We start from the raw sequence: 101,179 nt of genomic DNA, 5'->3' as shown, positions 1-101,179 counted from the left end.
TTCATTTATTCTAATTGTTTGTGCTATGTATTTGATTCTTTACTTTCTTTTGTTTCTCCCTGTTTATTGGTATATTAGGTTCATGTCTCGTTCACCTCACCATCACCCATTCTACTCTTCATCGCAGCTGTCTATCATTTCTTTATTTGCTTCTGTCTGCTCCCTTCCCCAGCTCTATCCATCTTCTGTAAATAGCTCTTCTGGTTCCTTTTGTCATTTCCACTTTTCCCACATTATTTAAGCTCCTCTTTTTCATCCACTCCCTGCTGTATGCTCCATCATGCTGCCCTACACCCCTCTGTTATAATTCCCAATAATTTTCTGTTTCTTTAGTTGTTCCTGTGCTGGTTTCCCTGAGCTCAATGAAAAAAAAAAATCCTTTTTTGATTTATTCAAATGGTGTAAGTGTGAATTTACACCATCTTAATAAATGGTGTAAATGTGTTGGCTTAGGTTGGCTTTAAAAGTTTTAAAACCTAAACATATATTCAACTTTGCTGTCCACAAGGATTCATGATTTTGATTAGATTCCTGTTCTACTTCCCAGATTAGAAGATACTGATAAGGAATATTCTTGACAGAAAATATGTACATGTTTAAATTGAAAAGCATCTCAAGATTCCTGATTAACCAGAGCTGGTTTGCTGTGTTTCAACCAAGACCAACTGGCAATCCTATTTTTTCCTCCAAAAAGAACAGAATGAAGAGTACAGTAAATATGGGATAAAATTAAAAGTTTTTTTTTTTATTTCAAAGACAAACTCATTGAATTAGATTTTTTGTTGATAGATACAACTTTTTCTCTTCTGTCAGCATTTATGCATAAAAGTGGGACTTTATAACTACCAAGGCATTCATGCATTTTTCAACAAGCCCACCCATTCTGCTCATATTTCAAAGGCGTACCTGAGGAAGAAGCGAAAGGTACAGTTCAAGAAAGTTGGAAAGATATGATTACAGGAAGAATAAATGTATTTGGAATGGTTCCTTAAGCATTTTGTTGAGCATTTTCCATATCCTACAAGGTTTTCAAGTACTTCTTATTAACCTGTATGCTTCTACTTTACTCATGTGTACACCGCCAACTGAACATTTGGAGCTGGAGGAAAATCAAAACAAGCCATTTAGTACAAGAGGTTTGCCTCCAACTGGGACAAAGCTTGTTCAGCAGAACCAAGAGGACTGGCCGGATACTCCTTGTACCTCAAATCTGCTGCAGTTTATTAAAGTTATAGATAAGACATCAAGGACGAGGAGCAATGGAGGGAAATAAAGACAGGAGGTGAGATAGTGCAGTGCCTTTCTTCTGGTAGTTTAAACTGCTCCTACTGGGGAGTAATACTAAATTTACACCTAGCTGGCCTGATTGTGTTCTGCGGTTCTTCTGAGGTCATAAAACATAATTAAACATAATTTTTTTTCAATAACTGAGCTCAGTTTGGACAACTGATTAATTCTTCACCCGTTTCTGTGTAAAAACGACATCATTTTATGAGTCTCACTTGGAAACGTTGCTGAGCTTGATTAAAACTTAAAGAGTTCATCCTAACTGAGCAGCAGTCTCTGCATCACCTCTGTGCTAGCTCAGGTATTCTTGAACCATCAGAAAGGTGACACTGCTATGCAGGTGAACAAGTAACTTGCATATGCTTCTCCCTTTGGTACAAACTCCGACCTGATCAAAATGGCTGCAGGCAGTGCGGCAGCTCGTGGCTCCTCTCGCGCCGCAGCCTTTTGGTCCAGATTCAGGTCACACTTTGCTGCACAGCAATGTGCTGCAGTGGACTGCTTGCAGCTATATTAACGTGCAGCGATGTAATGTTCTTAAGAGTTCACTGCACTAGAACTCATTTAGATTGAATGTGGATGGTCCAGTGGAGTCAAGGCCATGAAAGCTGATATTTTAATTCCCTCACTTTTATTGAACCATCTCTACCCCTTTCCCACTTATCACCACCAACCGCCTCAGGAACCTTTCTCACCAAATGGCCTGGACTGACAATGGATCCTCTGTATGAATGAAAGGGAGCTGGTTAATAGTTAATGTCCTCTTGTATTATTATTCAAACCTAAAGCAACAGCACATTTGACAAAAAACAATGGCTTTGCTAGACCGTGGCTAACTGGGAAGGTGCCTGGTATGCCTAATGGCCAGCACAGCGGTACAAACAAACATCACTGGCATTTTTGGCAGGGTTTTGAGTTTCAGAAGTGTCCATCTTGGCCAGTTCTCCGGCAGCTTTTCTCATATTCAGATTTCCTAGACAGCTCTTTCTCCTCTTGCTGATCCTCATTTTGTTGTATTTACCAGAAGACAAAATCAGAGACCTACTCCTCTTCAGTGGTCTGGTGTAGTTCAGAGATCACAGTTTCATCTGTATAAATATCTTTTTTGAAGGTGGCTGTCTGATTCTCAGACAATTCTGTCATGGAAACTTCTTCTTGTTCAGAGTTTTCTCCAAAAATCTTTTGACTTTTCAGGGATTCTAGCTCAAAGGCAGTGTTCATTGCTGCCTTTCTCTTTTTCTTGTATATAGATTTCCTAGACAGCTTTTCTCCACTTGCTGATCCCCATCTTGTTGTGTTTCCGAAATCTTCTCCAGTGTCCTGGTGCAGTTTAGAGATCACAGTTTCATCTTTATAAATCTCATCTTTGAAGGTGGCTGTCTGATTCTCAGCTATTTCTGTCACAGAAACTTGTTGTTCAGAGTTTTCTCCAGAAATCTTTTGACTTTTCAAGGTTTCCAGCTCAAAGGCAGCGTACATTGCTGCCTTTCTCTTTTTCTTGTATATAGATTTCCTAGACAGCTTTTCCTCCACTTGCTGATCCCCATCGTGTTGCGCACATATTAAATCAAACTAAGCAATCATACAAATGCAGATCATCAAAATAAATTCTAAAAGTCAAATTGATCAGCATTATAATCTGATCAACACTAAAAAGCGCCCAGCCAGAATACCAGGAATGCAGTATTATTATGTTTCTATGAAGCATGGCTGCAAGCTCATATCCCCAACTCCACCACCAGGTATATTTCTTATCTGCGGTTGTTCACAACTTCTCCGTCTGTTTGCTAATTGCCTTGAAAGCAGACATTTCAATAAACAAGCAGTCAAAGCAGAGTTGCCGCGTCTCTTGTGTTGTGCTAGCTGAAAAACAAACCGAAATCCTGTTTGACTGTCTTACGTTTGGGACTTCTCGCTTCCAAATCATCACCGTTGCTGATGCACTCACCCCGCAGGAGGCAGGCTTTCTGCTGCTTTGTCAGTGGCAGCTGCTGTAGCAGTCGGGTGTCAGGCCCACCTGTGTGAGAGCAACGCAGAGGGTGGCAATGCCTCTGTTGCAAACATCTTCACACCCACTAAGCCAGGCGTGTCCAACCTTATTGTCACGTGGGCCTAAATCGTCATGTCAGAAGTACTCACAGGCCAAGAAAATGAAATTAAAATAAAAAATAAAATTGTTAGATTATTAATTATTTTGTAGGTAAGAGGTTGTTATTTATTGTAGATCCCAAAATGTAAAAAAAAAAATAGATTTGTTTATTAATTTGCTGTATTAAAGGAACAGCATCTAGTTTTCAAATTGTTTTAAATCTCAGACATAAGGACTAGATTTGGGTCTCATCCTTTCAAATTCTTGCTATACTCAATCGAGTTTAATAAATTAAATAAAAGCTGATTTTATCGTGGCAAAGTGTCTGGATAGACGTGGTTACAAAAGTTTGATTATAAAAAGACGAATACTTTGTGTTGTACTAAACGTTTTCTGTTGTATGAAAATTATGTGGGTAAAATTTTTTAGCCAAATTACAAATAAATCCCCACCTGTCCTCTATGGATAAAATTTGTATCATTCTTGAACTGCAGTTGAAGGGCCCGAACAAAATCAGTCTATGGGCCACTAATGGCCCTCATGCCACACTTTGGACAGCCCTACACTAAACTTTTTGCACTTTGTCATGTCACATCCACACACACTTCAGTGTTATTGACAGGGATTTTACAAAAGGTACTACTTAGAGTGGAAACAAAACTCTCTGAAAAGTGTGGCATGCATTTATTTTCTCTCCCTTTTAATTGAATGTCCCTAAATAAAATCCCGTTGTCTCCAGACATCACCTGTTTTTTTTAATAGACTCAGAGTGTGTGTAGTTCGGCCTCGGAGGTTTGCTAGTGAACATTACTGGACACACGTCATAATGAAGACCAAGGACCACAGCAGAGAGGTCAAGGGTTAGCATTGTGAAGGAGTTTAAAGCAGAATAAGGTTATACATTTAAAAAAAAATGATTTGTACAACTTCTTTTCTCTTTTTCTTTCTTTCTTCTTTTTCTCTCCTTTTCTCTTTCTTCGAAAAGCAGACTGTCTAAGTTGCAAAGGGCATGCCGCAATATTTAAACTTGATTTGCAAAAATGTAACTTTTACCTTTCACTACCTTCACTACTTATTAGTTGAACCCATAATTCCATACACTGAAGAAGGTGGATGTAACGTGATGAAATGTGAAAACAATAAGAAGTAGCATAAGCAAGAAACATCTTTTCAGCCCAACTTAAAACTTTGCATCTTTCACGTGTTGCGTGTTATTACTGCGGACTTATCGCATCCAAAACTACTCCAGCCTCCTGTTTCCACCTCTGCTTCTGAGACTTTATGCCTAATTACAACTGTGGCTTTGTTCCAGGAAAAGCTGGCTTCAGAGGTAAATTCTCATCTTTGCTTCATCGGAGGACTAATCACATCCTTATCATCAAACCAATACACTTCCTCATTATCACTTAGATTAGACTCTGGGAACTCCAAAGTTAAATTGTGGGCTGGTACGTTGCTCTCTGCGAGACTTGTTTCGTTTTCAGAGGACAGAGAGAGAGAGACGGAGAAACAGCAGAGCTGCAAGCTGCTTGTCTGGGAATTTGCATAATAAGAACAGGATCACATTTGAGCAATGCCTATTGGACAGGTGTCTCTCATTCTGCAAATACAACAGAGACTCATTTTTAATGCCGTTGCACTTTGACCTACTGTCATAATTACCAGAATGGGCTCTGTAAATGTCCCGATTAGGGATGCCGCACTACAATCCTGTGTCTAACTAAACACACTCCTGTTTAAATTTACCTAGAATAATGAAAACGTTCTAAACCTTTAAACTGAGAGCAACAGCAAACCATGTGCGACAATTATGTCGCTATTTGGAATTGATGTGCTTGGGATTCTGAGGAGGAAATAGGCCACAGTGAAAGTAGCAGAAAACCTCTGTGTGTGTTTATCCACACCCTCCTCCTGGCAGCCTGCCTTCACTAGGAAAGGTGGATTATGGGCGTGCTGTGGTGGCGTAGGGGATAACGCCACCCATGTTTGGAGGCCTTCAGTCCTCTACGTGGCTGTCGCGGGTTCGATTCTCGAACCAAGCGACATTTGCCGCATGTCTTCCCCCCTTTCCTGTAAGCCTACTTTCATATAAGGGACACTAGAGCCCACAAAAAGACCCCCTGGAGGGGAGAAAAAAAAGGAAAGGTGGATCATGATCTGCCTAAGATCATAGACTTTAATTGACATGTCATTTTGCAAACTGGAAGGGAAAGAGTCCTCACGCCTGGACTGTTTATGTTACTGGTGTCAGAAACTGCATTAGAGAGCAGTAGGAGCTACAGGGGGTATCTGACGGGGTATTTTCTCATTGCATCCTGTGGAGTTAGCGCAGATGAGGTTGACAGAGGTAATGAAAACCCCCTTTAAATATTTGGTTGTTTAGCGTGACAGATTAATCACACATTATCTTCTAACCTTGTTTCATTTTCTCTCTGGAGAGTGATTTATTGTGAGTAATTAATAACAATTAACCTTGTTTCATAGGACATAAACGAAAACCAATTTCTAACTGGAGGATATGTTGTGTGTCTGGTTCAAATGCCTTCAGTGAGACACTTGTAGCCGTCTGCTATACTCTGAGGGGAAGGTGTCTTCACTTCTCACTTTTAGCTGCTCGACGTTAACGGGGGCTGTGAAGCATTGGTTAAGTCCGTCTCATGTCACAGACAGCATCTCTATTGGATTCACCTGTCCAGGAGGATCATGTTTTCAGGCATATCTGTGGGTGATTTCCAGTTCTGCTTCAGCTTTAAATATCTTTTCTACAGATGGTCACACTTTTAAAACCAAGTCACCCATCTTCTCTGTAATATTTCTGTCTCTTCAAGAAGGATCTTAAGATTTGTCCAGCATGACCATGGATGACACTAGATAAAGAGTTTTCCTGGAAATGTATATTGCTTCTCTGATATTAGCACATCGAGCAGCATGTACATGAGGTTGATTAGCAGAGCTAAGACCTTCCTCCTGGTTCTGATTGGTTGTTTTTGTTTAAGAGTTTGACTGGCTGTAATTATTTTCTTCCACAGTTTGTCTCTTAACATGCAGACCTCATCCCCCCCCAGATTTTTATAAAAGTTACATGCTGAAGTAAGGGTTAGGGAGGACCACAGCCTGTACTCCAAGCTTCTCCCAGTTGATGGAGCTCTTTACACTATCGCTACGTCTGAGCCTGACAACACAGCAGAGGAAGCTGCTATGCAAAAACATCATATATCCACATCTCACGACCAGACGTTAGTGTTGGAGCGTACCTGAACCAGTTCGTCTAGATTCCCCAGGGCTGGGGCTCAGCATTTGCCTCCAGTGGAGGAGTTTGAGTATCTTGGTGTCTCGTTCGCAAGTAGTGACAGGTTGATGGATGTGTTTTTGTTTCATTTGCAAATATGAGGGTGCTGCTCCAATGAAGAAGGTTCAGAAGGTGTCCTGGCAACTGCTTGTAAAATGCAAAGTCCTCATCAATATATGTGTTTGTAATGGACTTCAGCCCAAAGTTCACCTCTTCAAACTCTAACTGTAGACTTTTGAACTAGTGAAACGAGTGCAGAACTTCTTCTACAAGTATTACACCATTTTCTATATGAATTTTTCTTCCATTTGCATAAAAGGAAATTAAAAGCAGAATGTGTGTATGGTGGCTATTGAACATATATTCCCTGGTAGTTTAGACATCTCTCAGTGGGATCTGTCACACATAACACTTGTCCTATACATCCTGACAGGGTGTGTGCCAGCCTCTGCTCATATTATCTCAGCCTTGTTTGCATGGAGTGTCTGACACTGCTCTCCAATATTTGGTAGGCAAATGATGAGTATGCTCTGGGTTGACCAGCCATCAACTAATGTCCTACAGACTGCCGCATCTACCGTCCACCAGAGCAGTAAATTACCTAATTGCTTTTCCGGTAAAGTTGTTCGTGTCGAAAGACAAGAACTCCATAAGAACCGACTGCTCACTAGTAATGGGGAGTTAGGTGGAGCTGAACGTGGGATGATCTATCAAAAAACCCTGACAGATGCAGCGAAAGACTTAAACGTTAACTTACACACTCAAACCATGTAGCCCACACTGCAAAACATGTGACATAAGGTGATCTGCTTGGACAAAGTAACATTTTCTGGGTGTAAATATTTCTGTTTGGCACAAAAACAGCATTTTACTTTGTTTTGTATTAACCATCCCAAAAGTGAAATGTGGGGATGCTTTTCTCTAATGGGGATATGGAAGGTGGTCCTAGTAGATGGGAAGATGTTTGCAACTAAATACAGTTCAGTGCTGGAGGAAAATCTATTTTAGGCTGCAAAACAATTAGAGTGGGACGGAGGGTAGAGTTCCTTCAGGACAACACCAGATACATGTCTAGACTAGACCTAGAGAAGAATGTTTTACATTAAAGTATATTCAAATGTTAACATGGCCCAATCAAAGTCCAGACATATATATTCTGTTAAGAATCTTTGCATAGACTTTAAAGTTGCTGTACACACATGCTTTCCATCCAGTCTGACTGAGATTGATTTATTTTGAGAAGAATGGGAAACTATTCTTTGTTTCTTGACGTGAAGGACTGGTAGAGACGTCGACTAAACGTGGAAAATTAGGGCCATGGAAGCAAATTCTGACTTTTTGTCTCATAATTCTGACTTTAATCTTATTATTTTTCACTTGTCCTAATCCTATTCTGTACCTAAAAGATCTGCTGTTTTTGCCAAAATGTGTTTCCACAGATTTCCACATTTTTATTTGTAAAAAAAATAAATACATAAAATTATTTAAAAACCATGCTTTTTTTCCTATCACTTCATAATTATGCACTACTTTGTGCTGGTCCTTCACGTGAAATATCAATTCAACACACTTACATTTTGTGGTTTTAATGAGACAAAAGAGGTGACGCGTCCGAAAGGCAACATCTTCACCAGCACTGGGAAGCTGCAGCTGGGATAGGCTGTTTGGCGAGACCCCATACTCTTACCATCTTGTCCCAGGTTCTGTGATTTCTTGTACCGTGCTGCGTTTCACATCTAGGCCATGTGGGCAACCTGCCTTCTGCTGCATGTGTCTGAAATGGAGCTCTGTGCCGGTACGACTGCGGTATAATCAGGGCAGTGTTTTATTTAAAGGCTGTAACGTGGGCAGTGGCTGCTCTCAGGGGGGCGGGGTTGATGCTGCACAGCCCAACTCTCACAAAGGTGATGAGACCTCCTTCTAACTTTTAACACCTCAGCCTTTTTTTGCGTGTGTGTGTGTGTATGGGTGTGTGGTCCAACTTGAGATTGGGAGCACTCTGATGCTGGACAGCTGCTTCGATGCGTGATAACGAAGGAATTATCTGACCTAGATGGAAATAATTCAGGGAAAAGATAGAGCTTGGGATGGTTTCGCGTGTTTATGCGTGATGAGAGATTTTATTGTGTTCATTAATGCTGTAAACATGTGGGTGGACAAGTGTGTTTGATATTTGCTAAAGTGTCCACAAAAGCAGGAAACGTAGGTATGTTGATGTTGCGAGCTGTTTGCTTTCTGTGAAAATGACCCTTTTAGTGGGTGGAGAAGGCCGAGCCGTCGCTGGAAAAGCAACATCAGCCATCTGAATGTGGACAGCAGCAGGAATAAGCTGCAAAAGCACAACGTAGCGAACGGCCAGCAAAGAAGGCAACCACGAAGGAACATGGAGATTGATCTAATCCAGTTTGACATGCAACTTTAAGTCCACCAAATCTTTCTCCGGTCTGGCTTTTGTAAAGAAAAAGCAAAATCAGTGCAGCTGCGTTGGAAAGTGTCTCGTGTACTTTTGAGTTGCGCTGCTTTCTGTTTGAACTTGACTCCTACAGGAATGCAACTGACTCTCTGATTCTTAAATGAAGTGTAGAAGACAAACAGAAACAAAATTTAAAATGTTATCTTTGTACCTAAAGAGGAACAATCTATAGTCAGTGCACTGCTTCAGTTGCTACAGCTAGAAACTAGAGATCAGGCATGACATTTGGATGTAGTGTAGGGCCACATAAAGACGGTTATAAAGACGGCCTTCCATCACCTGAAGATCACTTGATGGGATTTGACAAAAAGTAATGTTTACTGCTGTTTCATAATTGGTTACTGTATCCTGTTTTTATAGTGTAAAGTACTTTGAACTGTCTTGTTGCTTAAATGTGCTATGCAAATAAGGTGGGAGCGTTGAGGATGTGAGATTCAAAATGACACATTCATGATAAATGGAGGGGAAAAAAACAACAAAAAACTCACCTGCTGTTTTACTTCCAGTAGGATAATGTGTTGTGCCAAAGCTCAAATCATCTCAACCTGGCTTTCTGCAGCACCTTTGTGATACTAACATGTCAATATGGACCAGAATCTTTGGTGAATGTTTCTGAGACTTTTCTGAATCAAGTTCTGAAAGCAAAAGCAAGTCCAACCTTGTATCAGAGTGACCAGTGACTGCATATGGGATAAAGGAATGCAGGTAGTGAGAACCAAAATGAAAAGCAATGAAAATAGAGATAGAAGACCAAAGAAAATGTTTAAAACAGGACTGTGAAAAAGCAAGACTGATGTTAAAACAGCAAATGGTCAAAAAGGGGGAAAATGTACATAAACCTAAGAGGAATTAGAAATAAAGGATTGTCTGAAACTTAAACTAAGTGTTTTAAGTGGCAAGAGTAGAATAGGCACCAAGTGACCAAGCTCTGCTAATCATCGTACATTATAAAGTAGGCCATAACGTAGACACATCAGGGCATTGCCTGCTGTAATGAGGGGTCTGTTCCAACCTGTCATGTTGAAGACAGAGCAGAGCTGAAATGTGAAGCTCCCCTTTTTCCAGTTTGACAACATTCCTTTGTGGATCACGATCGACAGCAGACCAACTAACAGCCTTGCCTGGGACAAAATAATCTAAGACAGGCTCCCACCCACAACATTCTGTAATATCAGTCTAAATCATTTGTCAAGACATGATAAATGATCTCCTGCCCTTCTTCATTCATGTTCTCCCTTTTTTATGTAGTCTTGTACAGCACAATCTCAAGATCAGGGGTCTTCAAATCCAGGCTTCGAGGTCCAGTGTCTGTTCTCTAACATGCCTGAGTCAAATAATGAGGCCGTTAGCAGAACTCTGGAGAACTCGGCTGCATACTGAGGAGATAATTCAACCATTTGATTCAGGTGTGTTGGACCAGGGACACATCTAAAAGTTGCAGGACACCAGACCTCGAGGCCTGGATTTGAAGACTCCTGTTCTAGATGATGTTCCTGCTGCAGAAAGCTTACAGTGACAAATCTGCCTTCTGGTCCAGGAACATCCTAAGGTGACTCTTAAGCCCAAAGTGAACCAAAGAGAGATGCTGGGAGAGAAGGATGTCTGGATTTCCCTTTTGGACCAGTTTATACCAAACAAGGTCCAGTAAAGTATACTGTCTTGGGGCATATTGGATGTATTTGTATGTCATGCATCTCCAGAATATAACTTGAGTACAAGACAAGCTGAAAACTCTTGGCCAATCTTTTTATAAAATTATACAGCTTTCTGAGATTTGTCCTGATTTAAAAATGTCAAACTTTAGAAACAGGGCAGACTGGATGTCAGGTCATATTAAGGGTAATTTATCTCCTAGTCAGACACATAATGAGGCACTCCATTCTGGACCTCTTTTCATTCGAACGACTACATCTACTGATTTTCTGCTTGTTAAAGTTGACATGAATGATGCTCTGACCTCGCCCTGATGGTCCAATCTCCACATTTCAACTGCTCTGCTGTTTTTAAGAGACTTTCTTACACACACCAATGATCACCCCTGAAACTTTTCTCTGCACATATACTGGACACTGCGAATCTGATAACTCCTGTGCAAATCCTAGAAGCCCAATCTTCATAATTTCCTTTTTTCAGTAAGTCAGTTCAGGTAAAATTCCAGTAAAGCTCTCCTACATTTCTGACAGCATCCCTTTCCTCCCCATATATGCACTTGCATCAATGTTCGCTCCAATTTTTTCTGCTTTTTCTCTGCATCATATCGTTTGAAAGCTCAAATGACATGGCATGTTCTGTCCTACATAAACTTCCTCTCTGCTCAGAATGTGCTGTGTTTTTCAGCTGCTCCTCTCAGATGGTTTATAGGCTGTGTAGTTGAGTACACTGACGTACAATATGTGCAGGGTTTGGCACCAGAGGGCTGCTTTCACACTCTTAAGAGTCTTGAAACTCGCAGTACGCATTTAGCACATGCACATACAGTACACGCGCGGTCTGCGACGTCTTATCCCGTTTGGCAACCAGTAGCAATCCTGTGTGTTTTAGGTAGAATGTGGAAACTTGAAACATCCAATGCTTGTGCACTGATGAACAACATTATCTATGTTTTAAATGTCTTAAACAGCAAATTAAACTGAACAATGCTCTCACAAATAACAATCTTACTCCTTGAACTAGATCTCATATTGACATGTTACTTCAAATTCAATTGCAGTTCAAAATTCTTTCATTTATGCCAAAGGGAAATTAAACATTAAATTACACACAAGTGGACTTTATACTTTATAATAAGTGACTTAGGAAGGATTTTGTTAGAGCTATCAAGCTAAAGAAGGAAAAAAGTGATCGAAATATTGAATTTTTTATTTGTAAAACAACTTTTTGCAAACTATAAAACATTTACCTGCCTATTTTCATTGGAAAATGTAACGGTTTTGCAACACACTACAACACAGCTGCAAATAACTTTCGAGCCAAAGAGCCGACAAGTAGAATAAACATGTAGATCTTCATCTTGACCTTTTTTACTCAGCAGTGTTAACATAGATAGAGTGATGTGTTTGTGTAGTTTTGGTTGTCACGTTTTACTGCGAACTCAAACAAAAACAATTACAGGGCCTCTGCGGCACACAGAAACCCCTAGTATAGCAAACCAAGCCAGGAAATGGTTAACTGATATCGACCTCCATCGGTATTCATTTGTTTTTCTTTTTTGAACACCTTTCACTTTGAAACACAATGATATCTCTCTCTCTCTCAGTCTGCTCATGGCATGTTCTGTCTTCTGCTCTCTCCCCTCACACATGCAACCTGTTATCCAATCAGCCTTGCTCTATTATTCCAGCATTCACTCTCTCAGTATTTAAACTCATCTCCTGCCCTTTTTTTTGTTCTGCTCTGGCTCCCTGTGTTCCTTGTGGCTTTTGTAAGTTTTTTGTTCTTAATTTGCCATTGAATTACCTAATCTACTCCCCGCATCTGCCTCTCTGCATTCAGGTCCATCACTTTCCTGACCAATAATGACAATAAATTGTAATAATATTTTCATTCTCAATAGACAAATATAAAAAATCCTTGACCTTTGTTGGAATTCAAGCATTGAGGACCCTGATAGTTTGGGGGAGAACCCTAGTTTGTTTATGTCTTGTGCCGGTTCTGCGGTTTAAGAGAGGGAAGGTGGTTGCTGTTCTTGATGGAGACCCACTGTGTGTGGAGACATGTTGGCGTGTGTGACAGGGACGCCTAGCTAAAGCTAAGAAAGCTCCTGCTAAGCTTCTAGCTTGTTGAACTGGACAGTCTGCTCATTTTGAACCTCCTACAGACGTGATGTGAACTCTTCTTGTGGTTTGTCCAATTTGTGTGTGTGCGTGTACGTTTTAGGGAGTCTTCGGCATGCCTTTGGAATCTGTTTACACCTTACCTGTGCCTACATATCCCTCCTCTTGCAGGTGTTCTCCTGGTGCATTCCTTGCTGCTTTGATCTCCAGCATTGCATCACAAAAGTCTTTCACGTCTTACAGCAGTGAACTGAACTCTCGGAGGGAGCAGAGCGGTGAGTGAGTAAGTTGCATGTGTTTATTTGAACAGCTCAGTCACAGGAAGAGTTCGGTAAATGCAAACAACCGGGAGCGCGATGTTGGTTTTTCTCGACAGAGAAAAAGACAACGCGGAAGGGAAATCTTAAAAAGAAATGAGGTGTCTGTCAGGAATCCCAACAGCCTGCCGGGCAAAAACTACAGAGACTATTAAAAGATTGAAACTTCACAGAGGAGCAGCATTCCCCAAAGTATCAACATCCGCTGGCCTAATCGCCGACCTCCATCAATTTCCCTCCTCCTTTCCTCTCCCCTTTCCTCCACTCCATCTGCTCCCACCTGCAGCCGTGGCGACATAACACTCAGATGTCAGCCTATGAGTCTGCAGGGGAGCCTCCAGTGATATTATGATGTGAAAAATGATCACGGTTAATTATCCGTCTGACAGCGTGGCAGCTCATTAGAGCCTCACAAGGTCGTGTAATCTTCCCCTGTTCTCCTAAAATTCAACCGCCGTAGCAGGGCCTGTTTTGAGGATGGAGGCAGCGGGGGAAGAGGGACATCCCTGAGAGAAGATGAGCAGAGCATGACCAGACAGGCCAGATCATGAAGCAACACAAGTAGAAAGTCTCAGTTATGGCTGAGCAAGGCCTGCTCTCTAAACAGCTGAGAACAAACTGTGAGGAAAGAAAGTTCTTTACTGCATTGTTGCAAAAAACGTCCTGAAAGGAAATCGCTTACTAGAAAGACAAATTCCACCAGAGGCTAAACCTAGCCCTAGCTTTGGAGAGGTTTAAAGCTTCTAAAAGGTTATATTCTAAAACGGTATTCAAATCTTTGAACATCATGACGTCCGTAATGCGCCAGGTCGACGCTATGAAGCTTACCAGAAATCGCCTCCACTGTAAATAACTCTCCTCTACTGTGAAGAGAGAAATAACCAAGTCGGCTGTTGGTGTTTAATTCAATATTTGGAAGCATAGCTACCATACTGATATTGTTAAAACTACAGTTCTAAAATCACAATCATTGTTCAGAACTTCTCCATTTGTTTGCTGATTGGCCTGGTTGAAAATCAACTGGAGGGAATCTAAGTGAACGGGAGGAAGCCCTGATAGAGCTGTAAGTGAGATTTGAATCGAGATGAATAGCACAAGAAGGCAATGGCAGGCTAACGAACACCTAGTTTACACAGCAACAGTAAGCAGGAGAGTGATTAGGAGAAAGTGATTGTTGGAATAAAGACATAGGAAGTAAAATTTGCTGTTTGTCACAAGCTAAGTAGAGGACAAAACATGTGAATGAAGGTTCTCCGTATGCAGATTATAGAAATATCAAATTGTTTAACCAATTCTTTTTTTTTTTTTTTTAAAGATTATTGAGTTGATTATTTCTAACTGATGCCATTCTTGTAGTTTGAAACATCAGCTTACATCTCTCCACATCTTACATCTACATAAAAATGAAGCAACACTTAAATGCTGTTTTATTTCACAGTTTACCGAACAAGTTTCGCCCTCGTCCTGCCACACATTGTCGTTCTGCAGAATTTGGCGAGATAAACTTTATGATGCTGAAAGGGAAATTTGTTTGGAACCAAACCAGCACAATAGGCTGCTGATGTCAGTTGTGACAAACAATCACACAACATCTAAATAACCGCCGACAGACAATGACAAGTAGACGGTGTTCATGTTTTCTCCAGATGCAGGTTGAATAATGGGATGCAACAAAATTATATATAGGAGATGAGAATGTAAATAATTTGCGGATAATGTTGAATGATTCATAGATTTTCATAAAGTATTGCGTGTGGGTGCTTTTAAATGTCAGTGAAGGGAGTCGGTGAGTGAGGGAGAAACAACCACAGAAATCCCCCAACTCTGTAGAAACATCTTTTTACTTTATGTGTTGGTATGAACTTTACAGTCAGATTACTGGATTACTTAACTGGATTTAGGTCTGGACTTTGACTGGGCCACTATAACACATGAATATGCTTTAATCTAAACCATGCATTATTTCAATTCCACTTCTCAACCATCGGAATCAGAATATTATTGATCGCCTCGGGGAAATTTCTTATCTGTTAACAAGCTACTCTTATCCAAAGTGTTAAATATTAGCAAATATAAATATAACAATTAGTGATGTAAAATTTATAGCAAAAGTGTGAAATTACAAGTAATTTAAATATGACCTAAGTAAAAAATAAATCAAATATATAAACTGAAATAAGAACAAAAATGCACATGGAAATATGCAACTCTATAAATGAGTCCAGAGTAAACTTGGAGACATTCAGAGTTGGATGTTTTCATAAAGCATATCTAATTATTCAACTGTGCGTATTATTGCATATTAAGGTATATTTGGTGTTTGAGCTATTAAATATAAGCATTTTTTAAGGATTATGGGGATCTCAAGTGTTGGCTAATTTTAGCTGTTCACGGACCCTTAACCCCCCCTGCGAATACCGAGGCGTCTGCTGCTTATAAAACAGGCTCTGACATCTCAGCCACTTTCACTAATGAGATTTCTTTTTCTATTTTTATAATTGTCTCGCTGAATGAAACTGTCACATCATAGAGACAATTGTTTGTACTGTGCTTTCATGTGCCTTACAATTCACAAAGGTGGCTGGGATTAGATAACAGGAAAAACCTGTTCTCACATGTGCCGACAGGTATTCAACCAGGAGGAACTCCCTCACAAAATCTCACGCTGAAATCCATCCAGCAGTGACATCGGTCTGTTGGCTTCGTTCTGTTCTCTGTCAGTCAGGAGAGGAAGTCGCTCTCTCGCTCTCTCTCAGCCCACTTCGATAAGGTCACACGTTTATTCTGAAAGGGGAAGTGTCGATTTTTGAACTGAAGAGTTACTATCCTCGCCCATCTGTTCTGTGTGGCACAGTTTGTGGAGTCAGTCTCAGAAGCCTGAGTCACCTCCTGAGTTGAAAACAAACAACACCGTTGCACTTCCACTTAGGAGGGAAGCTCCGCTATGAAGAGCTACGTGCTGTGCCGGTCATTATGCGGCCATTGCTCTGCTATACTGCGAGCGAAAGAGGTGCTGATGAGAATGGGCCATCTGTCCCTCATTAAGAACCGTGGAAGGCAGAGAGAGGAGAGCCAGACCACTGCTGGACACAGCGGTCCTAATCCACACGCACTGGGAGAGAAAATTCTCCTGTGGGATGCCGGATCAACGGTGACTCCAAGTCTGCCATGGCAACTCGGAGAAGAAACTCGAACATGAGCTGCTTCCTCGTTAGGAGTCCTCAACTGAATTAGGCAATGAGCCTGGAGGCTTCGGATTTGACTTGCAAGAGCGAATGTAGGATTTGCATCTTGCTTATGCTGCAGTTATCTGGATCTCAGTAAAGCATGTGATGAAGATTCAGAAGCATTTATGCAAAATGCTTGTATATGTGAAAGCACAATGTACCTTCATTGGTGCATTGGGCCTGGATTATGAAAATAGTCCAGGTTATTTTCATTGCACATTGTGTCAATGAAAATAACCTGTTAGATTCAGGTTATTTTAAGTGAAATTGATATATTTAAAGGAGGAGTATTATGTGTTTTCCAGGCATATAGTGACATAGCAATTGTTTTAAAAATGCTATATGTTCAAGTTGCCTTTTTTTTTACTCCTCTGTCTCTTTAAGAAACGCCTGCTCTATCTGAAACTCCACCTCCTCTATTAACCCTTTAACAACATGATTACCGGCTTTGACCAGAGAGCTCAGCTGACCCACATCATTTAAATCTCCTTTAAATCTCGACTAAAACCCCACTTGTTTAGGATTGTATTTGAAACGTAATCAATTACAAATTTAATGATGGAACTTTACTTAAGGCCGTATTTTGATTGTTGATTCTATGTTGCATTGTGTTTCTGTGTTTGATATGATGTAAAGCACCTCCTGAGCAAATGCCTTACTGCTGAAATGTGCTATACAAATAAAATTTGATTGATCATAACACGATGTAAAGCTCAAAAAAGTCAATTTTACATAATACCGCCCCTTTAAACTGACTCACAATTTATAAAATTTACTTGTTCCCCACCCACACAAACCAGAACATAACCCAAAAAAAGACCAACAAAAGTTTGTTCCAACACCTCTAACAGCAGATTCTAGAAATATGAAACCTAAATATATATATATATAAACATTTTTAAAAGGCTATTTGTATCTCCTGTCAGTATAAAACTCAACAGTGTTGGTCTTAGAGGCCGAAGCTAATGATTAGTTTTAGAGACACCAACACCAGAGCTCAAACTCCAAACTGTTGATGGGAATCCTATTTTGTGAACCTTTGAACCACTGTGGTGTTTGCATTGTGAGGTTAAATGATGACTTACACAGGAATTGGAGTCTGAAGGCGACGTAGCACCATCGATCTTCCAGTGTGAAATACTTAAAATGGAACATCCACGCTATCTGGCCGAAGTTACCAGCTCTGTTTCCATTACAAACGTTTGTAAAACTTTGTCGGTATTCCACAAATGTCGAAAACACGCAATTTAGCAATTGCTGTGTTTCCACTAAATAAAAAAAGTTATTTGAAATCACTTGTGAATTAATTTGTTCACGCAATAAGTCATTAAAAAACATTCATCCAATGCTTAGCACTTTCTGTCATCATCGTCTTGTTTGCCAGTAACATCCGGTTGTTGATCACAAAACTCGTGAGGCAAAAGACCTTTTTAATTGCACCTTTGGAAAATAAATCGATTTCGATATGGCCGAAGTTCATCGTAGCTCAAACTTTTTATAGAAAAACCCCTGGTTCAAAAATTCGAAACGATCTCTTTAAAAGCTTTTAGCAAAAACAGAATTTTTGAGGCTTTATGTATCCTAATTTACATTTACTCTCAGTTCCTTTATGGTTCCAAAATTGCCAAAGAGTAAAACAATTATTTGTTCAAGCAAGAAACCATTACTACTACACATTTTTTCTTAGGCGAAAGTACCAGACCTGACCTAACGGGCTAAACTTGTTCAATTAACAAAACCTGTTGAATGAATCATATGGCATCTGGTTTGGAAACTCTTAAAATAGGCAGCGCTCAGCACTCTTCCTATTTAAAGTGAAAATAACATTTAACCCTGGTGAGCTCGACTATGCTCCTCCTGAAACTGAGCTCCGGTGGTCCACTGATTAGGAAAATAGACTCCACTGTTAAATGAACACCGCCAAACATTTCACGTAAATCCCTTTTCACTTGGCTATATTCATATTCATGTTAAAAGAGACGGCCATTTTCATTGGGAACGCTATATTTCCTATATAACTTTCAAAAACCTAGAATACACTAACGCTTAATTGAATTTGCCCTGCAGGTCGTAAACTGTATCAGAGAGCAATAAGCTCGAGAAGAACACAAAACCTCAAAATAAAAATAAATGGAAAGGAAAAACCAGTGGAATTTGCTAATTGCTGTGCTCACCGACCAAGACTGTCTATAATTAGCAATGCAAACGTACAACAACGTGTTTCTCTCCATTTTAAGAATGGACACACTGACAAATGATCTGGCTCTGTTCAATTTGTACACTAATCTTTCTCTCTCAAAATTCGCTATTAAATGTGTCTGCGATATCTAAACTTTTTCATTTTCATGTTTTTTGAACATTTGGTCATTGTTATGCTAGCAGCTTATTCTGAGGACATTGTGGCGTCTCTAGTCTTACATCTAACAGTACACTGACGACAAAATATTCACCAATACCAAACTTTTACAGCTGCGTTACTGCTAATGTCGGGTTGCTACTTAAGCTAGCTCTTAGCCTGTCATATTTAGCCTCTTCCTTCTCTGTGGGTGAAAAAATTATTCAGTGCTTTTGATAAATGATTTAATCCCAGCTGTTCTGGCCTTGGAGGTTTGTTAGAGAGCATTAGTAAACACACAGCTTCATGAAACCAAGGAACACAGCGAGGCGAGGTCAAGGAGAAAACGAGGAGAGGTTTAGCCCTTTAGACACGGCCACTTCGTGTCTAAAGGTCTATACAATTTTCTCCCTGACCAAGCCAGGGAGAAAATTAATCACCACCATTAATTCTACATACTTGCTCTCTGTCTTGTCAAACTCACATTTGGTTGCTAGTGTTGGCTGCCCAGAGTCTCTCACATTGAGCTCTGTGCCGGAGGTTACTTTCTGTTAAGGAGTTGTTCCTTTCCCATCACAAGGAGGAGAGATTACTGGAAAGTAACCTAAATTTCACTGTCTTCTCTTACATTTACAATCAAATTGGATGTTATTAAATCTACTTTTCTATATTTCTATTTGGTATAAATGCCATAAGTGGACGTTCTGTTTGAATTTTACGTCCTGGCTTTCTGTATCACCTGCTCCTCCCTCTCTCTCCTCCGCTATGCTTGCTTTCTATTACCCAGGTCACTAATTGGTAATTGTAGCAGTTTGACAGGAGGTGACAGGCTGTTTTGTTGTAGAGCTCTGTTTGTGTTATCATGTGAAAAGTTTTCATTGGTAATTTACATAATATTCCTTTGGGGAGGAGTGAAGGAGCTCACACTAGGTTTTCTTTGATAGCCCAATTGATCCTTGACGCTGATTAGTGTGGAGAGACAATTAGAAGAGGCAGAGAACCGTTGTGAGAGCGGAACAGAGTACGCTTTACTAATTTGATTATTCAGTATATTGAAGGTTTTCATTGTGAAAATTATTACTTCTTTCATCTGTTGGAACTTTTTCCCACATTTCATTACTGATTAATTGGGAGGATGCAGTGGGACAAACCTTTTGGATGAGAGATGAAATGATATCAGCTCATTCCAGAACAATGGACACACTTCTTACATAGGCAATAGTTGAGTTTAAGTTTTCCAATAAAATTACAACCAAGTTTCTAAAACAGTAATTGCCACAAACTATTGTTTTTTTTTTTTTCAGAAAATACAGGGTGGGCCATAAGTTTCCATGCATAGGAGAATGTAAAATGTATATTTCTTTTATATTTCAGATACCTAAGTAGATGCGTTTGACAAAAGAGCAAAGAATTGGCTGGATTGGAGGCTGCACGAATCTTTAACAGAAAACACGGAACGAGCATCACACACGACATTGTGGCAAAACTTATTTACAAGTTTCAGAAAACTGGAAATGTTGCAGATCAACCACAAAGTGGTCCAAGACGTGCAGCGATTACACAGAGTCCCACAAAAATAAAAACGGTTGTCCAATATAACATATGTATGGAAACTTATGGCCCACCTTGTAGAATCTGGTTGTAATTCGTAGTAAAAGTCTTTCTTAATGTTTTCATTCAGTGTGTGCATGTGGGTTTTCCTGGTACTCTCCTCCTGCCTTTGACTAAAAAACAAGGCAGGTTATAGGTCAAATAGATATGCATTGATTATCTTGATAATGGCACGTGTCAGAATTTGTCGCTGGTTTCTTGATTGTTGACTTCTTATTGTTGTGCTTTTCTGATGTGCAGCACTTTGAACTCCCTTGTTGCTGAAATGTGCTGCGAGTATACAATACACTTGAATGATTGATTGATTGATTGATTGATTGATTGAATAGTCCGTATAAGTTGACTTTAGGAGTCAGTTGGTGTGTGAGTGGCTGGTTGTCCTGTGTGTCTTTGTTGCTAGCCCTATGATGAACAGCAGAATGGATTAATAGATGAATAACTGAGCTTTAACTATACCACTTCTTGATTATAGTGGGGAAAACCTGCTGGTTAGGCAGCATGTTAGGTTAGGTGAGAGTTCAAGTTGAGCACTGCAAAAACACAAAATCTTACCAAAGATGATTTGTTCTAGTTTCTTAGTACGCTTGAAATAGGACAAAACAACTGTTTAGCAAGAAATATGAGCCTATTTATAATAAATAATTCCTCTCTATTGATTAAACTTTTCATTGCTGAGAGTGAAAAATTAATTATAATTTAGCATATTCCTCAGTTGGTTTAAAGGGGTAACATTTTCTAGTTTAAAGCTTAAAATTATTGCTAATGAGATGGAAAAATATTATATTTATTAGAACATATGCTAGTTAAGGTGTAAAATACATTGCTATTTTTTTAAGCAATGTTTTCCCTGATGGCTCCTAATGGTCACATATCTGAAAAATCAGAAGTGTGGGGTCATTAATGGGTGTGAGAGCCAGGAACCGGTGGGGTTATTTTGGTGGGAGGTCAGTGTCTTAACTTGCTCTATCTGGACCCGTATAACTCAGTGAAGCACGGTTCTGAGATCTCTGCACCAGCTGGCAGGATTTTATGTTGGAGTTCACTGATGTGAGGCTCATGTCAAACCAGGAGCTTCTTCCTCGTGCCAAAGCGGCTGAGACTGAAGGATCTGTGTGAGTAGGTCATCCGTGCTTTTAATAACATCATCGGCTTTAAAGACATGCAGAGGAAATATCCAGAGATTCGAGTTAAAAACCAGAAGTTTCCACTGTAGCTAGAACAAAAGGATGAAGCAGTTTTCAGGCTAGTGTTGAAGTAGATAATTTGTTGATAACAAGGGCAAATACTTTTTATCTGGGGGCACCCTACAGGTGAAGACAGAGCATTTTTGCTGATTTGTGTCAATAATTATCTAATTGGGGAAGGAACAGGCCATATTATGCCATATTCGCCCTCAGTACAGCTAAATAAGACTTTTTTTTAGGCTTTCAATTGTTACATGACCTTTAAAAAAAGACATATTATTATTTTTGATAAATATGTACTCCTAGAAATTTGTTGTAATTTTTTATTTAATTTTTTTTTTAGATTTTATTTGATAGTTAATTGACAGGAAAGTGGGTAACGAGAGAAAGGGGAATCGAACCTGCGACTAAGGCCTCCATATGTGGGTTGTGTTTAACCCATGCATCACCACAGCACACCCCATTGTTGTAATTTTTAAAGAAAACCATTTTCTAACTGTTTTTGCATTTTAAAGTTAAGAAAAACATTAAATATTTGTGGGAAAAGAGGGTGGATCCATCAGAGGGGTGGGGTGGGAAGCCCATAGTTTAAAATGTATTTACAAAAAATAAACCTGAAACAATATTACTTGTATTTTTAAAGTAATTCTGTCGTGGAAAGTCAATTTCTCACGTTCATGAAAAAAAAGCAGGTAGAAGCAGCATTTGTTATTAAAGCTGCAGTTTGTCACTTAATTATTATTTTACATATTTGTTGAAACTGTCACTATGCCAATGCTTATAGTATGAGTCACATAATCTGTGAAAAGAATGAGCTCCTTTGCATTTTACCAGTGCTAAGTTGAAACAAACAATCAGGAGGCGGGTCTTAGCGCTGGCAATCACAATCTCTTGTGGCAGATAAATGGTTTTTCTGTAATGTTAAATTGTTTGTCCTCCATTAGCACATTTAGCAGCAAGTATATGTGATTGATTGACAGAATTTGGACCCTCCTCCTGGCTCTGATAGGTTGTTTTTGGTCAGGGACGTTGCGTTTCTTTAGACAGCAATAATAGCTCAGGGAGGAGCTGGAGGAGATCAGTCTTTTCACAGGTTATTTGTCTGTTTTAATGGTGACAGTTTTAATAAACAAGTAAAAAACCTATTCTTTCAAACAGTTACATACAGCAACTTTACATCTACATTTAAAACAACAATTATGGTTTTAATCTGTAACATGACACATGTAAAATTTTCTCATTGCAATGTGACAAAATGGGAAGCTATTCAAGACAAATGAAAGTCTGCTGTAGTAGTCAGAAACTGCAGCATTGTTAATTTGCAGCCATAATTTCTCAGACCTGAACTGGAGTGTGATTTTATAGCTGTGGGACGTAAAGGGAACGCAGATCTGTGATCAAACTCTTGAAAGTTCAAGAGCTTTTTTACAGCCTAGTAGGCCATATATTATTCTCCTATTTTTCTTTAACACACTCTCTTGGAAGCTGTTCCTTCTTGTGGCTTTGGGAAATCAGGTTCCCTCAGAGTAAATCTTGCTCTATATTTACAGCTCTGGACTGGGACTATTTTTCAACATCATCAACATAATCGTTGATTATGTAATGTTTTAAGCACTCAAAACAGAAACGCTGTCTAAAAGGTGTCTAGACCAAGGTTGTTGCGGCTTAACTAAAACCGGAAAACATTTTTCAATAACTGGATTAAATCAAAGCGGTAATTAATGGGGGAAAAAGTACAACTACCTGGAGCTACATCAGCCTTTTGAGCTGATGTGAAATAGATTTTACTTTTCTCCGATAGAAGCAGTTTATGTCAGCTGACTGCAAATTACGGTACTGCACACTCCTCCTGACGGCACTTACACTAGTCCGCAAAATGGCGACAGCAAAGGTTTGTGGGAAAACACCAGAGTCAGTTGGTTGTTCGACAGTAATTGAATACATTTTTTTTTAAATGGTATTGAGTACTCATTACCCAATCAACATACACATAAACGCAATAAAACATTAACCAAAGGATTAAAAAAAAACTAAACAATATCTAATAATAACTAACAGTGTGTTCTTACTGAATTAAGCAAATGAAAAGTCACAGTGAAACTAAAACTAACATGAAAAACCCAAATCTCTTAGAACCCTGGTCCAAATGAAGGAGAAAAATAAACTAAAACAAAGACAATGTTCCACATCTGGATAGAGATCGATATTCTCTTGATTTTGATCGATTCCTTCTGTCTGTAAGTGGCTGAAATTGATCCTGTGATCTCTGGTGTGTGGATGGCAGTTTCTCCTTCTCTCTTCTTTAATTACATGTCACACTGATGGAGCACACGGAGTGGTTAAAGGACTGTTGGGCACTGATTTAACCGGAGCAACGAGCTTTAGAGAGCCCTGATTTGATTTTGGTCAGACTGAGTTGTGGGAGGAGCTCTGGGGCGTTGTGACACCGCTCCATGTTGGCGTCTCTGCTTTCCTATCAGCTGCAGAACAGCAATTTCTGTCAGAGCCAGATGGGACAATCAAGTGAAATCCTCTCCATCTTTCACTTTTCTTCCGGCATCTGCTTGGTTCTGTGTGACAAAAGAAAAAGAAAAAAAAAGTCGAGCCTGGGTCTTGCGATGAGCTATCTATTAAACTGACATCATCGGCGACTCGGGTAATTGCTTCACACGTCCCATTTGATTCCACTACAGATGGACTGACTGACAAGACGGGTCCAGCCATCCCACAGTGACTCATCCTGTCCAAAATGACGGAGCAGCAAACACTTCACTTGCCTGGATGTGGTGGCGGCGGTGATAATGATGCTGATGATGATGAGTATGCGCTCGTTTCAAAATAAAACGTCGCCTTAGGGGAGGAAATAGTAAATGAATAGTGACAAGTGTAGAAAGTGGGTTGTCAGATGTTGTGAGGTTCAGTCACATATATCATCACAGTGTAAAAGTTTAGTTTAATTCTGAATGTTTTGAGAGATCAGAGAGGATCCTTGTTGTTGTCCCAGAGGTTATTGCGGCAAATGATAATATTGTTGTTTTGAGACCATTTTCAAGTAATTTAATGGCATAATAGTGCAAGTACAACCTCTCATAGATCAGTACATTTTGATTTCTAACAAATGTTTCTCTCTGGAACTGGAAGACGTTTTAAATATTGAAAATGAATACACAAAACATCTGAAAACAACAAAGAAAATGCACACTGAAGTCTCTGTAATCAAAATTATCCTTAGGGGGACTAAAGAGGGGCTAGTTGAGACCAATGCATCAAACTGAAGGTATTTTTTTTTGTCATTCAGCAAATGGAAACACCAAAGAATGGGTTAATGAAGACAAAATAGAAATATAATTGTGTGCTCTAGAGGGAGCTAACATTAGGCGTAATGTAATATGAAATTTTTTAATCATAAATTCATCTGCTGTCGTCTGCTGATCTGAGATCAAGTCAGGGTTGGAAACCCAGAGATGCAATTTCTCTCTCTCCACCAAGGCATATAGTCTTTCTAGATATTAGATGTTGGATATATATATATATACACAGTATATAGATATAGATATATCTATCTCTCTATCTATCTCTCTCTCTCTCTCTCTCTCTCTCTCTCTCTCTATATATATATATATATATATATATATATATATATATATATATATATATATTTGGATTTTGAGGTCACATTTGGGAGAGAATATCTGTGTTATTTTATAAACCACTGAATGGCTTAGCACCATAACACATTAAAAACCTGTTGTTGTACCAACTCTCCAGACCTCTCAGGTCTTCTGGTTCTGGGTCTGTTCTGCTCTGCATCACTAGAACCAGAACCAAACATGGAGACGCAGCATTCAGTTTCTACGCTCCTCTAAACTTCCAGAAAACTGAGAAACAGCCGAAACACAGACTTCCTCTAAATCAAGGCTAAAACTCACCTGTGTAGATTGACCTTTGACAAGTAGTAAATGGAACATTGGTCAACATATTTGATGTATATTTGGTTGCTGATTTTGATTTGACAAAATTTTATGTTTATTTCTCATTTCATAATTGATGGCTGTATGATGTTTTTGTGGTGTAAAGCACTTTGAACTGCCTTGTTGCTGAAATGTGATATACAAATAAACTTGACTTGACAATATGCAACATTAATAATCACCCACGAAACACAGCCTCTATACAAGATAACATGCAACTGATTGATTTTTTTAAAGAGGGTTATTTAATTACGTATATAAGTACTAACTAGAAAAAAGAAGCAAGTTATAAAAAGGAATGCACATAAATACCAAGATAGAGGGAAATATGATGTGTTTATTCTAGATTGAATATTTACCAAAAATGTCCTGTTTAGTCAAAACCTCAGATTCTATGTTTTAAAATATCAAACTACAAACTACACAGGTCGACAGGTCGCTTCGACAGTCTGAGGATGAAACTGGTTGTGAGTTTTGAACAGGAAGTAGGGGAGCAATGGTGAGTTCAAATGGTTTGTTTCTTTTTTGACCAAAAACAAAAGCATTTACACTTTTCTGTGGATTTGACTAAAGTATATGTTTATCACTTTCCAGCTGTGGGTCTGAAACTATCCAGAGAACAGCCTCCTCTCCATGACAACATGTTAAGCTCTGGTCTATGAACACCGTGGACTGGATTACGGATGAGAGCCAGTCCCTGTGGAGTCTAACCCACACTAAGCACTAGCTTGACTTTGAACCGGCGCAACGGCTGTTTAGTTCAGGTAATAATTTCAACACGCAGCCTGTAGCAACCTGAGCACCACCATGACACCCCAATGCCTCCCTAAAAAGGGTTGATAGATTAATATGGAATTGGCCCAAATCGCATGTCAGTCTCTCTCAGTCTCCTAAAAAATGCGGATATTTTCAGGCATCCTGCTGTTTTGTTAATGAGTGTCGACAGAGTGGAGTGTGAGAAGATAACTGGATGTAAGCCTGGTCTGTATTACAGAGGGAATGGTTTTGTCTGCTATCGGGAGATGAAACGCGAAACTCTCAGCTGGTGAAGACAATAACACAGAGGCCCGTTTCACATTTCCAAACGCTCCTCCACATTAATAAAAACCTAATAGAAATGTAGCCTTCATCTCTGAATATTTTTACACCTGCATGTTTTGGAGAAGGAAAAAAAAAAGGGCGTTCCAGCTTTTGTGGAAGCTGTGGGGAAGAAAAGCAACCTCATCTTCCACCAACATAAAGCTGGAATAATCAGCCACCGTTGTCCGTGGAAACACTAAAGGAAGAAAATACAAAAGTTGCTCAGATTTTTGAAAAACAAAATGAATCTTTTTGCTATTGGTATTGTTTGATAACATGGAAATACTGATTTTTTGATTCTTTATTCTAGATTTGGTTCTGATTTGCTCATTTTGTGGATTTTGTTCATAGTTTTTTTTTTGTTTTTTGTTTTGAGGCATTGTAAGTTTGGATGGTGGTTCCTCCTGGATGCTGTGCAACTAAAATGATTTTTGCTCTTAACAGTAACAGATTATGATGCATAAACGTGACAACAACTTATTGTTTTTTCCTAAAGAACTTTGAATTGCACAAGCAAAGACAAACCACTTTATCATTTAAAATGTTTTCTCTGCTCTTCAGTTTCTACTGGAAACATTCTATTAAGTTTAACTAAATTTAAAAGCTGGATGATTTCTTCCTTCTATTTTTTTCTTTTTCAAAAGGAAACATCCTCCACCAGTTTAATTCTCAACTTTCTGTCCATCTATCCGTTTATTTTCAGCCGGATAATTGCAGAGACAAACAGCGTGCTGCCAGTCCTTCCTGACGCTCTGAAAGTAATTATCTCCTTAGTGCTTCAGTGAAAGCGCTGTGCCATTTAAAGTACCATTTGAGAATTCCTATTATTATATTAGAATTAAAAATACAGAGTTAATATAACAAGCACATTAGTCCAGACTCCCCTGACGTAAAACATTCCTCCTCTTGTCTCGAGCTTGACAGCCAGCGTGGCATCCTGTTGTGCCAGACTGTGAAATGATGACTTTGTCAGCGATGTGCGGAGCTCCCCGACCCCCAAACGGGGGGGAGATGAAGGAGAGACGGCAGGCGAGGGGAGAAGTTTATTAATGATGAAAGCGGCTGGATAGGGACCACTTGCTACTTGGGCTGCTTGTCAGGTACAGCTGCTTCGGACTTAGGGGTGACTCACTTCACCATTATCTCCTTGATACAAAGTCAGTTGCAGCAGCAGCAGCTATTTTGTCTGCCTGTCTTCAACACCGGCGCCAGAGCTCTGTTGAAAGGCTGGCTGATTTTTAAAGCTCCTTCCCGAAGAAAAAAGGAGATTCTGGCCACATCTTTTATGCAGAATTAATTCAGAAACAATGGATTGTTTCCAAGTATAAAGGGATATGCCCAGTGACAGGCCCAGAAAAATTTCCATAGAGGGTGCCAGACTGGATTTTAGGGTGGCCCAAATAAAGCATATATATTTAATACATAAAGTTAGTAAATACATACCAATTTTTATGCATTTATCAGGGGCAGAGGCTGCACCATGGCAGGTTTTAAGTTCAGTCTTTGACTCTAAAATCAACAATTTTTTCCATTAAGCGCATTTATCTTCGAAATGCCAAATTCTGCAATTTTACTGTTATTGGATTCACTCACTGTGCGCTGCGAAAGCACAAAATCTTTTCGTCTAGTTTTTAGTTCATATATTTTAGTTCACTTGTTTAAAGTAAAAACATTCTTGAGTATAGATAAAGGTTCAGCTGGCAGATTTTAAAATTTTTTAAGACATTTTTTTATGTGTTTTAAGTGAATGTAGGGCTTTTTAAAACACCTTTTTTCAAGAATTATTGACTTAAAACAAGTGTGCATATCTTTCTTGTAGGCTTAAAGTAGTTTTGTTTTACTTGAAGTGTACTGAAATACATGAAGTAGAAACTGGACAAAAAGACTTGGTGAGAGTTTGTGTTTTTGTAGCGTGAATCCCTGGTATCCAAAAAAAAAAACCTTAGAAATTACTTTCTAACTTGCTTTAATTTCTTTAGATCACGATGTGTTGCATTTTCACATCTTCAAGCCTACTTCATGCTGTCAAGCAGGTTCCGTTGATTACGCAAGTATGGCAGGAATCAGGCCAAGGCCTGCCGATGGCAGGTGACATTATCTTTTATTTTTAACAGTTTTTTAGGACATTTCTTTATTTTGAGAAACAAAATTCCTGTTTGAAAACTGCCCAGCTTAGGTTATTCTTGTCTGATGTAATTTGTTCGATGATCTAAAACAAACAAACAAAAAAAATAACTGAAGAAGCTGTTGAAAGGGGAAATAGTTTGTTTCACTACTGTGTGCTTCTCGTTCCTCGGAGAGCGTCAAGAGAAAGTCTGTTTATTTGCTTGAGAGGCCATGGCTCATTTTCCTCATGCAAATGAAGGCTGCAGGCAAAAGAGGAAGGCAAATGCTATCGGCCGGCCGGCAGTCCTGAGTGGAAAATGTTGTGTGGCTGGTGCTCGGACCAGCACAGTCCCCCAGTGTGCGCCAGAGACGGGAAAAGAGTGGGTGGGGTTTTCCTTTTGTCAGAAGAGCTCTGACGTTTCAGGGTTTCTCTCTTTATGTCCGACTCAAAGACTTCAGTCAGTCCTGAGAAACACTGACAACGCTTCTCACAGCGCCGTTCCACACTGCTGGAGGCGATTTCATCAACTGGATCGCTATTTTAGTGACGTGTAGTTCTTGATTCTTCATAGCAGTTCTGAGTCAGCAAGAGATAAAGACTGTCCAAAGTGATGTGGGGTGGGGACTTGTTCCCGTTTGGCTTCCGGGAACTTCAGGGAGCCAGGTACCATCCTCAGGACAGCAGTTCTGAAAGTTACATAAGCTCCAGAAATAAATACTCCACTTTTCCTGCTGTGAGAGAAGAGGCCAGCTGTGAGCAAGGACAGATCTGGAGCATGATGTTCCTTTGTGCATATGAGGTCCCAGTCTAGCACCGGTGATCTCCAACTGAAGACCCTTTTGTTTTTTTAAAGTCCGCATGCGGTGAGGAAATAGTGCTGCAGTAACCTCACATCCAGGATAAGGAGAGGGAAAGAAAATCTGGAGCACGTTTTTTAAATTTTTTTTTACTATTACTTCCAATTGGTTGGATAAATCTTCTGATGAATCTGCAGAACTACTTGGCCTCTGCTACTACAGTGAAAAACAATTATACAGGAATGAATGCAATAATCAAATCATTAGTTGAGTCAGTTCTAGTTTGCGGTTGTAAACTGGTTTACAGTTGTGCAACCAGGTGATGTCACCTTTTTAAAAATAAATGATTTCGTTTTCTTCTCTTACTGGGTTGTTTTTAAATACATGAATTGTGCAGGAGATGCTGAGCTGCAAAAACACAAGTATTTTTGGTCTAGTTCCTGGTCCAAATAACTTGGTACATTTGAAATAAGACAAAACTAACGTACAAGTAAATTTTTAGCAAGAAGTGGGAGCTTGTTTTTAAGTTTTTAATATTCTTTGATTGGCTGTGGATTTTATGCCATGTGGTGGAAAAATTGTTTCCATTTATCTACTTGCGGCAGAATTGAATGATCATTTCACATCGCAGTCCAGGCTGGGGACCAAAAATCTTCCTAATCGCCGGGATTCAGCCTTGGTCCTCACTTCTCAGCGGCTACTTTTCAACATCACTGCAGACAACAGCGGACCAGACAAGGACGTTCTTGGCAAAACTCCTTGAGGGAACTGGCAGAATCACAAGGACGGAGAGAGCTCAGCTGTCAGAGTTGCAAATGTTCTTGTTTACCTCCTATTGTGCACCTTGCGATCCATTTCACTTCCCAGCAAGCACTGCCAGGTCTTGTTTAGTTTACAGTGAAGATTCCTCAGCTTTGTTCTGTGAATATGGTTTGCATCTTGAACTGCTTTTGAAATACTTAATGCACTGCTGATATTCACTCTCAACATGTTGTACTTTGACAGTTTTTTAAATGTAAGTGAAATTTATACGTTTTTACGGCCTTAGTTGCTAGCATTAGCATTGCTAATAGAAGAAAAAGCTTACGGCCCAGCTGAATTAGTCACAAGTAGATGCTAAATGGCTTGTCCTTCTATAGAGCTTTATCTCCAAATCGCTGAAGCTACATTGTAGCTAGAGCAAACTGCTAACGCCAGAGCCGCCGTTGCTACAGACGACTTCAAATTCCCAGTTGAAGCAAATATTGTACCATTTGCTTCCATGTGTGTTGTTCAACAGTGGTAGAGGTGATGCAGTATTTTCAGCCAATGAATGTTAAGGTTCATTGTTGCCACGTGGTTGAGTCACTTCTGTTCCTCTTGGTCTCTCGTGTGCCGTGAGATTCAAGCTGTGGTTGTAGCTAAGAAATGCCCTCACTCTTTGAAAGAGGAAGAACTACATGTACAATTATACCAAACAGTTCTTAAAGTTGTATTTCAGGTTTAATTTTTGCTGTAACTGGTGAATGAAAATATCAGCAGCTGACCGGTCCATTGTAGGGCTGAAGATAGAATCGAGACAGAACAATATGGATGCAATAAGAAACATCTGTGGGTGGATTTAAAGTTGCCAGTTAACTTAGGATTTCTGCGAGAGGAGGTCAGGATTTCTGAAGAGAACCTGGATGTGGAAACAACATTGTTTTAAGCTACTTATCTGTTTTACAGTACAGGTTAAAAATTCCTAATATACAAGTTATATACTAAGAACTGTTCTCTGAGTTCCAGCTCGCCTGAGTTCTTTGCAGCATTGGTTTGAAAAACAAAGTTCTTCATACACATTCTGTTCTGTTAACCTATGAACAACGTAAGTTTGTAGCTGGCTTGCAATAGATTTAATAAAGTCAATGGTTTTGTAGCAATCGCTGTTCCAAGGTAAGCATGAGGCAACTGTTGAAAGAAATTCTTTCCTTTTAACAAGAACAGAACCAAAACTTGGCATGATCTCTTCTCTTTGTTCGTATTCAGTGTAAGAAAAATCCGATAAAGGCTAAAGACGTATATTTTGATAAATTAATGGGGATAATCATAGAATTCCATCATTTTGTGTTACATTTGGTTAAATGGGTATTTTTTTGTTATCATTCAATTGGTTGTTGAATGAAACAATAAAAGTTTGCACAATTGAGCTGGTATTAGTAAGTAGGTATTTTGAAAGAAAATCAAAAAACTGAAAATAGGTATCAATCATTGAGAGCCTCATTGGTTCTTCTTTACCCAAAGTATTATTCAGACAAGCGAAGAACCAATGAGGTGAAAAGGTGAAGGAAACCAGCTGTTTAACTACTTAGTAGAAGTAGTAAAAGTAAAAAAAAAAGAATCACTGCTTGTAACAATTCTTAACTCAAACATTTCATGACTCGCATCTTGCTACTGCTAGCTTAGCATTAGCGTGTTTCCTCTTTGCTTTGGTATGACTTGTTGATAATCCAGCTACTAACATCTTTCAGTGCAGTTTGAGTGAATTATGTCTATTTAACTCATAGCTAAGTTGCGCTCCTGCCTCATAAAACTTGCAATGGGTTTTTGAACGCCATGAAATTTAACAGCTAGTGTTTCAGCTGCTCTCTGCACACCTGTGGACTTCTGCACAGACATTCTCTCTTTCACTTTGAATATGATGGGTGAAAAACAAATAGACTGTTATGGAAAACCCCCAGTCTTATAGTAAGATCAATAAACAATGCATGGTGTAGAAATACAGTTTTGGAAGCCGTGCAAACAAGAATAGGTTGTGATTGAATTTCGCCAGGGACAAAATAGTGAACTGAAATATTCTTACTGATATTTACCAATTTTTATCATTTCTGACAAATAAGTAGTATATTGTGTATCGTTTTAAACAGCATTTTTTTTTATCCATTTGTGTGTAAGTAGTCTTCTCTGTCTTTTCTTATCTTAAATGATTACACTCTGTCTATTTCTCACTGATTCCTCAGAATTGTTTTCAAACTCTGGTGTGCTTCTTTTTTTTTATTTTAAATGACAGCTTAACTCTAACCCTCACTTTTGTTTCCTTTAAAAAAACAGCCTCGTTGCTTGATTTTAAGCATTTCAATTGAAAATCAAGCCGACTTTGGTGACTTTTTTACAATAATCCTAGCAGCGATGGCCTCAGGGCTGCGTTGAAGGCTTGTGTAAAAACTAGTGCGCTTGTAACTGGCACTACTGGGTACGGCTACACTGGCAAAAAAAACAAAACAACATTACCTCCTGTCTATTTCTGAGCTCCTTTCCATGACCTCATTTGAAAATGCAATGAGGTTAAGGAATGATGGAAAAAGAAAATCATTTTGACTGCAGTCCAATCACTCTCAAGATGAGTAAGCAAAGCCAGACCAAAGATTGCATGAGACCTCAACTAACGCTTCATTCTTATGTTATTCACGTTACATATTCAGAAATATGTAACGATGTAATTTACCCATCTTGAGTTACTTCTCATACATGCATACTCCAACTAAAACTTGATCTAGTTGGAGTATCAACTGTCAGTTGATAACTGACAGTTTTCAGTATTTGCTTGTCAGAAACTTACAAAAAAAAGTAGCGCTGTTGCCTTGCAGCAAGATGGTCCTGGGTTCGATTCCCGGCCCGGGGTCTTTCTGCATGGAGTTTGCATGTTCTCCCTGTGCATGCGTGGGTTCTCTCCAGGTACTCCGGCTTCCTCCCACAGTCCAAAAACATGACTGTCAGGTTAATTGGTCTCTCTAAATTCTCCCTAGGTGTGAGTGTGTGTGTGCATGGTTGTTTGTCCTGTATGTCTCTGTGTTTCCCTGTGACTGACTGGCAACCTGTCCAGGGTGAACCCTGCCTCTCGCCTGGAACGTAGCTGGAGATAGGCACCAGCGACCCTCCCGACACCAATAGGGACAAGGATGAACAGAAAATGGATGGATGGATGGATGTCAGAAACCCCAATTAAATTGTCTTGACCTTCCAAATAAAACTGCATCCAATTGCTGTGCTCCAGAGATAAGCACTACAACAAATAAGTACGTGAACGCCACAGCCTTCATCATTTACTTATCACTGTGCACTGAATAAATAATTTAAAGTGAAGAATGTAAGGGACGAGCAAAACAAGTGTTGACTTACTAGTAACCCATAAAATGTATGAATGGTAAATACAAAATCACATAGTGACGATTACGTAGTGATGACAGCGCAGAGGTCGGCGAACAGGCTTTTTATATCCTCATAATAACTGTGGTAAGTGTTAATATTTCGTCTCTAAAGATGAAACTCAAATCCAAACAGTTAAATGATTTATGTTATTGTTTGTAATGTTTATCATTTTTTGGACTGTAAGGGAGTGTGTCACTGTTTTTTTCCCCACTTTAAGTCTCTGATGATAGCAGTGGTCCTTGTGGATGCACACGGAGATGACTGGGATTTGAATCCAGAACCTTCCTGCTGCAAGGCAACATGGCTACTAACTGCAAAACAATATAAAAAAATAAAAATAAATAAATACATCTCAGCATTTATAATTTTAGGATTTGGGATTTTCAAACATTTCTTGAAAGAGCAAATCAAGATGTTTCAAATCCTAAAAGTTCAAGTGTGTATTGATGACCTAAGTTCTCTCCCACTCGCAGGTTTTGCACCAAAGTCCAACTTTAGTTGTTTAGGACTTAATGCATTTTAGTTAAAGCTCTCTGCTTTGCACCATCTTTTGGGACTCTATCAGTTTGAATGTGCCTTGTTCCAAATGTTTCTTTAAATTTGATGCAGCATTTTTCTAAACTTAGATAGTTTGATAGGTTGTAAGACTATTATTATACCCACAGTGCATTACGGAAAGAGTCTATGCAGTGGTTGTATGTTGATTTCATACAAAAACAGTTGACTGTTAAAAAAATATATATAACTGACAGTTTACAATAAATATTAATCCATATTAGTTGATATAAGCCTAAAAATATGAAAAGTTATTCATTTTCACATGTTGCTTGTCATTTAATCAGACATTGCAATGTGAAAGTCAGCAATCAGCTGGTAAGTCTACTCTTTGGCATCTATTATATTTGATATTGTCATTTCTGTCAGAGATGACGATGTCAACAGACCTGATATTGTCATCTTTCGCTGACACAAACTCAAAATGCAGCCTGTATTTTCAGTTAGAAATCGCATCACTTCTCTCTCCACTGTTTACACTTGTGACGCGAGATTTAACTCCCTGAGGAACGTAAAGTAGCTTTTTAATCAAGTAAAACAACAAAAATAGTAACACAAAGCGATTCTGATGAGTAACTTTAGTTATGACCGGAGTCTTAATGTTTCAAATCCTAAAAGTTCCTAAGAAAATAAAATTAGAACGAGAAAGTTATAAAGTTACAAAAGTAAAATCACAATATCACAATATATTACCAGAATGAAGTCATATTTCGACCTTATTCTCGTAAACTTTTTTTCCCTAACATTATTCTTACTTGTATGTAATATTCTGACTTCATTTTTGTAATTTTATGACTTTATTCTAGTAATTTTATTTTTTTTATTTTATACTGTGCAGTAAAATTAGTCGGTTAGAGTAGCGCGTCACTAAGCAACGCCTTACTGTTGCTAACTTACTGTATTTGTTAGCGGTGCATTGATGGGGGGGGCAGATTGAACTTGGTAAAACGGCCCCAGAAAACCTGGGATTCGCCTCTGCTCGAAGGACAACTGGAGGTTGTTGAATTCACAGCCATATAACTGAGCGCTTCTCCCGCAGCAAGAACTAATCTGGCTCAGGCTGTGCGGGGTTTTTTCTTTTTTTTTTTTTTAGCCTGTCTGTACTGAAGCAGCTGCAGCAGGCAGCGGCACCCTGCGCCCAGGTAGACCCAGCCAATAGGAGCGCAGGAGGGAGGGCTGAGCGGCGAAGAGGCGGTCTGCGGCGCTGCAGCCACAGCACACCTTCAGATGGAGATGAAGTAACATCGGTGACACAGCTGCAGAAGGACGACAGCGACCGAACCGCGGATTCCGGACGTGTGCTTTTTTTTTTCTTCCACCTTCTCGCTCTCCCTTCAGGTTTGGGGAGGGGGACAAAACAGGTGACTGAGCCACATCGACCGGCCGGGAGGGTCCACCCGGTGAAAGCATAAAAGAAAAGAAAAAAAAACAACAACAAATTAGCGTGATCAACCTCGCGCACCTTACTACTTCCAACTACATGCATTTGGACCTGAACATCTGAAGCCTCGTCCGACCAAGATGGAAAATGCGCACACTAAGTCTGCGAGCGAAGTTTTAGAGAACTTCAGCGTGAACGAAATCACCGGACTGACCCTGGAGCAGGTCCACGCCAGTCTGCAGAAATATGGACCGAACGGTAAGTTTTTACACCTACACTAACCCGCTCTTTCCTCCGCTCTGCCTCTCTAGAGCTCGTGTCGATTCCTCCGCCAGGAAATCCCTCAGCCGACGTTATATTTTCAAGCTGAGGCAGGTAGTGCGGGTAATAAAAGAAAAGGAAGGCAAAGAAAACATTAAAAAAAAAAAGAATAAAACACAATTTCCCCCTCTAGCACTTATACAAGCTGGACATTCAGTGAAGCACACAGGTCTGTGTTTGAAATCCTCCAGCGTGCAGCGCACTGGTTAAACTTGAGATCTCCTCCAGTCAGTGTCTGGTCATACCGGATCCCCTGCGAGGACGCATCATTTCAAGCTTCCATCTCGTCGTGGAGGACGTGCCCCCACTCCTCCGTCACCCAGGCCCCCCCACCCCGGGGCCCGGATCTTGTCGGTGGGTACAGCTGCTGCGTCCGACAACGCAGGCTGGGATCAGGAAGTGCCGAGCAGGCTGCCTCAGGCTTCCTGGAAGACTTAAATGAAATGCATCAGATGATGAAACAGACGATCCTGAACAACCTGTTTTCACTTTCAACAGTTGCTCTGCACATGTTTCCAGTTCACATTGTACCACAAAAGGTTGGAGGGGAGAGGGAGAAGGGTGATAAATGCCCCACTGTCTACTTCCAGGTCCTTAAAAATAATAATAATAATAATAGTAATAGTAATAAAGCAGCTGTGTAGGTAAATGGATTCTGTTTAGTCACAGCCCCTCATCATCCTGAACACCAGTCTGGTGTTTGATGCATTTTTGGACTCCAAACTGACATCAACACACCTTTATGTCCCCCGCCTGTCATTTGCATGTGTGGCCAAGCCGTGGAGCAGAGTGGCACATTGTGCAGGGGCTGAACACTAGCCCTTTTGTTGCGAGTCGGCCTCCTCTCTAACCCCAGGGGCTTGTGATGACTTCATGGAAAAAAAAAAAAAAAGAAAAGAAAAAAAAGCAACGTCTTGCCACAGATAACATCTCTTTCGCTTTTAGCTGTGAACTTCCTGCCTTGTGCGAGCGCGTTGCAGACAAACACTGTAAGGGGGGGAAGGAATATCCCGCTTGTTCCCTTTCAGGTACATGTGCGAGCCAAAGCGAGTTTAAAAACTGCATTAGCGTGGCTTGGATTTGTTTTTTCCAATTTTACTTCTGGTTGTTGCGCTGATGTTTGACTGCTCAATGCCTCCCTTCCCTCTGCTGGTAAACCGCAGGGCTTTGTTGATGAAGCGAGGTGAGCATCTGTTCACAGCAGTTTGCAGGGAGTGAGTAGCATGTTGGGAACTCCTGAAGACTATGCTGTCACCATAATTGGATTCTCTTGCAACAATAACTATAAGGTGAAAATGCCACAGTTTCACAGTGTGATGGAATTTACTCAAAAATGTGTCGGTACTGCAAGTGACAGGCTCCTTTACAGCCCGGACAAACCACCCCCTTGCAAGGCTGGCTCAAAGTTGTTCAACTTTGAAGTCAAACACGTTGTCCATCCGTCACCATAGCAGCAGCACTGTTGTCTTTTTATAACGGATCGATTTTGCATTCGGCTTGATTGAAGTTAACTAGTCGGTAAACGCTAAACGAGTAGTTCACTTTCATAAAAATTGGGTTTTGTTGAAAGCTTTTGAGCAGTTAATACCCTACCATAACTCCCTAAAATTTTTTTATTTATATATATATTATGGCTGAAGCTAGTGGCTAATCAGAGCAAAAGCAAGAGCTGAATAGACTTCTCCTGTCTTTAATAAATGAATAACTGGAATCTCTAAAAGTGCATCGTGCTTTTTTTCAGACTTGCCATGTGACATTTTAAGTCCTCCAGAGGTCCACTGCTGACCTGTGGCAAACCTTTTTTTTTTATACCTGGAAACTAGCACAATTTGTTCCTGTCCCTGCTAATCCTGAAAGGTATAATTTCTTCAAATCAGGGGGGGGGGAGATAGAACACTGTATTCCATTAAAACAATCACTTTTTTATCAAGTGATCATTAGCTGACTCTGCACTTAAAAAAAAACTGCTTTGTGTTTGGTACAACCTTTGAAAGTGCGTATTCTTATTTAGCGTGGTCTGTGTCATTACGTGTGATATTAGAGGGATGTTTAGTTTCCACAACACAAGTGGAAATTAGAGACGCATCGATCATTCTTTTCTTTTGCCGATTCCAATACCTGTTCTCTGTGAGGTGTTATCTGCCGATTAAAATTTTTGACCAATTCAGAATTTTTACGTGAAGGATTACACTACATAAAATAAGTATATAACCCTTTAATGATGTCTACCAAGTAGATAGTTTTGAAACTAAGAACAAATAAAGGGATTGCAACTACTACGTTTTTATTTCATGAAGCACAACAAAAAGTGTGTTGAAGAATGAAGTGAAAATGGTGAACGTTTTTAGTTTTGGTGCACTGAATAGAAATACGTTTTACATTCTGTGGCCATCTGATTGGTCATGCGTCGTCCAATTTCGCGATGAGGTGAAGTGCAACAGCCTTCTTTTAGCCAGCTGACCAGCAGTGCACAGCAACATGTTGGGAACGGAGGGGGGGATTACTTGATTACTCGATGCTCCATGCTGAAAGAGAAAACTTTGCTCACTCCAACACTTCCTTTCAAAACTCCATAAAAGGATTTCGAACTGCAGGATAGTGAATTTTTAGCCGTTTTGTAGCTGATGACGTTAAAAACACACAAACCGCAGCAAGATGAGCAGTAGAGGAGAAAAGTAGCTGTACTCTTCCTCAGTGTTGGAGAAGGTTTCCTCGCTGCCTCTCTGTATTCGGGGATGGATGAGGGATTTTCCTCCTTTGCCGCAGTCTGGAAGCGGTTAGCTGTCTCGTTAAGCGGGCTCTTATAGCTCTCATCATCCCATCTTGCCTCCTTACCTCTGAAGGTAAAGCAAAGGCTGAAATGAAGTTTCGTGTGCTTCCTTTTTGTCAGATTTTCCACTCCAAGAAGACGGATCGCAACATCTTTTTCACATTTATCAGCTTTTGGTGTGTTTTTATTTCCCCTCCCTCCATGTGATGCTGTTGAAAGATGTTTAGACGCCGTTGCTCTGTGGGTTCATGTCGGTGCTTTTCTTTGTTGTGACAGTGAGGCCCCCTCAGTCCACCCATCTTCAAACGCACAATGAGATTTTTTCCCTATGATATTGGAAAATGATATTAGCCACAACATCAGCCAGCCTTTTATTCACATTCACGCTTACAGTTAATGCTTCGCTAGGAGCTTCCCTGCTCTCAGTGTCATTCGTTCAAAGAGGCGTTTAGCTAATTCTGCTAAATGCAGAATTAGCGTTTAGCAGAAACGCTAATTCTGCCGGGGTGTCCAAGTGCCTCGTTTTACCAGACACTTTAGCATCTTCATTGAGAAATGGCTGCTTCTGATGTAGTAGAGAGGGAAGGCAGTCTCTCACTTACACACACTGATTCACACACTTTGTTTCGCTGCAGGAAGGAGGCTTTGTGGTGTGTGATTGTGTTCTGTGTACCCACAGCCCTTATTTCAAGGGTGCGCTGTTCATTTTCGAAGCGCTTCAGTAAAAAGGAATATGGCCCCCTTGAGAAATCAGCCTTTTTTGTCCTGAACTTGGCAGCGGGTCTCCTGACGGCCGTCCTTAAAAGATTGCGACGCTCAGATGAGTGGAGAATTCCCTAATAGAGGTCCCTGCATCCCGGCTTCAGTTCTTCACACGGCTGAATGTTATTGCACCAGAGAGGAGTGTTTGTCATTATTAATATCGTAATTTCCTCCCTCTCAGCGTCGCTGTGCATGGCTGAGGAGTTATGAAGATTTTGGAGTGTTGTAAAAATTCAACTGGACTCTTCCACTGGAAGACGGATTGTACAACACAGTCGGGTCAGGCACATTGTGTCGTGATAGAAGCTCTTCTAGTAGGCATGAAGCGATTGCTGGGCGGTAGATAACAGTTTCTAACGTTTTAAGTCAACACATGAGGTACCTGAGAAAGCGCCGGGGTAACCGGAGCTGACTGTAATGCAGCGCTGACCCTCCCCTACCTGTTGCTGCATACTGCTGGTCAGCTAGCTGGCGACACAAACGGTTTGGAAATATTTCCAAACATCATGTAGAGTCACAATGTGAATATTAAAGGAGCTCCTCCCATTAATGAGGCAGCGTTCATCTACTGGTACCAGGGTTTGTGAAACTGGTTTCAAAGTCGCAAATATGTTCCTTCCTACTGTTTCTATGGTTTAAAGTCCATTTAATGAGATGCAAATATAACTTTTTCTGGTGTTGTTCCAGTTACAAGAACTGTGAACAATCATTGTGTGTAAATAAAAGGGGCGCCGCCTATTATTCTCATTAAAGTAGAGCTGTTTCACTTAAACAGTGACTAAGTTTAGCAGGTGTTTGTTTTAGCTTTTTGATGGTCTGTATGTATTATTATCAAGAGTTGGGTGTAGTTGTGATGGTTGTAATTGGAATTGTCAATATGTTATATAATTTTAGCCAGAGATGTAATGATTAGATTATTGTGTCCAACTTCCAATCTCTGGTTTTGCTCGAGATAAATACCCAATTTATAATAATGAGTAGGAAATAAGTGCTGTGGACAAATGTGGAACACCTTATCTTATATTTAATTTGTTCTAAAACACCACATTGACAATTTAAACCAAAGGGGAGTGAAATTAAATACAGGGTCCCCTGAGTATGCTAATACTGAAGCTAACAGCAGACTAGCTAACGGTAGTGAGTCAATACTCACATAAACCCAGTTGTAGAATTTTTAAATGGTTTAGTAAACTAAAAAAATAATATATTATGCACATCTTTTTCTCATGAACTCCAGAAATGCTTAGACATATTTTAGACATTACAGCTACTTTGCGAAGAGCTCTTACTTCCTATGACGTTTTTTGAAATCCCTGAAACTAGTTAACTTGAGTTAGCTGTTTGGTCCCTGTATTCCTCCTTTGCTGACTAGGAAGCTTACAGCTGTTTAGTTTAGTTTCTTTTTTGTGTGTGTTTTTTTTAAAGGGGTCAAGACGTACTGGTAAACATTTACATGTAAATACATGAGATTATAACCCAGTGGCTAATTTTCACCTCTGGTCACATTGACAGGTTTAGTAGCCAGGTCACACCAGAAGGTGTTCTGAATCAGTAACACTCACCTATGGTGTGTTTACTGATTGGGAAAAAGAAGGAATTTTTGAGCTTCCTATTAGTGAACCACCAATCAAGTAACAAAATAAATAAATAAGTAAATAATTGTCCTGATTTCTTTGTGCATTTAAAGTTTTAGCAGTAACGGGCATGATGATTTGTTTTTTTGCTTTTTTAAAATCAACTTGATAATGTTATGCATTGTAGTTCAGTTTTTATTTCTGTAAATATAATTTAACTGCGATGTTTTTCTCAGGTTACTGTTCTGTGAAACTTAGGCCGATGCCTAACTTTCAGCCGCATCAAAACGTCATGAAGACGAACTTTCAAACTTTTGCATCCACTGGAAGGCTGCGCTGTACTGCCACCAAGTCGCTGCTTGCATCAATTTAAAGTCTTCTCAGATGTTCCTATAATGGGTTTTGGCCTGTTTTCTCATCATGGACTGTAGGTTGAAGTCTCCTTGCTTCACTTCTGAAATGTTACAGGACTCTGCATGCTTTAGCTTCTGCCACAAATAATAACTACAACTTCCTCTAGTAGCCTGGCGGGATCTCTGTCATGATGTCGTTTCTCTTCCTGTTCTGCAACTCAACATCAGTGTGGTCTGACTTTATCGCTCTCAAGTTTGAACTACGAGATACGTTGTGCCGCTTCCTGCTGCTCCTCCTCCTCCTTCACAGCAGAGCGACTGCACATTGCTTCTGACCGCGAGGCTGTCAGCTGCTAAAAGAAGAAGAAAAGGTGTCCAGTGGAGTTGGTGAAACAGCGTTAACAGTGTTGGCACTTTGTGGGCTGAGAAGGGACAGTTAGGGTTAGAGAAAACTAAACTTGAAGCTCTTTGCAGGGGGTTGAGTCACTTCCCTCTTCTAGTGGGCTCTTGTGTGTATTTGGCTTCAGAAGGAGCTGTGATCCTGTTCTAGCTTGTCACTTCTTCCCTCCCACCTCTGCATCTGTCATAGCCTTATGCTGTTGATGATGATGATGATGTTGAGTCAGAGTCCGGTCTTCTGCAGAGAAAAAGTATGACGGGGTGTTTTATTCAACCTGGGTGTTTTTAGGTTTTTGTGCAGATCGATGAGCTCTGGGAGAAAATGTTTTGGGTATGTTTGGAGCCAGATGGTATATATGAATGTTTCCAAAATAAAGCGTCGAGCGAGCTTAGCATGCAGATGGAAACCGTGCGAACTGACGTGTGATGTTCTGGTTTTATTTATTATTTTTTTCTCTTAATTGGACATCGCTGGAGCTCTGCAGCACAGATGGTCCCACAGATGAAACCTGCCTGTGTCTCATTTAGTCTCAGTCATTGCATTTACTTATTTATTTATTTTTTTAGTTCAGCTTGTTCAGAAATGCATGCAAAGTTATTCACATCCCTTGATGTTTTTATTTTTATTTTGTCAAATTGCAACCACAGAACATGGAAGTTTACTTTGGATAATTATAAAGAATTAGAGATAATGATGCATGGGTTTAGAGATGTATTCAATCACTTTCAAAAGTGATCATAGGCAATGTTTCTTGTTATTTGGGGGGAAAAAGAATTAGGATTTATTTGGATAATACTAAGCTCCAGTTGATAATATTTGCAAACTGATAGTGGCTGGAAACGGTCCTACAGGTGTTTTTTTTTTCTCTTGTTGCATGGAAGAATCAATAATGAGCAATATATCTAAATATGTAATGAAATGTATTCAATATGTTTAGCAGTTAGGTGCATGATTTAATACGGTACCTCTTTATTGTAGTTATTTAGTCACACTTTGTACAGCATTATAATAAAATCGGACTACCGCCACTCGGTGATTAGTGAAAATAAATACTAAACACGATTATTGTAGCATAATAACTAAGCAGAAAATTTAAAAAGATATATATCTGACGAAAATTCAGCAACTGAATGTAAGAAATAAAAAATATGTGCTTTAAAGATTATCTACAGTATGTGATTTTCCGACAGCCTATTTAAAGTGAATAGATGTTACTTTTACAGGACGTTTTACAACGCAAGCGGCATCATGAAGACCAAGTGACCCGGCACAAAGGTCGGGGAAAAAAAGATTCAGGGTATTAAACAGTCCCAGCCTTGAATGTCATCCAAAAAATTTAAAAAGCGCACCTCACGCCAACCAAAGCATGGCCGCTCACCTAAACTGACAGGAGAGCAGTAATCATACAAGTTGGCCATGGTAACTCTGGAGGAGCTGCCGCCATCCACGACCAAGGTGGAACAATCTGACCTGATCTTGACAAAAGAGTAGCAAGAGTTGTAGCATTTTCTGACAGAAAGCTGCAAGACATGTAGTTTGCATTTTGCCACAAGTCACATGTAGAGCAGTACTCTGGCTGGTCCTGACCCAAATTAATCTTACTGGGCTACATGTAACATGCTGTGTATGGTGGAAAACCACAATGTCCACATAATACGTCTTTGTGATAATAACACAATGTTGTGGGGAGGCTTTACCTCAGCAGGTACAGGGAGCTCCATACAGAGCAGTCTGCAAAGAAAACCTGGGAAAGTCCACAAAAGCTTGAGATTTGGTTGTGGGTTCTGCTTTCAGTTCCACACCAAACTTTAGAATGACTTGAATAAAATCTGATTCCTGTGTTCAGACCTAAATATAGTGGAGAAGCCATGGCAACATGCACATAATTTACTTTGTAGGAGTGCAAAACTTTAAAACAGCTATAAGTGATTCAAAACATAGCTGTAAGTGGGGCGGATTAAAAAAAAATAAAAGTCACATCTTCCAGATTTTTGTGTGTCAAACCGTCTTTGTCCAGTTCCCAGTTATGCCCCACTGCAAAACTGAATTTGGTAAAGCACAGAATAAAAACAAATAATCTTAACCATATTGGCCAACATCTTTTGCTGCACACTGCCTCTGCCATTTGTGATTCTTCAAACCACGATTCCAGAGTAACAAAGTTTTCTCTCTAGCTGCTCTTGCTTCAGGGCTGTTGATCGGTCCTTTTGATTGGACAGAAGTGTCGCTCTGGTTTCCAAACCTAGAATAAACCGTATTAATAGCACGGCGTTAACACAGATATTTTTGGGGGCCGGTGTTTTGGGGATTGCAGATTTTTCTCTTTTTCTTTTTTCTCTTCGCAGCTTTCAGATGTGTGTGTTGTCTACTGGATGGCTACTTGCCATCCTCATCCTCGCCTGTTTTATTTATTCAAACCCCCCCCCCCCAAAAATAAAACGACTCTTTGCACAGCTGTGACCTCGAAGAGGAAGCTTCGAGTCCCGACGAGCTATCAGCTCTGTGCTAATCACCTCATGCATGTCCTGTTCTGTTAACAGCACATTTTCCTTTTCCTGTCTAACTTGGCGGTGGGGATAAAATGTGACATTTTGGGCTCATTTTACAGAGAATTTCACGTGTGTGGAACATTGCATGGATGCAAAGATTATAGATGTACTTATCTATGTATGTACTATAGATGTCTATACTCATAGATGTACTTATCTGTGAATCCACAACAGTCACAACTTGAGTAAACAGTTGCCGTTTGACTCATCTGCACCAGATTATTAAATCATTAAATTGCACCGTTTGTAAAGGCAAACAAAAGCAGCACGCAGTCACAAGTGGACCGTGTGAGTGATTCTGCTGGATAAGTTCAGCATGCAATTTTCTGTGCAAATACAGATTGATGGGGAAGATACAGTATCTGTCCCTGACCACAGATTGTTGGTGCCAGAAACGGTCCGGCCAATGAACAGTTGCAGCATGTCATCTGCCGTCCTAATTGGCTACAGAAAATCTCAAATGTTAGCTGAAATCTCCCAAAAATATTTGTATCTGTACCAGAATATCAAATAGATCAGTTAATCCATAGCTGAAATAAACCAAATGGTTTTCTCCAGCACATTAACTCCTTTGGTGCCCTTTTTTTCCCCACCAACTGTGCATGTTATTGGAATCGGCCTCAATGAAATGAAAAAATTATTGTAGAGCGTGTGAATCCTTTCAGAATCTTTAGATGTCAGCAGGTTTTTAATGCTGGTTTTATCAAAGTGTCAAACAAACTAAATTAACACAAAACTCCATTTGGCACCTTCTGCCACGACATGGTGGGATTCCTTAATCAGAAATTCAAGAAGCGCATAGATATTTGCACACCCTTGTTACTGTCCACAAGTCTCGTCCAGGTCGCTCTGCAAACGCCCAGATTTTTGAAACTGTATATGCAGATGACTAAAACCAGCAGTGTCCAAAACTTTAATGCACAGTTTATCCGTCAGGTATCATTCTGCTTTGAAATCACACAAAAGTTCTTCTTTTTTAAAGCCACCTATCAGCCACCACTGAGGGACAGTCTGTGGTCCAAGTGTTGCACAATTAATCTGAATATCTATGAAAGTTTCTAAAAAGTCACTTCTTGTGTGCTTGGCACATGCTGTACAACTTTCTTGCAAATCTTTCTTTGCAAGAAGAAAGACTTTCTTGCAAATCTTGCAAAAATCTTGCAAAACTTAAACGCATCACAACAAGTTAATTAATATGAAATCCTATGATTGTCTCGTATGTCTGTCCAACAGTGAATGAACTCCAGAAAAGCACTAATGGCTGAATAAAATAACACAGTCATCAACTCAAGGTTGTTGTCCATATCAAAGTGGAAATTTTCACATTGCTTGGTATTTTTTTTTTACAAGTCATCTTTTGTCATGACTGCTAAATCTACTATTGGTGAAACTCTGAACAGACTGCTGAGTAAAATCATGATTAAAGACGGCTTTATGTTCAGCAGTTCTGCATTTTTGCTTTAAATGGCAAGAGGGATATTAATTAAATAAGAGTCTCAATAGGTCAACAGGCAAATCGGGGCTCTGGACCACAATTAATGTGGAAAAGAGTGTAATAATCCTTTTAGTACATTGATAATATTCAATTGAAATAAATGGAAAAAATAAATTTATATTACTGCTTAGCTCTGCAATTCATAAAAATGCTTAAAGAGTGGGGGGGGGAGAACTACACAAATGCTATGGTTTCAGTTCCGGAATACAATATTGTTTTTATAAAGGTATAAATGTAGGAATGAATCTAATATAAAACATTTTTAATCCAAATTGGTGAACCAGGGAACTGATCTGCATCAGAGCGAACATCATCCGTCTTGGCTACATGTCTTGTTTTTTGTCTTCTTCTTTTCATATGTAATACAATCCCAGAGAAACTCTGTTTTGATCTCGTGTCCCACAAACCCGAGGGACAGTAGCTTATCTATGAACATTTTTCCCAGCACTTCCTTAAATCTATTTATAACTTCCTATCTCTGTGTCCGTAGTTGAGCTGTGCACAGTCAAAGCACCATTCAGTCCTCTTGAACTCATCTGAATGTCTGTGCATAACTTTTATGCACCAACTTTGACAAATTTCCATCAATTTAACCGGTGTAATGACTGAAGATTCTTCAAAACAGACTGCAGACTTCTAAAACAAGGTTGTCCTAATATTTCAGGGTATTTTCTTCCAGGATTCTTAAGGTGTCTGACAACTCTGTTGTCTTTGGAAGTCTTTACGTCCCTTTTAAACCATAAAATCATACACTTGTTGGTTTGAGGCCATAAAAACACTGGAATGTTAATATTTTTATTTTTTTTCCCCCATTTTAAAATCCTTTGACTTTGACAGAATTCTGAAGTGATTGACAATTATTTGCATGAGAATTAAACAAAATCCAAAACTCAAGGTTGTTGCTAAATCTGGCCAAGTCCTGCGCGTTGCCGTTCTGCAGCCAAGAAAAACAGTGACTTGATGACACGACTGATGTCTCTTGCCTGTGCTGCTTTCTGTGCGCTCCGTAGTAACGTTAAGGTTGATAATGAGGTACATTTATCATTCCCATTTGATACGGTTAATGCGTTCAGACCGTTTCCAGTGGGGGAATATGTTCAGAGATTAAGTGGATATAGGAAGCTATCATTAGGGGTTACCATCATGATATTTATAGGCCTGTTTTACGCTCTTATGGTTAGTGGATTGAAGCACAAGTCCTCAGCTTACTGTTCCTTCCTTGCTATAAATATGCTTCCCCACTCATTGGACTTGTTGGCTTGTTTATGTGGAGGTGTGTCGGCCTCCATGCTGCTACTGAAGGTGTATTAGCAGCAGATCGAGGAAGGGAGTCAGAAACGGATTCATCTGCATTAGAAAGAGGACCATGTTGCCTACAGTGGTGTGCTGTATCAAAGCCCCTATTTCTGCACAGGAGTCGTTGTTTTTTTTTTTTTTAGGACATTTTGACAGATACTGATGCATTACGTCGTGACGGGCTCTGAGCCAGGTCGCCGTGGTAACTGGCGAAACATTTCTTGTGTTTGCAGTTTTCACACGGCAGCCTGAATTCTGGCTTGTTAGAAATGACTCCGTGGTCTCGGTCATGATCGGAAACGCACCGATCGCGTTTCTCCTGGCCGATGCCGATTTCTGGTTTACTAACGAGGCATTTCCATTTTTGGCCCATTCAGAGTTTTTACTGTCATCATTTTTAAAACAAGTGAATAAAAGTGTGCTGCAGGGTCTGGTGTGGAGGTGGTATTAAAATGATAAATTGTAAGTTTATCCTCTTTCATGCATGAAAGCAAATGCTGCTAGTAATATGTTTTACACTAGAATGAGAGGAAATAGTGCATAGAATGCCTGCTGCTTGTTGATGCAGTGAATAAATAAAAAAATTGAGTTTTCTGCCTTTAATGAGTGGGGCGAACAATTTTCAGATTGTTTTTAATTTTTTTTCATTTAAACTTGCACAGATCACAGCCAAAAAGAGAACGTAAGCCAATTCACCAATCAGATTTCATTGATCTGATCAAAGGAAAAATGGCTAATCATTGATCAGATCAGCTCATGGAAATATTAGCCAATCAATGGTCATATCTGACCAAGACAAAATGGGTTAACCATTGATCGGGTCAAAGAAAAATTGGCCTATCATTGATTTTAATCTGATCATTAAAAAATGATCATATTAAATGGCTTATTGATGCATTTATGGCCTAATAGAATTAATAATGATAATATTAAGTGGAATTTTGAAAACTGCTTTGTGACCATAGAAAGGATCTTGAACGTTAAACTCTTTATCCAGCATAATGTTCGCCACATGGTTGTTGTGATGGACAGCTTCCTGTCTTTTTTACATTTTTTTCTTTCTCCTCGTACTCTCTGGACGATGAAACAGTCTCCCTGTTGCTGTTGTTGGCAACTGTCTCCAGGAAGTGTCTCCCCTCTGCTTGGCGCTGCTCAATTTTTCTGCTGTGCGTAAACAGCCTCTTTTTATTCATTGTCTGGCCTGCGAGGGAGGAGGAGGAGGCGGCGGCTCTGCGGGGACATGGAGAGCGCGAGGGAGAGAGGTGAAGTCAGTATTCAGGAATGTGCCTTGGCAAGCCTCGGGTCGACGCAGCCCTGATGACTGGGAGGGAATCCTTGGCAAAGGGAAGCCGGGGAACCCCGTCCCGACACCTCCAGCCCTTCCCCTCTCTCTAACTTCCCTCCTTCCCACTTTTTTTTTACCCTCATCTGTCTCGTCCTTTTACCCATCCCATCTCTGTCTGGAGCCGAGCTGGCTGCCATCAAGAAATTACACAACCAGGCAGGAACAGAAATGGGGAACATTCTTATGTCAGACTGGTGGAGCATAGAAAACAGCAGAAGCCACTTCTCCCACTTCTGCTGGCACGCCACAGTCCAACGTCCCCTGTGAGTTCAACCGTGTCCAATCTGAACTCTGGAAACCCTCCAGACAGCAGGTTTGAAAAGCTATCCACAGTGAGTCATCGGCTCTTATTACACAGGCTGAGGAGGGTCTTTTGTTGGAGGAGAGAGAGAGAGAGATGAGGGTTGTTTTCAGAAAAGACAATGCGGTACTAATAATTCAGCAGATCGTTTGCAGTAAAGCCCGGAGACATTCTCGTGTCATTGTGTCGAGCTTTAATGCATTTTTGATGCTTTTTGCGCCGCTTGTTGTTTTTTCTGTGCGAGTTGTTTGGGTTGCATCAAACCTCTTAGTTTTGCTACAGGCTAAACTGAGAACAATACTCTTCCTACCATCCTTGCTTACAAGAAAAACAAATTCAGCAGTTCAGAAGCGTTGCAGTTCATTAAGAAACATGTCATAGTGTAGAAACAAAAATAAAAGGCCTTCCATCTTCTGTAAGCATGGTTTTCTCTTTTAAAGCAAATAGTGTAGAACAAGGAGCTGGTTTTTTACCAGGTTAACTCGTTGCTACAGCAACCCATATTCTCCTAGACTCTAGGGGGCAGTGTAGGAGGCATATGGCAATCGTAACATGTTTAGAAGTCAAACAAACAAACAAACACAGTTGTTAGCAGGAAGGTGGTGCATCTGCGACTGTGGTGGAGGTATTATTGTCTTTATGGACGGGATCATTAAGGTGGATGTCTTTGTGAACTCTTGCTTGTCCGCCATGTGTTTATGTACACAACTGTCCGTATTATTATAAAATTTCAGAGGTGTGCGTTGCGGAAAATTTGGTTGCTGCAGAAGGGTGTGTTTGCTGAAATGAGGTAGTTTGGTTATATGGCACCAAACAGATGCGATTAGCGTAAATCGAGCTTTAACCGGGTATGAGCTGGTTCTCATCAAAGTTTACAAAGTTTGTTAAACATTTTTGATTTAGTTTTACTGGTGAGATGGACTCATAGAGCAAGGTGGCTCTAACCCTCCCCCACATGTTGCCACAGAAGGATATTTTTCTCACACTTAGACGAAAGGGAAATTCTGTTTCCGTTTTGGTGCAGCCTAAAAGTTTTGGTTTTATTACCCACCAGTCACAGTAAGATGAAGGTGACACTGTTTTTAAAAGTGGAATTTGTCTACAAGTAACAGAGGTGTGACCAAGTCACTGTGTTGCAAGTCTCAAGTAAGTCTCAAGTCTTTGTCCTCAAGTCCGAGTCAAGTCTCAAGTAAAGACAGGCAAAAGTCGAGTCAAGTCTCAAGTCAGGAACCTTTAATTTCAAGTCATTTCGAGTCGTTTTTATTTTATTTTTATAATTTGCAATTATACATAAAATTCAAATAATAGACCATTTGTTCGTTTTAAAATATGTATTTATCTCAAATGATAGAACATGTGTAGCTGAACACAAAGTATAAAAAACATTTTTAAATTGGACCACTTTATTGCCCAGTTCTGTTAAACTTGATATTCAATAAAAAAAGACGAAAATGCTGACATTTCCACAGCACAATACAAAGAACCATAACAGCAGTTTTTTCCTCTTTTCTCTGACCTGTCAAAACAATATATTGTCAATATAATTTCCCAACGTAGATGTCTTCAAATACACCAACCATCCTTAGATGATACTAGACCCGGCTCATCATCATGATGGGACAGAGAGACTCTGTTCCCTGTGTTCAGGTCCAGAATCTGCTTTCTGTTCCGGAGCCCCGCTCACTATCCACCGGCTTTCTGAGCTAACACGGTGCACATTATTTGTGGAGGCATTTGAAGGACCGGATTTATGGTAAATAATCACCAATTTAACCCGGAGTACACATGCTAACACGAAGTTAGCTAAAGTCAACTATCTTACAGCAAAAGAAAAGCGCCACCTACCGATCTTTGTGAAGCTTCAAATGCCGGACAAAGTTGGACGTCGTGGCATCTCCATCCGATATTCTCTTCTTGCATGTTTTACAAGTTGCAGTTCGTTTTTTAGTCGAAAGTTCATAACCTACGTAGCCAAAAGAAATTACTCGCGGAAGCATATTCGAGCGGTTATTTCGTATTTCGTTCCCTGAGCTCTGTAGCTTTGCCGCGTTTTTTTAAACGTCCAAATCATGTTAATTTGATTGGTTGTGCTGCAGCTACGTACACATACATACATAAGGAGAGAGGAAAACCATAGTGACGGTCTGCGCATATTGATACGGAATGAGGGACATTAATTAATGACGCCACTTTATAAATAATGTGTTTTAAATTTTAAGACTTTGAGTAAAAAATATCAAGTCTTTTCAAGTAAACAGCTTCAAGTCGAGTCAAGTCCCAAGTCAATGGCATGAAAGTCAAAGTCAAGTCCGAGTCTTTGAGCATTTTTTCAAGTCAAGTCTCAAGTCGTGATTTTAACGACTCGAGTCTGACTCGAGTCCAAGTCATGTGACTCGAGTCCCCACCTCTGACAAGTAACATTGCTGTTTTGCAGGCTACATGAGCAGGTAACCTAGCTAAGTAACTAGATTATATTGGTGTGAAACACAGCTCAGAAAAAGTACTTTTAGTGTAGTGTTTTAGTGTTTTTGCTAAAGTGGATCATAATCAAAATGACAGATTAAAGGTTAACCTATCATGGTGCAGCAGTATTAAGAATAATTCTTAGGGATTCACATGCTAGCTGGCCAGATATCGAAAAGCATCTCATCAAATTCTGCTGTTTTGGTCTAGAAAGGCATCAACCTATGTCAAGTTATAATTTCCCTATTTTCAAATTGTTTTTGAGTTAGTAATGTTAACTCTATCAAAGAACCAGAAGTACATGTTTTCTGTTTTCTGATTTTCATGCTATTCAATCTCTATAGCTGTGGTCCTTTGCTTTCCTCTTGATCACCAAGAAAACCCATTTATTTAAAACGCTTCCCTAAAGTCTAGTAACTCCCCTCTGCTGCAGTGGATTTAGTTGCCATGTTTGTTTTTAGCCGTGGGCTCACATCATGGGCTTTCCTCTTTTCCAAGCCCCGCTCCGTACAGGGTCACGATTGTGGTCACAACACGAGGTTTCCACAGGAGAGAATATTGCCGTCATTTAATGTTCCAGCCCAGCGCCTTCTAAATATACTCGCTTTCCCACCAATCGACGCCGTAATTTCAGCCTTTGCTTACTTCGACTCTGGTGCGCACGAATTAAAGAGCGCGCCATGTGGCCGGAGCCTCTCTTTCTCAGGCAGATGTAACGGAGGCTGGCTGTTACGTGGGACTTGCTCAGTCATAACTTTGCGTTGCGACAAACACGGTGACTAATCACGCCTCGGACTCGCTGTGGTGACACCGATCAGCAGCACTCGTCATTTGGAGTGTTTCTAAAGCATGACTGATGTGCCGTCTCCTCACACCAGTGAGTCATGCGCGTGGTGGGCGAGGAGTTCTGGTTAGCAAGTGAGAGTGGATGGGATGCTCAACTTGTCTCAAGTAAAAATAAGGCATCAGTTGTTTTCTGTCCAAACACGAGGCGGTGTTTATTGTGCAGCGTCGGTGTCTGTTTTTAAAATTTCAAGAGAGACTATCCACACTTTAGGTTGTTGTAGGCTTTTTTTTTTTTTAATTGCTTGTGCACCAATCAGTTGATTAGCCTTTTATTTTCCTACTTGTAGTATGGAAATGGTACTGAAGGTTCTAGTAGTACCAGTAAAACTTCACTGCATTTACGCAAAAAATTTTACATAATAAATACAATACAACAAATCATGTAATAAATACATTATGACATAACATAAATTTGCCTACGTCTAGATTTAGTTTTGTACTGCAAATCTAAAGCAATCACAGAAAATGCAGTGTGGGAAAGTGAAATACCTAGATGCAACGAGACGCCAGCCAATTCAGGAGCTCCATTTATTTTGATTGCTATTGCTTGGCTGTACCTACAAGAACGCAAATAAAAATGCTAGCCTCTACGGCAGCCCTCAGGCAGTTTCCACTGTATGTATTAATGCACAGTGTGATATATTTGGTGATTGAACTATTAAAATAGGTGGTAGTCATGAGCATTTTTAGAGGGAATCTCAAGTATTTGCAGATTTACTTTAGTTCATGTACCATAACTGTCTCAATATTTTGACATAAAAATATTATAGCTGAATTTGTCCTTTTGAAGGCAAGAGAAGAAGTGTAGTAGTTTTTTTTTCAGTCAGATAATTGACTGAAAGAAAACCACTTTGGCGCTTTTACTTTAAAATCCATATTGGTGGTGAAAACTGAATTTAGTCCACCAATTTCTCTGGCAGGTTTTAAACTGTGGGAATGTTAAAATGTTTTTATACCTTAAAATCAACAACAGACTTGAACCTATCAAGGATTTCTGACTAGGATGTAAAGCATAACTGATAATTAGTTTGAAGTTTGGTTTGAGTTACTATTAGATGCTAAAATTGGCTCTTAGAATAGTTTTTTTTATTTCGTCATTTTTTTTTCTCTTCCTCATGACTCTATACTCTCTCTGTATGTATGTATATATAGAGGTGTTTTTTATTCTCAAAGCTAAATGGCATGAGTTTTGATGCAACTGAATCAGAATCTGATGAGTTAAAAGACATATGCTTTGATATAATCTTGTAATTCCCTCATTTTTGGTTGATTTTTAAAGTATAACTAAGAGCCTGCCACGCATTTTATTCTTTTGACGGTTGCTTATATTTATGCTTAGCTGCTGCTTTTGCATACGAATCCAGATGCATCAAAGTTCTTCGCCAAGAAAACCAGACTGAACTAAAAATGAAAAATCGACCCACGATTATCTATCAACTCTGATTATCTATCACGGTTTCAGTTTTAAAATTCCTTCAGAGAAGTTTGGTGGTTTGCTTTCAGGTTCAGATCCACAGCAAACAACAAGTGACTGTTCCGCCTCAGCTCGTGCCGTGGCGCGTTTAATCAGACCCAAACAATCCTACAGAGCAATTTGTATGCGCGTGAGCATCTCAATGTCACACTGAAGTAACCAAATGCATTAACTACTCTTTGTTTTTCTCTCCCTCCGCTGCCCTCTCCTGCTTGGCCGTTTTTTTTATTCTTCCTCAACCGATGGTGTGCGACGTCCACAGAGCTCCCAGCCGAAGAAGGTAAATATTGATTCTTCTAATGAGCTGCCACCCTCCTCCCTTTACTACCTGATTGAGTGTCCTGTGTATGGATCTTTTGTTTTATATAGACCTGCGGGTAAACTTTAGGGTTGTTTCCTGCAGGAGTTTCCCACCCATCAGCACACAGCACTACTCCTTTGTAAACAGCCTGGCTTTTCCAGCTGCTCATTATCATCATCATCATCTCAGAACTAATGTCAACACGTCGCTTTGCCTTTCTGGGCGATCTTGTGTCTTGATCTCGATGTGATGTGTGTGACGTGTCGTTTGCACGTTTCAGGGAAATCCTTGTGGGAGTTGGTGGTGGAGCAATTTGAGGACCTCCTGGTCAGGATCCTGCTGCTAGCTGCCTGCGTCTCCTTTGTGAGTACCAGCTAATTAAAACGCCGCCGGCATGCTCCTTATTTCTGCTCTGTCTTCATTGTAAATGTAAACCCAGTGGGACTTGAGACCCTAATTGCTGCCTAAAAGACTGCTCTATTAGCCACTTTATTCTCCTCTTGGGACTCTCAGAACCCTACAGAACGGTGAAAAGGTTTTACCCCTTTACACATATCTACAATTTTCTTTTTCAATTTTTACTTTATTCTATATGGAAATATAATTTACCTCCATCTTAAATCATGTTTTACTTCAAAATAACCATTTTTTATGAGTCAGTTGCCAAACTGACTCATAAAAAACATCAAAAAAGTATGATGTTTGAAATATAATTTTTTAAACAGACAAAATTAACCACAAAATAGCAAGAAATCTCTACTATCCGCTACTACTACTTTGTCTTTCAATCTGTGAGGTTTATTGATACACATTCTACCTGATCACCCTCATTTATCTGTTGTAATTTTAGAACTGACTTAGCTGGTGAAGGATTCCCACGCATTCTCAAACAGCTTGGTTTTTCCTATTGGCACATGAGCCACCTTCTCTAAAGGGGGAAAACATGTTTGCATTTGTCTTGCATGTTTTTTTTCCCCAAAGAAGCGCAATAGTTCTTTTGGCTTCCAAGAACCCTGAATCTACAATCGCACTGTCACTCTTCGTTTACTTGTGCTGTTTTTGATATTGTTTAGGATGAAAAAAATACCAGGATTCATTGACTTTGACAGTGATATAATCCACTGTTTGCTTAACTTCCATGCCAGTTATTTTTATTTTTTGTCTCACAACATTCCTTCATATCATGAATTAAAGTCACTTTTCCTTTTCACATTTTGTAAATACAGCTCTGGAAAAATAATTAAGTGCCCACTGCACTGAACCCATTGAAAACCTGGTTATGCCACCAAATAACCTCTGAACTCTTCTTAAGTTAAAACCCTAGTATTGTTGTTTCTAAATGAACGTGAACTTGTTTACTTTGCTTTATTTGAGGTCTGAAAGCACTGGGTCTTTTTTGTTATTTTTACCATTTCTCATTTTCTGCAAATAAATACTAAATTTTATCTTGGAATTTCAGAGACATGTTGTCAGTAGATTATAGAATAAAAAACAAAAGTTCATTTTACTCAAACAAATGCGTATAAAGAGTAAAATCTGAGAAAACCGATCATTTTTAGTGGTCTCTTAATTTTTTCCAGAGCTGTGTATCTGGAATGTTATAGTTGTACCTGTTCAGTTGAATCTGTGTAATATATGTTCTCAACGGTATCAATGTGGCACACATAAAACCTTTGTATAATTCCTTTTCCCTTAATAGATGAAATCTAAATCAGAAACAGAATTTTGTATCTACTTATGCTTTTCTTATATTAAAATGTGTTTGATCTGTTAAAATGTGACCAAAAATAGAAGGTTTGAAGGTGACAAATAATTTTCCCCTCGCCGTATGAAGCGAACCCCTTCGATGTGGAAACATGTGAAGTCTTTCCGTGTGAGCCCTTCTGAGTCCGTCTGGTGCAATTTCTGTGCAGGGAACAAGTACAGTGCGTCTGCCAAAAAAGGAAACAAAACAATGAATCAAAAACTCTGTGTGTTGTGGTGCCTCAAACTGTGACCCTGGCTACAGCCTGAGGGAGGAGAAGGTCACAGAGGGGTGGAGGGAGGGAATCCTGCCTGTTTAATGACTTTTTTCCATCTGTTGCAGCACTTCCCCGCTGTCTTGGGATGAAAATTGCTATTTCTATTTCTGGGATGTCGGAAAATCGCTCTGAAAACGCTCATGACAGAAGATAACTCTTGTCAGTGCGTGGACTTGAGCTTTTTATCTGTGTTTGTAGAGAAACGCTGTAGCTGAAAGGCGCTGCTGTTCTAGGTCACTGTGGTTTCAGTGGAGTAAGGCTTTAGTTGCAACACAAAAACAAAACTCAAAACTACGTCGCCGTTGATCGGCTTCTTAAAGAGTTCTCGTTTCGGTGCTCTGCTTTTGATTGAGATATTTATAGTTCTTTCAAGAGTCTATTTCCTCAGTGTTTTGTATGTTTCCACTGGGGTTAGGGAGTGGCAAAAGCGGAGCGGAGCTGAGTCAAAGTTAAACCCTAAACCTGGAGTCATTTGGTTGCAATTTTGAATAAATTCAAATTGGGATCACGAGATTTTCCAGCCTCCATTGCTTTGCACGACAATGAAGATCATTAAAGTAAAATGGATCTGGTCAGGTCGCCTAAATACTTGTGTAAATCTTCAGAATATTTTTTTTTACAATTTTATTTCAGGATTTCATTTTGCTTTTATCCAGAAATGTTCTTTTTCTTTTTCTTTTTTGGTTAGTTCTGTTTTGCAGTGATGCACCGATCAGACTTTTACCGGCCGATACCGATATTATGCTTCTCTGAAGTCTGACCTGCTGGTTCTGACTTTTGACACATTCTGATATCAACGCATAAAAAAACAAACACCGGGGGAACAAGAAGGTTCTTTGACAGAAGTAGTCATTTTAAAATACAAGAGGAAGTGACAAAATAAATTACTATTATGCTTGTAATCCCAACCCTGCAGGAAAAAACTTCTTTTTCAGGATTTAACCTGATCACAGATCAGACCCAAATAAGGGAAAAACTGTCAGATTCATATCTCTGACCGACTGATTGGTGCATCTCCTGTGTGTTGTTTGCAGTTTTTATTTGACTAAGCCACTAAAGTAAGCCACAACCCCGTAAGAGGTTTTACTGGAAGGAACCACACAGCAACCCCCCTAACCACCGCACACAATTAAAACTGGAGCACCGCCTCACAATGTGGGCTTGGGTTAATGTTAAAAGTCTCATCTAATACAGGAAGAGCCCTACACTTTTTGTCAGTGTTCTAACAAACAAAGCTATTTATTTATTTTTTATTAACTCTGAGTTCTAGTTAAGGTCAAAGTAATGAGCAAATCCATTTTATTGAATTTGCTTGCATGCAAAAGAAAAGACACTTTATGCCTACTAAGGTTCCTCCCAGAAAATTTGCTAAGCTCGGTGTTTGGGTGCTAAGCAGTCATTCATCCAGCAGTCCGTTGGGTTTTGGATTAAAAATGTTTAAAGTTGACAAGAAATTTGAAAATATCATCTCATAATTATGTTATTGAAAGATTTGAAGATTAATATCTGAACACCATCTTTAAAGTGTTAAACAATGCAAACATTTTAAAAATACTTAAATAAATAAGCAATGCTTTGCCTGGTGGGGGCACAAGTAAAGCCTGGTGGCCCGCCAGGCTTATAATGCACTGGGGAAAACCCTGGACTACAGTTGTTCGTTTGTGAGCATCAAGGTTTGGTGTGATGAGAGCTGAAAGGACAGAGTTAGTTTTAGGAATCAAGTGACGAAGCAGAACACAATCAAATTTCAGGCCGCTTTTCCTCAGTAAATGTCAAAACCGCAAAATCAATCCTACTTCTCTCTTTGTTTGAACTCATTAGCAGTGAGATGAAAGCACTTAAGTATTCAAGGCGGCCTCTGAATGTATGATGATTGTCCCGAGCGCCTTTTGAGCCGTTCTCGGTGCGAGGGCTGCCGTCATTGCCCTCCAATCTCAGCTCGGTCAGAAGAGAGACCTAGCGTCCCAAATGGGGGGGAAAGATGAGCTATCGACCAAGCTCAGGCTGCCGTGACGCCGGCGCGCGCCGGTGCTCAATACTCCACAGAGAATATATTCTGCTGTCACTTGATGGGTCCCATAGAGACCGCCGTGGCATAGATCCACTTTTATTACTGTATTGCTTTTGTGGTTGAGCCGTTCAGGCTATGAAAATTATAAATAAATAAATAATGGAAGCATATTTGGTGCTTAAAATCACACGTTTGTAGAAACAAAAAAAGAGCTCAAGAGAAAATTGAACTTCCTTTCACCAGGCACTCAGAAGTGCAATGCCGACTGAATGTTAATGATGCCGTCTCTGCATTTGCACAAAACTAAGCCAAAATAAAGAAACAGTGTTTGTGCAAACCAAGTCGTGCCTGACTGCTTCCATAAGCTGGGAGCTGGGAAAAAAAAAAAAAGGTGCTGTTAATCAAATGCACCGCTCAGCTTGATTCCCAGTCGGCATGACAACCTCTTGGTATGATAACATTCTGGGATAAGTAAAACAGTTGGATGGTATTTGCACAGAAATTTGAAACAACAATGTCTGACACGATTTAATTGCTTTAAAAAATTAAACAAAAATACAATAACTGCAATAATCCAGCTGCTGCTAAAATAATATGACATAATAATTATTGACAATATGTTTTCTACAAGCATAAAAGAGATTATTTTTGATTCTTGTCACAGACTTTCCACACCATGACTGTCTGCGATTTTCATAAACGGCGATTTCAGGCGATTTTGTCTTTCTTACAAGCAAGCGAAAAGTGCAGTAGACTTCTTTCAGACAGCTGGCTGGCAGTGTGCAGCCGCAGGTGGGAAAGGGGCAACAAAAAAAATGTAAGCTACTCTGGAACTATAGGTTTTGTGGTTATTCTTAAAACTGTAAAGTTGAAATGGGGGGGTATTCTTCTCATTGTGTCCGTTGTTTTTTGGGCAAAATCTATCAATGTGGCATCTAGAAGTGGATCTGTTAAGCCTATTCAGATGTCTACATTTTTATTTTTGCATTTAGACAAACAAAAATGTTTTTAAAAGCTTGTTTCTTACTGTGTTTTTAAATTTTATTTTACTTTTTTTTTTAAAAAACAAACTACTTTATGTCATAGGCGGTACTTTTTTGTATTTTTTTCCCCCTTTGTTTCTAGCTACAAAAAAGCAAAACTGAGACTTTGTTGCTTAAAGGAAATTACTATAAATTATAATAGTTTTATCAAAGGCAACCTAACAAAAGAATAAAACATTGGGATAGTTAGATAACAGTAACTTGTTGTTTATTTAGCCAAGCTAAAAAAAAAGGAGAAATGAGAAGTCAGTTGGTATATAACCTAAGCTAGCTAAATGTGTGCTAACAGACATGTTTGATAAAAGCTAATTCAATCAAGCTTTAACTAGAAACGTAAATGTTGGCTATCTGGGGCTTTGGCATTTGTCTGGATGGACTGGGGGTTGGTTATTATTGCATATTAATTTGAGCTTCTTTTTCCAGATTCCTCTTTGAGTGACTTGTTTCGTTCTGCCAGTGTCTGGAGAAAATGTGACCGGAGAGTGAAAAATGTTTGCTGACTTATGTTGTATGTTCTTCTAGGTGTTGGCTTTGTTTGAAGAGGGAGAGGAAACTACCACCGCCTTTGTAGAGCCTCTTGTTATTCTGCTTATCCTCATTGCCAACGCTGTTATTGGAGTATGGCAGGTGAGAAATGTTTTTCATGCAGTCTGTGTATAACATTTCATGTGAAAAAGCCAGAAATTAGCAGAATAATGCAAATTTAACAATGTCCTAACCCTGGTTATAACCAAACTAAAGCTAATTATGCTGGAATGTACAGATCCATATATTTGTTGTGTTAAAACTAAAACAAAATGTTGACGTTCCAATAAGAAGGGATGAGCAGCGAGATTGTGATTGACAGCCCTAAGACCCGCCCCTTGGCTCTGATTGGTTGTTTCTAGTTAGCACTGGGAGAAAGCAGAGGAGCTTGATTTTTTTTTTTCACACAGATTGTCTGTCATGCTATACTGTCATGACATATTGACAGTTTTGACAAATGTGTAAAAATAAAAGAGAGAAGTGTTTTTATAAAAGTTACAGACTGCAGTTTCAACAACAGCCAATTTCTCAGGTAATCAAAGATCAAGCATGGTGATAATGATTAGGGAATCTTTCAATCCTTGACTTTCTAGATAATAAATATATAATGGTTTTGTACACTGGAGTTTAGGTTTTCATCATTTCAGAACTTTAAGACTATTTTTTATTACGTCCTGAATTTTAGACTTCATAGACAGCACACTTTGTTTTTCTCATGACCGTTTACATATTCACATACCTAAGTGGTTATAACCATTACGAACCTGTGCATCCCAGTTAATTACAGGTTGGGATTTATCCTGTTAGCCCATTACGATGTGACATGTCTGTCAGGTTAGGACATGATCATGTAAAATGTCACCCCGCTTAATTTTCACTGAAGTTAAAGAAGAAAGCCTTTTATTCAAGATCCCTAGTAAAAGTAATGTAAAATATGCTTATTCATGCTCACCATGCTTAATCTTAAAACAAAATGCTGAGAAATTCATAGAATTTTCATTATTAAGGCAAATATCTTTTTTGGCCGTAGCACATTTTTACAAAACGACCTTTAAGTGAACGCATTTAGCGTGAACATCAGTTTGAAGAAGAAAATGCTAATTTCCTCCCGATGCATCCTTTTGCTCCTTTATTTTTCTTATATTTTTTGCTGTTCGCTGCGCAGGAGCGGAACGCAGAGAGCGCCATCGAGGCTCTGAAGGAGTACGAGCCGGAGATGGGGAAGGTGTACCGCATGGATCGCAAGGCCGTCCAGAGGATCAAAGCCAGAGACATAGTCCCTGGAGACATAGTGGAGGTGGCAGGTTAGCTGAGGCTGAATTCTCACTGTCACTTCCTCAGATGAATTTGCGCTTTGCCACAGACACAGACAGGCTGCTGTCCCCTGGCTGCCTGCGTGGCCCCATTACTACTGACATACACAGAAAACACTCTTTACCTTTCATTCTTCAGCCTGGAAAGACTGTTGGAATATCTCAGACTGGATTATATAACTTTTCTGTAACTGTGCAGGTCTTGCGTTCAGCTGTATCTGTTTGTGTGGAAGTTTGCTGCGGTCTCTGCTCTTATTTAAGACCCGGTTTAAGTTTCCACAGCTCTCTCTCTCGCTCTCTTTTGCTTTCCATGCGCTCAGTCTCACCACCTGGACGCTGCTTGATGTTTGTTAACTCCCCACTCACACTCTGCCCCACTCTCCTCCAACACACACACATTGCAATTCCCCTGCTGTAAAGTCGTGAATTTGTGGGCAGTCTGCGCTAAAAATAGCCTCGTTTGTCACTTGGGAGCTCCACCGACATCTGTGTATTCCTGGCACACACGCCCCCGAGGAGATCACACCAGCATCAACACGGCTGTTTTTTTGGGGGGGGGGACTGTAGTAATCCTGGGCTCTCCCTGGCTGGGGATTTGTTTCAGGTGGTTGGGATGATTTATGGGAAGAGATGTGGGTGGGGGTGTGTGTGATAGAAAGAGACAGAGAGAGGGAGAGAGAGAGATCAGGGTGTTCATTCATAATTACAACACAGAGAGGCAGGGAGAAGGAATATAGCTGCTGCCATGGTTTCAACACCAAGGTTCAAAAAGTGAATATCTAGAAAGAAAAAATCATCAAATCGCTCCTAGAGAAGCCCTCACTGTCATTGTTAGTTTTCAGGAATGAACCACAGAGAAATAAATCTCTCCTTTTACACTGGTTAGTAGACATTGAGCATGTTTTACTCTGCTTTTTTTTTTTTTTTTCTCACGACAACACTTAGTTGGAATTCGGGCTTGTTACAGCCAGCGTCCTTGATCGCACATGAATGTGTACTCAGTCATACGAGGACAAGCCTTCACAGGTAAAGCTTTACTGAGCTCAGCCCCTGCCTTACCTCCCATCATTACCAGTGCTGTCACCAGCACTTCTCTGCTCGGTCCGTCTCTACGTCACTGAGCTTTAAGAGGTGTTGTGGGTTTTTAGTTGATTTTTGAAGGGGTGGCGTGTTACTGCTGGTGACCAGCAGCTAGAACCTTGATTCGACTACAGGAATGGGCAGGAGAACAAATATTTATTTTTGGGATTATTCTCAACTGATTTGGAGTCTGGTTGAATAAGTTCTTGATGCTGAACTTTATCTCTGATTAGCAGAACTGTGGAGAGTTTAGAGATTAAGTGGAGTTATTCTCACTAATCATACCTGTAGTAGAAAGACGAAAAGAAAAATTACCTAAAATGGACAGAAATCAATGTTTTTATGCTGAACTAAATATTCTTGTGGGAATTCTGATATTACTTTCGGATTTTCTTTGTTTAGTAACGTCTGCTGCTTGGTGCAGAATTTCAATTAACTGGTTGTGATTTGTTGTTATTTGTCCAAGCGAATTCAGTATTTGCAGGGAATACTGGATGAAAAAGACCCGTCTATGATTGGCCGGTGGTGTGATAAAATTTTCATACACCTTATCACGCACTTGCTAATATTGTTACTGGTATATAAAATAAATCTCATGAATCTCTTAGCCTGGAGAAGGGGCAATTAAAGCCTGGCGGCCCGCCAGACTTATAATACACTAGGGGAAACCCTGCCTGAGATAGATAAGATATATAACAACATTCAAGATATTTCTTCCATCCTTTCATTCATAAGCAGTCCAGGGTTTCCCTCAGAAAACTTGCTAAGCCCGGTGGTTGGGTGCTAGTCATTCATTCAGTGGTCTGCTGTGTTTTTGAGTTAAGAAATGTTTAAAGTTGACAGGAAATTTTAAAATTTCACTTGATAATTATGTGTTCTTGGAAGATTAATGCTTGAATACTGATAAAGTCTTAAAAATTGTAAACATTTAAAAAAAGCAAAAACAAATAAGTAACGCTTAGCCTGGTGGGGGCCCAAGTAAAGCCTGGCGGCCCGCCAGGCTCACAATACACTGTGGGAAACCCTGCAGTCATTAATTATCTATGGCAGGGAACAAAGGTGAAGTCATGTGAAAAAATAGAGAAAAATGACAGAAATTTTTTTATTTTAAGCTTTTATGTAGTGGTGCAGTTAGTTCAGCAAGCAAACAAAAGTCTCAATGTGTGTTTGCTGCAGAATGTAGATGCTTAGATTTACTCTGAAATGTCTAAACTTAAATGCAAAAGATGATAAAAGCACAAGTTTGCTGTACCTCAGGGATGCTTTTATGTACCAAAATACAATAACCCAAAACTTATCAGCATGGAAGTTCCCTTTTTTTTTACGTCTGTCACTGAATGTTTTTATTGGAGGTAGCATTCGCAGCACTCCATCGAGAAAGCTTGCTGGTGATTTGTAGTAATGATGATGCGCACCTTTCTGCAGAGTTGTGAAATGCACAAAGTCATGCAGGGAGTAGTTCCAACCTACTGACATAATGCTGTTGCTTAGCAGTTTTAAACAGGGGTAAACATCTGAGGTCCGTCCTCCAAAGTAATCTTCAAAAAACATCCGTCGGGGATCTGCGGCGCTCTGAATCCTGTTGGGATAAGGTGACAGAGAAAACACATCATTTTCCTCCACTCTGCTGATTTTTCCCGCCTTGTCCTGTGCTACAGATTACTCTGCGGTTGTTCCACAGGAACCCGATGTGGGGGGGAGAGGTGGTGGTTCAGAATAAACTGTATGGAGGCTTCGGAAAAGGAGCAAACGAGCGAGTGTTCCTGAGAAGAGAGGAGAGCATAAATATATTTACTCAAGTTTCCACCAGCGCTGCTGACAGTGCCAGGCACGGTTACGACGCGGTTTGATTTGTGCCTCCGCTGGAACTTTCCTCTCTTGTTTGAATGGCTTCACTGCGGCGGTCAGGTTGTCAAGAGTTACCCGGGAGTTTATATGGAACCCAAAAGAGGGAAACCTACGCGGCGTCTGTCCAAAAAAACAAGTCACGATGACCCCACACGTGAAGCAGGATCCCCGCTCCACTAGGTTTACGCAAGACCGTTAGATTTAGCTCAGAGTTCTGCTGAATGGATGGAAAACTGACTTTAGAGTTTTGTTTTTTTGTTAGAAAAGCATGTGCTATGTTCCAGTTGCCGAATTAAAACTAGTGTGCAGTAATCCTCTTTATCATTTATTCCTTTAGCTAAAGCTTGGCAAAGCTCTATAAGCATAAAATCTCTTCTTGTTGCCTGTGGCAGAAAGAGAAGGTAGGCGTTTGAACAGCATGTCTTTACTGCCCTCGGCCTGTCCGGCTACACCGAACCTGCAGCCTCCAGCCATCTCCTACACACACACAACACACACACACTCACCCACCCCCGCACACATTTCCCAAAGCACCTCTCTCACCCTGATTTACCATCAGTCTCATAGAAGTAAGAAGTAAAACCGTTAAGGAACACAAGATAGTGTTCTTACAAAACACTGTGTCGAATCATGATGATCGTTAATTTACAGTATCCATATGTGAAACTTGATCTAAATTATTTCATTAAAAATAGAAAGGCAATTATCGCTCCTACTGCTGGAGAAAATGTCACTTATTATCCTCATTAAAAGGTCTAGAGATACATGCAGCTCACGACAAAGGACCATAATTGATTTTCTCAAGTTTTCACATTTACAGTCAAATTCAATAAATTAGAATATCATGAAAACGTTAATTTCAGAAACACCATCACTGTGAAGCACAATATATAGAACACAGACTGATGTTTTCGAGCTTTTATTTGTCTTTTATGCAAATTTTTCTTCTGCTTGCAGTTGATGAAAGCATGACATCCAAGTTTAGAATATTACATCAGACCAGGGGCGATTCTAGGATCGGACCTTTAGGGGTGCTTAGCCCCCAGCCGGGCTAAGACCCATGAGAAGATATTCGTTGGTACGGTTTTCTAAACCTAACTGCTTATTTACATACATTCACAAACAGAATTAAGAGACATGTTGTCAGTAATTCACAGAATAAAAGAACAATGTTCATTTTACTCAAACATATACTTATAAAGAGTAAAATCAGAGAAACTTTTAATTTTTTCCAGAGGTGTATAAACTCAGTTTGAAACAGAATCTCAAGACCACATCATACCTGCCAACATTGAGACACAAGCAGCTGTGGAGTGACACATTCCTAGTGAGGTCTGCTCCCCTGGAAATTAAAATAAAATCTACTCAAAACTATGCATTTCCAGTCATTTGAAGAACATTTTACTAAATTCATAGGATTAATAAACCTAAAACCGGTTTATTATCAAGGTAGAATTTCAGGTTAATGACTCGTGAAAACAAGTCATTAAATATGGGACGACTCCGGGATGGGTGGCAATCCTATTCGGGGGTGCCGAGACAGGGCTAGAATTGCCACTGCATCAGACCAGTAATACAAGGATTTTTAATACAAAAATGTGGGTTTAAAAAAAGTATATTTAATACTTGCATAAAGATTTTCAAATTTGACAAAGCAGCCTCATTGGAACACATATTCTGATTTATTGAATATGACTAAAGATTTCACTGTTTACACACTTTAACTGAAGATAATCTCAGTCAAGTCTAGAATTCCCAATGCTTTCAACATTCTCTTTCTTTTAAAATTATTCTTTGGCATTGTTAGCAGCTAATTTACTGCTACTTAATTTTTGTTGGCAGCTAAGTAGCAGTTAGCTGCTAAGTACTAATGGTTAGTAGTTAACTGTTAGCAGTAAACTGTTAGTAGTTTACTGCTAACAGTTAGCTGCTAACCGCAAACTACTAACAGTTAACTGATAGTAGTTAACGGTTAGCATCTAACTGTTAGTTAACTGATAGTAGTTAGCGGTTAGCAGCTAACTGTTAGCAGCTAACTGTTATCAGTTAACTGTTAGTAGTTAACGGTTAGCAGTAAACTGTTAGCAGTAAACTGTTAGCAGTAAACTGTTAGCAGTAAACTGTTAGTAGTTAACTGTTATCAGTTAACTGTTAGTAGTTAACGGTTAGCGTCTAACTGTTATCAGTTAACTGATAGTAGTTAACGGTTAGCAGCTAGCTGTTAGCTACTAACCGTTAACTGATAGTAGTTAACGGTTAGCAGCTAATGGTTAGCAGTAAACTGTTAGCAGTAAACTGTTAGCAGTAAACTGTTAGCAGTAAACTGTTAGTAGTTAACTGTTATCAGTTAACTGTTAGTAGTTAACGGTTAGCGTCTAACTGTTATCAGTTAACTGATAGTAGTTAACGGTTAGCAGCTAGCTGTTAGCTACTAACCGTTAACTGATAGTAGTTAACGGTTAGCAGCTAATGGTTAGCAGTAAACTGTTAGCAGTTAACTGTTAGTAGTTAACGGTTAGCAGCTAACTGTTAACAGTTCACTGTTAGCATGTTGAAAAAAAGTCATGACTAGCAAAATTAAAGTATTCCCCTTCATATCCTTTGTTTGAAATATAAGTTTATACTTACTTCCTAGAAGTTGTTATGCTAAAAGCAAATGGACAAGACTTTAAGAAACATATTCTACTTGCAGAAGAAAATTTGTAAATCTATCCAGATCTCACAAACCTGCAGTGGCTCTCACTTATGAAAATGTTTCCATTAAATGTTATTTCTATTAACATTTTTTTTATTGGACTAGAATCAAATAGCAACTTTATAAGGAAGGGTTAATAGACAGAAAGTCCAACTTTTCAGTTTGTGTCTGACATATTTATGTATGTATGTACAGTATGTACAGTATGAGGAAGTGTTGCATTGGAGGTGCAGGGAGTAAAGAGAGAACAAAAGGGAGGGGAAAACCATCGATTCTTGTGCAGCAGCAACGTGACTCCATCAAGGTTGTATCGAGCTGTTGTTTACCTGAGGCTGATCCTGGTCTGAACCCATCTGTGTTTTTCACCCAACGATATATTTTCTGAACACGGACGTTTAATGCGGTTTGACCAGAAACGCTGCAATTCTCCTTTAGGGTTCAGCCCAGTTTTTACCTTATTAAAAGTGCATGTTCTCTTTACTGTGTTTACACAGGAACTCAGTGGTTTGTTTTTTAAAATCTAATGAACTGAATTCTGACAGTTTTGGGAGATCCTTGAAAGAACTTTTTGGCCTTCTGTGAAAAGACTGAATACATTTTTCTGCAATGACAAACCAAGGTTTTTATTTACAGGAAATGTTCCACCATCAGTTTGGAAATTGTTTTTTCCTGTTAAGTAGTTTTTTTGTGTGTGCACAGCAGTGACGTGCAGTCAGGGGAGGCAGGTGAGGCTCTGTTATCATGGAAAAATAATATATAATTATAATTTAAAATAATTTATATTGCTATTTTATATTGCTATTAACCTTGTGGTTTGTACTGTAAAGTACCTATTTTTCATGTAGCTTAACAAATTCTGATTATTTTTTCTTAAAAATTGCTGAATTTTTGCATTTTCCCATTTAAATGCTCGGAAGTGAAGCCGGTGAGGCAGTAGGAAGTTGAGCCTCACCTTCGATTGATAAACCTCTTGCTAACTGCGCTGGCTGCCATTCTATAGGGGCATGCTCCCCCTGTCTGTACGTCGCCAATAAAATGGCTAAAAAAACATTTAATGTATGAACTGATTTTCCATAATTTAGCTTATTTATATAATGTACAGTGTTTTTTGTCACCAACTGTGTGTGCAACGTGTTTCGTGTGCTGAGGAGCGATCATAAACGGCAGAGAACAGATTCGAGGTGAGGCAGGCAGTTCTCTTGCCTCATGGCAGGGGGCGCTCATGATCCCAGACATTGTGACTCCGCAACTGCAGAGTGAGAGACAGTAACAGCGAGCTAGAAATACAGTAAAGTCAAGTGCAGCGATATATTTATAGTTTTCTCCTCGTACCACAGCAATCACTTATTAATAATCGCAAAATAAACATTAATCCTAAAACCGTACTTCTGCAACAGACTGAATGTTTTGTTCTTTGTGTGGGAAATAATTGTGCTTTTTTTTGTGGCATTGTCAGTTGCTATGGGAACGAGTCTGCCTGTAGCTGCACTGATACAGAGAGCGAGAAAGACGTGGTTTTGAGTTGTACTTTAACGTTTTTTCCCTTTGCTGTGGAGCACAGCACGAAATTAATAATATCTACATGTCCAAGTTTGATTGAGTAAACGGAATTATTCTACGGTGGCAGCGCGGCTATGGATGCATGTAAAAGAATAGTCTTTTTGCCCTCCTCATTGTCCGGATGCGCGAAATTTCCTTATGTAAACAATAACATGCAAGAGGTCTATATTTGTAAATCTGATTATGATTAAGTTGGTGCCTCACCAGCTATAAACATCACCGCATGTCACTGGTGTACAGTAATGTTGTTTGTCACACCAGCTCTCATTTGTATGAAAATAAGTGAAACTAAAGGCACTTAACACTGAAATTTATTCAGATTGTAAAAAATTAGAAGTGAAATTCTATCAATCACTCCTGATTTTGAAAATAAATTGAAAGCCCTTTTTGGGATTGATTCTTAAGAAGTATTAATTATAGCTTATGATTGAGTATTTTAAACTTCAATCTGTTTTATTTATTTAGCTTTATTTATTTGTCATATAATAATTACAGTAGGGGCTTATGTTGTAGAGCAGGTAGCCATGTATCCTGGTAATAATAAATTGTACTCTATTCACAAAATTTTCATTAAAAGTAAATAAAAGAAAACCTGAACATTCTCCTTTAGGGAGTTTTTGTAGGAAAGCGAGTTTAAAGAACCAGCTATCATTAGAGCTTCATAGCAATACTTTACTATAAAAACACAAAAAGTGTTGAAACGTAACACAAGTTGGACTTTTTATAGTTTTTCAACAACTTTTTTTGGGGGTGTTTTTGTCTCTACGTTATTGTAAATGTACTCAAAGTGGGCGCAGAGAACACACAACTACCGTATGGATTCATAGGTTAATTGTAATGAGAATTATTATTACCTAATTGAACAGTGTTGTAAGCTACAAATTGTTCATCTTAAGTCCAGACAATCAGAAACTAAAGGCTCTACAGTCAGGTTCTTTTTACACCAATCACCTGGAGATCACCTTCCCTCCATTTCTTCGTTTTAAACCACACACACTTATTGCTTTAAATAAAACTTTTTAGATTTTCAACATTGTCAATTAGAGGTCAGCATTGTCACATAATTTATCATAAAAGTACATTTTCCTTCCCACTAAACACAAATTATAACTTTCCTCCATTTCACTAAACCAATTCTCCAAACTCTTTCCAGATGTGGTTCTGTCTGTAAACCGATTTTGAAAAGGAAAAGAAAAAGCAAACAGTGAGAGAAAATAAACATGCACGGTCAAGTACAGAAAAGACAACAGGACAAGAAAGCTAAAATCCCCCCCATCCTTTTATTGATTTTCCTTTTTATTTCTCTAATATTTTAGTTGGGGACAAGGTGCCTGCTGACATCAGAGTGACCTCGATAAAGTCCACTACTCTACGAGTGGACCAGTCCATCCTTACAGGTACTAGTCTTCTCTGACCAAACACCAATCACTGCCATATGCAAATGTCCAGTTTAATATTGCGTGGTAATCTGTGTGAAGTGTTGTTTACCTAATGATATGGCACGGTAATGGTGCGTTCATGGGCTGCACAATATTAGGAAAACGTGCTTTAATACTGGTGAAGGTTGCTATAACGATGTGACTCGCAGTAGATAAACAATTAAGTAAATCGCCTGGAAGCATTGTACAGAAATTATTAGCATTATGCATACTGCGTGTGGTGATGATATATTGATAAATTGGCTATATATTGTGCATACCTAATAACATCTATGTGGAAATCCATTACAGGATAGTAATGTGTTGTTGTTTTAAGGGGAGTCTGTGTCCGTCATCAAACACTCTGACCCGGTTCCTGACCCCAGAGCTGTGAACCAGGACAAAAAGAACATGCTGTTTTCTGTGAGTAAACCCTCTGCAGTTCTTACTTTTTTATTTTTTTAACAAAGTTTCTGAAACACTTAGGGATATTATGCATTTGTAATCTGCTACCTGTAATAAAAGTAAATTACTATTTCTCTCCTGCTTGTTTCTCTGCTTTCCTCAGGGCACCAACATCGCCGCAGGCCGCGCCATCGGCGTCGTCGTCGCTACGGGCGTCAACACCGAGATCGGTAAAATCCGCAACCAGATGGCATCCACGGAGCAGGAGAAGACGCCGCTGCAGCAGAAGCTGGACGAGTTCGGCCAGCAGCTCTCGAAGGTCATCTCCCTGATCTGTGTGGCCGTGTGGGTCATCAACATCGGCCACTTTGGAGACCCCGTCCACGGCGGCTCCTGGGTCCGGGGGGCGATTTATTACTTCAAGATCGCCGTTGCTTTGGCTGTGGCCGCCATCCCCGAGGGCCTGCCCGCCGTCATCACCACTTGTCTGGCCCTGGGCACGCGTCGCATGGCCAAGAAGAATGCGATCGTCCGCAGCCTGCCGTCAGTGGAAACCCTGGGCTGCACGTCTGTCATCTGCTCTGACAAGACGGGGACCCTCACCACCAACCAGATGTCTGTCTGCAGAGTAAGTAGTCAGTGGAAAAGTTGACATAGATTCAACATTGGTGTCCAGCTCATGTTAAAATACATCATATGCTAAATCCAACTGCTGTGACAGGGTGTCTGCACAACCTTTAACTGCCTTAAATTTACGTATCTAGAATTAAATTAAATTAATGAAAAACAAAATGTAAATTGGACTTAAATGCGTTAATCGCAGGTCTTAAATGTTGTCCTTTCAGGAATATTTAACCTCGTACATGCTAGCTAGCAATTATTGCTAGCTAGATATATAGCTAGTAGGATTTGCCAGCTACCTATTTTAGCTAGCTAAAATGGCTAGCTAGCTAAAATATTCGTTCTAGAAATATAGCAATTCAGGCAATGCTTGATTATAAGACAGCAGAATCTCCCAACCTTTCCCCATATTTACAGTTTTTTCCTTTGTAAATTTAATTCAAGGTGGCATTAAAAATGTCTTTAAAAGTCTTAAGTCTGTCCAGCTTAAACATGCAGATACCTTGTATGAAAACAAGAATGTGGAGCACAAGTTTGATATTTATTGTTGATAATCTTCTAGCTAAAAAGGATAAAAATAATGTATGTTTATCCAAGATGATAGAGCTTGGCAAGACCTGGTCACGGTTCTGGTTCAGTCCGTTCTGAGCTTAGTGTTGACTTGCTTGTGTTTGGGTTTGTTTTCCAGTTTGTTCCAGCTGTTGATTTGAAGTGAAACATTTTGGAGGTAGACCTCCTTCCTTCCCTTTGTGTAAAACAGCTAGAGCTGACAGTGAAACAGACTCAAAGCATGATGGGTAAAAAGCCCTGCTTGGACTCCTCCAAACACCCTTCTCTTCACCTCCGTAAAATCTTGGAGGTATTTGGCCTGTCCATATGGAAAGCTACACATTTCAGTTTGACCTGAAGGTGTTGATCTCGGAGCAGGTACTTAGTTCTCGGTCAGCTCTCTCTCTTTCTCTCTCTTCCACTGAATGCTGGCACTTAAACCTGGTGGCTCCTGGGTTGTTCTTGAACATCCGAACCAAATTTTTGTCAGCAGTTTGGGTCCGACGAGGGAAACATTGCTCTTGGGAAATGTGCATAAGGATGTTGGGAGCTGAACTTCTTTAGGGTTAGGTAGTCATTTTTAATCCTACTTTTTCCATTTCTTCTGTCGTTTAATTTTGTTTTTTACCCTCCTCTTTCTTAACGTTTTCCATTAAAACTAGAAAATCCTTTTTTTTTTTTTTGTTGTTCTAAGGTTTATCTCCACTTGCCAGGTTTCGCGATAGCTGCTGGTAGAGCTCAAGCAGTTACAGACAACGACAATGCCTCTGTATTGCCAAATCAGCTTCCACACAGGCCCGGTAAAAGTCTCTGAAATGTCACGTTGCCTGAACAAACAGCGCTCCATGGTTGAATAAACGGTGCATATATAACCACATTAGACTACAAACTCTGAAAGATCTTATCCACAAATATTCATAACTTGCACATAGCCTCACCCTTTCCCTTTGTCTGCCTGTGTGTGTGGTACTCGCAGAATGACTTTACTCTAAGCGCAGGGTAAATGTCAGCTCTGCTGTTTGCCTTGGCTCCTGTTAAGCGCTCTGCACATATCCCAGTCTCAGTTAACACCTTGTGCTTTCATCCCGTAGCTCATCCCTCACCTCAGTCGCATAAGAACTGGCGGCCAGTGTGAAGCACCAAAATTTAAGCACCATGATGTTTGGAGGAATACATAAATAAATGGAGGAATCATTCGTATTTATTCAGTCAATTGTATGATGTGGTTTTATCATTAATTGAACTTTGGCATAAGAAAACATTTAAGCAAGTAGTTAATCATAGCTTGTCTTGAGTCGAGTACTTGAATTCCCAGAGCTAACAAAATGTTCTCTGTGTAAAACAAAATCCTAGCATGTGTAATTGTTTTTAAACCTACTTTTTCCTTTTCTTCTAACGTTTAATTTTTTTTACCCTCCTCTACCAACCAACTCTAACGTCCCGTTTTGCATTTAGATGTTAAGTTGGTGAGTATCCAGTTAAAAAATATCAAAAAGCACGAGACTTTGACCAGACAGTGAAAATTTACATTTAGAATTTTTTTTTTTTTTGTTATCACCTGAAAAGTTACATTTTTGGATATGAAATTTCTGTCTGACAGTATCAATATTTACTGGGTTTTTTCTCAATAAAAGAATAAAAACACAGGTCTGTCATTTTAATTATAAATGCAGCTATAAAGTTTACAAATATTATGTGCGTTTCGACAGGTTTAATTAATTCAACCTCGCTTCTAGGTCTGGTGCGATTAATTGGATTAATCACAATGAACTTATTATTGAAGTAATTATTGGCTAATTTAGTAACTGATTGTCAACTGGAGTATAAAAACTGAAAAAATTGGATTTGCTGAAAGAACAGCACACTGAGAGCAGCAATTAGCCATAAACCGTACCAAAAATACATACATTTTGCATTTAAATAAAAAAAAAATAAAAAATAAACCTTTGTCTGTAAATAGTTGCATAGTTATAGCTTCATCTGGTTCAAATTCTGTAAAATTATTAAAATGTCATCAGATCAGCATTAGACTGTATCGACCAGTCAAGCAGAAGGGGACAAATTTCCTGTTGATGTTGGATGTATTTTTCAGCTTCAGATGCAAGTTTGCAGTGATGAATCTTACACTAAATAATTTTTTTGCTATTGCAATGTTTATGTTCTTATTTTAAAAAGTTCTTCATTTGTATCGCTAAGGTACTTCAAATATTGTATAAACGAGGTTTAAGTGGTTAAATTAAAAACCTGTTCGATTAATCGTCATAATAATCGATGACTAATATAAGTTGCAGCGTTTTTAAGTGTAATCAGGGGGGTTTCTACAGAGCACGCCTGCAGTGGCTGGCAGTCTGTTTCTCCCCTGAGATGATGTGGAGCGTCTGTGGGATAAATGCGTAGCAGCAGGGAGTTCCCTGCAGCAGCAGCAGGAGCACGGGGGAGTGAACCTACCACAACCTTGATAGCTTTCCAGTCCCAGAAAAACACTGAAGACGGGCTGACACTAGTAAATATTGACTTTCTGCTTCTACCTTTACTCCCCCGGCTCGCTGCTCCCCGCCTGCAGAGAAGCGGGCACGCCTTTTCACAAAGTCAAATTAGGCTTCCTCTTTCTTGTGCTTTTTTTTTTCTCTTCTCCGCATGCTGTTTCCTGATGATAGAGTTTTTTGTGGTAACTTAACTCCTCCCCAGCCATGTTTACTATGTACTTCCTCTGGTTTTATGCTTTTTTCACTGCAGTAGTTTATCCATCGTTCTTCCTCCAGTTCCCAGCAGGACCAGACATCCCCCTGTTCCCCCTGCTGGGGTCAGGGGGATTCCCTCATGTGCAGGGATTCCCCTCTGAATCCTGACACTGCATTTCCCATTTTCTTTTGACTTTTATACACATGAAGCGCACACACACACACACACATTACTGTAAGCAGGGTTACTCACAGTGCATCCCTATGTAACTTCTGAGGAAGTGAGCAGGGTGGAAAAAAGAAACAAACTTCTGCCGCTACTACTGAGTCACATGGATCACACTGCGCCTCGTTTCCTTGGAGACGGTCTAGTGAGGAGGAAACAAAAAGAAAAAAGATCCATTTAGAGAATAACACATCACATCTTGCTAGAAAAGTTACTCCATTAGTTTTGTCTTATTTCAAGTGTATTAAGATATTTGCACTAACTAGACCCAAAAAAAAAAAGATCGGTAAGATTTTGTGTTTTTGCAGCAATCTGACATCAGTGTGCTTCATCTACTGTGGATATCTAGAGCAGTGAGGCTACATTCAGTTGATACAATCCATTATTGGCATGCAAAGCATTAATTCATCACAGCTGGAATTCAGTATTTTTATCTGGTAATGCTTTCCAAACAGTGTTGTACTGTACAGCATTATTGCACCATAAGTGGTGATATATTTGCAGCACTGGTGGTTCTTAATGGTGAAATGTTGAGTTACGACCATGTTGACTCAATCATTGAGAACCTCCATATTGAAGCTAAAAGTAGAAAAGGTGATTGCATTGAGGGAAAAGTTGAGTGGAAGGAAAAAGTGTGGATGGGAAAAAGTGCATTATTTTTCTGCAAACAGAGGAATAATTAAGTATTGAGTCTATATTCTGTGTAGTACATTGAATACTTTTCATGAGATCAAATTTCTGTTTAAAAATGATTTCTTCTAGAAAACAGTCTTTGGTTTTCATCATCATCAGATGTTACGTTTGTACAACTGCAGATCTGACGAAACCACAACGTGTTAAAGAGTGCGATCCTAATTTAATGTGGTGACTATAGCTGTGTTTTATCTCGTCTACTCCAGCCCACTTGATGTGCTGACTGCTGCAGAGAGCCAGTTCGGATGATTTCCTCTTGTAAAGGCTCATCTGTAGCATTAAGTTGTAGCTCTAGGGAGAAACCGCTGCCTTCCTGTCTGACAGCCTGTCATTAAAGTTATTGTCCTTCTAAACAGCTAAATATCAGACACCCACAGGTGTTTCCAACAAAGCTACTAATTAATTATTATGACCAAATAACTAACTTAGTAACTTCCTGGCAGTTGATCAGAGAAGTCACAGACATGTTTTCAATTCATGTTTGCTGATTTTTCTCAATATTACTGATAATCGTTTTTTAAAATGCCTTTCTTTCTTGTTTCCTCAAAGGAACGTTTTCCTTTTTTTCTAATCTCACCAGTTCACTGGAGCAGGTTTCAAGTACGAGTGTCTCACAAATTACTTTGAGAACCGCAACTCCCATGATGCTTGTAGGCGTTTTTGATGTCCAAAAATAGTGAGGGGACAGTACAGTGCCTGCAAAAAAAGCCGTAACACAGGATGCAGTGACTGTATTGGTACAAACAAAGGAATTTGATCCTTGACATTTTTATTTATCGTGTGAAAACCTTTGTCAAGATTTCACCTCCTTTGATGGTACTTCTTGATAATTTCCATTTTCTTTACTTTGCATCTTTTATCATACAAAATGTATTTTAAAGTGGGTGTGTGGCAGACTGATTTCAGGAAGTAGGAAGTAAATTAAGAGGCTGGGTATGCAGCCTGCAAAAAGCTAGCTGAATAATTTAGCAACACGTGACTGGATAGTTAAGACAACAGATAAAATCGAAATATGATGCTAAATGCTGCACATCGGGAAAATTTTAATTCGATCAAAAATACAATCGGCAACAAGAATGTATATGTTCACTTAATGAATCAACAAATCACTTTGTTCTATAGAAAAACCTAAACCAGCTGCGTTTTGCAGGAAACTACAAAAAGGAAGTAGAGAATCAAATAAGATCAAAATCCGTATAAGAACGAAGCAAATAGTCTTTTTTAAAATTTGCTCACGTGTAACTCCAACGTAATATCATTCTATATATACACATTTATGTGAAATATTTGTTTAAACTCCAGTTCATTGCTGCTTCATTGTAAGTTTTCTGCCTGTAACAACGAACTAGAATGTCTCTGTTTTGTTTCCTTGAAAGATCAATTTCCCTTCAGTTGTTGTGGATTCTTAGAACAGATCATCTGGTCTGCTGGACGTCTCGGAAGTGAATAAGAGGGAAATCTTTAAAAATAACCAAAGATGATAAGTGGCTGTGCTTGAATAACTACGTACAGAAAACAAAAATAAATCTTTGTCACACAGATTTGTACAGATTAACTCATCTGACTTTAAAAACACCTTGCAGCCACATAACGAGGGCAAAGCTCAGCTTTTCTCTGTCGACTCATCTTTTAACTGTTTCTCCTCTTGCAGATGTTCGTTACAGACAAGGTGGAGGATTCAAGCTGCACCTTGCACGAGTTCTCCATCACTGGTTCTACATATGCCCCCGAGGGACAAATGTGAGTTTTGCAGAATGCGATTGACCTGGGGGGAAAAAAACAAAACACCTCTTCTTTTTAGCTTTAAAACATTCCCTTAAGGCTCAACTTTATTGTACTTATATCCATAAGCTACGAAATAAGACGCTTCTGCTTTGTTGGGCTGTTTTTGATGTCGGCGAACATGTTTTTGTGGAGGTGTGCAGGTAGGTGGCCGTCCATTAGACAGGAGAACGATGTCAGCAGCTCATGCTGTTTGCTCGACTGCTTAGCGAGCGCGCCGCTCCGTGTGAACCTGACGCTTTCATAACGCCTCAGTGTGGGTTTCTGTGTGGGAGCTCTGCTAGCAACGGCTGCAGCCTCCACAGGGAAGGGATCCACGGTCGCCATGCAGTCATCAGTGATGCGTGACAGAGGCACACAATGTATGCTTACCGCTGTACGGCCACCGTTTTCTCCTCTCGACGCTGCAGTGCTGACCAGTTGCCGGCTAAACCTACTCTGACTTATGTGAAGTGTTTTTTCCCGCCATCTGACTGCTTCTTTTTCTCCCAGACTTAAAGGGAACAGACCCGTCCAGTGCGGGGACTATGACGGTCTGCTGGAGCTGGCCACCATCTGCTCCATGTGCAACGACTCCTCGCTGGACTACAACGAGGTCATTTGCATACAGTTTTTTTGAGTTGCAACGCAGAACTTTTAAATATTTTTTATGGTAAACCTTAATGGTATTTATTGGGATGTACGGGGAAGGCAACACAAAAGTGGTGAAGCTAAAGAAAAACTACATGGTTTTAATGAATGTTGTATCTACCCCGTTTATTCTGAGTAAACAAAGCTCAGGGTTCAGAAGTTACCTAATTTAGAAATACTTAGACTGTAATTTGATCTAATTTTAAATCCAGCTGTTCTGTTTCTGGTCTCAGAGGTTTTTAGAGAACATTAGAGAAAAGTCAGGATCAAAAAACCAAGGAAGTTGGCGGACAGGTCCGGCAGAAAGTTGTGGATAAAGGTTAGGTTATGAAACCATACACCAAGATATTACTTGGCACTGTCCATGGCTATGAAATAAAAACTTTAAAAGAACTGCAAACCCATCAAGACAAAGCTGCCTCACTGAGCACCGATCAGAGAAGTGGAGTGATGAAGTTTAGGACAGGGAAAACCTGGGAGTGACTTCGAAAGACGTGACATTTGGGGGTTAATTCACCTTCCAGGGACCATAAACATACAGCCAGAGCTACAATGTGTTAGTTGTCACAAATGTCACATGACCAAGCTACTTCCTTGCTCCTCCAGTTGCAGTTTTTTTGGAGAGGGCATGGGGGGGTTTGGCTGATCAGCCTGACCTGCCGATTTTGCTTACCAATTTATTTATTTATTTTATTTTTGCCTGAGAAATCACTAAATATAATGACAAAGTTGCTAATTTGGCAATGGTGTGCTGACCATTGTTCACCACACCTGCTCTCACCACAGAGCAAAAGAGGACAGTGGGTGACTTTCAGACCTTTTCAAAGGTAGATAAGATCTTTTTTTTTTTTTACATTCAATCATCACCCGATTGTTTTCCCAAACTAAAGGACATCAGGTCCAATTTATTTGTCTGGTCAATTTATTGGTGCAGGAATATTTGTGTTACAATGGCTCAAAGTCCAAACTAAATACACAGAGGAAATCTGTGATTTCACGGTGAAATAGGAGCAAAAGTTTCAGCCTGGTAGAGACGTACCCCAAACTTGCTGTCCATCATTTTCCTTCCACTTCACAATGCTGAAACAGTCGTTGGTTGTTTTTGAAATAACAATGCAAATAAAAGTTTTAAGGGTTCTGAATTCTTCTCTAGGTTTCTCTCGTCCACATCCAGTGTTGCGAGAGGGTAATTTATTTGGAAAACACGGGCCACTTTCTTATACAAGCATTCTGCTCCTCCGAGCTAATTTTACTCTCGCGTATCGTCTTCTCCCTGGTTCACATTGTTTTTCTCACCTCTTTGTCAACACCACGTTATCATGGTAACCACGCTGAGTGGGGAGGCCAGGGACAAAGCGGTTCTCATCTTGTTCCCATCCCCTCGAGATTTCAGTTTTCAGAAATAGCCTCTTTGCCACCAGTTTGGCTCATTTCTGAAAGAAATGCTAAGATGAGCGTTCTAGCCCATGTGAGAAGGACAGAGGAGCAAGACGAGGAGGAGGAAGATGGGAATACTAGAGAGAAACGAGGAGTTTCACTGCCATCTATGGCCTCTCACAGATAAATGATGTGTGCTGTTTACCATTAGTGCCTCGTCTCAGCCGGCAAAGCCAAAACATTTTTCATGCTGGGCTCAAACTTTGTCGGCCATATTTAAAAGATGCTCAAAGGGTATTTGCTTTAGGGTCATCGTTGACTAAACGTTCAGGCTGTTTGTTGACGCCTAGCACGGCATTTGACTGTTTTCTGTGACTGTTGAAATTTAACGCTAATCTGTCCTCTTGCAGAGTAAAGGGGTTTATGAGAAGGTGGGGGAGGCCACTGAGACGGCCCTCACCACTCTGGTGGAGAAGATGAACGTCTTTAAGACCGACCTGTCAGGACTCACCAAGGTGGAGCGCGCCGGTGCCTGCAACTCGGTAAGCCCGCTAAGATTTCCCTTTGTGGAGACTGCAGCATCTCCACTGAGCTGTGTGCGCTTTCAGTCGTGCATGTTTTCAGCATCTCATTCGACACTGGTGACCTTGGATTTTTTTATTTTTGAGCATTGGGTTCAGGTTTAGAGGTCGGGGTATACAAAGTGTTTAAAATGTTACCATTTCTAAACTGCTAAAAGTTTATCTGACCTTTTCTACTTTTTAAAGTGGGGGCATCCCAATATAACTTCCTCACTTCTGATGTGATACCAGTACTGACCCAATACAATATCATCTCAAATCATATATACTTTTATTATTTATTTTGTTGTGTGGAATGTTAAAAAAGACTTGATCAAGTCATATTGCTCAAATAGAGAACAATAGTCAACAATAACTGGTATAAGTGCATTTATTATTAACCAGTGAGTTTGCATGTGGGATGCAAGTGATGTTTGATAGAAATGTGGGCCGGACTAAATGCTGGAGCGAAGTGCTTCAATTCACGTGCTTGTATTGAAGATTTTAGATGTGGGTCGATAGAATTCAGTACTTGTTTTTTGGCTGTTATCGGACCAATTTTTGATATCAATATCAGATGGGGGCAACCCTGGTTTAAAGACATTTTTAACTTGATTACGTCAGTCAGAGTTTTCTCTAGATGTGTTGAAGTTTTCCCTCATAATTGGGCCTGTCGCAATAAACAAGAAATTAAGTAATTGCATGATAAATTAAAGCAAACGCAATAATTTTTATTTGCATGGTTTATCGTTTTTGTTTTTTTTCTTTCTACCAAAAACTGGATGACAAAAGTCTTTAGTCTGGTGTTCTGGTCTCAACTTGCCCTTTCTTTGGAAGGACAATTTTATTTACAGAGACTTCATAATTAATTTTATTTGTTGTTTCTGTTGTTTTGTTTATTTATTTCTGGATATTTCAAATGTCTTCCAGATTCAGTGTTAAATGTTTGTAGAGTTTAAAGTTTGACCTTTAACAGTGTGTTCATTTCCATTACTGGAAAATGGTCTCTAAACGACAATAACAATTTGTCGTCCAGTAAAATTTGTCACCCCGACAGGCCGACTCATGATGTCCTTCTACTGTAAAATGCACCAGTGCCCCAAAAACTAAGGCTGCCACTGCCATACTTCACAGTGTTATGGTCTCTTTTTTCTCTCTTCAATCTGCAGGTAGAACATGCTAAAACTCCTGATATTCTAGTGAGGTTGTCATGTTTCACTGCAAACCTTCCACCGTTATTATGATAATAAACCAAGACTATCACATATCACTTCTGGTTTCTTTTCCTTTATCGCTTCAGGCTATTAGAGTGACAGTTATAAACAGGGTGTAGATCTTGCTAACTGTCCAATAACAGCTGCTGAAGCCTCTTCCCTGCGCAGGTCTGGTTATTTCTCCTCAGTTTTCATTCTGACATCCACAGCAACACCAGTTTGTGAGGTTGTGATTAATCTGCTTGGCGTTCTAATGGCATCCATCCTTTCTAATGGGGCTCTCTTCCGCATATTTATTTCAGATCATGCTTCACATTTAAGTATTGTTTAACTCCGGGTGGATAATTAAAGACTAAAGTCAGCAGGTCGCTTTCTCCTCACACAAAGACTCGTTAATGAAGCACGTTGTTGTCATTTGACACATGTTTGACTTCAGGGTGTGTCGGTGATCGTTTGCTTATGTCTTCGGACAAATTGCCTGTGAGAACATCTCCCAGCTGCTTTCGTCCTGTAGTAGTTTAAGTTTAAGTTCATCACGTGGGAATGGTCAAAGGGTCCTGCTGTGTTAATGATTAACAGTTAACAGACCGATGAGCCGATGTTGGTGAGACATCCCTCTACCCTTCCCCCCATCACTGTTTGGACCGCGGCGATCGACGAACGCTCTAATGAGAAGAGTGAAGTTAGAACAAGTATTAGGGAGGCGTGTTTTTTTATGTTTTATTTTGTAATCTCCAAATAAACTTTCTGCAATAAAGTGATGTCTTAATAAAATTGCATAAAATGTTTTTTTTAGGCTTCTGCTGGAAGGTGCAGAGCCAAGAAACAAAGAGGAGGTCAGATAAACATCCAGTTGTTGATGTGATGTAGCGGCAGGTTACAGGATCCAGTTCAAGTTCATCACCTGCAGTGATCTAGTTAGACATCTGTTATCCTATCCGGTCAGCCTCAGAAGGCTCATCGAAACAGGATCGTAACTAGAAGGACCCCTACTGGTAGGACAAGGCATCACAATGCAGACTGAGGCAAAAGGTGCCTGGCAAAAGTGTTCATGTTAGGGCTGAAACAATTGATTATTGAAATAATTGTCAACTAATTTAGTCATTGATTGTTAACTGGAATAAGCTCATAGAAAGGGCATTCGCTGAAAAGAAGAACATACTCTGAGCAGAATTTAAGCCAAAACTATATAAAAGAATATATATTTAGCATTTATAGAGAAATCCTTCTTTGTCTGTAGATAAGTTACACCAAGAACTCCTCAAGTGGCATAGTTTTAGCTTCACCTGGTTAACATTCTGTTTAAAAAAAATTAAAAATCTCCTATTAAGCACCGCTTGCTTTTCAATTATTAATGGAAACCTCGTCAACAGATCAGCCCTACACTGTACGGACCTTCAGTCGAGCAGAAAACTTCTTAGCCTTTCACATATTGATGTTAGAAGTATTTTTCTGTCAGCAGAACTCCCCACAGTCCTTTGCACTAAAGGACTGTATCGCATTTTAGTCAATAAAATGTTTATTTTCTTATTCAATAAAGGAATTATTTGTTTATTATTTGTTTATTTGCCTTTTCTTATATATAAATAATATTGTAAAACAAAAATTTGGTTAAAGAAAAATCTGCAGAATGTTCAAATTTTTTTTACTCTGATTAATCGTCAGAATACTCGATTACTAAAATAATCGTTAGTTGGAACCCTAGTTCATTTTGCTCACATAGATTTTGGTCAGTAAAATGATTGAATGACAGTTTTAGTTGGCCAATCGCATAAAAACCCAATAAAATACAGAACATAGTAGTCTGCAGAGTAATTAACATTTGACTGCAGTGTTTCCACGTTTCCATCTGTCCTTTCTGATGATCCTCAGTCAGATTTGAGGACGAGCCGGTCGACTCTCACCTGTGAATTCCCGTCGTTAAGCTGCCAGGAGCTCAGCCTCGGCTCTCGAGCTACTAACCTGACTGATCCTTATGCTTACTCAGCTCAGCCTCTGCCTCTTTATTCTTCTTCTTCTGTTTTGTTTCACTTTCCTCCATCCTCTGCTGTCCCCGTCAGGTAATCAGGCAGCTGATGAAGAAGGAGTTCACTCTGGAGTTCTCCCGTGACCGCAAGTCCATGTCCGTCTACTGCACTCCTGTCAAAGCAGGCGCCCAGAGCAAGATGTTTATTAAGGTATGGGGACATAAGCATAGTGTGTGTATATGTTCTTGGATATAATTTAGACTCTATAAAAGTTTCCTTCTGAGTGTCACAACAATTCTCCATACTGAGAACAAAGAATATTCTCAATTGGATAAAATCTCTAATTCTGTTAGTGCTTAAAAATGTGTTTTCATACTGAGTATAACATTTTTTTTCTAACTTCCATGTTTTGTTTGTTTAAATTGTTGTTGACTTTATGTTTTTTCTCCATCACAGGGTGCTCCTGAAAGCGTGATGGAGAGGTGCGACTACCTGCGTGTGGGAACGACAAAGGTTGCCATGACGCCAGCCCTGCGCGAGCAGCTGATGTGTAAGATCAGGGAGTGGGGGACGGGTAAGGACACCCTGCGCTGCCTCGCTCTGGCCACCCACGACACGCCGCCGCGCAAAGAGGACATGGACTTGGAGAACGCCAGCAAGTTCGCAGAATACGAGGTACATGGAGGGGCTAAGTTAGCGGTCACATGTTGGTCAAACAGTCACATAATTCATTCTTCTAGAAATATTTTAAATCCTTTTAGTCCTATTAAAAATGCCTGCTTTTAAAAGTTGGAGATGACTTTGAATATATGACACAGGCTAATGGCTACCTTGTTAGCAAGCTGTTGCTAGTCAGCTGATTTCATGCTAGCTGTTCCTGCTGCTAGCAGTTCCTCAGGATCAGCCAGCTGTGTGGTTCTGTAGAACTTGGTCGTCTCACTTGATTCCAGGTTTGGTTTAAGGACCGTAAAAATTGGGCACAAAACTCCCAAGTTTCCTGAAAACTCTGGAATTGTCTGGAATGTAAGAACTGAAGTATTTTTCATGCCCAGATAAGTATAAAAATGCTCAGTTTAATTAACATTTGACTGCAATATAGAAGATTCTTTATTGGTTTCCTTCTTTTCCATCCATTCATTTATGCTTTAATCATTCATCCATCTGGTTTTCCGTCTGTCCATACAGTGAAAGCCCCTTCAGCCTCTCCCATCTCTCCTCTCCCTTCTTTCAGATGGGCCTGACGTTCGTCGGCTGCGTTGGCATGCTGGACCCGCCCAGGAAGGAGGTGATCGGCTCGGTGAAGCTGTGCAACGAGGCCGGCATCCGCGTCATCATGATCACGGGAGACAACAAAGGCACGGCCGTGGCCATCTGCAGACGCATCGGCATCTTCGGCGAGGAGGAGGACGTAAAGGGGAAGGCGTACACGGGCCGCGAGTTCGACGACTTGACGACCGAAGAGCAGAGAGAGGCGGTGAAACGCGCCCGGTGCTTTGCCCGCGTCGAGCCAGCGCACAAGTCCAAAATAGTCGGATACCTGCAGTCGTTCGACGAGATCACAGCCATGGTGAGAAGTTCACGAGCGATGAGGCTTACAAATGAAATCGATGATATTTTCACGCAATCTAATTTCCGCAGATTTTTTGGTTTCTTTTCTTAAAATGAAATTACAAATGACAGAAAATATTTCCCAATAGTGGCTTTTATTTCAGTCATTCCTTCTGTGAGTTGGACGACCGAGTATCTTGGACATTTTTAATTATGAGCATATAGTCATAATGATAGCTGAATAAAGACGCAACTTTAACAAAAAGAAGTCATAAAATGACAAGAAAAAAAATTGTTTTAATGAGGAAAAAAGTTTAGTTATTACAAATTTTCAACAATAAATTATCGCTGAATTATTAACAGTTATTGCGACAAAGAGTAATATAATTTTTTTCCGACCATTTTCAAGCAATATTTTTAATAATGGTATAATAACGCAAGTTTGTCCTTTCAAAGACCAATAAACTTACATTTTCTAAAGAATACCCCACATTGGAACGTAAATAAAACACAACTAAAAAGAACAAACAAAACAGAAAAACCACATGGAGCAAAAAACAATAAAAAAGATGGATTATGATGTTTCTGTAAACAAAATTGTTCATCAAAAAATGTTAATTATCACAACAGAAATTAATTTATCATACCACTAATTCCTTAATTGTGACAGGCTTGACAAAACGCATAACTTCCTCATTTAAATCTTTTGTTATTTCTCATGATGTTCACATAAAGCACCACTTTATTCTGGTAGTATTACGATTTTGTTCTCATAATTAAAAGAAATAAAGATAAAATTGCAGCCTGGCACAAAAGTGTGTGCCGGCTGTGTAACAAACATCTAAACAGCGGAGGAGAAACGGCGGTCTCGCTGAGGCTGTGCCTTCAGACTGAGCCATCAATATCTGTCACTCGCTCCGCCGCTCCCTATCTGACACGCGCCTCAGAAGAGAAGCCGATCACCAGGGAAGGCGACGAGGCAACAATATCACCACTTGGCTGTCAGATGTTGTCCAGTTCTCCCATAAATCCAGAACTGCTCTCAAGGCCCTGCCACCACTGACGGATCCGTCTCGTGTCCAGATCTGAATAAACCCCGACGGAGTTTAATCGAGCCGGCGTTGTTAGCTACTTCTGTTTGAAAGCGAGATGTCTCCCCCGGCTCAGCTTTAGGAGCTTTAAAATATCTTGTTTGCAGTTCATCTTTAGATTATTTTTGTTTAGTTTCTACTGCAAATATTTTAATATACTTGAGATAAGACAAAAGTAACCTTTCAGCCAGATAAATACTCTTGTCAGTAATTTTTGAATATAAATTTCCAAAAAGGTACAATTTTCACTGGCAGATATGTTTTGTGTTTTAAGTGGGGAAAAAAAATCTCAGTAATATAAATTTTTTAAAGAAAATCTGTATTCAAGAATTATTGACTTAAACAATTGTATTTATCTTGCTGATAAGTTACTTTTAACTTGTCTTATATCAAGAAGGGATGCATCGATTGGGGCCCGTATCGATATACAATATAAATATTGCAGTTATGTACGTTAACTGATATTTACAGATATTGTAGATATTATATATGCTGTATATATATATATTTATCATTTAACTGTTTATTAGTATTTTTCACATTTGTTTACATACACAATGTACATGAACACTTCACATTCTACATAACATAAAACTTTTTCTTGGGAGCTATTCCTCTATTTCACCTTTGTCCCATCTAGTTTGTCTAGTTCTTTATTTTTTGTTGCTGTCTTTTGTCTTGAATGTTGTCCATTTCATCCACTTTTCTTCCATTTGTGTTTGCTGAAGTCCTATATACTATATATACTTTACCACCCTTTCAACACCTTGAAAAAAATGACACAACTGCTTTTCTGCTCCAGTTAAACTCCCCACAATCCTTTGCTGCGACACTGTCACCGTCACATGACTAAACAAATGTCACCTGACCGACCTACTTCCCTGCTCCTCCAGAAACAAATGGCAACAAAGTGGAACTAAATATCAGTTATCAACCCAATTTTATTTATTGGACCAACACATTAAAAAAAATTACTAATATTGGCCGATACCAACGTTAGTGTCAATATATTATGCATCTCTACTTTCTAATTCAAATATTTTAATACACTTGACATTAGGTGAAAAATACTTAAAGAGTTTGTGTTTTGCAGCAAAAAAATAAAAAAATGTTCTCTTAATTTGGAGCTGTTATTAAATTAGTGTCTCGTGTTATGTAACGAATTGTGTTTCTCTCAGACGGGAGACGGCGTGAATGATGCCCCGGCCTTGAAGAAGGCAGAAATCGGCATCGCCATGGGCTCCGGCACGGCAGTGGCTAAGTCTGCGTCTGAGATGGTGCTGTCCGACGATAACTTCTCCACCATTGTGGCTGCAGTGGAGGAAGGCCGGGCCATCTACAACAACATGAAGCAGTTCATCAGATACCTCATCTCCTCCAACGTGGGAGAAGTCGTGTGGTGAGGCTGAAACCTGAAAAACTCCACTTAGGGCTCGACGCCGCATCCATTGCACTCAATTTTTGGTGGTTGAAGATTTAATTTTCGGAAAATCTGGATTTGTTCTTCCAGCAATAGTGTCCAGAGAGGGACGCCATTTGTTTTTAAGCCGCACCGCCCGGCCCTCCCGGTCCTCACCTGACCTGCTTTGTCTCCTCAGCATCTTCCTGACAGCCATCCTGGGTCTCCCCGAAGCGCTGATCCCCGTCCAGCTGCTGTGGGTGAATCTGGTGACCGACGGGCTTCCTGCCACCGCCCTGGGCTTCAACCCCCCAGACCTGGACATCATGGACAAACCGCCCCGTAACCCAAAGGAGCCGCTCATCTCTGGCTGGCTCTTCTTCAGATACCTCGCCATTGGAGGTAACGTTACGTCTGAGACGATGAGAAATGGATTCCTATGGCTCATTTTGTTGTACTTGTTTTATTTTTTACCTTGATTTATAATTTTCCTTTAGGATATGTGGGTCTTGGAACAGTGAGTGCAGCCACATGGTGGTACCTGTTTGATGAAGAGGGCCCTCAGGTGTCTTTCTACCAGCTGGTGAGCTCAGCCTGTTTTTACAGGTTTTTGCCCATTGCAGCAAACCTCTGATCTCTGAATCTCCAGCCATGTTTTCGCATTGAACCTCTCTTTTCTTCTCCCTTTGCACACAGCGACACTTCATGCAGTGCACAGAGGACAACCCGATGTTCAAGGACATCGACTGCGAGGTGTTTGAGTCCCGCTACCCCACCACCATGGCGCTGTCGGTGCTGGTCACTATCGAAATGTTCAACGCCCTCAACAGGTCAGTGGCTGTCTGATGTAGAGGCCGAGCAGACGGGCGCTGAATGTCAGGGCTGTCAGATTGTTATTAAAGGGATCAGACACTGTTATCCAGCGACACAACAAGCCCTTTGAAGGAGGGATTCGGCTACAGTGTGGATAACAACAGCACTGACAGCTCTTTACTGTTTCTCCTTATAAAAACTGGTGTTACTTAACTTAAGGAAGCAGGATAGACGGATTTTTGGAGGTAGGATTTGTGCATTTGATCAGATTTGTGTTACAATTTTGATATGCTCCAACACACCATCTTACTATTGGATGTTATGACAATTGTTATTTTTACACCTTAAGTGTAGGGGGGGGAATGAAAATAAAATACAAAGTGAAACAGATGTAGTCTAATTTCAAACTCAACAATGCCTAATAATCAAGTTAGCATGAACTTAAATAATTGGGGATGCAGCGATTTGAACATTTGGGCCAACATCTATAACCGTGAAATCTTAAAAAGTCTTAAAAATCCATAAATTTATGTATCTATCATTGCAGCCTTAAAATGTCTTAAATTTGTTTAAGAAAGTTAATTTGGCTATAAATATTTCTGTCACAAGTCTTACATTTTATAATGAAGATATACATCTTTAAAATAAATAAAGCATTTGATTTTCTTTTGAACATTTTTAGATGCGCATAGATACATTTAAGATACCAGGTCTTAAATTTAGTTCATAATAGTCTTAAGTAGTAAATTTGAGTTGGTGAAACCTGCAGAAACCCTGATTAATATTGCTATTACAGCCAATAAATTCTATTTACCCATTCAACACAGTGAACCAAACAAATACCACCTGGCTGGCCCTAGCTAACGGTTAGCTTCAAGTTAGCTGTTTTGTGGTAGACAAAGAAATGACTGTAGAACCGCGCCTCATAGTTGTGCGTGCTACTTCTTAGAACGATGTTAGCTCTTTTTCTTTTCTGTCTTGGCAGTTTGTCTGAGAACCAGTCCCTGCTCAGGATGCCTCCCTGGGTCAATATTTGGCTGCTGGGAGCCATCATCCTGTCTCTGTCCCTCCACTTCCTGATCCTGTACGTCGAGCCTCTGCCGGTGAGTACTCAGGACGCCCGCTCAGTATGTGGGTTGTGCTTAACCCCTGCACCACCACAGCACCCCTGTATTATTAAATGTTAAAAACTGACCAACAAAACTATTCAATATTTTGAGGTCTACTAGGGGTGGCCATTTATCATATTGTTTATCATTTTTTGGGATAAATTTAATACTATGACAAGAATCTGAATTTGTCACTGTCATAACATAGTCCAGTTAATGATGTTTAAAACCCCAAAAAACTGTCTGAATTGGTGTTATGCAGTTACCTTAAAAAAAAAAGGTTTAAATAGTTCTTATCGTCACCTTTATCGTTATCACAACAATTCCAAAAAGAATTGTGATAAAACTTTTAAGTCCCCATTGTTCGGCCGCAGGTCGTACAGTTTCATTTGAAATATTTCTGAATGGGTTTTCTTTGCCCCTCAGCTGATCTTCCAGGTGACCCCTTTGCGCTGGTCCCAGTGGATCATGGTCCTAAAGATTTCCATTCCTGTCATCCTTCTGGACGAAGCACTGAAATATATGTCCAGGAACCATTTAGAAGGTAAGTTGGGGTCCAAGTGTAGGAAAACCCACTTCATGAATTTCAGTTTTTATTAAACTGGTTCTGTTTTGTTTCTTTTTTCTCTAATGTTCAGCAGCTTTTTCCACATTTCTGATCCTTTTGTCCTGCTTCTTTCTTCCCCTGCTTTCCATATCAGCATAAATGTTTATCTCACCTTCTGTGAAAAGGTACCGCAGCTTTATTTCCTCCTTCCTCTCTTTCTTCTTTGCTTTAGAATCGGACTAACATAAACAGCCTATTTCATTCTCTAAACCATGTTTTCTTTCTTTTTTGTGTTTCCCCGGCAGATGACGAGGAGAAGAAATATCGGCGGAGATGGCAGCAGAACTAAGACCTCTCCCTTGTCGCATTCGCATAGTTAGACACACACACACACAGCTACACTCTCCCTTTTTATGAGCTAGGAACCTTTTCTCTCCCCGGCCCTCGTTCCCCCCCAACCCCCGCATGTCCAAATACGGCGCCGCTGAAAAAAACGACCTGAGAGAAACAGAGAGAGGGTTTATGTTCCGGCTCGGTACGAGTGTTAAGGGGGTTGCGTGTGTCCGAGTGTGTGCTTGCAAATGCACGACTTTTCTTTTTTAGCTACGACGATGAGAAACGACTGCAGAAAAAAAACAAGGAAAGAGGATAAAACAGCCTTGGGCTTCTTAACACCATTTCTGCTCATTTGCTCTTTTTCACTGTACAGTACAAACAGAGAGGTGCAGAAATGATCTTGAGGGAGGGAAGGGGGTTTGTGTGGAGGGGGGAGGAGGGGAACTTCATACTAATTCAACACAGAGTCTGAAAGAGAGGTGGAGGAGAGACTATACACATAGAGAGAAAAGACGAGGAGAGGCAGGACCTGGAGGCTGAGTGTGCGTGGGAGAGCCACCGTGTTCATGTCCCGCAGCCCGCCGCTGCCACCACCCACACAGCTGCAGGAGCACGGTCTCATCAGAACAACTCCCAGTTCGTCTTCGCCGTTAGTGTGTACGCTTCAAGCAAACTCTTCCTAGGGTTCCCCTCGTCTACAACCTCTCTCTCTCTTTTTCTCTTTCTTATGCTCTGTTTGAGGAGGCAGCTTTGAGCCTCAGGTTGGGGTCCATTTTTGGGTGGTTGGGGTCAAAGGTGTGAATAGCTTTATGCTGCTTTAGCTGCTTCTATCAGCTCTTGACTCGAGGAGCTGAGGTCAGCCGACGCGACGGGCAAAACGGAACGATCCCCAGCAAAGCTAAATTTAAAAAATACAAGTCCTAGCCTTAAATCTGCCTCATTAAAATCATCCACACACCGTCCGTCCGTCTGTCCGTAAACATTTTCACAGCTGCCAAACTGACTCTTCTACATTAAAAACAGGAAGAAATAGAGCATCAGCAGAGAAGCTAAGTGTGTTAGCCTTTGATATCAATTAGCTTAGCTTAAGATGCACTAATCAGACTTTTGTGCCAGATGTTTGATGTCTGGGTTTGTTTGTAAAGCTTTACCTACCAAAACCAAAATTTCCCAGTTCAAATTTCTGTTCAACAAAAAGATATTGGGTGATCAGTTCTAGCTAGCTTTATTCTAGTTTATATTAGAAATGGAGGTGACATCGCTGACTACAGATGTTTTAAAACAAAGACAAACTCATTACAAAGCTAACATTTTCCATATTTTGTTAGCGGCTATCATAGCTAGCTTGTGTGTGTTATAGAGAAGCTGAACCCTGACATCCAAAATTTTGTATCTTCCATGACAGCTACAAGTGGAAAGCAAAGCAAATATAAAAACGGAAAAACTTCAACATATTCTGCTCAGGATTCTTGTTTTCTGCTGAAAGTCTTGCTCTCGAGTCGACATTTTTGAATTTCCAACAAGACTGGTAATTCAAGTCTTGTTGACTTGAATTACCAGTTCAACAAGAACTGGTACCAGTGGGATGGGAATTGGGCAATTTTAGTCAATTTTCTCCTCAGTTCATCTGTAGTTGAAGTGAAAAAATAACTCTGCAGGCGATCATAAGTTGTAAGAATAAGATCTCACCAAAGAGATAAAACATTAACGTTTTTCTGCAAGCCTTCTCCTTTGCAGCTTTATTGAGATAAATTAGTCTTATGTGAAAAAAATCTAAATATACCCCATTTTTTATGAGTTAAACTGATTGAATGTCTCCACTTTGCACTATGTGAAGCGTCCGTGTCTTATAAAGCCCACTGCACATCCAAAATAATGATGTGGCCCTAATGAATGTGTCGCAATGGAGCTTTTCCCCCCTCCTCGCTGTGAGCGAATGAACGTCCGCTCGCCCCGCGTTCTGCTTCCTCAGCTCCGCTCGCTCTCTCAGTGCTTTTGCGGTTTACTCACAGATTTTTTTTTTTAAAAGACTAGACAATGTATTTGACTGAATGAACCGACGTGGAATGGTGGGTGGGAGTGGGGTTGATGTGTGTTTTTAAGTCTTGCTTTTGCAGGAGTTTGTTTTTGGGGGGGGGGGGCAGAGGGTCTCGGTGCTCTGTGGGTGGGGCTGTTTCTCAGGGGAGGGTCTTGTTTCTTTGTTAAGGTAGAGAACGCACATTTAAAAACTAGAACGTCAGTCGGGTGCTGATTGAATACCCATCCACACGGCGTCGGGTCCCCAGTTTTGATCACACTGCAACGTCACTGAACCTGACCCAAGTATTTTTGGTCGAGTTTCTCCTGTAAATATCTCAGTGTACTTTTAAATGAGACAAAACTAACTTACAAGTAAATTTTCAACATGATATAGAAATATGTCTTAAGTCATTAATTAATATTGATGAAAAAGTGTCAGATGTTAAGTGAAATAATCTGCCACTAGCAGGTTAATTCACTTATAAGTAGTACTTTTTCAACAATATCAAGGTAATATTGACTTGTAATGAATTCTTATTTCTTGCTAAAAATTTACTTGTAAGTTTGTTTTGTCTTATTTCAAGTGTACTAAGATATTTGTACTACAAACTAGATCAAAAATACTTCGGTTTCTGTAACAAATAAATTAACAAGATGCTCTTTTCTTGGTCACGACTTGAACATTTTTGGTAAATTCGACATTGCAAAGCTCTCTAATGGGATCAACAGCCTGATGAAAATCTTTCTTGTGTAACTAAACTGACCCGGTTGGACTTGGCGGAGTGTGTGGATCCTTTTTTCTTTCTTTTTGTTGTTGCTTCCGGTCCTGAATGCCTCTTATCAGTGGGATGTTTCGAACTGGAGGGAATCCCCATCCTGAGACACCAGTCTGCTGTTCCTCACTGTTTTGTCACTTGAGAATGTTCTTTAGTTTTTGTTGTTTTTTATCAACTCCAGGATGTTCCCAGCTTGTCGTGTTCGCCTGGGATCACTCTTAAAAACCTAAGGGGATCGGTTTAATGCAGAAGACGGCCAGGCGAACTGAGTTAATAATGACGCAGCATTAAAAGGGTAAACCTATTCTTTAATTTCTTAGTAAAAGCCACCTTGGTTTACCCCTAGAATGATGCGCCCTCTGTCCTTACCAGCGGACCAACCCACACCCACCCAGGTCCCCAGGTCTCCACACTGCAAAAACTCAAAATCTTACAATCTTTTTTTTGTTTCTAGTGCAACTATAGTACACTTGAAATAAGACAAAACTAACTCACAAATAACTTTTCAGCAATACATAGGAGCTTCTTTTATGTCAATAAATCCTTAAAATTGATGAAAATACTAGTTCCACTGGCAGATTATTTCACATGTAACTTGGGGGGGAAAAAACCTCTTTTTATAAGTGAAATAATCTGCCACTAAAACTAATACTTTTTAAAATCTATGTTCAAGAGTTATTGACTTAAACGAGCTACTATGTTTTGCTGAAAAGTTACTTTTAATTTGTTATTTCAAATGCACTTTCTGACGCTCTAGAAACCAAACTAAAAGTTCCTGGTAAGATTTTGAGTTTTTGCAGTGCAGGTCTCTGACATGCTGGCACTATGGGTCTGTATAGCATTGTTATTTACTACTGAATCCTCCATTCTGTATAGGTGAGAAGAATACGATCGCATGGAACCTTGTTACTGTAACAATAACCTATACAGTATGTAATATTTAATTTTTCTGTTCTTACATCATACGTACCGCAGACAGACTTGCAAGAAAATGTTTTTTTGTTTTGTTTTTTTAACGTCTCCGTTGAGCACATGGCTAAGGATCTGTTTTTGTTTTGTTTTGTTTTTTCATGTGTGCGTACAATACAAGGTCATTTCCTCACTGTTTTTGTTTGGTTTTTACAGTTACTGTCTTCTCCCCCCCCTCCCCCCTTTTTTTTGTCTTTACTGTAGGGAAAAAAAAAAAGCAAAGATATGAAATTAAGATAGAGAAGAATAATGCTTATGTTTGTTAGTGGCAATAACGTGGATCATTTCAGCGAGGGCTATCTGGTGTGGGAACGCTCACCAAGCTGCTCACGAGCCGTGTCTGGTTTACACCGAGCGCCGAGCAGCGATGAAGTCCTGATGTTTTATGACTGTACATTGTTGGTGAGGAACCGGGCTCTGGAGAACCGCCGCACTCTTTACCCGTAACTCGTTGTACGGCACTTCCGCTTTAAGTCCCGACTTCGGTCTGAAAACCGGAAAGGCGTCAAGAACAATCCGGCTGTGTCCAATTTTTCCCGATTGGACGGGCGAGGCGTCTCCAGAGCCTGAGTTTCACCTCTGAGAAATTAAAAAAAAAAAAAAAAGGATTCTCTGTGTTGCCTTGTTAATATTAATTGTGGACACATAATTTTTATAAACAACAGAGATGTGGAAATAAAGATTATTTATCTTGTTATTTATTCAGAGGTTGTGTTCTTTGTCATGCATGTATATATATATATATATATAGTTTTGGGGCTGATTAATCACAATTAATCAATTGTTGAAGTAATTGTCAACTAATTTAGTAATCGATTAATCGTTAACTGGTATGCACAGACTCCAAAAATAGACCATTTGCTGAGAGAACAACATTCACTTAAAATAATATTGCCTGTAAATATGTTACCCAGACATCCTCAGGTGGCCTATAGTTTGAGCTTCGCTCGGTTCAAATTCTGTAAATATAATAAATCTCAAATTAAGCCCCTTTTGCTGTTCAATTATTAATCAGGTAATCAAAACAAAAAACGTACACAAAGTAGCGTATTACACTATTTAAATCAGGACAATGTTACAATCAGTTCCACTTGACTTCATGAAAGAGTAACGAGGAGATTTTTAATAATACAGATGCATTCAGTAAAATATGGATTTGTTTGTAATGTGACAGCATATTATTCAAAGGTCATGAATATTAAAAGGCACTGCATGCCGTAAGGTGCTTGACTTAGATTTTTCAGCATCTCTGCTTTACTTATGGAGAATATGACCAAGTATGCTACGCCTTCTGAGTCCTTACATTATTTTTGAGGATGAAACTGACTATTGTTTTAAAGATGCAAGGCATCTGTTTTCTACAACATCAAATTCCCTTTTGGATTAATAAAGTAGTTTTGAATGAAAAGAAGGCTCATATTTAATACCCTGATAACAGAAGCAACAAATGTGAGCCAGTTTTCCTCTCCTGATTCCAGTGCTGTGATTAAAGTCTTTGCTCAAAGTAATTTCTCCTTCACATCTGTTGGAAACATGGCTAGCAGATGTTTCTTCCCGTCTGGAAGAATATCGTTACGGCAGAACCTGGGCGTCAAACTACCAACCCCTGACAGCTGAACAATCCGCTTTTCCCTTGAGTTCATTATGCTGCCTCAGTGATCTAAACAAATTAACATTTAGCATAACTAATCGGTTTAAAGCGTTTGTATTTATAGTTTAGCTCTGAAGGTGGGTGAAGTTATTCATGCTGATGAACACACTGAAATAAAGTAGGTAGTAAATAACGAGGAATACAGTATTTCACTGAACTTTACAGGATTTGTATGGGGGTGGGGGGCAAATTATTAAAAACCTTTTTAAAAAGTTCACTAAAGAGGCAGCATTATGTCAAACTTTATTGAAACTTACATCGTGTTATATTTCCTCATCAGGAGTGTTGCTTGGATTCTGTCATGCGTTTGAGAAATCGTTTAATCTCCCGTGGCAACCATTCAGATGAACTAAACGCGTGTGCTGCTTTGAGGTGCAGATCTCAAGCTCGCAAACTTCTGCATTACAGAACGCGACCCCCACTCAGCTCCTTCAGACTAGCTAGCAGCAATTTAGCAAACACCTGGTGGAATTGCGCATCTGCTGAGCTCGCCATACTAACTACTTTTCAGTGTAACGCACTTAAGAATGTTGTTGAAGGAATAATAGAGGAGCATTATAGTGAGTACTTCCTGAAGGTGGAGTGTCAGAAAGAGCAGGATTTTCTTCTAGAGACAGAAGTCTAATTTGAAGGTGTCAAATGACAGTCAAATGTTCTTTTAAGTCATTTATTTACAGCATTTTTAGAACAACTGAAGCCAACATAGTTACTTGATCTCTGTTTTTCTCATACAAGTGAGCAATTAATTTTTTTTTTCTAACAGAAGCTGAGCCATCAGAGGTGACTTTAATCTTAAATAATCATTAGTTACAGTGATTTAAAATCATACTTTGTATGTGAGAGAAAATTAAAGAATGCCGGACACATTTTCATGTTGGTTTGGCACGCTAAAAAAAAAACAACAAAAAAACAACTGAAGCTCAGTACCAGTGTTCCTCCAGCAGAGGGAGATGTTTACCCACAGTCCATCCTTCTGTGATGCCACACAGTGATTGCTGCTGTCAGTATGTTTATTATGAGCTGATTATTCTCCCAAAAAAGAAAAAGTGTGCTGATTAAGCCGCAGCTGTGTCCTGCAGTAACAATATAACCAGCAGGGGGCAGCTGAGCCATTTCTTGTCACTTCAGGTTAATTGACATCTTAATGAAATCCAGTCACATGCTCACACAGTTGTCTCACTACCAATTACCACGTGGCTAATGCTGTGTCAGGATCCCACATGAGAGAATGACACGCTGTCACATCCTCCCAGAGGAGAGAGGCTTCGCAGAAAGAAGCGGGGGCCTTCGGGGGGCCCGCAGACGGAGTAGAAGCTCTCTGTGGTGTTGGGCTGTTATTTCCACACCGAACCTCACAGGGACGCTGGATTTGGGACGCCAGCGGGGGACGCCGTCCCAGCAAAATATACACGCAGACTAATGACAGCAGCTGAGACAACTAGAGGACAGAGCTAATATTCCCTGAGAGCCAGACTCTTTATGAGGCCTGGACTTTTTCTGAATTACACCTCAGTGGAAGTTTCTGTCTGATAGAGCAGTAGAGAGCAGTGCCTCATTGTGAAGCAGAAAGGGAAATATATAGAGAAAAATCTGAAAAGTGCGGTGTGTGTTTGTTTTCAGCCCCCTCTACTCCGATGACAAAAAAATGACTTACTCTAATTCTTTGAAGCTGAAGGGCCTCTAATCTTTTTCTCCCTCCACCAATTCTCTAGCAGGTGCAATTCAGAACTTTGACTGACACCGCTACAAAACGTAAATATATATATATATATATATATATATATATATATATATAAACTAACTTATTTTAATCCTAAATCTACAAGTAGTTTGAACATAAATACTCTTAAAATCTTAACTTGACATAATTTCCTCTTGACACTACTTTTTGTTGGAGTGTCAAGTTGGGAATCAACATCTCAATAAAATACTTGATGTTTAGGCTGTGAAGTACCAAAATGAACCTTTCTGCACTGCATTTCATAATGACGTGAAAAGAACATCTGCAAGCTGAGATGACCCAGATCAACATTCATTTTGTTTCATTAAGGCTGCTATTAACTCTTCTTCTTCTAACTCGGCCTTAAATCCTTCAGGGGTATATTTTCTCCACATCTAAATTGAATCTGTCAGATTTGCTAATGAAACATACATTAAAAAAAACACTGAAGGGATACTTTTATCTGAGAAGAGGGAAGGCTGAAATTAGATGGAAGTTTTCTTGGAATGTTTTAAACACTTTTCTTATCTGGGCCAGACATTAGAACAGGCTTACAACGGCACTACACTAGCCCAGGAGCAAAAGTTTCGATTTGCTTAGCTATTTTATGTATTAATGAATGCGTAGTTTGCAAAAATTGTACTTTATATAAAACTTACAGGCCCAAATTAAATGAGATATGTTAACATTTTTGAGATTTTTATTAATGGCTAGGAGACGTGTTCAGCCTAGCATGCATCAGTCAGTCAGTTATTTCCATATTTTGAGCCACATGAAAAAGAAAACACATATTACACCCATCTGTAGGTAAGAAAGCAAAAAAGAAAAACTATACATCCAATTATGCATAAATACATACAGTGAGGACAAGACATTGAGTCATCCAATTCATGTTTTATGTAATAATTCAGTATTTAGACATAGAAAAGAATGCATTTAGCTCAAAAAGGTGTGGGAATGACAAATTTATCTACTCCCATTCCCTATTCATATATTTAAATAGTGTGGTCCCCACTCTAATTAATAATTTGGTAATAATTTTGTGTCACATTTCATACCTGCTGATGTAAAGGATGACATATTAATGAACTGTAGTTTCCATTAATAAAATCATTTTTCTTTTGCTGACTGGGCACCAAAACCGACTCCAACCCAGGGACCCACGGCCTTGTAAATCCGGCCCTGTCTCCAACATGTTGTTTTTTTCTAAAACTGACTGCAGCTTTCTCTTTCTCTCTCTCTCTCTCTCTCTCTCTTACACATCTCCTTTTTAGATAACTTTCCTTCCTTGAGCTGGACATCTTTGATAATGATCTGGCTACGCAGCATGCCTCTCTGGTCCCACGGGGCCCCACTCAGCATGCTCATACATGGCTGTGTTTCGAACGGCTTCCACCACGTCTCCTTACGAAAACAAACCAGTTCTGCTTACAGCGCACCAGGCTCTGAGAGGACCAGCGTCCAAACCACCTGGGGGGTCGAGGCAGGAAGCAACTTTAACTGGGTTGTTGTGCTGTGAGGACGGACTCTCCGCCTGGTGTGCTGCGAGGCTGAGGCGGTTGCCAAGGAACTGAATGAACTTGCTATGAACTTTTAACACGTCCTCGCCAGAGATGGGAAAGTGGTCCTGCAAGCCACGGCTCATGTCGCCCAACTGCTTTGGTGTTAAAGATGAAAAATCGACTAATATAATGGAGAGTTATCGCAGAATGCCGGCTCGTCACGTTGGAGAAAATGGTGGAGTTTTGTGTCATTTAACAGTTTTATTCAAAGAGCAATTGGCTGAAACTAATGAGGTCTAGACTTGCTCCGTAAGTGGTAAATAGCTTCACTAAGCAGAGCAGAAGCAGAAGTACAAATTAAGTGTGAATAAAGGGTGTTGGTGTGTAAGGAAGGTGTTAGCGGTGGAGGTTTTCTTGTTAGTGAAAAGTCAGAGGCTTTGAAGGTAAAGGACATCTCTGCTCTGATTGTGTTTGCGACCATAAAACTAGTCTGGACTATGAATAAATGTAGCTTTGGAATGGCACTGCCAGACAACGCAGTAACCAAAAAGGAGCCTAACTCTGTTTATGTCAATAATTTTTTCCTGTTTAGTTTATGCCTTGATATTAGAAGCTTGTCGAACCTCTGTTTCTCTCCTAAAAAAGCTGCTACATAGTCTTAAAGGGGCAGCATTATGCCGTTTTATAGCACAATTATGTAACTATATACCTTCAGTTTTATAAAAAGGCTGTATGTATCAAATATGACTTAAAATAAATTCGTCTTAGTAATTTAACGCCTTGAAATTGGGCCTCTGTGTCTTTAAAATCTCCTGCTGTTTCAGAATCTCAGCCATCAGAAAGTCATCACAACATGGCTCCTCTGTTAACCCTTTAACAGTGGTTTTACCAGCATTTCATTGCGATGTAGCTCGTAAAATGAGCTCAGCAGATGCGCAGTAACACCAGGTTTGCTAATTACTGCTGGCTAGTCTGAGGGAGCTGAGTTTGTGTTTTTCAGAGAACATGGCGCCCATGTTATCTCATTTAATGCAGGCAGATTAAAAGTCAACATCTGGGAAGCAGAAGCAGTTTCACTGAACCGCCGATCACAAGATAGTAGCGCTGTTCCTTTAAGCAGCGGATTCGTCTAAAAGACGATTTGATCATAAATCCCTGACATGACCAGACACTGTTCGGGTCAAAGTATTAACTCAAAATCAGTTGCTCTTCACTCGTTTACTGACAGTAAGTTAAAAAGTGGCTGATTGAAATGTAATGGTCAAATAGTGGCTTTTGTGAGATTTCATCCCATACAGCTTTCACCCAAAGTGATGATCAGAAACCAACCCTTAAACTGGAAGTATGGAAAAAACAACATCCAGGAAGCAGTTGGAAACATTCCAGGTACTGTGGATGATACCAGGAAAAGTAGCTTATGCTCTTCGGAACAACAGCTTAATTAACATGCAATTAAAGTGTTCTGAGTCAGGGGCGGGGGCGGGGATTCTCAGAATGGAGCATCTCTGAGCTTTTATTTTTTTATTTAGAGGATGATTCACGACAACAAGGGCCCCGCACGGCAACTCTGAGATCGACTCCATCATCGTGGGATCTATGCTCTGGTGGTTGAACAAGTGTAGGTCTGACAGAGGAGGGTGGGTATCATTTGTTTTGTCAGCGATCCACTGCAGCTGTCACACAGCTCAGACATGCTTGGTGAACCGACGACACACGCAGGAAGAGTTATCGCTACTAAGACGACAAGCACACATACGGGACGTCAGATGGGAATCAACAAAGATTTCATTGTGCCTTGTCACTGTGAGGAGCAACAAGATCAAGATGTTTATGTTTTTAGTTCTTATATTTGTTTTTATACATGTCCATGCAGCCGTACATTGTCTACACCAGAGGTTTGCCAGAGGCCTAAAAATATATTATTTGTATTTTTAGTGCTTTTTTTCTGTTCTGAAAATTCAATAAAATCTCCCAAAATGTAAAATGTAAAAGACTAGTTTAACAGTATGCCGGTCTGAAGCATTTAGGTGATTTCTTGCTGGAGAAAAAAAAACAAAAAAACACAGTGATCGCTCAAACATTAAAAGACACGTCCCAGACTCTACAGGCCTCAGTTGACAGGTAAAAGGTCAAAGTTCAAAACAGGACATTTTGTTGTTTTTAAAAAGGATTGTAAGATGAAAGGCTTTTCTTTTTAAAGTAGTTTAAAACAAAAGTAGCAGCATTGTCTTAAGTTTTCAAAGTAGCATCAGATGAAACCACAAAACTCTCAGCTGTCTGGTCATGATGCACTGCACTGTGAAAACAAAAGAAAGGAAACCTCATATGAACTGTCAGCTGCCATTGTGTTGACCTGAACGTTTCTGTAGATCAAAGTAATCTAGAGAAAAGATATGAGGCCATCTGGCTGACGGCTGGAGCTCGGTTGAAACCGGGTCATCGAAAAGGACAAAGCTCTTACAAACCGCGTTATGTGTCAAGCTATTTACAGTAACTTGCAGAAGTATTTACAACCCTCGAACTTTTTTTTAAATAATTTTTGTGCTAACTCCACTATTTACTCCTCCAGAGTAACCACATATCACATATTGGTAGGTTTGCATTTGTACATTTTGTAGTTCTTTGATGCAGCTGTAAGTTATGAACAATTTATAACGTAGGTGCTTATAATACTACAGCTCTAGACAAATCTAACCCTAACCCAACTTCACTTCATCCACCTTGCCTGCTGATTTTGGTCAGAAGGGCCGATGACACCATATAGCAACCTTGCTATATCGTAGACTGTGGCTACAATCCAGTAGCTTGTCATCATCAGCGTGTGAATGTGTGCATGAATGGATTTCCTGTAAAGCATCTGAAGCGCTATGTAAAAGTCTGATGTCATTTCATTTAATTAAAAATAAGGACAAAAATGTTTCTTTTAATTGTTACGGTTTCTGAGACCTAAGTGAGAAGTGTCAGAGTGAACAGGCTAGAAGACTTATAGGCTATAGTGTGAAATTTACATCATACTATCCCCTTTAGCTGGGGGTAGGTGTTGTTGTCCCATCTCCACTGCAGACAACAACACCTACTCCCAGCTAACGGTGACTACAGGCCAGGTCGAGAGACAGATGGAGCGATTACACCAGGGGAAGGCTGCAGGACCTGATGGCATTACACCACGGATCTTGAAGACCTGCTCCAACCAGCTGGCCCCTGTACTGGCACACATGTACAACCTGAGCTTGAGGCTGGAGAGAGTCCCGCTGCGGTGGAAGACATCACATGTGGTTCCTGTTCCCAAGAAGCCAAGGCCAGCCGACCCAGAGGACTACAGACCAGTTACTCTCACATCCCATGTGATGAAGGTCATGGAGAGACTGGTCCTGGCCCAGCTGAGGCCTCGGGAGAGGACGTTTCTAGACCCCCTGCAATTTGCCTACCAGCCCCACTTAGGAGTTGACGATGCCGTCATCTTCCTGCTGCAACGAGCACTTTCGCACCTGGATGGTGGAGGAGACACTGTGAGAATCACATTCTTTGATTTCTCCAGTGCCTTCAACACCATCCAGCCTCTGCTGCTGGGTGAGAAGCTGCGGAGG

The 101,179-nt window shown here is 39.9% G+C and overlaps 1 protein-coding gene across 2 annotated transcripts; it reads left to right on the top strand.

The window, feature by feature from the left end:
• The first annotated feature begins 35,471 nt into the window (after positions 1-35,471).
• On the top strand, positions 35,472-91,080 carry atp2a3 (ATPase sarcoplasmic/endoplasmic reticulum Ca2+ transporting 3). Of its 2 annotated transcripts, XM_005800789.3 has the most exons (22): positions 35,472-35,901; positions 53,855-53,872; positions 54,174-54,256; positions 59,491-59,595; positions 60,659-60,797; positions 69,306-69,386; positions 69,745-69,830; positions 69,976-70,440; positions 76,234-76,322; positions 76,857-76,959; positions 78,782-78,913; positions 82,206-82,322; positions 82,569-82,787; positions 83,344-83,679; positions 85,930-86,150; positions 86,350-86,552; positions 86,648-86,733; positions 86,847-86,980; positions 87,949-88,066; positions 88,499-88,616; positions 88,774-88,804; positions 88,925-91,080. In XM_005800789.3, exons 1-21 carry the CDS (start codon positions 35,784-35,786, stop codon positions 88,776-88,778), a joined length of 2,976 nt encoding a protein of 991 aa, XP_005800846.1. In that variant the 5' UTR covers positions 35,472-35,783; the 3' UTR covers positions 88,779-88,804; positions 88,925-91,080. The 2 variants fall into 2 exon arrangements, with proteins under 2 accessions (XP_005800846.1, XP_023197807.1); XM_023342039.1 differs by lacking the exon at positions 88,774-88,804.
• Positions 91,081-101,179: the final 10,099 nt, after the last annotated feature.

This window comes from Xiphophorus maculatus, chromosome 11 (genome assembly GCF_002775205.1).
Source record: "Xiphophorus maculatus strain JP 163 A chromosome 11, X_maculatus-5.0-male, whole genome shotgun sequence".
Classification (NCBI taxonomy): Eukaryota; Metazoa; Chordata; class Actinopteri; order Cyprinodontiformes; family Poeciliidae; genus Xiphophorus; species Xiphophorus maculatus.
Note: the sequence above shows the minus strand (reverse complement) of the source record. Positions and strands in the feature narration are given on the sequence as shown.

Bases quoted from the DNA above. Each gene is read 5' to 3' on its own strand.
- atp2a3 (XM_023342039.1), top strand. From the start codon at position 35,784: ATGGAAAATGCGCACACTAAGTCTGCGAGCGAAGTTTTAGAGAACTTC. The intron at 69,387-69,744 runs GTACTAGTCTTC...TGTTGTTTTAAG, and splicing joins GGACCAGTCCATCCTTACAG to GGGAGTCTGTGTCCGTCATC. The intron at 82,788-83,343 runs GTACATGGAGGG...CCCTTCTTTCAG, and splicing joins GCAAGTTCGCAGAATACGAG to ATGGGCCTGACGTTCGTCGG.